The 144,179-nt window shown below is 27.9% G+C and overlaps 6 protein-coding genes across 14 annotated transcripts; 1 reads left to right on the top strand and 5 right to left on the bottom strand.

The window, feature by feature from the left end:
* Window positions 1-2,582: 2,582 nt before the first annotated feature.
* On the bottom strand, window positions 2,583-17,907 carry LOC112687188 (cytochrome P450 4C1-like). Of its 2 annotated transcripts, XM_025559762.1 has the most exons (16): window positions 17,612-17,907; window positions 16,756-17,541; window positions 15,224-15,986; window positions 12,656-12,856; window positions 12,374-12,583; window positions 12,141-12,250; window positions 11,797-11,887; window positions 11,269-11,457; window positions 11,116-11,185; window positions 10,920-11,046; window positions 10,776-10,863; window positions 10,580-10,686; window positions 10,441-10,509; window positions 3,174-3,342; window positions 2,917-3,102; window positions 2,583-2,853 (listed from the first exon to the last, which is right to left on the bottom strand). In XM_025559762.1, the coding sequence occupies exons 5-16, from the start codon at window positions 12,573-12,575 to the stop codon at window positions 2,669-2,671; spliced, it is 1,593 nt and encodes a 530-aa protein (XP_025415547.1). In that variant the 5' UTR covers window positions 12,576-12,583; window positions 12,656-12,856; window positions 15,224-15,986; window positions 16,756-17,541; window positions 17,612-17,907; the 3' UTR covers window positions 2,583-2,668. The 2 variants fall into 2 exon arrangements, with proteins under 2 accessions (XP_025415547.1, XP_025415548.1); XM_025559763.1 differs by lacking the exons at window positions 15,224-15,986; window positions 16,756-17,541; window positions 17,612-17,907 and adding an exon at window positions 14,716-14,877.
* An 8,834-nt stretch (window positions 17,908-26,741) lies between these two features.
* Window positions 26,742-36,519, bottom strand: LOC112687190 (cytochrome P450 4C1-like). 2 transcript variants are annotated; one of them, XM_025559766.1, is made up of 12 exons: window positions 36,186-36,519; window positions 35,940-36,049; window positions 34,246-34,336; window positions 33,659-33,847; window positions 31,591-31,660; window positions 31,399-31,525; window positions 31,216-31,297; window positions 27,728-27,834; window positions 27,589-27,657; window positions 27,344-27,512; window positions 27,089-27,274; window positions 26,742-27,025 (listed from the first exon to the last, which is right to left on the bottom strand). In XM_025559766.1, exons 1-12 carry the CDS (start codon window positions 36,388-36,390, stop codon window positions 26,838-26,840), a joined length of 1,593 nt encoding a protein of 530 aa, XP_025415551.1. In that variant the 5' UTR covers window positions 36,391-36,519; the 3' UTR covers window positions 26,742-26,837. The 2 variants fall into 2 exon arrangements, with proteins under 2 accessions (XP_025415551.1, XP_025415552.1); XM_025559767.1 differs by having other exon boundaries at window positions 27,728-27,819.
* A 4,949-nt stretch (window positions 36,520-41,468) lies between these two features.
* Window positions 41,469-42,434, bottom strand: LOC112687197 (zinc finger MYM-type protein 1-like). The gene has a single exon (XM_025559786.1). It carries the CDS (start codon window positions 42,432-42,434, stop codon window positions 41,469-41,471), a length of 966 nt encoding a protein of 321 aa, XP_025415571.1.
* A 1,072-nt stretch (window positions 42,435-43,506) lies between these two features.
* Window positions 43,507-60,197, top strand: LOC112687192 (cytochrome P450 4C1-like). Of its 7 annotated transcripts, none has more exons than XM_025559769.1 (15): window positions 43,508-43,966; window positions 51,033-51,135; window positions 51,213-51,343; window positions 52,248-52,451; window positions 55,601-55,710; window positions 55,985-56,075; window positions 56,381-56,569; window positions 56,644-56,713; window positions 56,784-56,910; window positions 56,992-57,079; window positions 57,168-57,274; window positions 58,764-58,832; window positions 59,379-59,547; window positions 59,625-59,810; window positions 59,874-60,197. In XM_025559769.1, exons 4-15 carry the CDS (start codon window positions 52,253-52,255, stop codon window positions 60,068-60,070), a joined length of 1,602 nt encoding a protein of 533 aa, XP_025415554.1. In that variant the 5' UTR covers window positions 43,508-43,966; window positions 51,033-51,135; window positions 51,213-51,343; window positions 52,248-52,252; the 3' UTR covers window positions 60,071-60,197. The 7 variants fall into 7 exon arrangements, with proteins under 7 accessions (XP_025415555.1, XP_025415561.1, XP_025415554.1 ...); XM_025559771.1 differs by having other exon boundaries at window positions 43,508-43,980; XM_025559773.1 differs by lacking the exon at window positions 43,508-43,966 and adding an exon at window positions 50,254-50,831.
* On the bottom strand, window positions 49,361-50,680 carry LOC112687196. Its single transcript, XM_025559785.1, has 2 exons — window positions 50,633-50,680; window positions 49,361-49,768 (listed from the first exon to the last, which is right to left on the bottom strand). The coding sequence occupies exons 1-2, from the start codon at window positions 50,678-50,680 to the stop codon at window positions 49,361-49,363; spliced, it is 456 nt and encodes a 151-aa protein (XP_025415570.1).
* Window positions 60,198-69,646: 9,449 nt separating the features above from the next.
* On the bottom strand, window positions 69,647-119,640 carry LOC112687189 (zinc finger MYM-type protein 1-like). The gene is made up of 2 exons (XM_025559764.1): window positions 117,848-119,640; window positions 69,647-69,878 (listed from the first exon to the last, which is right to left on the bottom strand). The coding sequence occupies exons 1-2, from the start codon at window positions 119,638-119,640 to the stop codon at window positions 69,647-69,649; spliced, it is 2,025 nt and encodes a 674-aa protein (XP_025415549.1).
* Window positions 119,641-144,179: the final 24,539 nt, after the last annotated feature.

The raw sequence follows: 144,179 nt of genomic DNA, 5'->3' as shown, positions 1-144,179 counted from the left end.
GGCTATGATAACTGAAATAAGAAACATAAGTTTGAGACTTTATATCCTCCAAATATCTGGAATATATGGAGTTGATAGTGATTCCATATTTTGTAGCAGTCCCACAAGAATACCATGGATCTTATGACGAAATCTTGGATTAACTAACTTCAAATGATGCAAATAGTGATGATAATGATAGAAATTTAATTTTTAATTTTTTTTTAAATATTTTTCGTAGCACTAGATGAAATTTAATGTTAGATACTTTAATAAGTAAACTAAGTTGTTAAAAACAGTACTTATAATATTCTAAATAAAATAAAAATCAATACTTAATAAAATGAGTGTCAAATATTTTTTAAAAATTTTTTTTAGCTTGATATTTCTATAAATATTTAAGTCAGAAGAAAAAACATAACATTCCAGCTCATTAAATCTTTTTTATAAAAAAAAACTAGTTGATTTTTAAGATCTCATATTTTTGAAGGTTAAAGCTTAGGTACTAAGATACGTATATTCTACGGAAAAGTTTTCGATTCAAGTAAAAATTAAGGAAATAAATAATTTTTTTATTTTCCAAAAATTCAACTTTTGGAATATTAACCTTTTTCTAATCAGCCATTCAATTATATATGTCATAATATTATTATTATTATTATTAAGTATCCACGTTTGTGATCAACCATCTCGAACAAAAAATTACAATAACGACGAGTCGCGCTTCTGGCGTGATAGTGCAATACAATATCTTACCCATGAAAAACGAATCACCTCTCCCGGGTGTGATTTCTTCTATCAATACTGAAAAATCAAAATTCAATCGGTAAATCATATTTTTTATATAAAAAACAATTGATAGTAAATTACACAGTGTTGGGAAAGTTCCTCTTAAAAAGAAACTCGTTCCCGTTCCCATTCCTTTACAAATTTTTTACGATCCGAGTGGTTGTCAATGGTGTTTTTTGTCAACACTATTAAATCAAAAATAATCGGCTAAATTTTATATTCGTTATAAATTATAATGAAACTAAATTTTTACTTTCAAAACTAACAGAAAGTGGCGGAAAATAAGAGCTTCAAAGGAGCACTGATTTTTAACAAAATTGATTTGGTTTATTTGTTTTAATTCAAAAATTGTATAGCGTAGATTTGAAATTTGTATCAATTGATGGTAACATTTTTTCCTGTAAGAATTTTATTATTTTGTCTAAAAACTCACTTCTTCACTCAGAATTGTTTTATTATTTAATTATCAATATAATATTAACACTATCTAATATCTACACTCTATATAAATATATAATTTATTATATATATATATATATATATATTGCATATAATAAATATGTATATAGTACTATTAGTACAACAGTATAAACTATAAAGTATAAGTATACGCCACAGTACCATACTATGCCACACATGCAGACATGCTATACTGCTATAGATTATAACTTATAGTCCATAGACTCTATGGCATAGAGAGTAGAAATGATACAACAATCGGTTTTTTTAAACTCAATTTATTTCCTAAACTGAAAAATGGAAATGAAGAATAAAAAAACGCGGTCGGACAATAATTTCAATATCGTTTAAATAAAAACAACTCTTATGAAGACGACAGATGACAAGACTTTTCGTCTCCCGAAGATCCGAACGGTGGCGTAAAGCGACGCGGCCAGGACGAATAGTCGGCGCGAGGTGTCGGGATACGCAAAAGATGAGCGAGTCGGCGGAACAAATGATGGCGTTAACTATGGTGTTTTCGAGCGTTCATCGGGTGTAATTGTATGGTACGGTCGTGGGTCGGTATGGTAAACGTGCTGACTGTACAGTCGTACAATTACCGTATCGTAACGATACCTAGGTAGTAGGTTATTTATTTTACTATTTACTAGTGACTGATGAAGTGATACCAAATTACCAACATTAAATATATTCTAAAAAATATTATTATTAAAAATAACATGCGTTTCATTTTTTTTTTTTTTTCATTATTTGAAGAATGGAAATTTTTGTTCACGTTCCTCAAAAATAGGAACTCTTTCCCGTTCCTCGTTCCAATATTTGAAAAGGAACGCGTTTCAAGCTTCGTTCCAATAAAAGGAACGCATTCCTTCCCAACACTGAAATATCGTATCAATTATTTAAGTAAAAAAAAAAATTGATTTGCTTCACATAGAATTTTACGGGTAGTTTTTTTCATAGCGTCTATTGGCTCTTATTTATAATGGATGGATGATTATTTCGAAAAAAAAACATTTTACAGAAAATAGTAATATACTGTATATATAAATATTATTTATTATTTACATATATTATTACATTAAATTTATTATTTGGGGTATACGTTGCACATGAATCATTTCGAGTTAATTTAGAGCCTGCTGCATACTAGGTTATTTTAAACAATTTTATTTTATTTTATTATTTGTTTGGGATAAAATGTCTTTGATCTACAAGCGTGGTGTGAAATAATATTGTGTCAAAAATACTTAAATTATTGACCGAATAATAATTTGTCTAGATGATTATTCTTAGATGTCCTATTCATTTATCTAGATAAGATAAAAATATACTTAAAATAATTTATATCTAGATAAGATAAAAAGATAACTATATTTTATCTAAATAATGGACAAAACTGAGTTCTACGCGTATTAAACTGAGCTCATTCGTTAGGTATCTAATTTCGTTTGTATGTGGGCCTTCTATCTCTTCGTCGAATAGTTACTGGATATCCATTAGCACTTCTCATTAATAAGTCTAATTTAAATTTGATGTCACTTATTTTAGTATCGGTGTACACGCTGAAGTTTTGCAAGAACGTAGATATCATAATTTTCATTGACAGCATAGCATACTTGGATCCTGTATTTGATTACTCATAGTTTAAATTATAATTTATTTTGTAATAAAATATCATTATGTTACCTAAACAATTTCTTGGACCACTACTAAAAGGTATAAAACTGTATTTATGCCGTTTTTCTACATTTTCGGGGTTGAAGTTCTCCGGTTTGAATGACCAAGGATTTGGGTACAACTCAGGAATATGGTGTGTGTATAAAGGAGCTAGAATACATGTTGTTCCTTTTGGAACTACATCTGGACAAGAAACTAAAATATAATGAATTTTATTATTTTCTAATCACAATAAATTGTAATTTTAGTATTTATAAGTAACTTACCAATTTTAACATCATCTTGGAGTACTCTCAGAAACATAGGCGCGACTGGGAATAGCCTAAGGGTTTCTTTTATCACTTGTTCTAGATAAACGAGCTTATTTGTGTCTTCGATGGTAATTGATTCATCACCATCGCCCATTATGCTGTAAATTTCGTCATAAACCTTATCCTAAAAAGTTATAAACATAGGAATCAGAACAAAATAATAATATAAACAATGTAAATAAAAATTAAAAATGAAGTTTTCTCCATTAGAGTGAAATAGTCAAGCATCTTATATCAAGGAAATGATGGGGTTTATAATAAATTATACTCTCATTACAAAATAGAATCTGAACAAGTGTTATATAATGGCTTATTGATATATTCTGTATACGTACAGTTTGTTTCATTTCTCAAATGATAACACGAAATAATTTCGTCCAGAGACCTTAGATCGGCCATACATGATGCGTCTTATCTGCAGAGGTAAACTGTGAAGTTAAAAAGTACAGGTTTACCTGTACAGGCAATGCGCATACACACGTTGGAATTAATGATCAGGTTTAAACCATCAGTTGACTTCATCTGTCACCATGGCATGCACGCAAGACAATGACGCACTCACAGTGATTGGTTTAGTTTCAGCTAGGTATTAATTGTAAAAAAAAAAAAAAACAAAAACCGTAAAATATTGGTATAACTCAATAAAATCTTCCATTTTTTGATTGCGCTTTCGATTCGACATTTGGTAAAAGAATTTTTAATTAAAATTGCAAAATTATGAAAATGATAAAAAAAAAATTAACGGAGAGTATTTAAAAACTAAACTAACAAAACTAAAATAAAACCTATACAGTTGTCAGATAAACCACACATACACGTTTCTGCAAAACTGTACAAGTAAAAAATATAAATTTTCAATTCTTTCTGGAAAACTGAACAGTTCTCAAAATCTGTACAGTTGCACAAAAATAAGCTCGTATACACCCTTTGGTGATCGGTGACTGTATGTAAACTGCGGAAAAAAAAAATTTAAGATTTTACAATCTGCAATAAGACTGATAAGATACATTATACAAACTGCGGAAATTAATTTTAAATACATAACTTCTATATATACTATTTATTATAATACCTAAATTATATATATCTACCTATGTACGTATATCGTTTAATTAATTATGAAATGTTGCGTCTTGCGTACAAAGTGGTAAGGTAAATCCAAATGTCTTTTTAAGTTTTAACGAAACATACTGGTGATATCGGTTCCTTTACTTTTGATTATACTAGTCATATATAAGTTGATACATATATATATAATTTAAAAATGTAGAAGAAGGGATAATACAAAAAAGAAATAAAGCGACAGCGCAAAAATAGAAATTTATTAACAAACAGCGTTAAATGAAAGAAGAAGGACGAATTTCAAGATATGCATTTTTGAAAAAAGTATGTTTTAAAAATAAAGGACAAAATGTTCATCCTTAGTTACACGCGATCATTAAGGTCTCTTAAAATATTTTTTAATAATAATAATAATATTTTTCATTTTTAAAAATTGGTTTTTATTTATTTTTATGCCTTATACTCATATACTCTTAATATAAAGAGTCTCTAGACTAACAGCTGTCATAACCAAGACTTCAAACCATAATGATTTTTTGTGGTTAATGGTTTTAGTTCATCTACTATTTTATTCGGTTTCAAAAACTGATTAATATTGATCTTATATTTTATAGTTTTTTAAAACCGGTTTTCAATGTAATAGAACCGTTTAATTTTGTTCTTTTAAATAAATTAACTTTTTTATAACAATTTTATATCTCAGACAATTCATTGTAATAATTATGAAATAATTAATTACAAAATTTAACTATCGTGAGATATTCTTAAAATAAGTTCATAATTTATTTATTTATAATATATTTTTTTTTAGCTTCAGAGGCCGTATATTAATATACATTTTAATCTTTTATTATTTTTTTTTTTTTTTGGGTTTATTGGGCCTTTAAGACCATCCCATCTCACAACCAAGCTTCCATCCTTCTCTATCCAATGCTAGATTTCTTCAATTGGAAACACCTCTTAACTATTCAACATCCTTTTTTATAATATCTTCCTATCGCATTTTTGGTCTTCCCAGAGGCCTTTTACCTATAGGATTTTGTTCAATCACTGCTTGTAATAGTGAATTTTGGCTCCTCCTAGCATGGCCAGCGCATCGTATTCTTCTGTTTCTGGTGACTTCTAATGTGTCCGAACTACAATATAATGTTCCCAGCTCTATGTTCTTTCTTCGTCTCCACTCCCCAGTTATTTCGTCTTTGACAGGACCATATATATTCCGCAACACCTTTCTTTCAAAGATCATGAATCTATGTTCCTCTATTTCTCTAAGTGACCATGTTTCCGAACCATACAATACAACCGGTCGTATTATAGACGTATATAATTGTTTTTTTATTCTTCGCGATACTGCTCGTGTGTTTAGTACCTCAGTTAGTCCATAGTAACATTTATTCCCAGCTTAAATTCTTGCAGCTACCTCGCTTGCTATATTATTTTTTTCAGTCAAAATAGAACCTAGGTATATGAACTGTTTTACCATTTTAAATTCATAGTGATCTATTTTTATGGACTGGCAAATAGGTAGTCTCCGTCTACTCATAAGCATATACTCCGTTTTTTCTTCGTTTACACAAAGTCCTACTCTTGATGCTGCTTTATACAGCCTACTAAATAAAGTCTTCAACCTATCCTGAGACTCTTCCATCAATACTATATCTTCAGCATAAGCAAGTAGGCCTATCGATGTGTCTTATAGCTTAATACCCTCGTTAGGCCCAATTTGCATTTCTCTAATAACCTTTTCCAACACCACGTTTAACAGAACCGGCGATAGCGAATCACTTTGTCTTAGCCCCGAATTCACTGCAGTCGGTTCCGTTATTGAATTTCCTACCTGAACTCTTATCAAGGTCTCCATAACACTAATGAAAACTAAATTGACCAGTTTTTGCAGGAAATGAACTTCTTTCATAATACTCAGTAGACTCTCTCTATGGATACTATCATACGCTTTCTTGAAGTCCACGAAAAGTGTATGAATTTCTTTATCAAACTCCCAAGATTTTTGATACAATTGCCTAATTATGAACATCTGGTCCATCGTGGATCTGTCAGCTCTAAAACCTCTTTGATAGTGCCCTATTATTTGATCCGCTTTTTCTTTTATTCTGTCTAAAACACAATTCGAGAATATTTTATACGCTACATTGAGTAAGGATATAAATATATATTAATACTATTTCAGAGATTGTATATTAATATACAATAAATAATATGGTACACATTTTTAAATTTTATTATAATATTGAATATACTAACACACATAATGAACAACATAACTGCAATATTTATTATCGAGTAAGATAAAAAAGAAGAACCATATTAATTTAAAATGTTAAACAAATTTACAAATATTTGATACAATTTAAGACAACACCATCGTCTATTAAAAGTGGTAACAATAAACAATGTGGTTTCTAGTTGTCATTAATTGTGTTCACGTATTATCTACAGTAGTGTAGAGTTACGACCAGTAGTCCTACTTACCAACTGTTCAATTTTTATTTTGCGAATTATTTTATATTTATCTAATAATTTTTACCTTTCTTTTGTCAAACAAAAAGCTGACCAACTTAACAAAATGTGTAAAAACTAAAATTAAATATTAATTATTTTTCGTAATTAAAAATTTATTTATTTTCGTTTGAGAACGAAAAATATTTTTCTGGTTAACTATTTCGTTTTCGTTCTATAAAATAAGTAAACGTGGTTCCAATTTTGTTTTCGTTTATACACATTTTCCAATAAAACCGGTTATTAAAAAAAACTGTTTTAATCGGTTTGAAGCCCTGGTCTTAACACATATTATTCCTAATTAAACGATAAACGTGTATATCGTTACTATAACTATAACTAAAACTATAACTGCGGCAATTTATTATATATATCTTCTATAATAGAAGGTATATATAATAAATTGCCGCAGATTGTATAATCAACATTTTTTTTTGCCGCAGTTTACTTATCGACTTTTAGAAAAAGGTAAATTTTGCCGCAGTTTACGATCTTCTGCTCCGATTTGCCCGCGTAGATAAGCTATACAAGTAAACCTCTGTTGTAAATCGCATCGTGTATGGCCGGCCTTAGATTGAAATGAGGTTTTACAAGATCTGCAAAGTACTAAAATACCTATTTTGTGATAATTTTCAAATTTTTTATCCTTTTATTGTGCGCATTCGCAATTAAACCTGTGGGGTTTTTTTTTTGCAACACCTTTTTTCAACAACAGAGGTTGATAAAACGATTTTTTTTAATGAACTTTGATTAACAAACTTTTTTTCATATTTCAAAAATTGACTGAATTACAGCAAATTAAAGTTTAAACGAAAAAGATTTTTGTTGCATTTAGCGTGATCACGTAAAAGTTGTATTGTTGAAAAACAGTGATTAGCGTTATAAATAATTCAAGGGCGTAAATGTTTCCTCACGTCTTTGTTTTACTATTCACGTCAGTCATGGACAACAGAACAATAGATTTATAAATTATTAATTATGAATTAGCTATGGTCTCAATCAGTTGTTTGGTATCAATAGTAATACAATATATTGTTTTTTTATAGCCATCAGCATTAATAGGGTAAGATAATTTTGGTGTAATGTTGAGCGAAGTTTTTTTTTTATACATTTAAGCTTTGAAAATACCCTTTTACAAGTTGTTTGTGTTGATAGCAATAACAAAGCAAACTTATAAATGATAAATAAATTTGAAAATAAATTGGACTGGCATTATCGTACTATCAAAAATGCACAGTGAATACATTTGTTGCATTTATTGCAATTTATTGATTTTGGTATTTCATCATTATCTTCATCACTTCCACTTACATCTTTATTGTTTAAAAATAACTTTTTTTCTGAGTCATAATCAGTAGTATATTTAGGTATTTGTGGTATAAAGTTTACATATTTACTGGAAAATTGTTTCAATTTTGTTAAGATTACTTGATCATTCAATCCAGATATCTTACATAAATTACTCAAAGCTGATATAGGCATTATTTCAATGTTGTTAAATACTGCAAATGTTCTGGGATCCAACTATCCAACTAGTTCAAGTCTTTTAATAAATTTTTATTTTTTATGAATCGTGACTCAATAATATTTTGAATAGTATCTATAATTAAAAAAGTATCATATTTAAATTTATTATATGGACATATAATTCTTGATTCATCGCAACACTTTTCTCCAGAAAGTTTTTTTTTTTTTGAAATACATTTTATCTTAAATATAAATTAAATCTTCTTCATAAAAATGATTATTTATTTTTTTAAAAAATGCTGACAATTTTTATACAAATTTAATACATAGTCGTCATTTATTATTTTCTCAATTTATTTTTTCAAGGCAGCTATTATATTTCACGCTTGTAAATAATTAATAATTTTGTTTATAGATAAATAGATACCGGAATTGTGGCTGAATAAATATCAACTAATAAATTAGATGTACAACTACTTTCAAATCTTGACCAGTTACTAATTAATGATTTCGCAATGAATTTGGATTGTGTATTGAAATTGACATGACAAACATTTAGATTATTTCAAAAAATAGTTCAACTTTATTACAAGTTCTTTGCTAGGTTGGTCTTGATCTGAATCACATTTTGACAAGCTGTTTTCTTAGTTTCTTTAACTTTTTTTTGAAAAAATGAAATAAAGACATTCGACTGTCTTTTCATTTTTAATTTAATAATTTAATATGTAATTTAGTAATACATTAAATTTACACTATCACACAATTGACACACATCCACAGTTAAAGAAAAAATAATATTATTTTATTACTCGTTTTATTATAATATAAATAATAATAGAAATTGGTATCGCACTGTTGTTCAATGTTTACAGTAATATAATATTCGAAAATAGTTAAATACCTTATACCACTGAATAGAATAATAGAATGATACATTGTTTGTCGAACTCGTCGATAAGCAATTTCCTGGGAAAATAAACCAAGTTTTGCTTTAATGCTATAAATAGTCAAAAACAAGACCAAATATATATATATATATAGTATAATATAGTTATTATAGTAATAATATGTCAACCACTGTACTCATATACATTATACGTATTTATGTATGCAATATTTGCATAATCCCCAACAGCAGTGTCCCGGGACCCCTACAGGTTCTGGCAAGTAGGGTCCTCGTGGCCTCGTTCGAGCCCACTATTTTTAAGAAAAAAGATAAAACCTAACTTAACTTGTAATAGCGTAATTAATCCAAAAAAGCTCCTCCAACTTGTTAGACAGTTGTTACTTTTCTTGACAATTGTACTCTTAAGCACTGCTCATACTATAGGTAATGGGCAAGTATCTGAGTATTGAATCAATTTTGAATTTCCTAGGCTCCGTAAGAAAAATTGCTCTTAAAAATTACAGTTGAATACTTTACGAGGTTCTTATTCTCTATATACCTACCAAAAACAAAATTTACGAGACTAAAAAAAAAAAAAAAACTGAGAAGCCTCGGCCGCTTTTACGGCTCAGCGGCCACGGCCAGGCCAACATTGCCCTGTTGTATATGAATTAAATGACAGATATTACGAAAATAATAATATTAAAGACATTGTACGGAAAAATATAAAACAAATCTCTAAACAAATTCAGTCTCATAATTTACTAGTAAAATTGTTGGTAGTATTTAAATGAAGTAAAATATTAATATTTGTGGTTTTATTTTTAATCTAATGACGGATCCACTTAGAATCGACATTTGTGTAATTCATTTTTTAACACCTGTCTGTGTTTTGAAAGTTACGCTTATGTTTTATTTGATTTTTCACTAAGTATGGACCCGACAAAAAGCCCAATTCAATATTCACAGCCACGCGTAATTTGATTTCATTATAAAATGATCCACATTAAAAAAATTTGAAATGTGTATCTCATAATCGATTCCTCAAATGCAGATTCAGGAGGGATGCCCTTTCGCCCCCCCCCTAAAATACACCCCTAAAGCATACACAGTGTAGTCAAACCCTTCCATCACGTATCATTAAAACGTTATCATATAAACGCGTTTATTGAGCAAAATGCATTACATTATTGTAGTAAACCAAGGCTTTATAATGCAATAAGAAATATTTATGTAATAAATATAAAATGTATAATGTGATTTCTAAATTTTCTAAATGGGGTTACTTACTTGGATATCTGGTTGAATGGCTAACAATAAAAGACAAAAACATATTGTAACAGCACTAGTGTCACTTCCCTGTAGAGATCAATTTATAGTTATAATCAAAGCAATTATTTAAAATTGTACTGCTTTAAGAAATACTCACAGCACTCATCATAGTCACTACTTCATCCCGAACTTCTATATCTGTTAAATTAGCACCAACTTCATTCAATTCTAATAACGTGTCCAGAAACCCTTTCGAAGGTTTTTCTATTTGAGTAATAATGAAAAAAAAAACGAATAAAATAATTTAGCTTCTATTAAATGAATAAACCAGTTAAAGTTGAGTAATAACTTACTTATGTCTCCGTACGTAGAATCATCCAAACCATTCGTTTTACTAGTTATTTTTCTCTGAATATATATTTCTTTCTTTTCTTTGATTACCTGGACGTAAACAATTGATTTATTTAAGATCAATTCGATCTCTCAAAATGACTTACCTTATTTGGTAGTTTGTTCAATGTCTTATAGATATTTTGTAAACCTGTGAGTTTTCGATAAATTGTGAATATGATATTCGGATGAAGCCATGGTTTGAATATCCTCATTACATCTAATTCTGATGCTCTAAAAATAATTCAAAATTGTATAATTATTAGTGTGTAAGACCTGAATATTTGAATAACTCGTATTTACTTCAATATTGTATCAAAGAATTCGAACTTATCGCTTAATTGAGTTTCGAGATTGTAACCCATCATATTTTCTACACACATAAAATGCTTATTATGAACGTATAATGTAATAATCGATTAAATACGAATATTACACAATGTATAATATACATACGGCAAATTGTATCAAGAGTAGTGGGTCCTATGTATTCCCAAAGATCAAATGGTTGTGTTTTATCAATTTCCTTGCTTAATTTTTCAATCAGAACCTTATTTTTCTGATGAAAAACAGGAAGAAACTGATTCAGAAGGTTGGCATTAAACACAGGAGAAATTAAACGACGATGCACTCGCCACTTATCAACTAAAATTGTTGAAGAAAAAAAAATTATAATTCTTATTCTAATTTAAACTCTATTCTTACAACTCCACGTGATTAAATCACCAATACTTCGCTTTCTCATTTGTTGATTGAAAGATAATATTATATTTTTAATGAATACAATCAATCAACAAATACTTAAAAAATAAATTGCAATTATAATTTTCTATGTTTTTCCCCTTCATTCATTTTATTTGCATGTTAACCGTATTAGTGCCTCCGTCTCATTATTTCTCATTTAATATTATTTTTATTCCAAGCAGGTAAATTTATTTTTTTGTAATCCATAACAATTATCAATATAATATTAAATGCACTAACCTGGAGCTGATAATAAGCCTTCACCGATCAGGTTCTTTAAAAATTTATAAAAACTGCCTTTTTGAAGGGCCTTGGAACTATTTAATATAATCTATAACAAATTTGCAATATCATGTAGATAGATTAGTAATAATAAAAATGTCCTTTTCATTTTTTAGTGATTTCTATTTAATATAAGCCAGTGGCTTAAAAACTCAGCATAGTAAATAATAATTTAAATTATTTATATGTTACTAAAAAGTTGTTCAATTTTATTTTTTTAAAAATTGATAGTCTGTAGTCACAAAATAAATTATTCAATTTAAAATATTAAAAGTATTTTATATATTATTATAAATTATTACTTGCAAATCTTCTGGATTAATTATGAATATGCTAAAAGATGTACCCATCCAGATTTTGAATGGTTCGGGCCCATATTTATCACCGAGTTTTATTAAATTTTCAATGACCTCTAAAAACCCATAAGTTAATGCACATTTATTATAGTCTATACATTGTATTATATTATATTATTAAAATTTTTGTTCATACGCCTTTCATAGACGTATGTACTATTATTATATTTGTAAATTACGTTGAGATGTTCCGATAAATTCGAGCCCCGAACCAATGATCGGGTATGATGGAGGCCCTTTTAGTTTAGCTGCAAATCTATTAATGTCTCTACGATTCCATTTGTAGTGAAACCACCATAGAACAGTTATAACTGAAAATATTACTGCACAAACAATAGACTTGGATCGAATCCAACTAGTTAATTCCATAACTATGTCCATTTCGGTTACTGTGGTACAATGTTTAACGTTTTTATACATAAAAATTGTTTTTCTTATAGAAATCTTGTTATAATACTTACTTATTATTTGTAGAAATATTTTATAATATTGTTATCTCCAATGATGTGTTGTGACTTTAATGCTTTCAGATACACTCTTGTATTTTATTATTATTGGCATCGCACCTTACCATTATGGTTAGATAATATTTGGATACAAGCCATTTTAAAATATAGTTTAATGATTGCCAAGCATTGGTGCTGAAGTCCTTAAAATGTAGTCTGGCGAAAAATATTTAAAGAGGATTAATTAATTATTTATTTAATTATTAATAATTAATTATTTAATTCATAATAATTAATAAATGATTAATAAATAAATGTATTTAAATATTTAAAAATAAATCTAAATTCCAGCTCAATGACGTATCGGAAGTTGGGGAGGGGAATGATTTTTACCCAAAATATTCATATTCAATTTAAAAAGAAACTATGAAAAAACGTGAAAAAAATTAGAAAAAATTTTATTTACACATTTTTGTAATACCTAACAACCAAGACTACCATAACGGTGAAACCTAAAATAGAATTAAATAGAATTTTTAAATTTGAAGAACAGAGTATTAAATTCATAAGTATTTACCTACATATCACTTATATATGACAACGTTGTACAGGACTTTGTTCTCAATAGTGTCGTGTACTTAATCTTGGGTTCGAGGGTTCGAGCCTCACATTAGGCGCCACTTTGTCGTAAACGCCCATCAGATGGTACGTTACGTACTACATACACAGATACACAACTCGAATTAAGCTAATACTTAATAAAATGCATATGTTTCCTATGGTGATTAAGTTACGGTTTAAAGAACTTTTATGCAAAGCGGTATCAACGTGTTGTTGTATTTGAAATTTTTTTGTGCAAACGATTTTTTTGTCACATAATTGACAAAACACTATAGAACCGTCCGTAGTAAAAATTGTGTGATCTGTTTTATTATACAATGCAATCCATTGTTTTATTTAAGTTTGAATATTACTACGAATTTTCGGCATTTTAAAATGTACGAGTGTATGAAAAATTATTAAAGAAATTCGTTTTTATACGGAATGCGGATTATGAAATTATATTTATAGGCGATTACCGACTGACGACTATTGCATGGCGATTAAATACCAACTAAATGTACGACAACACGATGCAGCGTGTTTATCCAATATAAGACTAAAAATCACGATAATAATAATAATAATCATGCTAAAACTATAATGGTATGAAGGAAATTTAAATATAATTAGTCTTCATTGTTGTCGATGACTGTTTCGATAAGCAAGATATAGTTTTAATACAAATTCTCCAAAAATATAACATACCGAAAAACAAAATATTTCCCCACAATACTTCATGAACTCATAAATTTAGTTTCTATAGTGAATTATAAATAAAATGACTATTATATATCAAAATATGCTTTATTATGTCTAATTCTTCAAATATGCTCTCAACTAGAGCTCTTAAAACACGTGTCACGGAATTCACGTGTACACGTGAATTCCGTATTTATCCAAGTATAAATCCATTTTTATAATGATGAAAATTAGTAATTTTATGTTATACACTTGAAGTTTTAATAAAATATTATTAATACAGTATTAAGTTAAGGATATACGTTTTTATTTTGAATTTTACACGTGACACGTGAATTCCGTGAATTCACGTGTATTAAGAGCTCTACTCTCAACCTTAAAATATGCATTTATATGCAAAATAAACTTTTTTCTATAGATTCTCCGCTATATAAATCGTTCATATTTTTTACTCCCGTCGAACTGCATACAATTATTACAAATATGTAAATACATAAAAATCCGGACCCTATTTATAACATTAAATTTCTTACTTAAACTTGGAATAATAAAAGTGGAGTATTCATATTTATTCGTATAAATGAAATATTTGATTTCAAATAAATATAATAGTTGTGTCAGGGATACGACCACGCCCATGAATGATATGCGCAAGTAACATATTACTAATATAAAAATACAGTAATGGTGACTAAAGAGTACTATAAAAAATTTGTTAAGAAAGTATTATAAGCTTATAATATACATAAATCAAAAATAATACAAAAACTCACTAGTTCTCTGACGGTGCAATTGGTAGAGTTATGAACAATATTATAATTTACGTACAAGCGCCACGGACAAAACACTAATTAATGCACGTATATTTGTTTTTTCTACCACAAAATATTAATTTACAAAATATAAAGTAACGATAATATTGATATTAAAATAACTTGTATATACTAATGTATAGGTTAGGTTAGGTGTGTGTGTGTGTGTGTGTGGTGTGTCGGGCTGTTAGTGTTAAACTAAATTAATCCATGACGAAGATACGCAGCAATCGTGGGTCGTTAAAAATTACATAATACTATACTAATTGTTGTCGTTATTAAATGAAATAAACTTTAATTTGGTCCAAGTGGTTATAATAATTTGCTATATGCGAAGGGAATAAAAAGAGAAAGTTTGGTGTTAGTTGACAATTCAAATCGATATAAATTCAAAAGTAGTCAGGCAAGCTTGCCAGGCAGGTTCTGTAAAAATAAAATATGAAAAATGTATTGAATATAGTGTAGTAACCTGATCGCTCTCACCGCTTGATTACTGCACGCTTCTTTAACAACGAATGCACGTTTCCAAGAGTTGACTAGTTGGAAGGAGTTGAGAGGTTTTAGTAAAGAAGTTTGTTTTGACACGTTGAAATTAAGTTCAACTTTTTTTTATTAAATAACAAAATAATTATACAATTACAAATTTGTCGACAGAATCTAAGTGTTCTGCCGGAGAGTAGCTATTTGCATTAAAGTTTATAATTGAATATTCAACTACCTCTAAAAACCTCTGTAATAACGACTAATATTTATACGGGACATGCAGTAATTAGGGAGAGGATAATTAACGTCATAAGAATGGCGTGATGTACCGAAACACGTCTTTAGCGAATCGGGTGGCAACATCAATGTTCCGATCCGGTGGTGTGATGTTGTTCTGACCGACTATACTTTGGAACGACGTTTCTTATGTAAAACGTCGGTTTACTACATTCCTCCCCTCTTAGAATGATACTCCGTATCATAAACGTGGATACACGGAATATCTCATATTTTGAGATGTGGACGTCACATCTCAATCTTAATCTTCACTTGAGAAATGTCGTCCTTTGGTGGATTTTGAGAATTGCTCGTTACTGAACTATCATTATTTGATTCTGATTGTTTAGGTTCTTGGGGTTGGACTAGTACTTGAAATTCCACTAGTTCAGTTGCTGGTTTTCGTTTGATTATTCGCCTTGGTCTCATATTGTGATTTCTTCTACACCATGGTTCTTGTTCTATGGAACTTGCTATAAACAGAAACAGACAAACAACCGTTATTGCACTAACTACATATAATAGTCATGTCTATTTTTGCTGATTTTAATTTTTATTGTTCGGGAATTTATTAGATCCGCTCGCGTTTCCGTAATACTCGGTTGTTTTTTCCTCTTCCATCGCGCTTAGTACTGCTTCTTCGACAATTTGTATGTTACGCAATTTTAATATTATGCCGATAGCTTGTGGAACGCCTGCTATGAATACACTCAATGCGTGAGCTCGCACTGTTTGTGCTATTATATCAGTTTCGGCTGCTTCCCTATCTATCGTTAACGCGTGCATTAGTTCGTGTGCAGTTTTTTCTATTCTAATGGAAAATTCTTTAACCGATTCTTTTGCGTTTTTTCGAATTTGACTTAATTGTATTTGTAAGTACGACACTGAATATGCTAATCCAAAAACAGTTTTAAATAAATTTTTTAATTCGTCCCAGGTATTAATTTTTTTGTATCTAACAGCTTCGAATGCATTACTTTTCAATTGGGTTAGTATAGCTTCTAAAATATTGGGTTTTAATGTATCGGGGATATTTTTAAAAATAAATTCACATTTAGCCAAAAATGAAGCTAAATCGGATTCGGTTCCTCCCGAGAAAGAAGGTCTAACTTGAGTGCCCCCTCAAAACCTAATTTATCCGTGTTAACCATTTTGATTCTAAGTGTTTCCGGATTATATGCTACTACTTGCCAATTTTGGTTTACTCCGTCAGACATACAATATAATATTTAAACGACTTACAGAGTTTGCATTTTCAGATGTGGCCCGTGAAATGACTTGACTTCCGTCCTTCTTGGATTGCCCTGGAAATGAATTAAATGTGTGTGTGATGCTCCCTGGACTTGACTTGAATTATTTTCCTCTCTGGACTTGATTTGCGTGTTACTGACTCTCTGAACCTCTTCCTCTTAGTCTGGTCGTGAACGTGGTTTCGTCGGTGACTCTCGAAGTACTTTTTTTTTTTGATTTTACTCAAAAATTTTCCTTCGATAAAGAATTACCCCGCACCTGACACCATATTTTTATGTAGTAACCTGATCACTCTCACCGCTTGATTACTGCACGCTTTTTAACGACGAATGCACGTTTCCAAGTGTTGACTAATTGGAAGGAGTTGAGAGTTTTTAGTAACGAAGTTTGTTTTGACACGTTGAAATAAAGTTAAACTTTTTTTTTATTAAATAACAAAATAATTATACAATTACAAATTTGTCGACAGAATCTAAGTGTTCTGCCAGAGAGTAGCTATTTGCATTAAGGTTTATAATTGAATATTCAACTACCTCTAAAAACCTCTTTAATAACGACTCCTATTTATATGGGACATGCAGTAATTAGGGAGAGGATGATTGACGTCATAGGAATGGCGCGATGTACCAAAACTCGTCCTTAGCGAATTGGGTGGCAGCATAAATGTTCCGATCCAGTGGCGTGATGTTGTTCTATACTTTGACTATACTTTGAAACGACGTTATTTATGTAAAATGTCGGTTTACTACAATACGATTCGGTTCTTTCGAGAGACAACTAGTAATGCGATTTAAATTAAATTATTTATTGTTTATTTAATACATATAATTAATATATATATACAGACCCTTTTCTGAGGCTCTTTTAGTTTAGCTGCAAATCAATTAATTTCCTTACGGTTCCATTTGTAGTAACACCACAATGCAATAACCAAAGAAATTGCTCCATACGTCATAAACTGAAATCTTGACACTCGAAATCCGTCTATTGATTCCATGGCTTTGTTAATTTCAAATATTATGCCTTTATATTAAATCTCGTAATGAATCAATATTTAAAACATTTTCAACATACTAAATAGAAACAGTTAAATATTTTATCTAGTCATCTTATAAGATGGATCCTGTTATATATAGAAGGAAAATGTCTATGAAAATGTTATCGTTTTCCATAATATACAATGTTATAACAATGTACATTATCATATAATGAATGACTTTATTAAGTGTGTCAAAGGTCTTTAATTTAATTTTAAATAATGTTAGTTGTGAATAAAAAATAAAAATTATTCTGAATTATTTAACTTGTGAATAAATTGATTATTCTTAATATAAAATTGAATAATTTGTGAATAATTTCCGATTTTTGTGTAATAAAATTAAAATATAATATCCATAACAAAGCAAATAATTGTAATTACAATAACAATTATATACATAATAATAACAATAATCATGACAGAAATGATAAAAGTAAGAAATAAATAATTTTAATTTTTGATTCCATGCAAAAATTGATAGTTTAAATTTGATTTTAATACAACTTTATACTCAATTAATATATATGTTACCGGAAAAGATGACAATCAGTCCGTGTTGACAATGACTAGTCAATGTCGATAATGCCTGATTTAGTAAGGAATTAATGTCAATAACTAGTCATTGATAAAAATTCCTAATAAAAGAAGACATTGATAATAACATTAAAATTTAATATATTTTAATACTTATTAGCTATTTAGGATAAATCATAATTTTAATCTTTATTGTTACGTGGTAAATTACTAAGACACTTGGAATTATATAATCTAGTACAGCGGTGCCCAAACTGTGCTCTGTGAAGCCTTTGGTGCTCCGCAATGGTTTGACTAGGGCTCCGTTCATAACACCACAAAAAATTTAAAAAAACGTTCGTCATTTAAAATTAATATATATTTCATGAAGACTTGAATGTTCCATAATCAGATTGATCACCGATAAAGCGGTGTTGATATTTGTTTGAATGCGGATTAATAATATTGCCTAACCTTTCTAGTCATTGTCAACAATGACTAGGATATATTGACAATTCCTGAATTTTCATCTTTTCCGTTAACATATTTATAAATATATATATACCACAGCAAATCATAATAATAATAATAATAAATTATTTGCAAATATTTTACTAAACTCATGTGCGGGAAAATAATATGTCGATTATCGAGTGCTAAACCAATAGATTAGTCCCTCATAGATAGCAATTGTTTAAACGAGCTATTATATTTGTATCTGGCCGTGATAACCGGTTTCTCCCGATGACGTACTGATGAGGGAATTTTCTCGATCTGTCGGCGCACTTTATCGCGGTGGAATTATTTTCCGAGGCTGTGCCAACCTTTATTTTGTGCTTGTTTGTTTTCTTCCTGTTGAAGACTATCACCGCGTAACCGTGCAAACACCGTATTGTCTCCCACATTCTCGTCACGAGTGTTCGGTTGGGCCGTGCCGTCGGTCGAATAGTTATGCCGTGGTCTACCATTTCGTGCGCGTGGCTTGTATTCTCCACATCCGCCATTCAGGGTCATCAGTAGTGTCACCGTCGTCGGGGTTGAACGCGTCCAGTAAGCTGATCAGGATTCTTCGTCATCTGCCGGCCTTGATGGCTTTCGTATACGGTTGTGTGGGTGCAACTACACAGACCCCAAGACCGTTCGTGGTATTCACTCTCGCAACTGATGACACGTAGCGTGATTTGAATTATTTTATTGTTCAGAATTTATTATTATAATTATTATCATTTTTTGTTAAGATCATTATTATAACTCTTGTTATTATTAATATTATTATTAATTTATATTTTCATATTAGTACTTTAACTTTGGCGCCCGTCATTTGCACATTATTATTACAAGTTGTTTATTTTAATATAAGTTAAGGGTACGATTATTTATGGTGTATACTATATTTTTGACTGACGTTACAGTCGGGCTTATATCGGATGTGGCGAAGCCTTCGGATTACCTCTGGCCGACCGTTGAGGTTTCGCGTACAACAATATTATTTATGATTTTTGGTTTTGACATTTTCGATGGCAGATAATATAAAAATAAATTAGAAACACGCCAATTTCAAATTTCCAATTTCAAAAGTTAGAATTTTAAACTTTCTACGGATCATGTGAGAGATAAAATATACTATGAAGATTAATAAATACTGAATAATTGAATAATGAATAATAATGACTTACTAAATAATGAATAAAATTATCTAGAATAACTCGTTGAATAATGCATAATAAATAATTGTAAATATCAGAATGATGAATAAATATTATCTAGATTAATCAATTGAATAGGTAATTTTTTAATCGACTAATGTCTAGATGTGATACTAGTATACGATATTACTTGCGTTATAATATGATATCAACCATGTAAAAATATAAGGGCGTATTTGAGTTGATGCCAGGAGAAGGGGTCGAAACTAATTTTTTTTTAATACAAACTTAAAAATAATTTACAGTTCATTACAGCTCATGTTCCTGTTATAATGATAGACTAGTAATTTATATTCTTAATTATTTATACATTTTTCAAATAAATCAATGTATTATATTCAAAAAAAAATACGAGCCATAAGGGGGCGAATGCTCTCTTCGTCCCAATTAACCCTTTGCCGACCAACGGGACTTTTGAGTCCGCTGTGTATTTTATCCATTTAAACATAGGTAAAATAAATTAAGTACTATCTGACCATAGTGACTTATAAGTCACTCCATTTTTAATCAATAATGTTCCCGAAAATTTTCTGTGAAATCAATAGATGGCGTAAAATATATCACATAATAAAATAAATATAGTTTAGCCCATAAAATAAATATCGATATTTATATAAATAGCCACAGCGCGAACCAGTATAGATAAGCAATGGGTTTTATTATTATTCTTTTCGTTATAATCCCGAGAAACAGAACGTACCATTGAATATCATTATTATTGTGTATAAATATGTGTTTATTGACAATAATCACAACGGACTTTGAAGTCCCTATGGTCTGTTGCGACATTTTTATAGTTTTGACGAATATTCTTAGTCAAGCACTCGCGCGCCAAGTATATTGTTTATACGCATGCTATTTTTTTCGCTCTTGAGTGTTGTTTGTTCATTTATTAATTATTATTTACTTGTTAATTTTTTTAATTTATTTAATTGGTGAAATGAATAAATTTACAAAATTAAACGATCGTGAGATCGAAGATATAAATCAAAAAAATGGTGGCATAGATTGTTTTGGAGTGTTATTGATATTATATTTGTCAATTCATTTGTTATTAATAACAAGCTTAGTGAATCAAAATTAACTGTTCTTCAGTTTCGAAGAGCAGTTGCCCAAGAACTAATAACACAAGGTAAATGTGGCCTAAAAAGAACAACGGATATATCTCCAGGGACTTCAATAGGTAGACCATGTCTACAACCAAGAAGGGGCAAACAGTTGTTTTCAACAACTTCAGATGTGAGGTTATGGAACTTAGGGGCCCACTGGTTACAATTTAGTAAAACGAGAGGTAGATGTGAAGTGTGCAGCAAAAATAATATAGAATCTAAACCATATACTAAATGTTCTACTTGTAATATTTTTTTATGTTTAAATGAAAAGAAACCATGTTTTAATGAATATCATTCAAAATAATGTGTTCATTTTTAATATTATAATTATGATATTATTTTTTTTATTTTTTTTGTACATTACTATTATGTTTATACGTTTTTAATAAAAGTCTTATTATATGATAAATTATGAATTGAACATTTATAATATTAAACATAGTAACCACTCAATGTTCTTAATATTAGTCTGCTATATAAAAAAATTGACCATTTAGTTTTTGATACTATAACTATTTTCTTTAAGTTTATATTGTTGTTAATTTGAAACATGAATTATATACATATTTAAATGGTCATTATATTTTTAATTAATTAATTAATTAAATTTTAACTAATTATTACTTATTTATCATAGGGAATAAGAAAATAGTAGTGTCGTAACGGACCATAGGGACTTTTAAGTATAGTCCTTAAATGACCAATGGGACTTATTTGTCCCACTCCTTAAAAAAATATTAAAAAACCTCCAATTTCAAATTTCTTAATTTCTAAATTCATCAAAAAAATAATAATTTATAAAGGTGCAAAAAAATAATCAAATTTCTATCACCATTTAATGTTGGTCTACAAAGGGTTAAATGCGCCCTTGGATGAATAGTAAGGAGTGGATTTTTACCCTTAACTTGACGCTCTATTTTTTATTATTTTAGGTCTTTACTTTTTCTATTTTTCATTAATTCAAGCCATGCGAATAAATAATTAATAAAATTAATTCTTGATTTTTAATAGGTAGCTATGTATATAGCTATAATTTGCTAAATACATTAAAATAGTATGAATGTATGATTATCTTTTAGTTTTATTTGAAAAGTTGATTTCTTTTGTAGATTATTTACCAAGTAGGTAATCAAAATATATTCATTAACTGTTTTGTACTATTATAATTTTTTTAAATGTTTTCTATTAAAAAGCAATAACAGCAATATTTTTTGACTTTTTATTACATAGTTTTACTTAGTGTCTTTTTAGTAATAAAATAGAGTAGATATAATCAAGTGATTTACTTACACTAATGGATACTTGATTCAAAATAAGGAATTCATAGTGATGTATCCATTAAAATACAAAAATAAAATATAATTTACGAGGTAGTGGATTTTAAAAAACATAAAATTGAAAACAACTTTTTTGAGGTAATGCATTTCTAAAGATACACAATTCCATTCAAAATATCTCAAAAAATAATGTAAATTTTTTTTAAAAATAAGGTTAAAAATCATCAGTGCACATCTGCAATTGGTTATATAGACCTCAATAACTTATACCTGACAAGAGTTTTAGTTTATATTTTGTAAATCATATCTGTGGGCAAAGAATCACCTAATAAACAATTCATTCATAAAGTTATTACATTAAGGCAAATCGAAAAACAAAGATTTTTAAAAACAACAACTATTAATCCTGTCGCTGGGTGCCACTACAACGTCGTTATAACACCCAGATGGGGGAATCGGTTTTGCGTAAAAGGGAGAGGAATATAAATTGATTTAAGGAGGGTACAAATAAATACAAATTGGATCCAAAAAAAATGAGATAGGTAGTGTGTGTACTCGTATATGGTTATGATAATATACGAATGCTGCGACGATGCACCTCAAATGTTTGTATCGTACGTGGAAAAATAGTGATGTCACTTTGAATCACTAAAAGTTTTTAGTATATAAATATATTTTTAGGATATAAATACCTACTAGATTTTCTAATTTGGAGTAACGTTCAAGAAAGTGTTAAATATTATTTTAGGAATAATACAACAGCGAAATTCGATGAAGATGAACTTTTTGACGAATATAATCATTTGAATCTATTATGTATCAGTACACTGAAAAAAAAAACCTTGGTTTTATTGATTCAATCAACAATTTTTTTTCACTATTCAGCTTACAAACGAATTTGTCAAACTAACAAAATTAAATTGTCAATTCATAATAATTTTGAAAAATGACAAACATTTTATCATATTGATTCAATTTATACTATTAATTTGATAATATTATATTATCACAGATAACATTATTTTACAATATATCTTATTAATACAATAAAATATTTCATTAATATAATCAAATATTTGAAAAAAAAATCATAAGAAATTGTTGTCAAGACTAATAATTTTATTATTTTGGTAAAATATATAAGTTACTGTTAAAATAATTTGTTTCAATCCAACAAAATAGGTACATCAATTCAATAAAATCTTCCGATCATATCAATTGAAATTATTATAGTTACATTAAAAATAAAGTATGCAAATTGCAAACTACAAACGTATTTAGATATAAGTAGGTATTAAAAAAAATAACTACATTTTCTTATTTAGTATATATTTTCAATTATTATTAAACATAAATAAATATAAATTATATAGATAAAACAATGTAAGTAGGTTCATAAATATATAATAACACAATTAATTTTACATAGAGTAAACAATATAAATTAGAATAGATCATGATTTTATATTATATTGGCTTAGTGTTATGAAGATTCATATACATTTAATAATAAATAAATAAAATAAATTATAGGTTTAACATTGAGTTTTAGAAATACAATTAAGTTAAATTATATAGTCACTCTACTAAATTACACAAATTAGTATTTTTACAATTATATTAGGTACATTTTATTTTTACATTTCATTAATATTTTATATGTAATCAACTTAAAAATGATTATTATCACTTTCAGACTATTTATACCAATTCATTTTAACAACTTTAATAATTTTTAATAATTTAGGAAAGATACAGTTTATAATTAAAAACATGTAGTAATTAACATGTAGACAAGTATTTATTATAGACTACAATATACTATACAGATATAATCTTAACATTTATAATATATTTAACTATACAATATTATTTTCTGAATCAAAAAATTAATTGATTTAGATTGGGTAGAGGTTTATCAAATTTATTTTTGATAATATACAAATATTTTTGTATAAATTGCCATATAGAACAAGATTCTATTGTTTTATCTTTATTTATTTTATATATATATATATAAATAACACAATTAAGTGAATAATTAAACTTTATTAATCATATTTTAACTTAAGACATGTTCACTAAAGAGCACACACTTTCCATGTGTCTCCATGTGATTTTATTCGTTAAGTCTGCACGGCAATCTTCATCCGAATAAACCTCAGAATTTAAATTAACTTTAAGATTTTTCAAGTTACAGCGATCGAAAAATCCTGAGGGGTTATTCAAGTTATTTTTTCGATCTGTTTGAAATTTTATAATTGCAAACCTAGGTTTTTCAAGTAAGTTACAAGATTTGACAGTCCATATATGAGATGTATTCTGCGGGAGAACTGGATACTTGCATAAATCCCAACTTCTGAATGCACATGACAGCGTCTTCCGAGAGTCCAGTACTCTCTGTACGTTGAATTTGATGGCCATATCAGTGTTTAATCTGAAGACGAACTGCGATTGGTTCTCCTCGTAAATTTATTAAATTATTATCTTGATCCTTTAGCGTTATGCTCACTTTACTGATGGATGAGTCTACAAGTGGATAGAATACGGAATGTACTGGCATTTCACAGATTTTGTACCTAGATGCAACAGAAGGGATGACTGAACAACTGAACTCATGTATGGTTCGATCCGGGACTCCGTTGTTGAATGAACCGGATATTAAGTTGTATTCTATTTTTATACTATTAAGTTTCATTATATGAACGATATTAAGTGATTCGTGCGTAGTATCAGCATTATATTCAATTTGTTCGAAGCCTAATAATTTAGATATATTATTTGGAATTGTGAAATTTATTTTGTCATAACACTTTATTAAACATTTCAACGTGTTGTAATCTGCTTTTAAATCGAACCTAACCGAATCGGCCATTTTTTCTTGTATGTACATTGCTAACTTAGACAGCTCATAAGTCCCCGTAGGTATAACTATATTATAACGCTCGTCTTTCTCATTTTTAAATCCTATCGTATTACAACCGGGTTCGATATTAGGTATAGAATTATTCGTATATAAGCTCAAAAGGCACAGCTGTGAGGTTTTGCTAACTTCTAACGGAGGAAATATATCACATAATAATTCACTCGAATCACCAGTGAGCGTTATAGTGAACATTATAAAAATTCCAAGCACAAACGCTCGCAGTTTTCCGTGTTATATTTCTGATGTCTATCATAATTGTATCTGATCTTGCACTCACAAAGATATGTCTGTAATTCTTTCGGTGGTACCAAGTTCTCGTAATATTCCACTTATTTTCCGATTTTTCTATACACTACTCAATGCGTGCCCGTACTTTCTTAGGTATCCAGATTTACTATAGCTGATTTTCTAGGTTTTGGTACAATATCCTTAGTTAATTTTTACCGGGAGGTAAGATTATCCTAGGATATTCTTACTGGGGAGTTAAACTTTTCTAGGATAATCGCAGACTTGGGTAAAATACTTTTTAAAAGTATTTTGAATAAATACTCGAATACTTACAAAAAAATAGTATTCCGAATACATTATTTGGAATACTTTTAAAATACTTCTAGTTTTCAAACTATAAAAATAATAGATGTCCACTCAACAAAGATATTTGAAATTGTAGACTAAATATATGTTATTTTATTGTATTTTTATATTAATTAACTGTTATAATTTATGGTTTACAATAATAATAAATACCTGATATTAGCTTGTATAAGACACGACGGAGAAGTAATAAAATCATTTAAAAAATAAATGATTTGACGGTATTCGAAATACAGTATTCAGAATACTCATTATAAGTATCCAAAATACTTTATTGAATACTAAAAAAGTATTTAAAAAGTATTCGAAATACTTAAAAAGTATTCTGAATACAGTATTCCGAATATTGAATTCGGAATAGTACCCAAGTCTGGATAATCGTACACACTGAAGGGGGTATAATTAACCTAGGATAATCTTACTGGGGGTAAAGATAATCTAGAAAAATTGTACTGGGGGTAAACCTAGGAAAGTCTTAACCCCTCCCCTCAGGGTAATATTTTCCGGGGGTATGATTTGACTGGAACAGAAGCAGTGATTGTTCCGGTCTAGTGCAATAATCACAGGGTGATCCAAGGGATCCACAAGGATCCCTTTCAATATGACATACAGTATTTATGGACGGTCTTAAGCACTCGTGCGTTTCCATTAGGATTTAATTTATTCTTTGGTATTACTACAAGCACATTATCTAATTCATATACCTATATACATAGAGAAAAAGAAACAAATGAATAATGGCCAGTACGTATAATAATAAAAAAAATCATCATTCAGCATATTAAAATAAAAATATAAATATATTCACTCAATTATTTAAACTATAATAAACCTCATTTTATTTTTTATTTTAATTCAAAAAAGTAGTATATGAATAACTAATACTATATTGTGTACAGTAGTGATCTATGATTTCTGATTTCGATTATATCTTCTATCTCTCGATCGGATAGTTACTGGATATCCATGAACGCTCCTCAGTAGTATGTCCATTTTTAATTTTATGTCACTTAATTTAGTGTCAGTGTGCACGCTATAGTTTCGCAAGAACGTAGAAACAAGGACTTTCATAGACAGCATAGCATATGTGGAACCTGTAGTAAAATGGTTAGGGTTTAAATTATAAAATTATTTGTAGTAAAATAATTTTGTGTTACCTAAACAATTTCTTGGACCACTACTAAAAGGTATAAAACTGTATTTATGCCGTTTCATCACATTTTCGGAGTTAAAATTATCCGGGTTGAATAACCAAGGATTCGGATACAACTCAGGATTATGGTGCGTTATCATTGGAGATATAATACACGTTGTCCCTTTTGGAAGTACATAATTACTTGAAGCTAAAATATAATTTATGTAATTTTTTTTATCTAGAATAAACTGAAGTTACAGACTTTATATTAACTCACAAATCTTAATATCGCCTTGAAGTTCTCTAAGGAACACTGGACCGGTTGGGTATAGTCGAAGGGTTTCTTTTAGCACTTTTTCGAGGTACTTAAGCTTGTATGTATCTTCAAAGGTAATTAATTCATCATTTTCGCCCAAAACTTCGTAAATTTCTTCATAAACTTTATCCTATGAGATTGAATAAAAAATAATCCGTAAGAAATATTATTATATAGATTATAAACTATAGAAATACTGTTTTTACTTGAATATCTTGGTGGATAGCTAATAATAAAAGGCAAAAGCATATTGTAACGGCGCTGGTTTCAGTCCCCTGCAAAAATCAATTAATAGTTTTATTTTGATTTGATATTTTTTTTTTACTGTTTTTTATAAAATATTACAGCACTCATCATAGTAACAACTTCATCCCTAAGTTCTTCATTGGAAAAATTTGCACCAGCTTCGTTCAATGCTAATAACTTGTCTAAAAACACTTTTGAATGTTTTTCTGTGTAGTTAATAATAATTACATAATCAAACAAACATATAAATTTAGTTAATATTAAATATACTATAATATAGTATAGTTCGTTATCGGCAGCCGGAGTGGCAGGTTCGATAAAGTTTCCGTTCCGTAAAAAACGTTTAGCGAAATTGCATCTGCATAAAGTATTTACAAATGCTTCTCAGACAAGGAGGGGCCGGCAAAACGGAGGTAAAATCCTCGCTTAAGAGGAATAGAAAAGAAAATCTCTTCCCGACGTTACCAAAAAGTCCTGAATTAAAAAATAAAAACCGATGTGCACCGCTTTTCAACTTAGTGGACAATGAAGAAGCAAATGACACCACCCTGGCCGATATTAACAACACACATTACGAGGAAAATAATAAGGAAAATACCACCTATATTTGTCCACAATATTACAAGTTATAAGCAGTTTCACTTATCATTAACAACTGTAGCCCAAAATGATTTTACAATGGACCAAAAAAAAGATTCACTAAAACTAAAATTAACTACTGTAGACGACTACAGAGCTGTCACAAGAGTTCGATCCAATACCACACTTATCAACTTCCCGAGAACAAAAATATTTGTCCTAATTTATAATCTACCAGTTTCAATATCAGAAGAAACTATTTTCACTGCTTTGCGGGAGTTACAGTACGAAGTGATTTCGGTCACTCGCCTACAAAACTATCTTTAAGTTCCTATACCAATAGTGGCTGTCCTCCCCCAGTCATCAAAACATATATACTCCTTAGATAGGTTGCTGCACTGTGTTGTCTCAGATGAGCCACATTAAACTTTTTCAGATTTATCAGTGTACAATTTTCCAGTGTTATTCACACATAAAAAATTTTTGTCATTTACCACCGAGGTGTGTTAAATGTATAGAAAATCATCATTATAGTATATATACGAAAATAAAGGAAACTGCAGCTAAATACGTAAACTGCGAGGATAATCACCTATATAGTTATAGTGGGTGCAGTTACTATAAAGACCTTAGGAAAAATATATCAAAAAATCAAAAAAAAAAAGCCCATTCAAAAAAAATTACACAAAACTAAAATATTATCATAACAAAAACATTACGAAACACTACGAAACGAGAGACACGAAACGCGAAACGCGAATCATGCATAGTGTGGTGCAAACGTTAATGATTAGACACTTCTCAGTCAATTTTCATATCAGCAATTATTATTCTATATATTTTTCGTACCATAATTTTATTTGAAATAAAATAACATTGTAAATAGTGAAAACTAGAAAGTATCCGAGCAGATTAAAAAAAAAAAGGCAATCCATTATTATAATGTAAGAAAAACTAAATTCGAATTTACACGTTTCATGTACGAGAAAATCAAACGTGCTGATGATTTCTGGCAAAATTACATGGAATCTAAACTATATTTTTTTTGGAACATCTCTTACCGGACTTGGTTGAAAAAGAAATAATTTTGTTAGATAAAATAAATTGATTACCTATAATAAATAAATAATTAGAAAAAAAAATACTGCCGTATTTCGCTAATATTATAATTTTTAATGTTTAATTAGTCTATAGGTATTTAAAATTAATCTGTTGAGTATTGAAGAGCTATTCGCAATTAGTATAAATTAATTATATCTTAATAAAATATATTTACGTTATAAGTCTTGGATATGTATGTGTTTAGATCTTGGGATTGTTTAAAATATTTAATTGAAAAAGCATTCGTAACAGCATTTAATGGCGAATTTCCATAAACAAAAATAAAAGGATGTTTTTTCATTTGCAATAATGTACCTATATGGCGAAAAATTCAAGAAAATGGCTTACAGATTTTATATTCCGAAAATGTTGAGTATTATTACATGTACGATATTTGACTGCTTTAACATTTGTACCAACAAATAAGTTTATCAATTATTTTGAAAAATTAGTTGATTCAACTTATTTTGTTGAACATGAAAATAATTTATCTACTTTAGTAGATTATTTTGAGAATACTTAAATCGGCCGTTCAACTCGTAATCGTAGACGTTTATCTGCATTTGAAATTAGTTTGTGAAATTGTTATGAAAGAGTTAGTAAAAAAAAATAAATAAATAAATAAATAGAATAAAAAAAGTAAAAAAATCCTCGCACAAATAACTCAATTGAGGGCTGGTACCATGCATTTAATTCGTCATTAGGAGCAAATCACGTAACTATTTGGAAGCTTATCTCATTTTTGAAACAAAAACTAGTATTACAAGAGGTATTTATACAAATTATACAGTTATAATATAATATTACTATATATTAATTAATATTATAATACATGATTATAAATTAAAAAATATTCACAGGTTAAATTAGAAAAATTAATTTCTGGAGAGCCAAGTCCAAAAAAAAAGGAAAAAGTATAAGGACCATGACGAAAGGCTTTTATGTGTTGTAGAAAAATTCAATGACATTACAGCTCTTCAATATTGAAGAGAAATCGCTTATAATCTCAAATTTTAAAACAATAAAAATTTAAATTTATAATAAAAAATTTTAAATTTAAAAAAAAGAAAATCAGAAAATTTTAAATTTATCATAAATAATAATACATGTTAATTAATTAATGAATAATTGTGATATAATGTAATTTTACATTTATAATAAATAATAATTAAATCTGAAATATTTTTTACAGGAGATATTTTTAACGGAGATATTTTGACGGGTCATCGGTTTAACTCTAACAAGCGTACCTACGCTTAGGTGTTCTCTTTCCAATAATAAATAGAAAATCAACTATTAGTAAAAAATGCTCACTTATTATATATAATCAACTACTAAGACCCTTAATCTTATACGCATGTCCTATATGGGGTAGTTGTGCTAAAAATCACTTAAACAAAATACAAATTTTCCAAAACAAAATACTTCGCATAATAACATTTGCTCCCTGATTTGTATGCGACCAAGCACTGCATAATGACTTGAAAATCCCCACTATTGATGAACACATAAACTATATAGCAAACAGATTATTCCACTCGCTTATGAACTCATACGGTGCAACGCATTATAACTTAAATGTAGGCACTCCAAATATTTGTCGTCTCAGGAGAGAAAGATCCCACGACCGCAGAGAGCGACATCCACCATCAGTCACTGCCTAATTGGATACGTCATGCCAGATAAACATCTAAATTAATCTTAATAATTATTAATTTAATATCTTATTATTATATCCTAATTATTTTTAAAGAAAGAAAGAAAACATTTAAAAAAAAGAAACAGTTGTAAAAAAAATTGTACATTATCAATAGGCTTAGATAGCTACGTAGCTAGGAATGCCTTAATCAAATAAAAAATAAAAATAAAAAAACTATAATATAGTTATAATAATAACTCATTTTTACCTCCGTTGAAAGAATCATCTAAAGCATCTGTTCTATTTGTTATTTTCTTTTGAGCATATGTTTCTTTCTTTTCTTTGATTACCTAAACGTTTAAAACCTAAACGTTTAAATGTATTTTGTTATAGATTACATAACTTATCAAGAATATTACGTTTTGAGAATAATACCTTATAAAAAACTTACCTGATCTGGCAATTTGTGTAAATCTTTGTAAATATTTTGCATGCCTATGCATTTTCGATAAATTCTGAATATGATATCTGGATAAAGCCATGGTTTATATATTCTCATAACATTCAATTCTGAAACTCTAAAAAAAAAAAAATTTAAAATGTCGGATATCCTTGATATGATATATTAATGACTTATTCTTACATTTTCATGGAGTGGACGAATTCGGTCCCAATATTTAACTGTGTATTGAGATTGTAACCCATCATAGTTTCTACATACATATAATATGCACAATATAAATAATTAATAAATTATTAATAAATATAAATAATGTCCTGTATTCGAGAATGTCACATTTTAGATATTTATAAATTACTGTTTTTTTCGGCATAGAAAATTAAATTCAAAAATTATGGTAAAATAAGGCAAAATAAGGAGATAACTTTTGGACATAGGATAATCTCGCAATACTCTCCTACACTACACTTGCATGCAACTCTCTGATTAGCTCTTAGTTTTAAAACATGTATGCATGTTCGTCGGGTGTCAACTTCTCTGTTTTTATACACTGAATACATTATCGACGGTTTGTGAACTCACACTTAATCTATGTCATAAATTATCAGCGATTATAAAAAAAAAATGTTCCGCATCAGTACAACGAATCCTGTACCTGTTTCACTTATTTTCAAGCCAACGACATTTTTATATTTGTCATAAGTGTCGGGCTCATCGGTATCTGAAGACTGACCACCAACCAAGTATATGTTTTTTTATTCCTTAAACATGAGAAATGTATATCTACCCAGAATAACTATATCCTTGTTTTAACAACACATCATCTATTTATTTTTTATTTTTTGTGGATATGGGTTATTACTATAGATATTATTTTAGATGGCCGAGTTTTCAATTAGTATTCAACTAATCAATGACGCCTAGTGGCCATATGCAGGTAGGACAATATTTACAAATTTTTCTTATTGATATAATTTATGATGGTAAAGTAACCCATATTCACTATAAAACTATCTCCAATTTTTTTTACTATAATTATGAGAAATTACCTTATAAATTTTTAAAATATAACATGCTATAATGTTTTACACAAGGATGTTTTTGCTCTCCTGAACAATTTGGATATTGAAGCTTATAACTTACAGATATTGTGTACCAAATCGGTTTGTACTACGTTCGTTGCTACTACGTGACGTTTTTGAATTCGCACTTAAGGAAACGAACAAAGGAAAATAGATGGTTTTAATAGAAATTATTATTAATATCACATTAAAAGTTTTAGTAAAAAAGAATATTTAATAATTTGAGAGTCGCGGATTGCAGTGTCTTAGTCTGCTCCTTAGATTGGTTATTGTATGACTGAAATTACGTATCAAGCATATCATACAATAGTAGAATACGAGTATTGCTTACAAACAAATATTAATGCTGAGTATTACATACTATATTTCCATTAAATTACTTGAGCCATGGGCACATCACACCCTTTTTCCCTCTATCTTTCTGCGCTGCTTTACGTCTCATACGAGTAATAATAGCTAATAGCGACTAGCCAATATTCAGTAATAATTGTATCAAAAATATAGATAAGTATGATTGGTAAAGTTTGTTGATCACTTATTACTTGAATTGATAACATCAATTTGTAAATATTGCCCTAATTGCATATGGTGACCGACTTCATATTTGGGTGTACAATTATATGTGAAATCGGTTATCTAGTATAATATAAATATCTATGGTTATTACTAGAGTTTTGAAATTATTGCATTTGCGTTTTCTTTAATAATTAATGTAGAATAATTATAGAAAGATATAAATTGGTATGACATAAAGCACTGAAATATGAAAAATTGAATTGCATATTCTGCCGTTTTTTAGGAAAATTTCAATTATTGCTTATTAGAATTATTTTTGCTATTTAATATTTTTTTTTCTAGCAAATTTGCTGATTTTTTTTGTTTTGTGTGAAGTAAATATTTAGGGTTATTAATTTAAAAAAACCAAATCTTATTTTCAATGCAGGAGAAGAATACGAAGAAAATAAATTTGATAATACATGGTAATATTATTGTTTTAGATCTATAAAGTTAATAGTATCAAAAAATAACTTGGTAATCAAAAAATTTTTTTAATATATTCAGTTGCAAATTTTCACGCATATTTTGGTTATTTTCAATATTTATGTGCATGCACATTGTTTATAATTTGTGTACAATAAGTTCCGAACCCTAGTTATTACCATACTTACGACAAATTGTCTCTAGATTAATGGGTGCAATGTAGTCCCAGAGATCGAAGGGTTGTGTTTTACCCACTTCAATACTTAATTTTTTCATGAGATTTTCGTTTTTTTCATGAAATATAGGAAAAAACTGTTTCATCAGGCTGCTGTTGAACAAAGGAGAGATTATACGACGGTGCAATCGCCATTTATCAACTGTAATTATCAAAACAAATAGTTCTATAATAATTATTTTAATTAAAAAACTAGTTATAGTATTACGCATGGGGGTGTCAAAGATATATGAACCCCTTTAAATAGTTATAAATATCTTTTCAAACTTATGAAACCACGGATAAAAATAAACAGGATAATTTCCTGATAAATCATTATCATTAACAATCAAATCAGATTTTAACCGATATACTATATGTAATTCCAATTGTTATTTTGTCCTTGCTTTCTTTTTCCTCTCATCTACATTAATTTGCATGCTAACCATATGTGTCTTAATTTCTTGTCACTTTATAATATTGAACCATCTCAGTCAATTTTATGTTAAATTTTATGAAATTTATTTACCAAGGTACCAATAATATACTAGATATACTTACCAGGTGCACACAATAAACCTTCACCCAATGCATTCTTGAACAATTTGTAAAAATTGCTTTTTTCCAGGCATTTGGAATTATTTAACACGATCTAAAATAAAATAATAATTTAATTAGATAAAAATAAATCTTTTTATTATGATTTTTAATTTTCTTCAGTCAAAGTTGAAAATCACTACAGAATAATTAGTTGTTCCAAGAACTGGTTGATTACTAAAACGAAATTGACTTTTATGCATTTGTGGATCCTGAGTTCTGGTGGTGGAAGTGCGACTTCAAATATAATACATCTAGCCATAGGTTTAACATAATAATAAAATAATACACTATACATATATTATTAATTATTTAATATTATTACTTTTAAGTTTAATATTTTATTTGACAAAGTATCTTAAGCATAGTACCTATAAAATTTTATTGTAATTTATATTATTGTATTATTTTAAAATAACTTATAGAGTTGTATATGAGTACAATTTTTATCTAAAAGTGCCAAAAAATTGTTTTTGAGTTATTCAACTTTTTTGTTTTAATAAAAAATTATTAAAAAAAAAAACCTAAACCAAATTTTTATTTATAATCTAGATTATTTTTGATATAACTATTATAAAACTATAATGAATTTCTTTTCCCTTATATTTTAAAAATAATATTTTATTCAAAAAAAGGTGGTAATGCCATACATTTAACTAACACAAGCGAGGTAAGTACCAATTAACAAATTATCTAGCCTTTTTGATAAATTCATTTTTATTTTCAATATTAATACAAACTAATTTATTATTATAATGTAATTACAATTATAATTATTTAATTAACTCTTCGAAGAACGCTCGACTTTGTTCTTGTAAATACGGGAGCATCTTGTTGGTCTCTCTACTTTTCGGCAGATAAACTGTTATGACATGGTAGTGTTGGTAAAATTGAATCCTTTATTTTTTGAATTGTAATTCCTTTTTGAGAACCTTATAGGTGTTCTAATTGATTGTTTTTTTGATCTTATCGACTCTATTTTTTTCAATTTTAATCGAACTGCATTTGGAAATGTTTAAGTTTGTCGTGTTTATGAATGAATCGACAGCTTGTTTAAAATCAGTCAAGTCGTCAGGTTGGAGCATAATAACTATAAAAGAATTGTTCGGTGTAGCATCCACCATAAGTTTAATTAAGTCCTTAGGAACTTGGCACTTATCAACCCTTTGACGTTTCTTGATTTCGGCAAAATCGCTGTCACTTAGCAAATATGAATGGCCAGAGACCAAAAATCAAAATCAAGGGGGCCAGTTCGGGGCCACTGAAATTTCTTAGGGGGGCAGGCCCCCTAAAGCCCCCTCCTTAACGACGAGCCTACTCAAAATACTTTTTTATGTACGCGCCTGCGTACAATTTTGGTATCTGAGAAGACAAATTTAATGTTCGCACATGACAAAATGTATACAATTTTAATGATATTTAATATATATTATAATATATTATAATTATTTGAAAAATGCAGTTTGATAAATTTTTTTTGTTAAAAAAAATGTTTCTTTTCATTTATACTAGTAGGGGATCGTCCCATCGTCCAATCCACGAGCCAACACTCCTTTTAGGTTTTAAACAATTAATATATTATAAGTACAGAATATAAATATTTCAGTATTCAATTTTAAACTTTTTATTAAGTACATAGTCAAAAAAAAAAATATTACTTGCAAATCTGCTGGTTTAAAGATGGTTACGCCAAAAGATGTACCTATCCAGAATTTAAACGGTTCGGGACCGTATTCTTCAGTAATTTTTTTAAAACTTTCCATCACCTCTAAAAATTAAATCAGTGCAGCGTGATTATTACTAAATAGATATTTTAATATTGTAATTAACGATTATTATTATTGTTATTGTTTCATTATCTTTCGGGTACTAGTATATAACTTCAATAATTATTTGAAACTTACGTTGAGGTGTTCCGAGGAACTCAAGCCCTGATCCTATGATCGGATATGATGGAGGCCCTTTTAGTTTAGCTGCAAATCTATTAATGTCCTTACGGTTCCATTTGTAGTAACACCACAATGCAATAACCAAAGAAATTGTTCCATATACCATAAACTGAAATCTTGACACTCGAAATCCGTCCATTGATTCCATGGCTTTGTTCATTTCAAATATTATGCCTTTATATTAAATCTCGTAATGAATCAATATTTAAAACATTTTCAACATACTAAATAGAAACAGTTAAATATTTTATCTAGTCATCTTATAAGATGGATCCTGTTATATATAGAAGGAAAATGTCTATGAAAATGTTATCGTTTTCCATAATATACAATGTTATAACAATGTACATTATCATATAATGAAAGACTTTATTAAGTGTGTCAAAGGTCTTTAAATTAATTTTAAATAATGTTAGTTGTGAATAAAAAATAAAAATTATTCTGAATTATTTAACTTGTGAATAAATTGATTATTTTTAATATAAAATTGTATAAATTGTGAATAATTTCCGATTTTCGTGTAATAAAATGAAAATATAATATCCATAACAAAGCAAATAGTTGCAATAACAATAACAGTAATATACATAATAATAACAATAATCATGACAGAAATGATAATAGTAAGTAATAAATAATTTTAATTTTTGATTCCATGCAAAAATTGATAGTTTAAATTTGATTTTAATACAACTTTATACTCAATTAATATATATATATATCACAGCAAATCATAATAATAATAATAATAATAAATTATTTGCAAATATTTTACTAAACTCAATGTGCGGGAAAATAATATGTCGATTATCGAGTGCTAAACCAATAGATTAGTCCTTCATAGATAGCAATTGTTCAAAGGTGCTATTATATTTGTATCTGGCCGCGATAACCGGTTTCTCCCGATGACGTACCGATGGGGGAATTTTCTCGATCTGTCGGCGCACTTTATCGCGGTGGAATTATTTTCCGAGGCTGTGCCGACCTTTATTTTGTGCGTGTTTGTTTTCTTCCTGTTGAAGACTATCACCGCGTAACCGTGCAAACACCGTATTGTCTCCCACATTCTCGTCACGAGTGTTCGGTTGGGCCGTGCCGTCGATCGAATAGTTATGCCGTGGTCTACCATTCTCCACATCCGCCATTCAGGGTCATCAGTAGTGTCACCGTTGTCGGGGTTGAACGCGTCCAGTAAGCTGATCAGGATTCTTCGTAATCTGCCGGTCTTGATGGCTGTCGCACGTGCTTCGTACACGGTTGTATGGGTGCAACTACACAGACCCCAAGACCGTTCGTGGTATTCACTCTCGCAACTGATGACACGTAGCGTGATTTGAATTATTTTATTGTTCAGAATTTATTATTATAATTATTATCATTTTTTTGTTAAGATCATTATTATAACTCTTGTTATTATTAATATTATTATTAATTTATATTTTCATATTAGTACTTTAACTTTGGCGCCCGTCATTTGCACATTATTATTACAAGTTGTTTATTTTAATATAAGTTAAGGGTACGATTATTTATGGTGTATACTATATTTTTGACTGACGTTACAGTCGGGCTTATATCGGATGTGGCGAAGCCTTCGGATTACCTCTGGCCGACCGTTGAGGTTTCGCGTACAACAATATTATTTATGATTTTTGGTTTTGACATTTTCGATGGCAGATAATATAAAAATAAATTAGAAACACGCCAATTTCAAATTTCCAATTTCAAAAGTTAGAATTTTAAACTTTCTACGGATCATGTGAGAGATAAAATATACTATGAAGATTAATAAATACTGAATAATTGAATAATGAATAATAATGACTTACTAAATAATGAATAAAATTATCTAGAATAACTCGTTGAATAATGAATAATAAATAATTGTAAATATCAAAATGATGAATAAATATAATCTTGATTAATCAATTGAATAGGTTATTTTAGAAAAATGTTAATTAGTGTCGGTACAAAATTGGTACACAAAAAAGTTCTGTTCTTTTATTTAGATATATATATATATAACTTATAGATTCTTAATAACATTTCCAATGTATCGCTCGTGTTACAGTTTAAAAAATATTTTATATTACTTAATTATGTCTATATTTAAGTTACAATTTTTTAAGTTTTGTAATCATTTAAAAAATAATATCGATAATGAAAATTCAAATTTTATTCCGACCGATGCATCAACCAAATATTGAAAAATCTAAATCCATTTTCAAAACTTATATAGGATGACGCATTCTAGAGTATAGTTAAATTTAGAATATGTTATTCTCAGTCATAAACTGGCTGATGTAGAGGCCCATTAATGAATTGTGTACTAAAATAGGCGAAATCATACTACAAAGATATATTATATAAGTATTAATACTAATGTAATATATCTATGTAGTAAAAATATATTTAAAATATTTAAAAACTTATCTTGTTGGCCATCATTTAAAGGAATTAGTAAAATGTGTTTCAGAAATGAGCACGATATCGATTCTATTGTTTTGGAGTGTAGCTAAAATTTCACTTTTGTGATTCATAAGCCCATTCGAGTTCCAAGTGAGGATAAGAAGAAACTTGGAAGTAGGGCTACTTTGCATTATTGATATTTGTAAGATTTGAAAGGACCGTGGTGAGAAGTGCTATAAGAGGGTTTAGAATGGCTTTAAACTCGTTTAGAAATTTAAGAAGCTCACCTTCATTGTTGTTGAGAGACGTGGTATTAGGTTTGGGAGGATGGTGACCCTCAGTTACATTAGCATATGAACGTGTCTGTGGCTTGGACGAGAATTCAGTAGCCGGGTGTTGTTGTGATTGTTCGACATTGACGGTGGAGTTGAATTGCTGTGGTTGTTGAGGTTTCTTGGTTGAGAAGTTGTTGTGCTTGCGAGTCAGTTGCTTGTATACTGTACATCCTTTATAGTTAGCTGGGTGTGCGCCTTCGCAGAGAGCGCATTTAGCTGGAAGATCTGGTGATTTTGAACAAGTGGTAGAGAGGTGTTTTTCACCGCATTTGACGCATAGGAGGTTATGAGCGCAGTAGGTACTAGTGTGGCCATAGGATTGGCAATTTTGGCACTGTGGTATTTGTCGCTTTTTATAGGGTTCTTCAATTTTTATTTTTGTGTGTAAAAGAGTTGTTATGGAGAAAATATCGCTATCACTATCATTTGGGTCTAGGTCGACAAAAAAAAGAGGTAACGGTGTTTTAGTTTGTTGGTGTCTGACATTAGTGACGTTTCTTACAGTGTGACCAATTTCTGCTATTGCAGATGCAATGTCTTCCTCTGGAGTTGAGGGATGGAGGTTTCGGATAACTACTCTTAGTGGCTTATCAGATTGTGGCTGATAGGTGTGGAATTGTGTGTTAGTTTCTTTTAGGTAACGGATTATGTTTCTATAACTGTTGGGAGTGTCTGCTTGGATTTTAAGGTGATTAGTGGTCAACTTGCACGAGAAACTGTCAGGGGCCGTGACTTCTGTTGGATGGTTGCATAGTCCAAGGTAGTCATGTACGCCTTTAATAAATATAGGTGGAGGCAAAATTATTTTAAATGTAGTATTGGTGGTATTCTGTTGCCCCTGATTTGAGGTCTCTGGTTGTGTGTCGATCTCGGCTTCATTGTCGGCGGCGGTATCGTTGTCGTTAGCGGAGAGTGGGCGCAAACCAGTTTGGTGTGAAAAAAAGGTTTGTTTTCTTAGATCATACGACGTGCGGCGATTGTGATGGTGAGGAGGATGATGATGAAAGGGAACGTTTATTTTCATTATTACTAGTGACAATTTTATTTTTCACAATCTTAGTTGGGGATACGGTTGGCTTAGGCATATCGCGGTTTGTCGCTATCCGAGGTCCAAAGGTCGCTGCGCGATACGGTGACCGTGGCTTTGCGTAATAGTTATGTAATCGTGTGGTGGTTTAACGAAAATTATTTGTTTTAATGCTTATAACTAAGTAGGACTAGTAATTATTACTAGAACATTATTATTTTAGCGTAATATTATACGATTTTACGGTTTGCTGATGTTAAAATTTCTACAAGACCTGGAGATCTTAGATCAGATATATATATATATATCATCTTAGAACTTAGATCTTAAATCAGTTCTATGAAACTGATTTATGAAAAAATATATACTAAATGAAGGTTATAAATTAACTTATTTTTAATAACTATGAAAATTAGAATACATAAATTTAATTACAGGACAAAGTCTAATTTTTGAGGTAGATTTGCAAAGTTATTTATCACTTTTTCAGTGTTTATTGAAATACTTCGATGAATTGACATGAGAGCTAATCCTGTTAGTCGATTTTCGCTTGTACTATTTCTCAAGTACGACTTCAATCTTTTCAATGTCGAAAACGATCTTTCTGATGACGCTGTTGAGGCTGGTAAAGTTACTAATATTGACATTAAGCACCATATATTTGAAAAAAAATCAACGGATAGTTTATTCAAAGTATCAATATAGCAGAATTTGGACATTCATTTTGAGGAATTTTTTCCCATTTTTCTGTCCAAACTTTTAATTCTGCTTCAAATGTATCGTAACTGGGTAAAACATTTTCATAAAAGAGTATACATTTTTCAAAATCATTATAACTGGGTTTAAATTTGTTAAGGAGAATTGGAATCAACTTTTGTAATACAGAAATAATTTCATTATGTTTTGAAAATCGTTCTATTAATTGATTTTTAAAATAATCAATAAATGGTATAAATATCGTTCGGTTATAATACTGCTCCGGTGATTCAGCTGGCATATTACTACGAGACGATTGGCACCCGGTAATTCGAGGTATTTGAATTGTTTCATCCAATACACTAAATTTTTTTTCGACTTCTAAAAACAAACTTTGAAATTCTTTATCGGCATTTATACGAATAGTAGATAAAACTTCTATACAATTTGTAACATTTTCACAACATTCAGATAAATCACAATTTACTTTTTGTAATGCATTACATAATGGTAATGTAAATGAAAATAATTTTTCTATGGCATATAATGCTATGATAAATTGAGACGAACGATGAGTTTTAGATAATTGAAAAGCTAGTTGTGATGTTTCTAAATTTTGATTACTTTCGAGTTCATTTAATGCATACGCTATAACTTTGTATAATTCTTTAAATCTTAACATACTTTCGTGACGATTCACCTAACGTGTTTCACACATTTTTATAAGAGTACTTTGTTGGGTACTTGGAATATGTTTTTTTATACATTTTTTTAAAACTTCGATCTCATTGGAGATTTTCGAAAGAAATTTATAATTGTAGAAGCTGACCCAATACAGTTTCGTATTTCAGGAATGGTACACGATTTTCCGGTTGCTAAATTAAGCGAGTGAGCCGCGCAGTGAACGTAAAGTGCATGTGGTATTTCATCTCTAATATACTTTTGGACACCATTATACAAGCCACTCATTGCACTCGCTCCATCGTAACCTTGCCCGATTAAATTTTCTATTTTAAGTCCTAATTTTCCTATTTCTCGAATAATTGTATATGCCATACCTTTTCCACTAGCATCATAAATAGGGACAAATTTTAAAAAGTCTTCTCTGATACAACCGTTATCAATATATCTAACACACAAAGACATTTGTTCGATACGAGATATATCACATGCTTCGTCTGCTAAAATAGCAAAGAATTTTGCTTGGTTCACTTTAAATACAATTTCTTTTTGAATAAGAGAGCCACATATTTGTATAATTTCATTTTGAATTATGGGACTAATGTAAACCGATTTTCCCGATGAATTCATCAAATGATTTTTTAGAGTCAGATCACCACTTAATGCTCGAAATCTTAACAAAGATCGAAAGTTACCGTTATTATTATCTTTCTCACAATTAAAAATTGGCCCACTATCGTCGTGACCTCTCATAGCTAATTCTTGACGACCGCAAAAAATTATTGTTTTTATTATTGATATTAATTTTAAGCGATTTTCGATAACTTGAGCTTTCCTAGAAGAATTTACTTGGGTTGCTACATCAACTGTTTTATTTTCTATTATTTTAACAAACTCTTCCGCTCTTAAAGTTGATAATTTATGATAATCAGCATTTGAATGCGTTATAAAATATTCTAGAGCATTTTTCCATTTAATAAATGGCTTATTAACAAATGCTCCTACTTTTACAGAGCTACCTTTCCCCAATGTTTCATTTGAAAATAATACACACATTTTACAAAACGCACCTTCTAATTTACTAGAATATACTAACCAGGAGAAACGTGTAATCCATGATAATTGAAATTTTAATTTTCTTGTTGAAACTACTGGAAAGTTGTATGAAGTAGGTGGCTGCCATGGTTTTTTCAATAAATCATATTTAAACTTATCGTCAGATATTCTTTTATTAATATATAAACCAATATCACGAATATCTGTGAGATCAGTGGTATCAGTATTAATTTCAATTTTAATGTTTGTAACCAAATTTGATGAACAAGGAATTTCAATAATTTTATCACTTTTTTCAGGTTTGGTCACAGGTACTTTTTTATTAAAAAAATGTAATAATGAACGTTGAGATGTCATACTTAATATTGATATCTCGTCACAGGAATCACGAAAAAAAAAAAACACGCACCAAATACCGAAACAACCGATGTCCGAAAGGCGAAAACCAACTAAATAGTAGATAGTAAATTCTGTTCATCATAAATCGTAGGTAAATTTGCCCAAAAAATGTTGGAGGGGCTTCTAGGAATTCTAGGGGGGCTTCAGCCCCTCCAAGCCCTCCTAGTTACGCCTATGACTATTTGCATGTATGATGAAGAATTAAATATACTACTATAATTGTGTAATATTGAAAGTTATATACTATTCAATAATATTATTTTTTTTATTATATTCCTGATATCAAAAAACATTTATTTTTTATTAAAACGATTTTCATTCCATAAGTATTTTTTTTTTTTAAATTGTCATAACAAAAATGATTTTATAACATTTATAAAATGACGATTAACCGCGAGTTTTAAATTTATATATCATATCAATAATAATAAAAAAACAATACATTTGTTACGTCTTTGGTAATTCTTATTTAGTTCTGTCTCTCTCGCACATATCTTTGCTTCATCCGAATACACTGCTAGAATATGATATGCGCAGTCAATTATTTTATATGTCTATAATTAGGAACCGAATATTCGAAGGGATTTATTATTCCTTTCAGGTACATACCTATCGTGTGCATACCTATCGCCTACATTATTTTAGTATAATATATGGTAATGCACTACCAATATTCTCTCGGCAGAACCGAATCGTGTGCGCGGTTAATTGTTCGTGTATGTTTTCACCAGGTTATGCCTGACCTGCCTGATTTTTTTAAATTTATTTTGAATTTCGGCAGTCGATTAACATCAATCTTTTTATTTTTATTGCCTTCGGACACAGTAAATTATTATAATAACGTAATATTATAATTATGTAATTTCTAACGTCTCACAATTGCACCGTATCTTTGTCATGAATTATTTTAGTCTAACATTGACAGCCGGACACACCACACACAAATACCTATACGTTAGCATAGAAAAGTAATATTTATATCAGTATTATCGTTTCTATACATTGTAAATTATTATTTTATAATCATAAAACATATACGCGTGCATTAATTATTATTTTATCCGTATGTGTGATATTTGTACGTAATCTATAATATTTTTCTTAACCTTATCAACCACACCGTCCGAGAACTAGTAAGTTTTTGATTGTATGTATATTATAAACTTATAACAATTTCTTATTAATATTAATAATCCTAATAATAACACCTTATTATTAAATCTTTTACTACTTTTTAATTAAGGTCTAATAGCCACTAGTACTTTATTTTTATATTAGTAATATATTACTACCGCAAATCGCTCATGGGCGTGGTCGTATCCTTAACATAACTATTATATTTTTTGAAATGAAATATTTCGAATATATAAATAAAAATGAATACTTTACTTTTATAATTCCAAGTCTAAGTTTAATATTTAATATTGTATCATATCATATCACATCATAGTAAAAAGAGAATATCAGGGGTAATACAATCATCATAATAACTATATATTATTTATTTTGTTTAGATATTTGTTTAGTAACATAAGTTTCCGAAAAATACAACATAACCGGTGTTGTTATAGTACGATTGAGAACGTTTTACTTTCTTTGGGATACGATTGAAAAAGCTCGTAATGAATCCATAAAAAACCGCTGATTCAAAAAAATAGCACTATTGAAAACGAATTCCTGTGTAATGTAGTCATATATTAGTGGTACCTACATATGCAATTCATATTTTGTTATTCAAGTTTAAAAATTCTATTTAATTATATTTTATCTACTTTTTTAATATTCTATTATTAGTCGTGTTTATAAAGAAATTGTTGACCTCCATATTTCAAAATATCATAAATTTTCTTATTTTTAAGTCCAATTATATTCTTAATAAGAGTCATGGGTAAAACAGGTTAATAAATAAATACGTACAGCCAATTCCAGAATGTTCAAGGAAATTCTAAATAACATTTGATAAACCTTTACCCGGGTTCATTTGCTACAGGTACAAAGCTTAAAAAATCTTCACATATTTTTAATTTATCGTTATCAACATTTAAATACCTTATACATATCGAAACTTGTTCTATGCCGGCAATATCGGCAATTTCATCTGCTGTTACTGAAAAATCTTGTGATTTATTGACTCGTTCAATAATCTGTTTTTGAATTAAATTATGAAAGATGACAATAAATTCGTTTTATATACGGTTACTGATGTTGTACATGGCATTTTTTGAGGAATTTTGCAAAAAGTATTAAGCTGATCGTCAGTTTATCTTAAAAGAGCCCGAAAATTACCATCGTTAATTAATGGTTCTTCGGACATTATTTTCCCTGAATCATTTGAACCACGAAGGGCCAAACCCTGCCGACCACATAATATTAAAGTTTCGATTATAGGAATCAAACATTTTTCACTTTCATTAATAAAATCTAATTGTTGTTCTGAAATTTTTAAATCAACCGGTAAAATGTTTTGGTTACCTATTAATTTCTGCTCTCATATTTGATTTTAATAATGAAGTTTTATGATACTCTAGTGAGTAATGATAACTAAATGATTCTAAAGCTTTTTTCAGTTTTTAAATGGTTTTTTAACTAGCAGTCTCAACGTTTGATGTCCAATTCCTCCACCTCCGACAGAAAACAACACACAATACTTACAAAATACGATATTCATAATTGCTGAATAAGCCAACCATTTATATTTGAGCAACAAACTTCTTTGAAATTTTAAATTTTTTTTTTCGGAAACAGGAAATTTATAGTCTTCTGGAGGTGTTCAAATCAAATTTTGAAATCCCGGTATCAAGTCAATACTTGCAGGTTGCAGGTTCATTCACATATAATTCTATGTCATGTTGGTGAACAAACTGTGGAAGTGACACTGATACATTTGTTTTTGGAGATGCATTTTCCGCATGTTCAGTTGGTTGTGACTGGTTATTAAAACTAATTTCCTGTAAATCAAACGTTAAAACTAATTAGATTAATTGAATAATTGTTTTCATAAATTTAAATTTTGCATTTAATAAAATGTATTATATAAAAATAAAATATTTCAATGAAGTAGATTTCAAATCACGAATGGGACGACTATATTATGTTCTACAGCACTCGTACGCGCATACACAAGTAATAGAAAGCACGCTCGAAAATATTTTTGTACAAACGTGACAGTGAATAATGCTAAAAAGCCTGCAAAAAATTAACATACCTCTATACTATAATAGTAGTACAATTTAATTTTGAAAAATGATTTGAATTATTAGTATTGAATTAATTGTAATTATAATTAATTTTAATGTACTTACTATCTCGTCATTTTCTAGCCATGGTTTTTTTAAAAACTTTCAAATGTCCATTTTGATGTTATTTCTAACGGCGTATTTATTTAACGAACGTCTAACTGTGAGCTTACAATTGTTGTGTATGATAATGAACAAATTTTAAAATACCCGAAATCCGTTGTCGTATAATCTTGTGTTCTACTAATTGCGGTGGAATAAAATATTATTGTGCGACGTGTGAGTGATAGACACGTGTCCGAAAAATAATACGGAACGGACCTAAGAAATGATAAGATCCGAAATTTGAAAAAGTAATTTCTTCACAAAATAAAAAGTGTATCTCAAAAAAAAATATATAAAATATAAAAAATATATACGCCAATCACGGCGTCACGACACACAAACACACATACTCGGTAACAGTCGAGTACTATCAATAAATCTAAAGATCTACAAACCATCTATTCTTATGTTGACGTTGCATTTAGAATGTTTTTGTGTACACCAGTAACGAATTGTTCTTCAGAAAGATCTTTTTCAACTTGCAAAAATTTGTATTTGGTATAATGAAACGGTTTTTATTGTTGCTCCTTGGTGTCAAATTCTTAAATACGGCCCTGGCAATGTATCATGTATGTTTATAAATATCTAGCTTAATATTTAATTGTATGTAAACCTTTCGTAAAATATACATGTTTTTCATAATTTTTTTAAATTTCTATGTATACTAGATGTAAATAGAATAAAATATTACATGTTTTAGTTTTAAGTATGTACTGAAAAATAAGTATTCAACAATTTATAATTATTTCATATAATTGATACCTATGTTTATTTTATTTGTAACTAATTAATTATTAAACTAATTAATTAAACTAATTATGTTAATATTATCAAAAAATATAATAATTATCATTCAAGTGAAACAGTATAACTTCTTAAAAAAAAAATAATTTTATAATATAATTTTTTGAAATTTTATGTTGACAACAAATTTTATGCCTCCGTCTTTCGATTCCAATCCTTATCATTTTACGGACAACTGCCCCCAATTTGCGACGTGTATGTTCTAAGGAACGTCTAAATACAGGAATGCACCTTAAGCATTCTGCGCATGCACGTAATTTATTGACCACTATCATAATGTTAGGCTGTTACATAGAGTTACTCTATGGGCTGTTATCAATATATCATATCAAGTCACTATTATACGATGGTAATATTATTATAATAATATGAGTTATGAATCTAACAATTCAAAATTTAACTATATACTTCCTATATAAATAATACATTGTAATTTTATTTTAGTTGTTAAATAATAATATTCAGTTCGTTATAATTTTTTTTTATAGTAGTATATTATTGAGATGTTTAGTTTCAATTCTAGTGTAATGTATAGGTACATTATATTTTTTCATACGTATTTTAAAGTTACTACGTATTTACAATTATAACCATAAACAAATTAATAGAAGTAATATGAACCGGATCTAGTACGAAACGCCGACAATCAAAAAATCGACAAGTTAAAATGTCAACGGTCGAAATATCGACAAGTACAAAATTTTGAAAAATTACAATATCGAAATGTACATTCAAAGTATCGACAAATTAATCAAAAAAAAATATTATTATTTTAATTTATTTAAATAAATAAATATATGAATTATATAAATAAAAAAAATATTATTGGATATAAATTATAAATAAAAATAAAATGTATAAACTATGCAATAAAATAAAATTATATTGTTATATTGTAAGTAATTCTTTTTAAAAACTTTATAACTGTAACGTTTCCGCGATTTTGTAAAACATTTTGGATTCTTTCCTCTCGTTGTTCATTTTTCTTTTTTGACTGTGGACGAGGTACTCCACAAAGTATTAATTCAATCACTATCTCTGTATTTTTTTTATTCTTTTTGCAACTCTTTCATTAAATGGTATACTCCTACGTGTGATTCACCAACAAGACACTCCCAACGTCGATGCCAAGCTTCAATATTATTTTGTGTTCTTGGAATATTTTGATTAAAAACAGACCACAAATTTGGTGAAAATAATGGTAATCCTCGAATAACATTGCCATTTCGTAGTGTTTTTCGAACTCCACCAAAAACATAACTATCCACAAATCACATTATAAGATGTTCTGTGCCAGATTCTATTTCTAGTAGTTTTTTAATTTCGGCAAATGCTGATGGAATTTCTTCTGGTGGTAAAAAATCAAGAGCAAGCAAATGACGGACTAGCAAACTAAATTCTTCGTTTTCATCATACTTAATAGAAAGACCAACGGACTGAACTTTTCGCCACATACTTTGTTCCAAATGAAAGAGACATAATCAATTTTGACTGTTTGTGAACTCTTGTTTAACTGCACAAATAGCTGCTTGTTCAAAATCAGTTAAAATTTAGTCAGGCTGTAAAACAATATTATTTTCTGATGCATATCTTGCATATGTCTTGTAAATCTTGAAACATACGAATATAACATTCTTTAGACTTACTACTCAAAAGAGCAAAAACTAAAGGTAAAATTCTCAAATTTGTACCATGTCCAACCGGAGCATGAATTGAATATAACTGGTGGAATATTGTTGGTATTGTTTTAAACGTTTTATCCATTATCCAGTATTTTGCCAATTCGAGTTTACGGAGGTTCGATAATGTAGTAAATAAAAGTATCTTATCATTTTCAATTTCAGATTCATTAATAAGAAAAAGTTCACCATTTAATGTATGCTTTAATTCTTCTGGTATATTCAATGAATCCAATGACGTAGGTTCTGACATTACATTTTGCCTACGCACTGCATCTTTCGAAGGCATTGATTGAGCATTATTTATGTCCATCGAAGCATAAATACTTTGAATTATTTGGGCTGGTTTGTCTTTTGAGGTCCCGGCTCTTTGCTTTAAGTTTGATACTATTTTTGCAATTTTTGGTTTACTGGCTTTGGGAGCATGATTGTGGTTATTATTTTGACCATATGAATAATGTTGTCCATCTACAAAAAACGTCTGTCCTTTACAACCAATGGAAATACGTTGATTGCATCTCCAATAAAATTTGTTTTTACGGCTTTGATTTTGAAGGAAAAGATATCCATAAACATTCAGTTTATCTTTTCCTTTTTGTGACGGTATTAGATCACAAATTTCCATTTTTCTATAAAAAAAAAAATACAAATATAATTATTTAAGTTCTTTATAAAATAATATTTTTTTTTTTTTTTTATAGCATTATAGGCCATTTAGGCCCTTTGCTGCCATTATCAAATTCTTCCACTCTTCTCTATTATATGCATGTATTAGGTCTCCATGCCAATCTGGTCTTAACTCCTGGATATCTCTTTTGACTACATCTATCCAACGCTGCTTCGGTCTGCCGCGAGGTCTTTTCCTGTTCAAGTTGTTAACAAGTACCTTCTTGACAATACTATTATCCGCTCTCCAAACGTGACCAGCCCACTCCAGTCTAGTGCCTTTTACAAATTGTACTATATTTCCTTTTCCATATAATTGTTTTATTTGTTCGTTTGACCTTCTCTCCCACACTTGGGTATCAGGATTATATACGGGACCATAGATTTTTCTTAACACCTTCCTTTCAAATATATTAAGTTTATCCTCATCTCCTGCTGTTGTAGCCTAAGTATAGCATGCATAAGTCACAACTGGTCTGAGGTACGTAGTATATAGCTTCTCTTTATTTTTCCTAGATAATAATTTTGACCTAAACAGATGTGACATAGCAAAGTAACATCCATTCCCAGCTTTTAATCGGAGTTTTATTTCATTATGCATACAGTTTCTATTATTTATGTTGACTCCGAGATATTTGAAGTCATGTACTTGTTGAAATGTTATCCCACCGACTTCCAGGTCTGAATAAAATAATATACTTATAATTATTTAAAGTAATATTAAAAAACTACATGGGCGTACGCAGAATTTACTTATGGGGGGGGGGAGTTACCATGATAATTATAAAAAAAATGTTAATACAATTATTTTTCATATATTAAAGTTTATTTTATACTCAAAGTTAATTTTAAAAGTCATAATGTACCTAATTTATTAAATTTAAAAAAACATAATTGTATGAATTTTAATTACACTTTACAACTTAATATTAATTCTTCTTGATACTTAGTACTCGTATATAGTTACAAAGTCATAGAACGACAGAACGACAAAATAAAATGATCAACAACCGATTACTAAACAATCATATTTGTTGATTATAATAGCGTGGGGATATGGCGCGTAACCCCACTATCGCACGTTACCAACTGTCACCCCGTTTTGTGAATTATATTCTTATCTAATTATTTTATACATGTTCTTTATCAATGTTGAAATTGTTAAACTTGTTGTGCGAGCTTCGACGGTTACGGCGATCGCTCGGTCGAGCTTTGCTCGCTCTCGCCACCGATCCGTCGACCGAGTCCGACGTCCTTATTTTTTTTTTTGTGTGTCTATTGCGCCATTTTGTTCCTTTTGTTTTTATACATCTGTTTCATATTTCTGTTCCGTCGAACAACGTATTTTGTTAACCATTACTCCGTCGAGTTCTTTGTTTATTATACTACATATTTTTATATATAACACTACTTTCGTGTACTTATTTACGACTACTCTTCTGTGAGTCATTTGTAGTAAGTGGTTCACACAAACCACACACGGCGACACCCACAAATTAAAACATGAGGTAATAAGGTATATAGTATAAAATATACTTAAACAAACAGAAAAATTATTGCAAATGAATACCTTGTACAGAGATCAAAAAGATTAACAAGTGTCATTTTTGGAGGATAATATTGTCACTCTTGTAAATTATTTTCAGTAAAATAGATACATAATCAGTTTTAGGTGCAGACAGTGATGATGATATACTTTTTCGTTTTAGGTGTGAGACCAATAATTATAAAATACAAGAGTATTCTAATAACATTGTTGGCACAACACATCATTGGAGATTACAATGTTATAAAAATGTTCACAAATATTAAGTAAGCACTATAAAAGATTTCTACTAGAATTCTACTAGAAAAACAATTTTAATGATTTAAAATTTTTCGACTTAAAGTTATATGGAAAATATTTACATGTCTTTTAAATCATTATTTATTATATTATAAATAAAAAATATTACTTCTCCGACGATTGTGTCGACCTGCCTGTTGAAAATCGTGGTTGACGTTTGAAGTATAAGATAAGGTAACCAATTTGTACTTTAAAATAATAATAACTTTTTCTTTTACTCACTTTTATTAATTTTATTTAAACTTATTTTACACACATTAATACACGTATTTTGAATTATTACAAAACGTTACAATTAATTGTGTCTTTTTGCATAGACAATCTGCGTAGTTTTTTTACACTCGCCTTTGACCATCTCTACAAAATGTCAACAAGAACGCATCTCTCTTGTGACTAAACTATACTCCTTATATATAATGTTGTGTGTGTATGTGTGTGTGTGTGTGTGTGTGTGTGTGTGTGTGCGTGCGTGTGTGTGTGTGCGTGCGTGTGTGTGTGTGTGTGCGTGTGTATGTGTGTACCGGTATTCGTCAATTGCTCCAAATTTGGGACACTACCTGTATAATATACACTATTACGCCGGTATAAAAAGGGTATATTAAAAAGGTATACATCTATTGCGCCGGTATAATAACTATACAGTAAAAGTAAAAATAATAATGGCTAAAAACAAAAATTAAAATTAAAATCAAACTTATCATTCTACATACTTGGTATTTATACATACATATATATATATATATATTTACATTAATCCTACAAATTTTGAAAAGTTCAATGAGGTACTCGTATAATATATTAACTCGAATATCGATCGGCGCAATAGATGTATACCTTTTTTCCATTCTATAATTTTTCTTTCTTTACCTGCGATTTTCGGCGCAATCGATATAAAGCCGGTGTACGTGTGTGTGTAATATCTTATCTTTAATACTTACGACTTATGCTTATACTTAATGGCTATTGATTATTATAATTAATTAATTATAAATTCAATTTTAAAAATATATGAATGCTTAGGCGCATATCATTACATAATACTTAAAGTGCCAAAAAATTAAACATTTTGTCATAATAGCCGAAATGGACGAAGTTGTGGAATCTACTAGTTGGTTTCGATTCGAGTCTGTTGCTTATGCAATAGTATTTTCATTTGTTATTATTCTATGGTGTCACTACAAATGGAATCGTAAGGATATTAACAGATTTGCTGCTAAACTACAAGGGCCTCCATCATACCCGATCATTGGTTCGGGGCTTGAATTTCTCGGAACACCCCAACGTAAGTAACAAATAATGGTAATACATACATTAGGGCGGTCCTTAATTATACGGAAAATATAAATTTTAATATTTTTAATATCTTATTCCTTTCCCCTATTTTGTTCATAACTATAATTAAGTCATTTTTATGAAATTTGGTCACGATTACTTCACCCCTTCACATGTCACATAAAGGTTGAAAAATTCCAAAATAGGGTTATTATATCAATTTTTGAATACAATTTAAAGTATATTGCACTTATAGAAAAAGTATAAGAATAAAATGATAGATATATCAATTATAAATAATAATACATTTAAAAAATTCCTTATAAATCTATTATTTCAGAAGAAAAATTATAAAATAATAAATATTTAATTTATTTTACGAGATTGTTTTTTATACAGTTATGTTATTTATGTTATCTAAAATAATGATTGATGATATGACAAATTATTTTAAATAAAAATATAATTTCTTAAAAGAAAATTTTAAAGGATAAATTTGAAATTGTAACGGCATTAGATCATACACAATTAAGTGATTAAATAAAAGTTCATATTTTCATGACAGCAATATAAAGTCTTTTTCGTAATGCAAACAACATCGCCATAAAACGCTCAACTATTCATAGAAATAGTTATTTATGCAAACATTTATCGATAACATAAAAGCATATTTTAATCCTAATTATCCTTTGACTTTGTACTAGGATGGCAAAATATTACCCGATATTACTAAGATAAATAATGTTGATCGTCATCCTATTGTATTATCTGGAGTATGCTTTAATAAGTATTCTTCTCAATGTTCCTAAGCTCGAATTTGGTACTGGGGAAGCAGTGTCAAACGCTGTGATAAAATAATAACTTTATTGGGTATAATAAATCCTGTGAAATCTTTATATATTGATACAAGAGCCATCAATACAGAATACAAAAATGGAGAGTGTAAATTAATCAAAGAACAAATTGGTAGATAATTATTATACCTCGCATTTCGTCATCATATATAAGAAATTATTTCAGGAGCTGTATTTCTTACGCGTTAACACAGTTTATGAATCTGGCCAAACATTATAATATCTCTAATAATTAAACAACAGTGGAAAAGTATTAATGAAAAAAGGTTTCAAGTCTTAGAAGATAGAATAATTGATCAAGGCGAAGTCTTCATATTTTTCAATGAACTGTTAATTTTATTTCGTTCGAGTGTTGATTACATGAAATTATTAAAACTCATAATTATCTATTTCGGTGGCGTTTCATCAAGCGTTATAACGTTTTTTCAGCCTGGAGGAGTACACCGGATGCGATGGATGGCATGTGCTATTTAAGCTACTAAAATTTGTATGTTTAAAAAATAACTAATAACATTTAAATACAATAAATTACATGAAGACATTTATATTATTTATGGTTCAAATTTACATATCATTATAGTTTACAGCTCCCTGTATTATATCTGTATCTTTAAATTTACTTAAAGAAATATAATTTCATCGTCATTTTAAGTTTTTTTCTTTCATATTTTGTTCAACATTTTTCACGTCAAATTAAAAAAAAAACAACAGTCATAACTTTTTATACCACAAAGACTCAGAAGATAATAAAAATCGTATTACAATTGTTATTATAAATGCAAATTTTTTCCAGAAAACTATTGCTGATTTTTTTAACCCTGAATCAATTCATTTTTTAATACATTGAAGATTTAAACTAAATTCCTTAAGTCTGACCCTGAACAATGAAAGAATACACCGGAATATCAATTAGGAATGGCTTTGGATTGAATTATAAAAGTTATCAATGTCCTTGCTGAAAGAGAAGTAGCTCTAATTTAAAATTATAATTTAATTTTTACGAACAATTTAAATCGAAAAAAATTTTTTTTACAAGTCATTTTAAGTTATAGAAAAATATGGGTGCTCGTAAATTAATCATCATAAAATACGTTATTTAATGGAATTAATTTTAATACTCAAATAATTCGATATTTTTACGTTATTTTAATATTTTTAAAATCAAATTGAATGTGTAATAAATATTCAATACCAATGAATTTATTTCGTTACTTATAAACTACGCCAAATACGAGAATAATTTTTATAAGAAAAATAAATGTTGAATTATTTTTATGCTTTAACTGTTACTAGTTTTTTCGTATTTTTCTGCTTAATTTATTGTAAACTATACTATTAAATTATAAGATTCCATCTAATGTAATTTTTAATTATTTACAATGTTTTAATTAATTTTACTCATTTTTTTTCATTAATCTGCTATTATTTCAATTTATAAATATTTTTATAAAAGCCAATTATTTAAAATAAATTAAATATTTAGTATTTTATAATTTTTCATTGAAAATACTAAGAGATTTATAAAAAATTGTATCAACGTATTTTTATTAAAAATGAATGTATTTGTAATTTATATATCCTACAAATTTTGATAAACTCAATATTTTTTAAATTCAATTAAAAAATTGACATGTAAACCCTATTTTAGAATTTTTCAACCCTTTTGTGTCACGTAAATGGGTTGAGTTTTCATTACCAAATTTAACTAAAATTACTTTCTTATAGTAAATAAAAAAATGAAAAATGAAAAATGAAAGTTTAAAAATAAGGACCACGATAACTTAACTCTTAACGAAAGGCGTACAAAGAAAAATTATAATTATACAATACATACATGATTATAATATTATATAATAGGTTGACAACATACGGGTGATATTTTACAGCACGACATTTTTACTGCACCGTGATTTTAAAGACGCGTTTTGTTAAAGTACATCAATATGTTTAAAGCATAACACACAAGTGTCGTATCGTAAAATTAACGCATTACATTTCGAAAATTGTCACATGTACATGGAGAGAAAAATTTCGTAAAATGAGACCAAAATTTGAGGAGCTTAATAATATTCTACTAAATAATGTTCTCGCCTGACATCGTTGACATGTACCATCATACACTAAAGAATTTTGGAATCACTAATATGAAAAATATCGCACAGTAAAATAACACTCATGTGTTTTTCGATGTCTATAACGTGCGGTAAAATGCCGGGCGAATATCTACCGTGTGTTGCCTTTCTTATATAATATAATACATATATGAATTATAATAAATTCGGATTATGTTATTGTGTATTTTCAGAGGTGCTTGAAAATTTAATAAAACTTGGTGATGATTTTGGACCCGAACCATTCAAACTCTGGATGGGTACATCTTTTGGCGTAGTAATAATTAAACCCGAAGACTCTCAAGTAATAATTATTAACTAATGTATATCATAAATTTAATATTTGAAATTAAATAACATTTATTTTGTATTTACTGGCTGTTAATTTTTTTAAAATGAATTTAAAATTGAATTTTATTTCGTTAATTTTTTTAGTAACACCAATAATTTAAACAATTATTCAATATGGTGAAATTTTTAAATCATTGACACATGTTCAATACAAATCACTATAAAATACTAATTTATTTTTATTATTAATAATTTATCTACCCGATATAATACCAAATTTGTTATAGATTGTATTAAATAGTGCCAAAGCCCTACAAAAAAGCAGTTTTTATAAGTTTTTCAAGAACCTAATCGGCGAAGGTTTATTATCGGCTCCTGGTTAGTACATATAATATTATATATGGTAACTGTTATGGATTACATAAAACGAAAAATTTTTGAATGAATTGAAAAGAATATTAAACAAGGTAAAATGAGATAGAGACATTAATACGGTCGACATGTAAATTAAGCATATTAGAGGAAAAGAACAATAATTATTGAAATTTGATTTTGTAGTATATTGTTTTCACAATATACATTGATTTTTTAATCAATAAGTGATAAAGCGAATTGAGTGATTTAGTCACGTAGAGTGGTAGTACTAGATTTCGATTTAATATTTTTTTTTTCAACAATTTCAGTTGATAAATGGCGAGTGCATCGTCGTTTAATTTCTCCAGTATTCAATGCCAACCTCCTAAATCAGTTTCTTCCTGTTTTTCATCAGAAAAATGAAGTTCTGATTAAAAATTTAAGTAAAGAAGTGGATAAAATACGACCATTTAATCTTATATCTTATATAGCACCCACTACTCTCGATACAATTTGCGGTAAGTATATTATTCGTATTTAATTAAAATTAAAAATGTTTATAATATGTTCATAATACACTTTTTTTGTGTAGAAAATATGATGGGTTACAATTTAGATACTCAGTTAAATGATAAATCCGAATTTTTTGCCACAATATTGAAGTAATAATGAATTATTAAAATATCCTATATTATACATGCTAATAATTATACAATTCTGGATTATTTTTAGAGCATCAGAATTAGATGCAATGAGAATATACAAACCATGGCTCTATCCAGATATAATATTCACTTTTTATCGAAAACTCAAAGGTTTGCAAAATATCTATAAGACTTTGGACAAACTTCCAAATAAGGTAAATACTATTAAGAGATTAAAATAAATTCACAAGATATTGGATGTATTGAGTGATTCTTAATAAATTATATCTGTCCAGGTGATTAAAGAAAAGAAAGAAGCATACGCTCAGAGGAAAATAACAAATAAAACAAATAGTTTTGATAATTCTACTGACAAAGGCGAAAGTAAGTTGTTACTAAAACTAAACTGATTTATTCATTTAATATTAACTAAATTATTTTATTCATTTTTTTTCATCATTTTTACTCATAGAAAAACCTTCAAAAGGGTTTCTGGACACTCTATTAGAATTAAATGAAATCGGTGTTAATTTAACAGATATAGAACTTCGGGATGAAGTTGTGACCATGATGAGTGCTGTGAGTATTTTTTAAATCAGTTTTTTTTTTTAATTTTATTTTTTATCAATCCGAAGATTGGTTAAATGATTATTGATGTTCCTCTCCACTTATTTCCTAGTATATTCCTATTTCAGTATCTTCCATCATTTGCTTCAGAAATGGGGTTCTGGGCCTTCCTCTTTCAGGCTTTCTTTCGATTTTTCCCTCTATTATTGTGGTTATCCAAGGACTATTCCTTATTCGTATCCGATACATAATTTCTTCCTCAGTTTTGACGTATTGCATATTGATTTTCGGGTATTCATTCTCCTGAAAACTTCATCATCTTTTCCCGTCAATGATATTTTTAGCGCTCTTTTCTAACACCATACTTCAAAAGCTTCTATTTTGGCTTATTCAACCTTCATTACTGTCCAAGTCTCTGCTCCATATAGAGCTACGCTCCACATAAAGCTTTTTATAAGTGTTTTCCACTTTATAAGTGGTGTCCAGACTTATTCTGTTTTTAGTAAAAATATTTCTCTTTTTATAATAGGACTGTTTAGCTTGCGCTATTCTACATACTATATTTGTATGGCTTTTTCCATCGCTTGTAATTTTGCTTTCCAGGTATGTGAAACTTTGAACTGTTTCTAGGAATATTCCATCTAGAGTTATATCTGCATAAATATGCTATTTGCTACATATTAAAGATCTTGGTTTTCCGTTAGTTTATTTTTATGGTGTGTTCTTTAAGCGTGTTGTTCATTTTTTTGAGCATGATAGTTATGTCTTCTTTACTTTCTCCGTTTTCAGCAATATCGTCTGCGAAATACAACATTTGCACAAGCATATTATTGCCTCTCTAGTGCTTCTATTTTTCCTGGAACCAAATAGGTCTTCCGCTAAATTTTCATATACTCTCGACTCTATTTTTTTGTGCATTATTTTTGTGAGAATCATAGAAGCATGTGTTATGAGGCTAATTGTTCTGTATTCTTCACATCTATCTCATTTATTTTTCTTGGGAATGGGAATTTAATGCATTTCTCGAAATCTTTCGGAATTATGCCGCTCTCTTATGCTTTTCCTATTATTCTAAACAGAATATATTTTCCATACCCATCTAATGCCTTTAATAGTTCTCCGTTTAACTCGTTTATCCCAGGTGCTTTATTACATTTAAGTTTTTTTAAGGTTATTTCAAATCCTTCTCTTGATATAGGTGGTCCTGTGTTTCATTGCATATCTTCCCATCTCGTTATGGATAATTGTATATTGTCTGCTTGCTCTTTCTATATAGTTTTTCTATGTAATCTTTCCATGTCTTTAGTTTTTCCTCTTCATTACTTATGACTTTTCCATCACTGTTTTTTTTAAAAATGCTGATCTATTTCTATGTTCGTTGAAAAATTGTTTTATTATCTTTTATGCCTTATCGCCCATACCTTTGGAAAGGCAGTCGTTGTTTAAAGCAGTAAAATGTTAAATAATTGTTTTGATTATAATTATAAATTAATCTCTGCAGGGAAGTGACTCCAGTGCTATTACAATGTGCTTTTGTCTTTTATTGTTGGCAATTCATCCAGATATTCAAGTAAGTATCCCCATTTAGAAAGTTTATTTAATACATAATATATTTTGTATTTATTACATTGTAAATATTTTAAACAAGATATTTATTTTAACATTATAAAATCTCAGTTTACTACAATCATGTAACCGTGGGTGTTCTTTACGCAATAAACTCGTTTACGTGATCACGTTTGTGATACGTAATAAAAGTCTTTTACTACACGGCGCATGCTTTGCGCGATATGACTGCAGTGATCTGAAAATTTTCATAAGTTATGTCCGTCAGTAATAAAAAATAGATGTTATTAGAATGTTTAATTTGAAACCAATAATGAACTTTTAATACGGGTTCATTTATTTAGAGTGGTTCATTATTTATTTAGATATTTGTTTTATATTTTTCCATAGATTTTCTTTAATATTATTATCTTTGTAATTTCTGTCACTCAATTCACATAGAAGAAATTAATCTTGTATCATTTCAATAAAACTTGCATTTATTCAATTTTTAAAAGATTACTTTTTTACAATATTATTTTGTTCTGTTTTTATATTTAAAACTTTTTAGGATAAAGTTTATGACGAAATTTACGACATAATGGGCGATGGTGATGAAAAAATTACCATCGAAGACACAAATAAACTTGTATACCTAGAACAAGTGCTTAAAGAAACCCTTCGGCTATTCCCTATCGCGCCCATGTTTCTGAGAAAACTGCAAGATGAAGTTAAAATTGGTGAGTTACTTAAAAATAGTATAACTACTTGTTATTCTACTTGTGATTAGAAAATAATAAAATACATTTTATTTTAGTTTCTTGTACCGAAGTACTTCCAAAAGGAACAACATGTATTCTAGCTCCTTTATACACACACCATATTTCTGAGTTGTATCCAAATCCTTGGTCTTTCAACCCAGAGAATTTCAATCCCGAAAATGTAAAGAAACGGCATAAATACAGTTTTATACCTTTTAGTAGTGGTCCAAGAAATTGTTTAGGTAACTTAATGATATTTTATTACAAAATAAATTATAATTTAAACTATGAGTAATCAAATACAGGGTCCAAATATGCTATGCTGTCAATGAAAATTCTGATATCTACGTTCTTGCAAAACTTCAGCGTGCATACCGATACTAAATTAAGTGACATTAAATTGAAAGTAGATTTATTACTGAGAAGTGTTAATGGTTATCCAGTAACTATTCGACGAAGGGATAGAAGGCCCACGTACAAACGAAATCAGAAAGTTTCATAACGACCGAGCTCAGTTTAGTATGTGTTGTACTTATCTCGTTTTTTTAGAAAACGTGGTAAGTCATTGATTGTGATTATCATAAGTTTTAAACAGTATGACATAATATATAACATACCTAAGTTATAAACAAATTTTAATTCACCCAATGATTCAATAAAAAATGTAATAAATTATGTTACTCCAATTAAATTAAATAATCATCAATATACTACATGGACATACAATAGACTTGACATTTGACAGAGATGAATGGATATTTAGATTTGGAACGACAAATCAAGGTCATTAATAGAGAAGAAGAAGACTACATGGTAGAAAATCTCCTGGTCATAATCGTTTTACAAATCTTTTACCTAAAAATTTGCCAAAAAGTAATTATTTTTATAACTTCTCTCTCCAATGCTTTACTTTGTCTTTGTTTTTTTTTTATAACTGAGAGAAAAGCCATTATAGTTCTTACAGCAACAAAAACCCGGGAAAGACAAAACTAATCCGTATAGTTACAAATTTATAAGTCTATTAAACTCTCAAATCACTCTCAAACATTATTGAGAATGATATTCAATAATGATCTAGACTAGAAACAATTTCAAAACTATAATTTGAATTTAGACATATCATTCTACAGTCTAACAACTTCTACATATAAATGAATACGTAAGGAACTCATTCAAAAAAACACTGTTACACTGGGGCCCTTTTTTTGATATATTCAAAGCTTTTAACATAGTAAGGCATCAAGGTTTGTAATATAAACTCATAACTATTATACTATTGCACTATATACACTTAATAACCTATTTGATATATTAAGGTCCTTTTTTATAATAAAACATTTTTTATTAAAAATAAAAGATAACTTTTCTTTTTTTAAACCCATAAAAGCTGGTATAGCTCAAGCTTCAGTACTCACTCATCACGATATCTTTTGGATGTGGGGTGCGTTTTAGATATTATTTACTATACTGTTTTATTATAAAATGAATCGAGTAGATGGCAGCACAATTCCCGATTAAAAAGACCTTTTTAAAGTCAAAACATTTTTCATTTGTTAATGTATTAATTGATACTAGATATTTCATTGAGACATGTAGACCAAAATACATTTCATCCTCTTTAATTTGAAAAATTAATAAAAGGATGTAGAAAATATTTGTGCACTATATTGGTTATATAAAAATAAAATTCTATTAATACGAACTTTAATATATTAAATGTTATTTTAAATAGTCTATATCTAAAATATTTATATATAAGTAGAAAAATCCAAACGTACTGTTTTTTTTTTTAAATTAATAGATGCTTTAATCTGTTCCTATTTACTAGAGTGTATTCCTTTTCACTTTCCTTTTCAGTTTATACATTGTAAATTGTTACTATTAAAATTATACCAATGTTTATCTTTATTTATACACTTTACTTGAGCCTTACTAAATTTATATTCATAAATTAATAGCTGCATTTTTCTCAGTTTTACCGTCCTTTGAGCAGAAATTATTTCATTTCTTTTTCCTACGTGTATAGTATAGTCTAATGCTTTGATGAAATAGACTATATGAGCTCTAGACTGATGAAAATCAGTTTTTTTATTCTTTACATGGAATAAAAAAATATTAAAAAATATATATCGCTAAGATTAGAACGTGAAAACTAACCTAATTAATTATTGACGATTACATTTCTTATTAGCATTACTAAAACATTGTGAAACTTAATTTACATTTTTACATTAACATTGTTGATTAGAAAATATTTAAACAAATTATATGTTATTGAAGTAAGTTACCTGAGGCATCATATTTAATGTTATATTTGAATTCAAAAGTTTTGGTTAGTATTTTTTGTGTGTAATAATTTTTTATGGTGTTTGGGCCAAAACGACGATCGAAGGACCAGTCACATTGACATTTAAATATAAAAATATAATTTGTATGTGGTGGGTGCCTAGAATAAGTCGTATAGGCAATTTTATCTACTCCACGCGTACTGCGTGTACTGCTTTTGTAGATAGGCAACTCAAGATACACGATGGACTGATAGCGTTCGGCGGCGACCTCTGACACGACGGCGGCGCCGGAAAGGAACGGAAACAATTTAGTTATTCAAGGGAAAACAGGAAGTTGAGTTTAGTTCTCGGGGGGGAAGTCTCTGTGGTCGAATCGTTCTGGTGCAATGACCACACACAAATCGGACGAAAACCTTATAAATTAAACATTCAATCACAACTTAAATTACTTGACGACATTATGGTGAATATGAACAAAAATGGTAACTAACAGTAACTGTGATAATGGCAATCGACGTTCTGGACGGTCTCTCACCTGCCACACCGGACGCTGGTGGATTTATGTATGACGGTGGACGATATGACGACCTAAACGATAATTAGGTAGATTGTGGACACGCAGACAAAAATAAATCACAATAACGAAAATGAGATCTTTTGGTTTTTATTGGTAATACGTTACTGTGGTGAAAATAATATATTATTATAAAACACAATTTAACATTACTTGAAGTCACATCGACCAGAATAATAATAATAAAAATGTTGCCATAATGACAGAAGAAAAAAAAACGTATAATAATAATAAATTGCCGCAATGGTGAACAAAAACAAAAAAAAATAAGAATAATAATCATAAATGGTGCTTCAATAGCGAACGAACGACGACCGAACAACGAAAAAATCACAACAGTTGCCTCAATGGCTAACGACGAACGAAAAAAAGTATTTTTACAATAAAAATGTGGTGCAACAATCGCAACCAACGAACGAATGTGCCGGCAATGCAATATCACGACCGACACAAAACAAAAAAAATACAAAAATAACGTGATTACAATAATTATCTACTGAAGAAAACGAAAACAAAGATACGGATGCACGGTAAATGGTGCATCGCGTAACATATACATCATTTTCATATAATAATAATAATAATAATAATTAAATGTGCGCGGCCTTATCGCGTACAGCGCAAACATATGGATTATTAATGTTCTACTAATTTGGATATCAATCCATGTTCTTAAATATTTAACCTATTTTTTGGTTTTAAATATTTTAGTTCTTTAATTGTAAGTAAAAGTGTATTATTGTTCATCTATATGCGTCGGCAGATCTCATGGTAAAATGATTTACTCTACATGTTCTAAGCGGTTTCGGGACCATATATAATATATAATCTATGGATCAAATCAGAGCTGAAAATATATGCCCTTTTCTTCGTCTTCAACTCCACGCTTGACGATATATCTACGTTATGTATAGAAGTATTGAAGAGTAAAGAAATGTATACATATTTGTATTTTTGTGGGGGGAATGTTGGTTGATGTAGTATTCTGATACGTAAGATTACGATTTAAGTCATCACATTATTATTATTAAATATATATTATTATTATTTATTATTATTTTGTCTTATTATTAGTACTCACTAGTGTAGTTCAATCGGATACGTTTCATTATATTATAAACAATTAAAAATTATATTTACAAATATTTATTCATTATACGTATATACGTATTCCAATAAGAATTGTTAAAAAAAGAAAATCGAATGTGTTAACTCTAGTTAAAATTAATAATCAATATTCTGTGTAAATAGTATAATTTTATTATAATTTATAGTTTATAGTTGATTTTGTATTAGAGTTTCATTTGAATAAAATATTTTATATTTTACAAATAGCAAATGTTTTGACATTACTATTTCAAAACTAAACACATAAATATTGCCTCCCCCACCAAAGTTTTTCCCAAATACGCCACTGCTCTTTCGTGGACTTGTTGATGATTAACAACTCTAAGGTATATAATAACGATTAAAAATTTTAATGTATTAAGTGTTAATATACGATTGATCTTTGGGAGTGAAATGTTATGAATTTAAAAATTTTATAATAATCAGAACAAAAAACGATCACTTTTCGAAATACTCAAAAATATATTCGCACTAAATTTTATTTAACTTAAAGCAAGTCAGTTTCTACGATAAATATTTATTCACGTTTATGAGGACAGTATAAAGCCTGAGCTAGTAGAATTTCTAGATTATTTAAACGGTGTAAAAACTATAATAGTCAAAGGAGGTATATGTATATGTTATAGAACAGATGTCTTTCGATTGCAGTTAGTGTATTGCAAGTGTGTGTGTGTGTGTGTGTGTGTGTGTGTGTGTGTGTGTGTGTGTGCGCGTATGTGTGCACGCGCACATCATGAATGAAATATTCATAACCCTTTTGAAATACTCTGCCGAATTGCGTGTAAAATTATTAATGCGCAATCTCACGCCGGTAATGCATGGCAAAACCTTAAATTATTCCTCATCTAATTTTCCGCAATGATATACCAATGTATATAAATATAAGTGTATCTGCATTTTTGTGTACACTCACAACGTGCCAGTGTGTATGCTTTTAAAGGACGTACGGACTAAGTCTCCTTCAGGAGACATTGCCGCCATGCAATACGATTCTAACACATTCGTTGTGCCTACTACGTTTGTGCAAACAAAGTATAAAAATAATATTGTAAAATTGTAATGTATTGATAGAGTAAAAAATATCAAAGCCATAAATCGTCGTAAAAGAACGAAGTTTAAACATAATAATCAAGGCTTTGCACCCAAATAATTTTTTCGGGTTTCGGGTGCTGAATATATTCGGGTGTTCAAACCGTTCTAACCGTAATACAACATTTAAACAAACGTTTGGGTGTTTATAACCGTTATTATTCGGGTATTAATAATGTAATATTTATTAATTAATTATTAATTAATATTTATATATATTTAATAATAATTGGTTAATACGGGTGTTAAGTAGTCAAGGAAAAATATTATTTTTCATTGGTGGAGGGTGGTGAGGAGGCTTAGCCCTCCTCCACTAATGAAATATTTATATTTTTTGTTTTTTGGAACTGCTGTCTTAAAGTATAAAACGTATAAAAATAAACAATAAAATAAGTATAAAATTATTACAAAATAATCAATGTAACTATTTTAAATTAATGTTTTTAACCGAATAACTCATTGGTTCATCACATAAAGTGTTATCTTTCTTACTAAAAAAAAAAAAACTAAAAGGAAAAGGTTATGAAAAAAAAAATTGATTTTATGATTCATTACAATTTTAAATGAAACGCAAATCTGATACCGATGTTTACCATTAGAGAATATATAATATATTATTATGTTAAAACACTAAAAATAGAAACATTGAGCAAAATGTTGGTGGTGTCATATGTGTATAATAACATTAAACTCTAAATAGTTAAACAGAATAACTTCAAAACATTTCCTCATAAAAGCAAACGAATCGTTCGGATGATATAATTTTTCATGACTTTTTTCAAAAACTGATTTTAATGCATACGTATTTATAACTACATAATTGTGGTTTTAAATTTATGTTTATGTCTTACGCAAACGTCCGGGATTTAAGCGATATTTTTTCTTTTTATAGAATTTGAGGTGATCAGTGATCACACTGTTGTTTAGCCATTATGAGTTTATAGAAATTAACTATATTTTTTATTTGACATTATATAATACAAATAGTCATATTACCAAATTTAGAGAACATAATAAGTTGTTATTGTCATTCAAGAATTTTAATATTATATTTCCGTATCATATTTAAATATGAAAAATCTTACGTTTAACCAAATTGAACTGAAAGACGGTAATTTCATTTGGGTTCTGCAGGTATACAATATTTTAACTATTTTTTTTTTTTTTTTTACTGCGAAAGAATTAAATTGTTTGTTTACTTTTTTTCTATGAAATATGAATATATGTATATTAAAAAATACCTTCGAATGTGAATGTTTGCATAACTAATTTAATATTTATATTTAAACAAGGGTAGGTATTCAAATATACGTATAGTTTATTTTATTCATTACTTTAGAAATATTTGAATTTAAATAATTTGAATCTACTATATTATTACAAATATATGTGTAAAGTATATAAAGTAAATTATAATTACTAGATCAAAATTAAATCTCACAAATACGTATGTCTCATATTTAATAAAAACATTAATACTGTATGATTATTAAGTATATATGTATAATGAAAAAATATTGTAACACATAAAAATAGATATATTCATACCAATTGCTTTACGAAATTACTGTATATGTGCAATTCAGATATCTAATTTACTCATGTACTGATTTACGTATAGCCATAATTATAATTGCCTATATGATTATGAGAGGAGTCTCTCGAATATGCTTATTTATATCTATAGGCACACTAAAAAATGAATTGCCTATCTGAAATCAAATTTTAAGTTATAGATTTACATTTATACATTTTTTTCATTTTTCGGCTACCTAGAAAATACTTTATTAAAGTAATAATATGTAGGTTGGGTGATTTGAGGTACTTATATAATTATATAATAATTAATTATTCTTGATACCTTTAGAATATACGACGATTGTGGGCTTTTTCAAGATTTTTGTTTACGCATTTAAATAATGATAATTGCTCTATTCTAAAGTAGTAAAATATCTGCTTGACTTAGCCAATATAAAATATTATGATAATAAGAATACAAAATTATATTTACCTATTATATATATATAATATTATTTTAATTCCATAACTTAACGGTTTTTTTATTTTTTATTTTACCTTCTAAAATTTTAGATATCAAAATACATTTATCAAATAATATAGTTTAAGTATTGCAAACAGGATCGTTAATCAACAACATGAAAAATTACAGATAACTAAGCTTGTATCCACCGAATTCTTTTTACATTTTCTATAAAATAATATCTTTGTCAATTATAATTATTTAAGTATCAATTATTATTTTTTAACTGACAGTAATATGTATTATTATCAGGGCTTTGCACCTGAATTAACCTGAACCCGTAACACCCCTAAAAACCCTTAAAAATCAAAAACCCAAAACCCATATAACCCGAATGATTTTTTTTTTTAAACACCCGAATTAACCAAAACCCTAATAAAATATTGGTTTTAACCCGAAACACGAATAATTTTTTATTTTACAATCTTTATGTGACATATAATTTTGTATGTATTTTTTGAGGTTATTTTAATTTTGTCATTAGTTGTTTAAGAGTAAAATTATTATTCACAGGAATAATTTCACAAATAATATACAAAATTGTTAATTAATCTAAATGTATCTAAATAAAGACAATATCAATATATCATATTGACAGGTGAACATGAATGGTATGGTATGTTGAATGTTCAAGTATAAACAACTGGGATACTATTTTTAAAATTCTCCCAAGCGGATACGTCGTATTATTATAATTTAATAAGTAATAGGTCTTCACCGAGTCGTTATTTATTGCAATACTGTAAGTCTGAAATAGAATTGATATCTCGCGTACGATTACCTAAATTATTGTACTCGTTATTCGTATTTGTTCAGTGTATAGCATGTAGTACACATGTCTATGGCGTGAATTGTCAATTTTTGTTGTTATAATTTCACCGTAACATTCATAAGTACTAATTATTATTATTTTTATATTACGTTATGTCATAGCTAGTGCGTTTTTAGTGTGTGCACGCACCACAAACCATAAGGGGAAATTTGGTGAAATTTGTGGGGGCTGAGGATTATTTGCTTATTACACCTATGGATACCACTGGGCGCAATTATTTATTTCAATAAGGCAATTTACGAAGTTTGACAATTTGACATTTTTAATCAACAATTTAAACAAAAAAACAATTAGGTTCCTTATCTTAAACATTTTTGGAGTAGATATTCTATACAGAAATTATTGATTAATTAAATTAAACAACCTATACAGGTATTATTACATATTATTAGTATTACATTAATTGCGATCGTTCCAAGTCATGACAAGAAGTTTGTAAAATCTTACGAATTTGATTTAATTTTTATCACAGAATATTTTTTTTTAATTCAGTTATTAAAAATGCATTTTACAATTATATTAATTATTGTATTTTAGTCTCATAACAATTTTTAGGGCTAGAGGGGCTAAAACCTGTACTTTATATTTCTAGGGGGCTTAGTCCCCCCAAGCTCCCCCCCGATTTCAACCTATGCCACCAACACAAATGCAGAATACAAAATAGTTTGTTTTTTGTCAAATGCGATATGCCCGCACTAACTAGGAGTAGAACATAGTGTTTGTATTTTTAATTTTAATAGATATTATAATTTATAAGCTTCATACACATGTAAAATAACCCCCTCTTCCCCGAAAATAAATCGTAGTTAAAGTTCCCAAACTTTTTTTTCTGCGGTGCCTTTTTTTGGACTCAATTTAGCCACGGTGCCCTGCTGTAAATAACATGAAAGACAGGACAAAAAAAAAAAATTTAAAGTTTAAGATATTATTTTAAAAATATTTTACAAATATCAGAGTTAAGTTTTTATTTTTAATTTGAATCAAACAATGAATAATTTAATTCATAATTTTATACTTAATTACGTAAATTAAGTAGCGCACTCAACGTATTAAACACGTGATAGAACACCACATCAACATAAATGTGTACTTGTCACCAACGTAGAGCCACACGTTTCACGAAATAAGGTCGCAAGACGGCAGCAAGAGGGGAAATTAGCTAAAACCTCTTAACATCAAAATTATTCAAAATTTTTTCTTATTGCAAGCATATAATATAATGCAAACATACCTTGAGATAATTTCAAGTCGCTATCTATCATAATTTAGTCTATGTTATGATTATGAATCAGTCAGTCAAGACTTCTTTTTTATATATACAAATGTGTGTGTTATATATATATATATATATTTATACACTTATAATTATGCATGACATTTTATAAATTCATAGAACATTTTTAGATTTGAACTAATTTTTGTTCGACTACTAGAACACACACACATATATTCACTCCCGTGCACGCATGTACTCAATATTTAATACGATATAAATATTTACACCAATTATAATAATATATGCTATTTGGTCGCATCTTGTGGAATTTAAGAAGATTGTATATATTTATATAAAGTACTTATACAGCCATATTATAATACTATAGAACTAAATGGCATGTGTCCACCAAACAACGTGTACGAAACTTATTTAGACAGCAGCTCCTATTGCATTTAGTACACACTATATGCACACGCTTAAATGAAATTACACAAACTAATTATGCAACTTACGTCGTAAATATCAAGTCACGTACACGCATTGAATATACAATAGACCCGCTTTGAGTGGAATCATGTGTAAAAATGCATCGATAAATGCATGCGCGTTTAAAATGTTGCACGAAGTAATGATGTCGGACGAAAAGGATAATTTAAATGCAAACACTCTACAACCGGAACTGGAAATTTCCCATGAGATTTAGATCAAGGTTGATTTAAAAGCTTTCTGGAATTTGGTTGTTTAGAAAGTTGTGAGGGACAATGTGTGATAAATAAAATAGTTCCAATTTTGTTTGTTCTCAATTAGATAGTTTCTCATTACGATGCGTCCTCATAAAACATAACCATTTTGAATGCATAATAAATGCATAATTGAAATACACGTTTTTTTTATTTTTATTTAGCTTTTATAGCCCATTAAGGGCCTTTGCTGCTTCCACTATTTCTTGCCACTTCTCTTTATTTTCACTTTCTGCTAGTTCTGTTTCTGGTGCAATCTCTGCTAGATCTGATTTTACAGTGTCCATCCATCTATGTCTAGGGTGGCCTCTGGGTCTTCTACCATTGATTCTGCCCATCAGAACTTGCTTGCATATGCCATTCTTCCTCCATAAGTGCCCAGCCCATTCGAGTCTCTTGCTTTTGATGAAATACATGTTTATAATATATAATAAATACAATTTAAATAATAAAAAAAATAATCATCATGTAATTGAATGGGTAACGCATAATATTGACATTTAATTTGGTTTCGCTATGGTAAACATTAATCATTTGGTTAAACATGTTTCTAAACTTCACTAAAATAATAATGAATACTTAATAATTCAAAAGTTAAATTAAAATATTAACCTATCTATATATTTATATCGAACGCTGATGGGGATCGCTATTACGTTGAATTAGAACAATACAATTCTTTAATAATTTTTTCTTTATATCTTGTTATATAGTTCAATTACTATACCCTTTTTAATATTTTAGTTAATCTTTACTCTTTGTTGTGTTGAATTATTCAATTTTACCACTCCAATCGGAATACCGATATAAAGCCGAGTCGACCTAAGATATAATTTAAACGCAATTCTACTGTAGACATTTTAAACGAGTTTTATTTATTTACTATCCGAAACTACTGTTTCCGAGTATTTTAATAATTTCTAAAATATATTAAAAGTTAATGTCGGATTCGATTATATGTGATTTGATTTGAAAATAATTAATAAATGTAGGAACTGAATAAAGTTTAATAAAACAAGAAAAATTATAATACATTTATAATTGCATTCAATATAATAAATCAGTGATATTTTAAAGTAAAATGGTTTTATGGTTTAAATTCTAAAGTCCTATATACATTTTAATCATTAAAATGACCAAGATACAGTTATCATTTATTTATTTAACTTAAAAACAATTTAATTGTTGAATTATTATTCATTACGCTGTAAAAATATCCTTACAAATTCAGGATCTATAGGATTCAATAAAAATTAAGTTTTTTGATAAATAGTTTATCAGAATAGTTATTTGTTGGAAAAATACCAAATATAGACGTCACGAAGAATAATTATTGTGATCGATCAAACGATGAACAATACGTTTTCCTATGTAAAGATTTGTATTTTTATACGAAAACGATAAGAGTCGGTATTCAATTGGAATGGATTGCATTATCACATCGAACGCGGCCGTTAGAGGGGTCCCATACTGGATAGTGCGTTCCCAATTCGGTAGACAATCAATAACGGAGAAGAGGTGTCGTAGTGATAAGTGTAATTTTCTTCGGATTCTGGTGCGCACGTGAACAACATAAAATATCGCATGAATAAGAAATGGGAGAAAAATTCAAAAAATATAACTGGGGAGATGTCGTTATGTCCGCAGTGGTATTGATAATAATAAAAATGCATAAAGGGTCCGAGGAGGAGTATCTACCCCGCAGCAGGAAACAACTCGATGTTTTTTATGTGATAAAGTCACGGGTACATAAAATAAACTTCCTATGGGCAAACACACAAACGTCTCATCTGTGAGGAAAGAAAAGTTGAAAGTTCAATTCTGTTAGCCCGGAAATGCGTATAGAGTCTTAAAAATAGAAAAGGGTAATAGAACGAGAGAATGCGGGACGTAAAAATAAAAATAAATACCGCCTTGTTAAAAGAATCGAACACAATAGACCTCAGAAACCGCCTTTTCCCAATGTTGTTGGTATAATAAAATCAAATTTGATCAAATCTTTACTGCATGCACTGTAAATATATATACATACATTTATAAAACGATGGATAGCAAGAAAAAAGATTGATTCTCCGTCGTCCTTATGTCAGTGTACGCCGATGAGCTTTTTTCATTTCGGTTTCGTTTAAAAAAAAGCAGTAGCGTATTTTGGGGGGAGGGTTCAGTAAATACTTTTCTCTTCAAAAATATTTAGTTTATTCATAAAGTCATACAGAAAGTTTCGCTCCCCTACAATAAGTGCCTAAATATTATTATACAATATTTGTTGAACATTGTTATAATTTATAATTATAATAATCAACCTATTATATTATAGTAAAGAAAATATCAATATAATTTTTCATTGGTTTGTGGTGACGATTATATTTCTATAGTTTTATCTGGACTCAATGATATAAAAAAAATCTTTAAAGTGGTAATTTTTTTTTATTTGTAAAAAAACTAAGGATTACTATTTCAATATTTGACTCTATTACTGGAATAAAATATAAAAAGTTGGACTGAATAAGACATTAACTAATTTCAGATCACTAGGTAATTTTATAAATCAATTTATTAAATTTTGCATACATGTATTAATTAATTTTACAGTGTTAAAGTAAGACGTTTTTTTTTTTAATGCCAATTGGTTTAACACTTGATTACTTTCAATACGATAATTTCGATTAATTTATGACCCATTAGGTTTTTTATAGAGAAATTAATTATAAATTAAATACATTTTTTATTTATTATCTTATCTTATTAAAATAAAAAAATAGACCTATTGAACCTATAGTATTGTGTAGATAAGTATTTATTCTTTTTAATGATGAAAATAATCTTTCGTTCTGTGCAATTGATGCAGAATCAGATTAGAGATTTACAGATATAAATTATAATTATATAATTATATAAATTATAATATTAAAATAATTTATCATTGTGTCAACATTATATCATGTACATTTAATAAAGAAAAATGTTCTAAAAAAAATATTTGATGTTGTTTTAACCTCCAAAACACCACCGTAAATACGCCACTGAATGCCGCCATTATTTTAAGTATTATATAGCTTTCACTAAAAACCTCATAAGATCAAATGTAAGTACGTTTTTTCAACTTAAATCACTAACAAAAAAAATATATATATTATTTGAAATCGATCTTAAATACTATTTGAACTATTTTATTTGTATTTATTTACTATAGTGTCAATTATCGAGACGTAAAATTGTCAATTAACGTCAGCACTTTTAGTTAACGATTTTATATCAATTTTACAGTTGATGTTTAACCGAAACCATTATTTTTTTTCTAACTTAATATCTCTACTAAAATCGTACTCTCTCCGTACAACTCTACTATACCTAAAACTAAGTAAGTTTCCCATTAAACTCTTACGTTTCTCTATTTGTATAAAGTGTTAAAAGTCAGAAAACAAATATAGATTACATAATAATAGAAGTCTTTCATCTATAATTAATCAGTGTTCAATACCTAGGGTTGTGCTTAGAATTATGAGGGCTTAGAGACTGGCAGTTAAAGTGAACTCTTACATGTTGTTTTCTATAGTTTATACAGTTTTTAATCAAAATCAATTGATTTAAGTTCAAAGTGTCTAAAATGTGCAAAAAGCAAAACTATTTTTAAATAGTTAATAATACAGTTGAAAAAATAAAAATAAGCAGTAATTAGGACATTTTCAGAGCAAACTGAAATAAAAACTCGATATGGAAAAAAATAAAGTCTTCTATGACAAATCCCATAGGATACGTTATGTCATATAAATTCTGGATGGCATTAAATATTACGAGTATTTGTAGAATTCGTATTTGTATTTTTCACCGCAGTGGTTATAGTAGTAATAAAAGTGCTTTAAAACTAAAATAGGCTTAAAATTATTGTAAATTTATACTTATATAGTAAATTTCGGGTTGTATAAACTAAATTTTAATACTGCAGATTGGTCTAAATATTTAGAAGTATGAGCTTTACAACTATCCATATTTTCAAGAAATATTTTTTTTTTTTTTTATCTCTTTTATTTTCTTATTTTGATTTTGTTAACTAATAGTCATTTTTGTTGTTATCGCATTTCTGATCTTTAAATTGTTGATATACTCCTATAATAATTTAATTTCAACATTTCTTTAATAAAAAAAAAAAAAACTAAATTATTTATGTTTTGTACAATTTATATATATTTATTATACAAAACAAAATGCATATTTCAACAATACGCTATTTTCAATAGTGATAAACAAACACTGAGGTTTATCAAGTGCTCTTCTTCCATTTATGCAATTCGCTAGGCAAATTACTGCGTCGTATTTACAATTAATGAAAATAAACCATTTCGTAAAAAAAAAAAAATACACATTTTGATTATATATTTTTTATGACCATAACTTAATTATTTTTACAGTCATTAATCAAATTAATTACTTATAAGTAGAATGACATGCACATTTGCATTAAATATCGTAAGTATCATGTAATTATTACTTTCCGATTTTTTAATATTATTTTATTAATAAACATGTCAAAAGAAAAAAAAAATGTATTATTATTAAAATATAACCATACTAATATAGCGGTAAGTTTCAACAAAACCTACCAGTGGCGCCGACTTGTATTTTATTTGGTTGGGCAAAGTATAAAAATTTGTTAATACCACCACCCACAAAGTTAAAGCAAAATAATGACAGATTACATGATAGAATGATTATATTGTAAATTTAACCATCATAAAGTGGCTCGCTTCGTTCGCAATTTATCATTCCAATTTCATCTATTAGGTAGGTACTATTAAGCAGTGGCGTATTTGTGGGAGGGGAGTAAGAGGGTTATAACCGACAGCCCGCACTATTAAGTCTATTTTAGAATACGCTTGTATTTATTGTTAAATGTGCCGCTTAAAACAACACATAATAATAATAATAATAATAATAATATAAATTATGATCGAGTAAAATGCCTCATATTTTATCATAAATCAATAATCATACAGACTTAAAATGATAATTATAAATTAGGTATCAATTATTACCTATTTACCTTACTTATTGCTTACTTTTATTTTAGAAAAAAACACTTAATATCAATTTGAAGGGTATATAAATATTAAATACGTTGTAAAAATTAAAGAAATATAAAACAAAAAAAAACAGTTTATTTCATTTTTAAAACAACTGTAATTTAAAAAAATATTTTTCAGAAATGTTTCATGGGGCTATTGGTAATTTAAGTAACTATCTTAAAATGTTTAAAACATGTATTTGCATGCTGTATATTCACATTTAAACACTGAGAACTGAGAGGGGTTTAGCTTCATCATGTATGCAAAATAGATATAAATGTCAATATACGTCTTTACACTTTATATGGTATAAAGACATGCATTGATAGGCGAATTGTTCTATCGCATCATAATATCCAACCATCTACAGATCGACTGCCACTTAATTTGTATATTCCTAAAATTTATTAACTAGAGTGTAATAATTTATCCATCCAACTCACTCCACACCCACCCATACACCAGACACCCACCATCATAGTTAAATAAAGGGGCAAACTGTAAAAGTACGTGTTCGGCGCCACTGAAACCTACTATTTTTTTTTTTTTTCATAAACTTGGATCAATAATATTAGATTAAAAATACTTTTTAGTGAAATACAAACGCGGAACGGGATAATATCGGTTGTCACTGAATCCAGGTGTTGGTCGTATTATTTGTTGAAATTTAAAAGCGGTGATGAAATATCAAATCCAAAAATTAAATGTCAACGGAACTTGAATATATATATATATGCATATTATTCTCAAGTACGCTGTAAATAATTTTCCGTATAGCTATTATAATATGGTTTTTACCGTGTATAGCTACTTTATAATTTAATCATTTTTATTTTTCAAACATAATTAAAAAAAAAAAATTTATTAAATCAAAGTAACATTTTTATTTAGTTTAAAATCGTGTTTTTTTAGGACAAATAAATTAATCATATGTGTTAAAATACTTATAAGTTTTTTTAAAACCAATTTAAAAGTGCATTTCATAGAATTTCAACTAAAATGAACAAATCTAAACTCTTAAAAATAAATAAATAAATGCATAAATAAATTGTGTACTACTCCGTTGTGTAAATATATTGAGAGTATTGTACAAATACTTGTATTTTGTACATAATATATAAACAAAGATAAAAAACGATCGAATCAATAAGTAGTAAAATGTAGAAATAAAAAAATAATAAACGCTCGGTTTGGAATTGAAGTACAAAAAATGATGATTGACTCGCATTTAAGAGTTTCGTATTTATGCCAATAGTTGTATACTCCCGGTTTGTGTAGTTTTAACTCGTGAAAAGTTTAATAATGGACGTCATATAACTGCAAGCAATGTTTGATCATTTTTGACATTCATTCTAATAGGGAATACTGAAAGCCTAGCGATCGTTTTAAATAAAGGACTTGGATATTTCGATTATTAAGTGGTCAATGAATATTTTGCACAGGGGACAGCGTATGTAGACAATATTCCGGCCATATGCTTTTCTAAATATATATTGCTTTTCATATATTGCTTTTCTAAATAATTGCAGTGTATATCGATAGAAATTCCAAAACTGTCGGTTCATCTCCGCGTGAGAGAGGGGGATGTATGGAAGTGCGCGTATACGTCTAAATTTAGTGTATACAAAGGCGCAATGAACCAACGGTGAGAAGCAGTGTGTGGGTGGGGTGCATTTATAGACGGCCGTGAGAAGCGGTGGCGGTGCCAAAGGATTTATGGGGTGAGGTTGGTGTGGGAAGGCGGGGTATTCGCCCTTAAGCTTCTTATTAAACTCGTGACCCCTCTCTTTTCTTCTTCTCAGACGCCTCCCGCAGCGGAGGGGTGGGGGTGGGGGTGGATATGGGTGATGATGGTTGCTGGACACACTCCGGAACACAGTAACTAACCGGGTAGGGCCCGCGAGTGCGCGAAACATGTGGTCCGATTGGCTCGGAGACGTTATTAAATTGTATTATATCTCCGGAATTTTCATTAAACACACCCGTCGGGCTCCGGTTTTTATTTGCGTGCCGTACAATAACGACGGTCGCGGCAAAGCCGTAACAAAGTTTTTGCAGAAAAACGGAAATCCTCTTCCGACTCGGGCGCGCGAACGTACTGCCGCGCCGTTAACGTTACCGCGCGACCAACTTTTCACATTTACCCGTGTCCGAGCCTGGTCGAAAATCGCCATCGCTATTGTTACACGTTTACACCGATGGCCAATGCTACCAGAGCTACGTGACTTTTAATTTAAAATTGTTTTTAGTGTCGCGAAAGTGTATAATATTATTCGTAGCACTCGTGGTATTCGTAAATGTAAGTAGGATTCAAATCGATGACAACGACAACAAAGATAATCAACAGACTAAAGAAAATAATGGGCAAAGATAAATAAAATACACATTTTTATTCCAATCGAACGAACTGTTTTTAGTTGAACTCGACGTCATAACATGCAAATAAATTATGCGTTTTATTAATGTACAGAAATATTTTAATAACATATTATATATAAGTCTTGATTGATTTTTCGTGTTGCATAAGACCGTACGGTAAGTATAATGCGATTGTTTGGGACTAGACTAGACAGATTCGTATAATGTAAAACGGTGTGTATAAGGATGTTTATTGAACACAATTATTATTAAATTTATTGATTTAGTGATTTACCGCTTAAACTAGGCTATAATCTACTAATATATCCATATTATATACAATGTCGGGTCGAGTACACGCAAACGAGAATAATATTGAGTATAATATATTAATACAATTTTTCCGACCACGTTAGAATGATACGCCGCGCGCGATATAGTTTCTATTATGCCGTATAACAGAACCATAAATTATTATCGAAACGGAAACATTTATTATTAAAAAAACTGCAAACATGATTATACTCATTTATTTATTTATTTATTTTTTTTTTTGTTCCGAAAAGGTTCCTACATCACAGAAGCTATAAATTCTGTTACAATTCTCTGTATATCAGTGTGTAATGTGCATCAGTAACGATAATAACTAATAAATCAGTGCACCGTTATTTAATGTAAATCTCGATTGAAATAATATGTGCATAAATAATGGCTAGCGTTGCGTAATAAAAATATTTGTGCAGTAAAATAGTAATTTCAAAAAGGAAAAATTGTATACGTAGTTGCTTGTTTTTACAGTATAACTTACGGGGGTTTTATAAATCTGTAGCAAAAGTCAAAAGTTACTGTGGTATAACTATATAATATTATAGCGTTGTCGTAAATGTTTTGTTTTTGATATTATTGTGTGTATTAACAGTAACAACGTAATGTTTACAGTTTGTGTATAGATTTTTCGAAACGATTTTGAATTAAAAATATGTGGTTGGGGGGAAAAATGGAAATATCAGAACGAAATAAATTAAACAATTATAATATACAAAATGGAAGATGAAATCATAGTGGTGGATGCTCATCCGACTAGAATATTGCCAATTTATTAGACGGTAGCAATCTTTGTCGATGAACACAAATTACGCAACGTGCGTTTAAACATTTAATAAAGACTACTCGTCTGCATTGTTTTATTTTATTCGATGTAAATTAGAGATCTATTGAGATGTAAAACCACATAATTTCTAATGTTTACACAGAATTAATAACGTATATTATTATCAAATAACAATTAATATTATATTATTAATTCACTTAGAGGACAATTTGTTTTATGAAATAACAAGTTTGAGTTGATTTATGGAAATTACAAAAAAATTTAACAAATATTATTCCTAAGGAAAAATAATAAATATTTCAATTCATAAATTAAGATTCAACTCGTTGTTCTTAAGAAACTTAAAAATAATAAATATAAATAAATAAAATTTTTTTTTTCAATTCCAATTTTTGTTTTATATAAATGGTTTGCTTTTAAAATATCTATATTATAAAATCAAATAACATTATTTATCTTAGAATTAAGTTACAATTTAGAAATAAAAATATTAAATGATACATTTAATAAAATATTCAATATTAAATTATTATTACGAACGATAGTACACAAAATCATATTAAAAAAAGTGAAGTTGGAATTTTCACACATAATTTTAAATAACTCTTTCAAAAATGATCATGTATATGTCGTAGGCATATAGTCAAATCAAACTGACTATAGGGTATACAATATACTCGTACTATCATCTACGTCTATCACATCTAACTAGTTATTACCTGTATATATTTATGATTTCAGTTTTAAAACAATAGTAATAATGAACATGAAATTAAAAATATTGTTTCATATACCAACATGTTTTACATATTAATAAATAATACATTGCTTTTTTATGAATAAAATAGCAATAAATAACCGATAGAAAATCTATTTAAATTTTTAAAATAATACAAAATGTTTTTTTATTATTTGCCTGACATGAAATAGGCATTTAATCATATTCCTAGTAATTTAATTAAATGACTAGGCATTTATATTCATTTGATTTGACTATATGCCTAAGAAATATATAAATGTATACATTTTATGTTCTTTTACGAGTATATCATGGTTAATAAATATTTAAAAAAATATTTTAAATATATTATGATTTGAATTGTTTAATTAATTGTTGAAATAATTGTTTTTGAATATTGTATATTTTATATGGTTTTCTATAACGATAATAATACTGAATAATTCATATAAAGTTTTTAGTTGTGTAAATAATGAATAAACCATTGATACAGAAAAATAGTTTTTTCAAATTCAGTTTCAGAACATTAATCCATTTGAATTTATATTTTACTTGTATTTTATTATTATTTATGAACTGTTATAGTTTCCACTGAGAATACTTAAATATTGTATAGTTTTAAAATATTTAAAGGATTTTTATAAAATATTTTATATAAAATAAATTACGTCGTTATTACGTTCATATTTTTACATTAAATGTACTTGGTTTAATTGAAATAAATTACTGTCACTTTAAATATTGAATTTCTAATACTATGATTACACATAATACATTATTATTTATATTATCTTTTACGAGTAAAAAATCAATGGAACATAACAAAAAAAGTGGTTGTTTTCTAAGCCAAGGAAGGAGTTGCCATTTTTTAGCCCTAAATCAATTGCATGATGTTTACAATGGAGCTGTGTAAGGTTTAAAAGAAGCACTGTAAACGAAAAAAAAATCCATTTATTCATTCGTATAACTGTTTGTCGTACTATTGTTGGTGTGTCAATACGCACCCCTTCACAATATTAGAGGATTTTTGTAAAAAAAAAAAAATAAAACCAGCACCACTGTATTTGGAATTTTTCAAGTTTCACTGTGTAAAACATCGTATCAAAAAAGAAAATCCAAGCCGATTGGTCTTTATATTATATATCGGTTTTGATGGTTACTAAACGAATACAACGATTTTTCTTGAATATTAGGTAATTATTTTAACTATAACGAGTATATTACCACCTTTACGAGCTGAAAATTAACAATGTCAATATAGGTCGTAAATAAGTAATTTTCCATTAAATTGTATTCCATAGGTTAAATTAATAAATTATTTTTAAATGAAATTAATATTTAAGAAATTTATGGAGTACCTAACGGGGTTCCGCGTTAAATATATCAATAGAGAACTCGCGTTGAAAATCAAAAGAAACGATAGTAAATTACATTTAATACAATTCTGAGAACAGTTAGGTTTTCTATCTTGTTTAATAATTTATAGTACTATTCATGTCATATATTTCATGTTCATTAATACCTTAAATTATACTTAACTTTGTATTTTTATGTCAATGGTAAAGTTATAAATATAAATTGTGCAAATGAAATGTAATATATAAAATAACACACGAAATTAAATCAATCGCAGTGAGTTTGTGAGAGTATATTTAATACGAGTACATAAAAATAATTTAGCTATTAATTACAAAAAAAGTTATATTCATAAGATCAACCCCAATCGAGATATAATAATATCAAATATATCCTCAAGCATACAAAATAAAAATTATCTGTTCCGTCGTTAGAAATAAGTGCAGTCAATTGTTACGTCATTGAGATTATCCATTTACCTCACAAGTAATATTATCGAATTAAGTTTTTCAAAACTATACGATGTACATAACCACAATAGTACTGCAAAATGATTACCTACTTCTGGCTGTACAAAAATATATTATTTATGTTTTTTTAGAATGTATTAGCTTTATAACAAGTACTTAGTTCTTGAAAGAAACGCATTCTAAAGATTTCCCTCGCCTTTCAAATGCGGTCAAAATCACATTCGAAATGTCTGTTTATTCTGTGTTTATTCTATGCGTGTCTGTGTATGTGCGAGTGTACGCGCGTATAATTCACGTGGGATTAAACGTAAAATAACCATCAAGACTGTTTTAAATTATTTTTTTCGGCTACATGTATTACATTTAACCAAAATAGAATAACTGATTTGACCTTATCACATCAATGCTTTAAATAGACTATATTGTATACGATCGATCGTTACGTAAACTATATATTTTCAAAAATTTTTAAGCTAAGCATTAAAAATAGTTCATTCATCGAAATAGAACTATCATATTATTTTAATCTATATAATTTTTTCATATGAAATATTTGTGTTTATTTGTGTTATTGTGATAAAAGCTATTTGGAAAGCCAATAAACTAGTAGAAAATGTTTAATTCTTTATGTCACAATGAACAATACAATCGGAATATATGTAATAATTATAAACTATATTGTATATAATTATATATAAGTAATATCTCGTTATATAGCTGCTGAGGGTTTTTTTCCATGTCCAATTTATTATTATTATCATATGACCTTTATTGAATGCAAAAGATTATTATTGCTACTACTAGTTAACAGGACAAATAAATAAACAAATAAACCAAATTTATTATAAAATATGAAGAAAGAAAACATAATAGGTTTGATGAAATAAATTTAAAATTATTTTAAACTATGTTTTATAAATTAGCAGAAAATAAATTATTTTTTTTAGTACCATTGTTAGTTTAAATATATGTGTTTATTTAAATTAAGCAGCTTCATTATGGTGATTTTTTACAGTGAATTGCTTATAGATTTTACTATTAATCAAAATTAAACCTAATATTTCAACGGTTTATGAATAAATTAATGTTACATAATGAATAAATTCTATAATATGCTAATTAGGCATATTATATTATATGATCATAATAATAATACAATTTTTATTGGACACTAAGGATAACCTTGTGATGATTAACGACAAATATGATAATTATATTATGACATTATAGAATACGAGTAATTCAAATCAATTCATAGAAGATTTGTGTTCGTGTACGTGTGTGTACGTGTGTGTACGTGTGTGTACGTGCGTGCGTGTGTGATTGTTGATACGGATACTCTCAACCTTTGTTCGGCGAAAATACGAGAAATAAAAAGGGCTAAGGTCATAAAATATGTTTTTTTTCTCTTGTAAGAAATATACAAAGAGGTGTGAGATTTATCCAAAAACATTAAACGGGATCCAAGACGATATAATGGCACGGTCATTTACGTGTAATCTACTCGATAATCGTCCACGATTTACTTCCAAAATGTTTTTCTGCGAAGTGAAAGGGCAAGGAAAAGCTATACACAGTCTCCACCCTAACGATAAAAACGTACAGTTCATTTATCCTCTTAACACCGTCAAAGGGATAATTGGTTGTTTATTTGGAATTGAAAATTGGTAGGAGGATTATGGTAAACGTCGAAACCGAATGCAACGATGAAATACACTGTAAAGTATGTGTATATACTTTACTATAGTATAGGTCATGCACTTCAATGTGATATTGTACAGACTATGACAGTCAACGAATCTAATTTATAAATGCAATTCTTCGTCTGGAGGGTGATTGAATTTAAAATGATAAACATGAGAAAGATAATTGTTTACGCATCGGCTATATATCCGATGAATGGTAATGGTATTCGACGTGCCTGCAGAATTGTAATCTGTGTGATATTGTTGACATTATAATTATGAATTGATTTTTACAGCGTTTCTCTATAAAACAGGGGTGGCCAAATTGCGGGTCACGAGCCACATATGGCCCTTTTCATAGTCGTATGTGACTCGAGGTCTTATTTACAAAAACCAAAATATTTTAATTTTTTTGTATACATTTATAAAAAAAAAATTATTGCATAGATATAAGGCTATAGTGGACAGATTAATAAACAAAAAAAAATTAATTAATATGAATAATAAATTAAAAAATTAAACATAAAGTTAAATTTGTTTGCGTGGTATTTTTTCGTGTCTTCTTTTTAGTAAGCTTCTTAAGATCTGGTTGAATTGATATAAGAGTTGTTCTTAGTAATTCTGTGAAATGATCATTAGTCAAATTTAAACGATATTTTGATTTAATTATTTATATATATATATATATATATATATATATTTATCGACTATTAGCTATCTTAATTACTTTTGTGGTATAAAAATATAGATTAGATAATTTGACTCTTAATATAATCTTATTAATACATGTGGCTTACATAGTCATGTTGGCCATCACTGCTATAAATATAATTATTAATGATTTATTTAATTATTTATAAATATAACTATGAAATTTTCTTTAACAGTTCTGCTATCAATGTTAAACATGACACTAGTACCCGAAACGACACGCGAATAATTAAATTAACTATTAAGTTAGGCATAACTTTGAATTTAATTGTTTCTTTTGAGAAAAGGTGGACATTAACTAGTTAAAAAGTTAATTTTTTTAAACTTTTTAATTTTTAATTTTTTTTAATTTAACTAGTTAGTTTATATTTTAATAAACTTATCAGCTAAACTAGTTTAATTGACAGTTGAAATAACTTAGATTTTCACAGTTGATTTAAAAATGATCTATCAAATTAAAAAAATTTGAAATTTTTCGTTTGTACGAAAATATTAATATAAAAATTAAATAATCATGTAAAGTAAAATAGTCACATAAACTGTACATCAGATATCATATTAAATTTTATAGATTTAGGGCCAACCTTTGGGTATTGGGTTCTAGCCGTGGATACAGAATATTATGTATAAAGAATTTTAACAATAAAGATGAATAAAAGCGGTAGTATGTACAATGTCATAGTAATTTTCAAACACTTCGGCAATACTGCTGTATATTACAAAAAAAAATTCAATAAAATTGTATATTATAATTTATGAAATTAGATCTTTCAAAAGGAGACAGTCACTTTTTATGTAATCTATATACTAATTAAAAAAATGAGATTAACTTTTTTTAAACCGAGTTAAAATAATAATGTTTCCTTATTAATTTTTAACTTATCGATCATGTGTTCTCTTAATTTAACTTAACTCGAGTTAATTATTTTTATTAACCTGCCCATTTTTGTTTTTGAGTAAAATTTACCATTAATAATAAATTTGATTCACACGCAAATTATATAAATGAAACTTCTAAAAATATACAAAAAACATTATATTTTTCTTTTACTTTTTTTTAATTTTCCTCAAATTTAATCAAAATATACTTATTTTTGGATATATTTACAGCTGGAATAATTGTATTTGTTTGTACTTATTTATTATTTTTATATTTATGATATCATTCAAATATTTTTAACTCACAAAATATTTATACCATTTTTTTGATATTCGTCAAAAACACTTCAAATTAAAAAATACAAAAAACAATTTGACGTCATACTTTTGTTATTACCATATATTTATAATTATACAAAATATTTTACTAAACATTGTGTTTAAAATAATTTATTAAATGTTTCCAAAGACGTAAAATTGATTTATAGTTTTAAATTATTGATTTATTATAGAGAAATAAAAAAGAAAAAAGTAAAATATTATCGAATTATACACATGAAATTACATTTTTTGTAATCATAAAAAATATAAATTTAATTCAATGACATGAATAAGTTGTCAATTCAAGACATTATTCTTAGGAAATATTTTCAATTTCCTAGAAGATATTAACCCATAAATTACATAATAACACATATTATTTTTTATTTCATGGTTCTTTTTTGTAATTTAAAACTCCTTATTTAAATATAAATTACTAATTTATTTAATAATATATGTATCAGTTTAACAATAACTATAATAATTAATTTTAATTTTAACTAAAGAATTTTTTCATTAATTAATTAACATTAATGATTAATGTGTATAAATATAAACGCAATAAATATATATATCATAATCATACGAATACGGGAATAAATGTAGGTAAGTATTCTGAAATAAAAACTACACATTTTTTTTTATATATACTCGTATATTCGTAGTTGTATCATTGAAAACTAAGAATTTATACAGTTAACAATTTTGAATTTGAAATTAATTTGAACAAATGCTGTAAAATATAAAACCAAATTTTAAGAAGTAGTATTATTCAAAGAAAAATGATTTAACCGTTCTTTATATTAACAGTGGTGCATTAATAATTCGGTGTTCATTAATAATATAAATGTAACGTAAATTATCCCGATAGATCAATGGCTCCAAATATTTTTTTTCTGCCCTATTCCTAAGCTTAATATTTTGCTAGATTGTACAGGGGTATTATAAATTATAAATTTTAAACTTTTATCATAAAATCACTCTAAACATGTATAAGTGAAAAAAAATATTAATATAACTTAATATAATAGTAAATAGATATAATTTATACTTTGTAATAAGATACATAAAAAAATACAATTAATTATTTTACTTATTTAATGAAAAAAATAATGTAATATAAAAATTTAGTGAGATTCCAGACATTTATTTTAAAATACTAGTTGCCTTCCCAGGTAAAAAAAGTCATTAATTTTTTTAGAAATTGCTTCTCAATTCTATACAAAATACAAAATTCTTGGGAGACTAATCGTATATAATTATGAACTACCTGGTCATCGGAAGCAATTATTGTATATTAACCTTTTTGTTTACAATTAGGATGGGAAGCAGTTCGTATATTTTGGGAAGCAACTAGTATGTACCGATTTCAAAATATTTAGTTTTGTAATCAGATTCAAATGATGCATGATATAATCTTAAATCTGAAGCTGCGTTCAGTTTACTCTTGTACTTATTATATTTATAATCCTATAATCTACATTCTGTACTCTATTTCTATAAGTTGATGATTAAATTTTAATTTTTAATGACATATTGCATATTTCTAAAACATAGTGTTTTAAATTAAGGGGGCTGTAGACGATGCAAAAAATCACTTAAAACAGGTCGTAAGCTGGACAAAACTGTGGGACTTGGGTTGGACAGATTTTAATTTTGAAAACAAATTAAAAATCTTGAACATCTTTACTAAAACTTGTTAGTAGGAATTTTTATTATTATAAAAATTAATGGCGTACTTAAATACTTAAAATACATAAATTTCTGTTTTTTTAAATTGTCAATATCTTATTATTTGATTACAATATAGAAAATTCCTTTGGTCAATCCCTAGCTAACATAGTGACTTAATTAAATCTGTTTTCAAAATTTAAATTCATAAATTTTGGTGGTGTAAATTTTCTTCGTGTTCTCTGACTTGTGCATGCGCGTATGGGCGTTAGAACATTTCTAAGAATTTTAGTACCAAGCCATAACATAAATATTAAATAATACCTGCATTTCGAACGATTATCAGTCAATTAGAACTAATGACTACGGAAATGAAATAATAATGTATTGTAACAATTACAATCATTGCAAAGTATAAAATAGATCATAATAAATTTATTTTAGCACAAATCAAAAGGAACTAGTTTTTTTCTACTATTCAACAAGTCAAGTTTAATTTTTCTCGTCAGTAATTTTTTTTTGAATTTTAAAACAAATAAAGACTGGTGTTTGAGTAAAAAAGGACGCCTCATGCTATATGCATTACCGAAAAAACCTAATTTGGCCAATTTGAAACGCAAAAAACGCGAAGATCATAAAAACAATGATGAGGTAATTATAATGTATATTGATTGATATATAGTAAATAATTTTTTTGTATTAATTTAGAAATTAAAATAATTTTGTAAGTTTATTTAGATTGATAAATTTATTGATTTTACAATGGTGTATGTTTTTTACTTTTTACTTATAACAACTTTATAACGTTTTTGAGTAGAAATAATGCTTTGATTTTTTACTTCAGCCCCTGTTTGAAAGGGAAAATTCATCTAGTTGGTACTTTGGGGACTCAAAAGTAAAAGATCAAGAAGTTTTCAAAAGCGTTAGGAAAAATCATAAAAAAGTAACGGAAAAACGTCAATTTTTACGTATAATCAGTTTTTGACAAAATCAATTTTTTTATTTTGCTGTACCTTAAAAACGAATCATTGTAAATACTTGAAATTTTCATCAAATGTTTATATTAGCCGTATCTATTTACGATTACATTTTCAAACTATTTTGACTTTTTTAAGATATTTATAGACAATTGAAATTTTTGAATTTTTTTGTGCCTATAAAAAAAATTTAGCAATCCAAAAAATCTTTAAAATTTAATAAAATGTTTATTATAAGTTTTACTTATTGTAGTAAAAAAAATCAAAAATTGTTAGTTACAATTTTTGTTTATAAGCATTTAAAGTTCAAAAGTATTTTCTTCGTGTATATTGAATTTTGCATGCGCGTATGGACGCTAGAACATTTCTAAGAATTGTAGTATTTCTAGCTATAACATAAATATTGTATCGTTTATTTATCATAGAACCAAATACATTTTTTTTTTAATTCTCTTTTTCTGTATACTTATAAAAAACGAATAAATTAAAACAATTATTTCCTACAAAACATAGACAAGAGAATAAAGAATTCAAATGTGTTTTCAAAATTAAAATCAGGATTTAGTTACCGGATGAATTTTTCTTCCGCTTTTTGGTTCGAATTTGCGAAAAAACGACCAGCTCTCAGCAGGCTTAAATGGTTAGGTAGGTAATAAAATAATAATATATATGTATATATAAAATCCAGATTTGTACATCCGATTGTACAGTCCAAATAAATAAAGTCCATATTTATACAATCCAGATTTTATATTCCATATATATACGGTCCAGATTTATATACGCTCCCACAGTATTATTTATGTCTTATAGTACTATACTGTCCAAACTACTGCCTATATTATAATAATATTGGATCATCAAAACGTGAAGTTGTGCAAATTAATATAATATAAAGATAAAATGTTCATTTTGATTATTATTGTAGTTCCGGGAATTCGATGTACGGTGGCATGATAAACGCGATAACGGATTACACACACTAATGTTCATTTACTACTCACACATTGACACAGCCAAAATGTTCATGTGATATAAAATGCCTAAATATTACTCCTTAAAACATTCTACGCTCCAGCCCCCTTAAATAAATTCAACATTTTCCCCCATTACCCCCATTACCCAATTTTTTTCTTACGTATCCCTTGATACTATCTCACGAATCCAGGTTGGAAACCGATGCGATAGATGACAATTGATCGCATGATTTGAATCATACGTATAATATACAATACTAATCCATAAAATAATTGCCCGAATGAAGTGGAGTGCTAAGGTACGCGTATTGGAACTACGAAATTAACATAATAAATCATAGTTATTTCTAAATAAATCACTAAACTTTTGAAAACGGTCGTTTAATTATTCACCGAACTGTACAGAATTCATACCACATATGTAATTAAATTACGACTGTTCCTATCATTATGAAAGCGAAAGTCTGGTTCTGCGATTATTGGGGCATAAGAAAATATTACGGTTTAACCAATAATAATGAAAATTAAAAGTATTTAAGTTTTGAGTAAGACCTGTGTCTACTTCTTACAATAACTTCAATATTTTTGCTAACTTCCAATACGTCTAAGTGAATTATCGATGATGGTCTTTGAATAACTAGGGTTCCTATAAATTAGAAAACAAGTCATTCACACGACAACGGGAAGTTTGGTCAAGTAAATCCACAACTTTTATCTCCGTGCCGATAAATATAATTAATTTTTATACGACTGTTTTCCACAGCACTAACTTTTCAACCAAGTTTTGTTAGACTTATACTCCCTTTCCATTTTACTTGCGAAGATTAAAAATTATAAAGAAATTTGTATACCAAATTATCACGATACACGATTTGGGCTTCTTTATATTCTCGTACTATTGAATTTATGAAATACTGAAATCATTTTTACAATAAATTTCGATCAATGTAAACATGATGTTATTAAATATAAATTTGGAAACGAATGATTGATTTGTACGAAACTACTTTTAATTATTATATGGTAAAATTAACAACGTAGACGTTTCTATAATTGTTTAACAGGATATTATGAGTAAAAGTTGGGTAACAGTTTGAAGTAATACATACACCTAGTTATTTTTATAATTTTATATAATTAAAATCCATGAAGATTCTATACAACTGACATACATAATTCATTTCTTAAAAGTGAAAAATCTGCTATTATAGTTTACTTATTCGATTACATATTGCATTTTTTTATTTTGAATAATAATTTCCGAAATATGAGTACATAACTGTTATTATCATTAATCAATTGGGAACTTGATGCTTAATACTTAATGCTTGATGGAAACTGTCACTGGCTAAAGCTTAAAGATATACAATACAATTAGTTTAATTGATTATCACAAAATTAGTTACCTTAATATTCATTGTGACTGTGAGAAATTATTACTAAAGCATGTTAATTCAGTTCATCAACACCAATCAGGTATCCAATACAATCATATTTTAATCAGAAGTATTAATTTTTTAATGAATCATATTTTCTTTTCATTATAATGAAATGCCATAATTAAGAGTTAATGAAACCAACACTATAAGCGAAGTTAATAATTTGTGACAAAACTAATTACTATATTCAACGCAAATCATAAAAATAGTACAGTTAATAATGTTAATATTTTTTTACTGGTTAAAGCTTTCATGGATGATTAGATGTTTTCATTTTTGAAAATGTGTACGCAGTATTTATAGACACTTTCACAGATAAGTACCAATGATACTCATATGAAAAAGACATAGATCTATACGAAAAATGAATATACTTTAATATTTTAATACAATTGATGTATTATTAAAATATATCATACATTTGGTAAAGAAACAGATTTTCTACTTCATTAAAACATATTTATTAAAAGTTCTATAGACGTACTTTAGTTTTTAATTTGAATTTAAAAATGATAAAATTCAAGAAGTAAAAAAGTGAAAAAAGAAATAAGAAACTGTCTACATTTAGAAATGGTATAATATATTTAAATGCAATTTTGAAAAGCAATATTAAGATTATGAATTTTTTTTTTAAGTTTTACGTATTGTAAATCCGTGAACAGCAAAAAAAAAAAAAAAAAACATGTATGTTGAAGTAACTTTCACTCTAACAATGAACACATTCAAGTTGAAATGATTAGGAAAGAAATGCGTCTTTAAAGTGGTTAACCATGTTTTAATATACCTACTAGAAAATGTGATGATGTTTTACTCGGTATACCTACCTATCTCAAAAATACATTTCGTGTGATATATTTTTTTCTACAAGTAAAAAAAGGCTGCAAATATTTAAACAAATTTTATGTTGAGTACTCATTCATTATGAAATGAGCAAAAACATGATATAAAAAAAATTCTAAATTTTTAAATAAATGTTTATTATTATTTCTATTGTGGGGTTTTTTTTTTTTTATTGATTAATTAGCCATTTTACTTCAAAACTAAAAGTAAATTTAAATATTTACAACCTTATGGCACATTTTAATAACTTCTTATAAAGTTTTACTTAAGGTAGAATAATGTTTTAAAATAAGAATATAATTTTATTCTAATAAAAATAACAATTTTTATAGTCCAAATAATTTATTGTAAAATACATAATGAAGAGCATTGAAAATTGTTTTTATCAGATCAGATTTAAATTTGTATATCATTGCTCTTAAAAAAAAACGATTTTGACTCAATCATGTTCGATGGATAAGATTTCTTAAGATGTAGTAATAGAATCAAATTTCTTAATAAAATAGGTTGATTTTCCCTTTTAAATTTGTTAAAAAAAAGGCATTAAGGTTGCATTGACAGTATATGTAAAATATTATTTTCTCTAGTCTTAACTAAAACATAAACAATTGAAGTTTAGGAAAAACTAAAAATTTAAAATACTTATAACCAATGCAAATTTCATTAAAATATTTTAAGTCACTCAGATTAATATTTATAGGTAAAAAATTAAATAAATAACTAATTTTATGAAAACTCATTAAAATATCAAATTTCGTTAAAATTTCAATTTTATATGCGTATCGTTTTGTAGAACTTATTATTTGAACGCTAGTGGAATTTTATTTTTATATTTTTTTTTATCAGTTATAGATATGTAAGAGAAACTTTGTTTTATATTTTTAAGACTTTTTGTGATAAAAATTTTTATGACTATAGTAAAGGTTGTATCGATTTATAATTATTAATTATTAAACATATTGAGTGCTTTTATCAAACAAAGATCAAAGTCATTTTTAACTCATATTTATTAGATCTGATAACTGTATTCATTTCACAAAGTACATTAACTTAATTAAGGATATTTACAGGTTTAAGGACAAATTTAAGTATATTAAATATGTTTGTATATTTTTACTACATGTTATATAGTATATGTTTAACAAGTATCATCACCTAGTTCTTATTTATTATTTTATCAGACTAAAAATAAGACAAAATTTAATATTCACAAATACATTTTTAAAAATATTCTTCTTTTTTCTTTTAAAGATTGATTATGGTCAGCTGTCTTTATTCGTATTGTTCATAATTCACAATATAGGTATAAAAAAAATCTTTGCAAGCAATAATATATGTTTAAGAAAAAGGAAATGTGTGATATTTTGATGTATTTTATTATTTTAACGTTTTTTACTTACCCAAACAGCTTAGAATAACCAAGAAAAAGCAATGGGTATAAAACAGTAAAACATTTTGATAACTTTCTTTCATTTTTTTGGAGTATCAAATGATATTCATATTCGTTCTTTCAATTGAAATCATCAATTTTTTATTCATATTTATGTGCTGCTCATACATTTGCGCAAACTAGGTTCACTACTTTATTTATTCGTAACGCATGTTTTTTATCACGGAAGTACAACTTGTTTCATGTACTGTACTCCAATATACATTGGTGGAAAATGCAACACCAAAAAGCTTTTTAAAACTAAAAAATTCAAATTTATACAAAATGAAAGCTTAAACTACTCGTAATATGATGGAACATTAACAATATGTTACATTTCAACAGTTAATTTAACTCGTATAAGTAGTACACGAAAAGGGTTCATTTAATCTATATTTTTTGATAGTAATAATAAGTAACAATACATTTAATATACATTGTCAATATTACTGTTTAGATCGGATGTTCATTTATTTAACTTTGGCCGTTTATTATTTATTATACAGTATATATTATCGTATTGATGAATAATATTTCAGTAGAATATTACTGCCTATTCATTGAATGATACCTAACCTGTAATGAAATTTCCTAAAATAATTTAATTCATTTTAAATTCATATTATAATAGTAGTGATTTTGTATAGTAATGATTTATTTGCTTTTGTAATACTTAAGTAGAAAGGTTTTCAATTGGAGAAACATATAAGCATTTATTATAAACTTCGAAGCATATTACTTACGATAATTTAATGATCGGAAAAAAACAATTCAACAAATGTATTTTAAATTTACTTGTAAGTAATTCAAATCAGTATAATATTTTATGCTCGGTAAATAACTGTATAACAATATAGTTGGAATGATAGATCATTGAATATCAATAATGTGTAATGATAACAAATTAAAAACAAAGGAACAAACCCTGTCGAGATAAGTGCAGAATGATAAATACGAATTTTAAAACGAAGATATAACTTTACGGATTATTTATAAAATCAGCAAGTAGTAACGTGCAGTGCGATTGTGTGTTGCCGACAATTGTTTGTGTTTTCGGCTCTTATTTCACCGACGATTATTTTAAAGTACTGCTCTGAATGTATATAAAGACGTAAAGTACATTGTTGAATCGTATTAAAAACCGAATCAAATATTTCATTACGCGCCATGTACACGGCTGCAATGTTGTGAAAATGGACTCGAAACAATAGAATTCGAATGGATTATTAATAAATTTTGTTATTGTTTTTCATTCGTTCTCGTCGATATTCGATCGCCATATGAGTGCTGGAAAAAACGGAAAAATTAAAAAAAAAAATGTTTTTCAAGAAATTCGATACGGACCGCAGTGGTTACATACACTGGGTATCGCTTTACAGAGGAACACTGGTCGTTTAATGTCGGTGAAACATAACGATACACTCAAACGCCACCGAGGCCAATAACTCGTTCTTCCTTAATGGAACCAGCCCCGTAATTAATATAAACGATTGTTGGTCGGTAAAAACCATCGAGAATGTACGCGGCCATGGGTGTTCGTGCGCTAACGATAATGGTGTAAACACTCCGGGGGACCGGACGATATGACATTGCCCACCCCGTCGCTAAACACCTCTGACGTCACGCGCGCGTTGTACGCGTACGCAAGAAAAACTGATTATTTAATTGACTTTCGGTGTACTTACACTGATTAAAATCTATTAGGCCCGGTATTCAGGGGGCAAGGGTGCCTTATCTCCGGTTCGAAAAGTTTCACGCGCGCGCCAAACTAATTGCACTTCGCCGTGTGCCTACGCGCCGAGGGGTGAGCGTAAAAAGTCCGCGGTCGTACCCTCCGCTGCAGTGTCGTCGACCAGTGCAAGTGGGAAGACCGATCGGGTGTTTTAATATCGAAATCGTAATCATGGCTTGGCGAAATCACGAAGGATTTACTGCTGAGCCCGTGACGATTTTTTGTAACGCACGCGTTGCTGAAATCACGTGTTATAATGGTAATGATATGTTTACAACAGAATACGCGTTTCACATTGTAATATTAACGTATTATAATCATGTATATATATAAAAAAAAAAAAAAAACCGAACAATCGAGGAAACAGTGACCGAACTCTTTATAAAGTATTGTTTGTGAAATTTCGACGGTTCATACTTTTTTTATTTTTATTATAACAGAGCTTTCAGTAACTTCTGTAGCTCAACAATTACAGAATTGACGGATCGTGGTTGTTATATAATAATTGTAAATCAAAACGGTGATCAACAACGTCAACTACAGAAAAACTCAATAAAACCGAAAAAACAAAAATAAATCTTTCAAATATTAGAAAGTCTCAGGATTAAATCTTGTGTACAGTTTTAAAATCATAAACCACATTATTGTCAATTTCATCAAAATAAATAAAAACTGTCCAAAAGCAATATTTAACGTAAATCACAAGTTTTTCGCGTTTATTGAAAAAAACTACTGGAAAATCGAAAAAACTTTCTTAATTACTACTTACATGATCAATTTCTGAAGTGATAAGGAACTATATGAGATCTCGGTGTTGATTTGTCATTAAAAATAGAACACAGAAAAAAAATGTTGATAATTCACCACATTTTTCATTTCGCTCAGAATCTAAAATGATTTCTCTATTGTGTCTGGTTATTATTTTTTTTAACTGAAACGTAATCTATAAATATAGAATGAACCGTTTCTTCATTAACTCACGTTGAAATATTAATAAATCTAATAAATAGTTCATACACAATCATTATTATTGACTAAAACTCTTCCAATCCATTGGTCTTCACAAAATTTCGAATTTAATTAATGAACTATTTCTAATTAATACATTTTAATCAAATAACATTTGTACGGTTCATTAATTAGAGTTGAATAAGAATATTTAAAATATTCATAGTTATAGTACGTATAGTGAATACATGTATTACAACATTTACAGCTACATAAATAAAACCGCGTGTATAAAATAAATAAATTTAATATTCGATTGTTGTTTACAATTTACAGAAAACAATTTAGAAAATAACATTTCGATGATATTACAACAAATGAGCGTTTCTAAAAACCTGACAAATTATTTTATCTGAAATTACGCACATCCGGTCGGTACACAGTATTAGTACTTAATCCCCGGGATGAATAAATATATATGTATATATATTTTTTCATCATTCTTCTGCAAAAACTCGAGCGTCAGAAAATAAATTAAAACAAAATGCAACCGAGGACGAAAGGAAAAAAGTCCATTGAATTTTATAAAGCGACGGCGATGCCGGATACTATTATATTGTCGTAAAATGCCAACGGAAGGATTTAAGTGGCTTTCAAAACGGCAACCGTATCTGATTTATGGCGCAATAGTTGTCCAAAAGGCAGCGAACGAATGTCGGTACGTGGAAAGCGGCGAGGGAGGAAAAAAACAAAACGAAAATCACCGCTCGTCTATACTTTGGACCGATATCAAAATTTGTTATGTGTTTGGACTTGGTCCAGGACCCGGTGCACGCGGACACATATACAAATAATACACGTACATAGTATTAGTAAATGATATACAGTTATGTGCAGGGGTGGTTTGAGCACGTGTACCCTTAGAATCGTACACCGAAGATATTTTCCGAATGAATCGGTCGGTTTATTATTGGCATGGGGGGGGGGAGACCCGGAATGTATGACGGAACGCATCAGTGCTGGGGGTCGTGTTGTGTTGAAAGACCTGCAATGCGCAACGGGAAAAGATCATTGATAAACAAAATATTGTATTTGAGTCAAGTTAGTCCTTACACGACGTGTACTAAGACTGATATCATATCATGGTGGAGTTGTTCAGTTGCAGTTTACGAATCCTAGACGCGTTAAAGAATCACGGTTACGCGATAAATACTATGGATTAAAATGTATTTGATAATTTTAGTTAGTCTAATGTTTGTTACGTTTTAAATATGTTTCAAACTATGGCCAAAACTGTTAAATATAATCGAAGGTTAAGGTTTCTTTATTTTCATTTTTATGAACCGAGGAACTGATCATTAAGATACCCTCTATGGATTCGCCCCTATACAGTGGTGCAACAGGACAATGGACAAGACTCGTGTTTCAACTGAGGAACTACCGATTCATCAAGAACGAAACATATATCGACACGTAACTTAGTTGTTTTCTGTCAACAAGTGCACGATCTATTATTATCCTCAGAAATCCATGAAAATTGAGAAAATAATATTTATTTTTTTACTACTTTTACCATAATCTACAAGTCAAATAATTTAGAATATGTTTTTTTTTTCGACAAAAATAGAAAAGTCATACTTAGTATTAGTTAGATGCTTAGTGTTCTCCGTTCTTTATTTTAACATCAAATCTGTGATTTGGTCTGTTTCGATTTTATCAAATGTACTATTTAGTAACTGTTATAGGCTATTTTTATCATCGTAGAAGTTGTTTATATATTTTGTTAGTATTTCGTGTACACCCTTTTTTTTAGATTTTGTAAAGTTTCATTTTATCACAGAATTTATCAAATCAGAATGATCACTGATAAGATTTTACACAGGTAACATAGGAAATTCAAAAACCATTTAGTCATTGTTATGTAGTCCTTGTAGTAGTGGCTGTTAGACCGTTATACACGATGTTCAAGGGGAGGGGGAGAAAATAAAGGTGCCCTTTAGAATTTTTTTATATAAATTATATATATATATATATATATAATGTAAAATATACAAAGAGATTATACGAGTAGGTACAAATGTTTAATAATATATATATTATTAGTGCATATACCTATATTTCATATATTATATGATTTAATATAAAATATGCATCAAGTACTGAAGTACGTTCAATGTTTTCATACAATTACCACAGAATAAATGTTAACACCAAAGTTCGTAAGTTCATGCCCTAAAAAATGCCTACATAAGCATGCATTTATGCACTTAAAATTGGCAAAATATGCATTTATATGCACCAAATATCTAAAATAATGCATTTAAAAAATGCTTACTTAAAAAAATCATATATCATTTTTTAAATAACATGAATCATCTATTTATTTTTTTTATAGCTATATTTTATTTTTTTTATGTCGTAATTAAAAAAAAAAAATAGATTTTAAATACTATTTAAAACTATTCTTGAGCCTTCATAAATTGCGTATAATGTACGTCTTTGTCAGTAATTCATTTTAAATCTGAAACTTTTGAAACAAATTTATTCATTAAATGTACGAGTAACAAGAAGATAAAAAAAGAAAAGATAATACAATTTCTATTTTTAATTTTATATATATTTTCCATTTAGATTTTTGATAGATTCTAATAGAATGTTGTATAATATGCCCGATAAAATAGAAATATGTCAAATATGCAAAAAGAAATAAGAAAAAAAAAATAAGATTGTACATATTTAACCGTGATACCTTGAAATGGATATCTATGTCATCTAGCATTAAATACAACTTTGCAAGATTAATATACAAATGCATGAACTTACGAGCCCTGGTAATCACTTTTAAAGTGATAAGAAACTAGAACTCCATAAATATGGCGGCTGAATATCTTGCTTATATCTATCAGTGATCATTCTGATTTCATGTATTCTATGATATAATTTTTAAACTGGAAGTACGTAATAATACTGCGTACTCTAAATTACGTTGTAATTAATTATTTTTATTCAAATATCCTCGTCAAATAATGTTAATTATTAAAAGTATAAGATATATGTAATAACAAATTATACTGCTTTGGATAAATGTAATAAATATTTAAGATTTCATCTTATGAACCATAGTAATATATGGATAGAACCAATGAAACAGTAATATAAATGGGTATGAAACACTCAGGTATTCAATAATAATGCAATGAAAAGTCGTGAAATACAGAAATATACAGTATACACAAAAAGTAACAAAATATCCAAAGATATGCAAAATAAAACTTTGTACTTTAGATCAATCGGCTATAATTCAAACTTGTAGCGTTTTTAGCTACTTGTTGGACCGTTAAAAAATATATAAATCCAGGCCCTAATTATAACCAATAGATGAATAAGGCAGATCATATAACATGTTTTTAGAAAAAAGAAGATTGAAACTTAAAAATATATCATCTTTTGTAGTTTAACAAAATATATATATATATAATATATATAATTCAACGTCTCACTTTTATTTTTATTTTATTTGGTTTCTAATCAGTATTTGAGTATATGATGTTATGTCCATATTATGGTATTTAAAATGTTTAGTACACACGATTGTGCACTTTCAAGATTATTTAAACAATTATGTATTGATTAAAACCAATGAATGTAAAAAATGTACGATTGCTTTTCGAAATATATTTAATAATTTTTTTTGTACTACCAAGCTGTTGAAAATGTAAATTATGTATGCATAAAAAAAATATATAGCAAAATATTTATTTATATATATATATATATATATGGCAAACGACTTACGTATTACATACTATATATTTTTTATTGGCTTTATGTGTACGCCATGTGTCTATTGTATACATGCCAGTATTTTCAGCGTCAGAGAACAATTCACTTTTTAATACAGTTGTTTAAATAATTTCAATATAATTTTACATAATATACAACAGAGTTGAAATTTAATTAGATTTCCAATTTCTCTTATAAATTTTAAATTTGTACGATTATTCATTCTATTATCATTTGAGTGTACAAAATAATAAATAATATACATGTATTCAAAAATCATATTAGAATAAAAACTAATAATCTTTATGCAAGTCAAATAAAACATTCAAATTTAATTCTTTGTACCATTTGCACTAGAAAAGTCATATGAGTGACTATGATTGATTCTTATAAATATTTTTTGTATTTATGGTCATTTAATCATTTCAAAATTTAGTTTGTAGATAATTGTACAGTCTAAAATTCCTAATATTGTATCATATTATAAGAAACCGTTACATGTGTTGTCCATGATATAAGATGTATAATAAGTTAAACAGTATCTAATATTATTATTATTATAAATTGGCTCATTGATATTGTACACATATTATTTAAATTTCTTCCATCCTGCTCACTCTTTATAACTAAGGACTAATTATGTCTATACATTAAGTCATAATTGTAATGTTGAAAAATTCAAAAAACTTCCGAATGACTATATCAGAACTGTAAAAGGAAACATAATTTTATCATATAAATCTTTAGAAGATTTTTAGTATTGTGATAAATTAGGATTCTATAATAATTCTTAAATTTTTTTTATTATTTTTTTTTTTGCTATACTTTTCGGATAATAAACTAACAAGTTACCACAGTAATTTTTTGATGGATAATAAGATTAAAATATGATATTATAAAAAGTTTACTTTTAAATTTTCTCAGAATTTTTCCTGTTTGTAAGGAAAAACAAGAACCTTTAATTCGGAAATAGTTTGTTAAATGTTGTCGCAAAACTATTTTTTTAATTATTTATTTTGATAAAACTATTAAATTTATAATCTAAAATGTGCATATTATGTATAAATATAACCTCATGTTATTATGTAGTTTTAAAAAATTAAAAGATAAGATGTATAAAGATTCATTATTTTTAAAATAAATCTTTAATTTCATATTTTACCTATTAAGGTAGCTTAGTAGGTATTTGTAAATATTATCGATTTTTATTAAAAATCATTATAAGATGAACATATATCTTTGATTTGAAATGTATTGAAGCTTAATGCTAATATTACGAATTTAATTTTTACATTAATTTATATTTTTTATTTAAGATATCAAATATTGTATAAATGATATATAGATAAATATAAATAATTGAATTGATTTAAATCATGTATTATGTCTTGTAATATTTAATGGATTTTTTTATGTTTTAGTCCACAGTATAATTTTTATTTATAAAGTAACAAAAGTAAACACATTTCTGTAATACAAATACCAATAAAGACATAATAAAACATAAGTTTATTTTTATTACGTTAAAAAAATTACGAATTTTTCTTATAATAGTTATTTCTAATAGTTTGAAATTGATTTGTGTGATCATACGATAAAGAATATACACAATTCATAGTATTTTAGTGCTAGGTTTTTTTGATATTTAGTGAACATTTTTATAGCTTAACTGATTCATAATTTATTTCTTGCAATGTAGTTATTAAAATTTAGTATGCAATTTTAAATGTAAAATGTATAATCATTTGTTTGTTATATATAAATACATAAAATGGTCAAGGAGATATATCTTGAAGAATATGAGTTGGAAATGTGTGGTAATAACGACATTTTCCACATTAGTTGGGCTACAAAAATTTCATTTTACTTTACTCATTTGTTTCCGTTTGATCCTTTCCAAGCCAAACACATTCGTGTCACTATATGGGTCACCACGGCGTTAGTAATGGGCGTATAATTTGTTTTTCCAGGCGTTAAATTCAATTTCTAACTTGAGTAGTTACCAAAGTTATCTGTGTGATGACATCGTTGTACAAAACACGTCATTCATACCTATATTTGATTATACGTGAATTATATATATATGAGTAAGCCTTTCAAAATTGTCAATCACTTTCCCATCACATTATTACTGTAATGGCTAGGATTGATCTATACAATTAATTATTTAGTGATTACTTTATTTTAAAACATACGAGTATTATGCAACATCAAAAAAGTAAGTTGTCATTTTGACATTTTTTTTATAATACATCGATTTTAGTAGGTACACATAATAAATATAAATTTGAACCAATGTATTATCTCACTTGTAATAGTGATAATATAAAATTTAAATTATTATTCAGAATCTAATTAATATTTTTGAAATAAAACAATATTATCAATGAATCAATAAAAACAACCTGTTAAAATATCTACTAAAGTATTTTATACATGTATACAATTACGCGTGATCTGAATATAGTTTAAATACAGTTACAATCAAACAAATTTCTAGCGATTAATTATGATTTTGATAAATTGTTTATATATATAAACAATTTACGGAGGTCAAACAAGAATTTTAAAAGGTAAATTATGTAAATATATTATATGGTAAACAAAACGTAATATTTTTGTAAAAAAAAAACATTGAAATTAAAAAACAAAAATGTGGAAACATATTTCTTAAATATTTTTTTATGTATTTGAAATGTTAGAATAGCATTATATGTTATATATAGGTAGTCGACTAATTAGGACTGATATAGCTCAAAATAACAAGATTCTACTTAAACAGTATTATGATGAACATAATAATACTAACTAACCTACAACATTTATTTTGTCTTATATTACTCTAGTTATATTTGTATGGTTTTTATAATTATGGGTACAATGTTCTATAAAAAGAAACATACTAATTTTTCTATATTATTTGGCCTTATAAAACTGTATAATGCAAGATTGGTCTCAACAAATTTTAAATTTGACAGAGACAATTTAAACTTTTGATTTATCTTTAATTTCTATAATAATATAATAACTAATATACATATAAATAATATAACAATAATAATATAATATAATAATATATGTATATGAATATGAATAGTAAAAATATTTAACAGAAATTGGTAAATTCAAAGACAATTTATTGGAAATAATTGATTAGTTTTAAAAATAGTGAAGATTGTTTATCCATGTTATTTTACAATTATAATATTTATTTATTTTTAAATTAAATAAACACCAATTTTTTATTTATACTATATTATGAATGCTTAATTTAGAAACATATATTTCATCACGGGATGCATTTGAATAACAGTTGATACAACGTATCATATGACCCAAACTTCCTTTCGGAAATGCTTTTATGAATACACCAATTTATCATTTGATTCAAATTGTTTTCAAATAATTCAGTAAACATTCGATCCTAGTATTTTTCTAGTGGTTCAAATCTTTTATTCTTACATCTAGTTAATATTTATACCATTACACCATCAATATATCATACTCGTATGATATATGAATTTATATATGCATATACGTTATATTAATAAAAATTATTATACATCAATATTTGTAAAATATGTTCCTACAATTCAATTCTGATATATTTATTTTTTATTTTTTTTTATGAATAAATTTTACGTATTTTTACCGGATAAGGACCTTTCTAAGCAGGGGACTCTGACGGCGAATGGCCCATTTATTAGCGAGAACTATGTAGGTAATGATATTACCTACATAATGAATTTACGTGTGCTCGTATTATGTTAGTGTGTAAGAAATAAATTAACATTTGCGTCCGAGTGTGTGTGTTTGTGTGGGTGTTATTTCGAATTTTGCATGAATATCCGTATAAGAGTGCGTATATCCTGTACTAGATAAATTTGTTATTGCGTTGACGCAATGTGCAAATAAGTATAAATTAAAATTAAAATTAACTGCGGGACTTGACACATTAAGATTTTGATAAAATATTTTATATTAATATAAATGTATAGTTAAAGACCATAATAATTAAGACGATGTTGAAATGTATCGCTATTATTTCTAAATAGATTTAAGACTTTGAATTTAAGCTTAATCTGTCGTATTATACGTAAGTATTATAATATTATATTTATAACAATATTTTGCCGTTTGAAAATATCAGCAAAATTCCATGTGTTAGTATGTTCTTCGTTGATTTTTTACGATTCATACATAACATTAATTGGTAAAATCCATTATTTATCAAAAATCGATAGGAAAATATTAATTCGTCTTTAGTCTTAACATGAAAAATGTAAAACAATATAATACTTCAATATGAATTAGTATGTCAAAGCATGTAAAAAACTTAAAAATAAAAGAGCATTTACTATGTATTTTATGAATAAGTCATACTACATTAAAGGCATTTGATTAGAGTAATCTGAAAAGAAAAATACTATTTATTTTATGTGTAACACATGATAATATCAGATAAAATTAATTTTAAATAAACTATATGATTTAAATGAATGGACTAATAAACTTAGGACAAGTATAAGATTTAATTTAAAAATTCTTTCTTTTGCAAGTCATTTAATGAACTACTATAACTATGTTGAATAGTTTTGAAATTGATTGATTCTGACGGAGCAAATAGCCTAAAGTTTAAGTATTTTACGTACGTCATTGAATAAATAACTTTCTTCTGATATTGATGAAATTCAGTATATGTGATTTAGTCTGTGATTTAGTCTACAAACAACGTATTTTTTGATTTAATAGAACTTCATTGGTAAATATTTATTTACAACTGTCTGCAATATACATTTATTTAGTGGTGATATTGGTTTGTACCATATATTACTACTAGGATAAAAATAATATTTTAATGTTTGCGTTTAATTAATATTTTGATATCTATGCAATGTAAAAAATACTATTATATAAGTAACATGTATATATAGTAATATATATTATAAAATCTTACTAATTATAATTTATTAAATAAAACAATTAAATAATAAGCATTTGTCATTGAATTAAATATATTTTAATTGAAAATTATTTGATTTTAATCACTTTAATAAACAATAATAATTAAAAATAATTTTTAAAAAAGTTTTTGATTACTGATTTTTCAATAAACAATTAAAAATTGAGGTTGAATTAGGATTGGAGAATTTGGGGTTCCACGAAACACAAACTATTTTCTAATAGTGCCGTGGTTGTAAAAATTTGGAAACTGCTGGACTAGATGCATTTTAAATAAAACAACTATTTTAAAGTTATGAAGAAACCGATAGACAAAAAAAAAAAAAAAAAACTCTAAGAGATTAAAAATCAATGTCGAAGAATTTACGTGGATACTGTGAACACGCCAAATAAAGTGTACGTATTACTAATTATGAAAGTCGAATTTCATCAGCGAGTAAATAAACAATTTCTATTAACCTCTTCGACAAATCTTGAATTCTCGCCGAGGCAATAAAAGCTCGAACAAAAAAAATAAAAAAATAAATACACTGTACCGACGAATTATCTTTGTCAACATTTTTTCGTGGACTTATGGGTAGTGAAAAATAAGACAATAAAAGATAAAACACTTCGGATTGATGTAACAAAAATATCAAAAGACAACATTGTAGAATGATTGAGTAAAATATTTTAGTATAAAACACTGTTTAAAGGATATAATACGACGTTTTAGTCACTCGCAAATAGATTGTATGCACCCGAAACACACACACACACACACAAGAACATATAAACATACATACACTTACTCAAGCACGGGCGCGTGCGCACATAAAAGCTTATACGGAAGCTCTCAGGCCTTTGGAATTTTCAATAAGCATTCCCGTCAGTTTAAGTGGTCCTCGTGTACCACCAACAGATTGCGTTGGGGTAGGAGGGAGAGCATGCAAACTTTGAATAAACTCTCGTCGTGAACATAAATAAGGCGGAATTATTGAAGCGATGACAAATCACAATAATATCTCTCTCTCTCTCTCTCTCTCTTTCTATCTATCTTACTTTGTCTCACTCTTACCGTATCTCTGTTTCACTTCCTCTCTTTCAACAACGCACACGAAAACTCTGTCTCTGTAAAACCACCGCCACCACCACCACTACCACCCCTAGAGTACCACATTAACATTATTAAGTCTTTGCTAGCGAATTGGCCTCAAATAACACTGTTTGTAGAAGCTTCAGATAATATATAACTATATATTATACACATTCTCGCACGCGCACGCGCGTGCACACACACATACAAACACACACGTTTAAGTACACACATACCCATACACATTTTACACTGTGTGCGAGATGGAGTGGATTTTAGCGGCGTGTTTGGTGTATAGTAGCGGTCGGAGAGGTTTAAACCCTCGCCGGTTCTCGAGGCTTTTAATAACCGAACGACCGATAAAACGGTGGAGTCGAACAATGGACACGGTGAAAATATTTTCGAGTGCTTTTTACTGAAAAGTTTTCCCACGCAGGAGAAACTCTCCTCCGCGTACCTACCACGCACATTTGCCCTTGTACCCCAAACCCTGGACGATTATAATAACTTAATCGCCAGAATGGTAGCGCGGTAGTAATGGTGGTGTAGAGGGCCGTTGTGGGGGGGGGTCTCGAGACCGTTAGTGAAGAATTACTGTCTTTTGTTCACTTAACTCTGCGGTTGACGGACGCATAGAGAAACGGTTCAGGCTGCAGCAGCCACTCTTTCGGTACCCTCCCACTTCACTCACAACCAACATATTAATGCCCTTAAGTACTCGTAAATGAAATTCAAAGACGCGTAAAATTAAAAGCGGAGATTTTCTTTATTATTTTTGTAAATTCTTTTGGAGATTATGCGAATTATACAGCGAGACGAGTTAAACGGAACTATTTCAAATCTCAGAAAAAAAAAACAGTTTCTCCCTCACCCTCTTCCTCTCACGTTCTCTTTCTGTTACTACAAAAGGTAATTATATAATAATTCTTTTGTTGTTATACATCGAGGAGGATTGAAAAAAAATTTACTTTTTATCTGATTCAATTTTTTACGTTAATTTTTAGAAACGTAAAATCGTGGGCAAATAACAATTCCTTGTAATTTGGTTGATACTTTTTACAAAATGTAAGTTTCTTATTTTCATTTTAAGAGACATTTGATTTTCTTTCGATTGTTATTTATGTAACGCGTGCTGTCCGTAAATGATTATTTTTTATTCAATTGTCTATAGATTTTTTAAATATTATTTGTGTCGACGCGACAACGATGAGTCGAGAGGCCACGTAACTTGGAGACACGTTAGTAAAAATGGTAAGATTAATAATAAGAACTTTGTAGGAGGTAAGCTATTACTCCAAATGCTGTTTTCTATCCTAGATAGGCAACCTAACTAACCACCAATCACGCTGAGCGATGGCTACGACACGGAAGAAAGGAATTCAAGTTTAGTTACAAAGGGAACGAGGAGAAAGAGATTAGTTATCGAGGGGGGGTAGTAGTCGATCTGGTCTGGTGCAATGACGCACAGGGTTTACATGTAGTCAGCTAAAATACATAAAGTTAAACACTAGATTCACAAATGAAAAATAAGGCAAGCGAACGATGATAACTGATTAAAAATGTTAACTACGTAGATGGAGTTCTGGGCGACCTAGACGTCCTCACATAGACCCTCTGAGTGCTGGTTGACTTAACGTGGATGACACTGGATGACACTGGATGACTCATGGATTGGCTGCAATAAAAACAACGCAACCGGAAAAAACTCACTTGAACACGGAGCCCGAAGATGACAACCAAAACACTTAAAATATACAGGATATAATTTAAAATACACGCATTGGTAGAGGAATAAATAAATCGGTAACTAAAGATTTGTTTGTAACTGGATTAACTTTATTCAATTGGTTAGTAACAAAGATAAGTGCCACAATGGCGAGAATAATAATTAATAAAAAAATAATAACAAGTTTAAAGAAAAAAATGTGTATTGCTGCAATGCAAACGATAGAAATATATAGTGCAATAATCGCGACCGATGAACAACATAAAATAACGGATGTATTCGCAACGACGACACGAACACAACAACGATATGATAATTTATGTAACAAAATGAAACAATAATACCGAGAATAGAAAAGACATTAATCATAAGAGTTATATAATTGACGATAAATCTGATATGGTCACAATTAACATAAATGGAAGAGGATGAGCGGGAGTAGATAGAAATTCAGTCGAATTTCGGCAATTATCGCTATCAATTTTATTTGTTGCGCTTATTTGCATGAACAATTTGTGATATGCACAACCATCTGACTGAATAAAGAACGGAAATTCAAACTCACTAAATAATTAAAGCTCACATTACGTTTCATTATAATAAAAATTGAATGCCGAATAATACTACTGGTTAGTTTATACTCGTATAATTCATATATATGTACTTTTCGACCCTCCTGAAAAATTGTTACTTGGTCTTTTATTAGTCTTCTCTGCGTATAGACGTCCATAATTTCAATTAAAAAAAAAAAAAGAAAAGAAAAACAATTGACTGTTGATAAATTATATTAATTAACATTCACTCATTTCTATTTCAATTGTTCTGAACTTTTATTATTTCATTCCAATATCCCAATGGAAATCCTATTAATTCGGATTGTGAAACGTCATTTGTCAATTTTGTTCATAAACAGACAGTTAACTGCATTGAGTAATTTTCTGACTGAAATTCAAACACTACAATTGCGTATATGTTTAATAATCCTATTTGGATGAAAATGATGGTCGCCGTTATATACTAAGTATAGTTACATATTCATGATATTAATGACATTTACTAACTGCTACTCGTTTATAATTTATAACAATACATCAATACGGAAAATGTGGATACTTACCTAAATCTTTATAAACAAACTATTTAATTTAAGTTATGACGGAATACGTCCAACAATATTTATTATAACTTCTCTGCCAAGACATTAATAATATAATGATATTTAAACTTTTAAATTATTTGTTAATATATATTAGACATACACTGAAAATCGATATTTTTCTCGTTAGTAATAATAACCAAACACACTACAACCTGTGCGGTGGTCCAAATCGTTTATTAGCTTACCTAAATTAATATCAACTTCTATTCATTAGTTATTACCATAAAATACAAAATAATATTTATTTTTGAGGGTTAAAAATACAAATTCGACATTATTTTTCAATTTTGATCCCATATTGTCAAAACTTTTGAGATTTTTGAATAAAATTAAAACTATTCGAATTTTTTTATAATCATGTATTTAAATTTTGTTTGAACAAACAATGATAATTATTTTATAATATTTGTACAAAGTATCAATTTTTAACCAACAGTAATTAGATAAACTATTTATACTTATAATTAAATATATTTTATATAAATATGTATTAAATAATAAAAATCAAAATATTTATGCAGCGTTAGAATCGAAATCTGCAGTATTTATAATTTTCTTCTGAACTTAAATCAAAATTTTGTAAAGCTTTGATATCATTTGACAAGTATTTTTTTTTTGCAGATGGATTTTTTTTTATAGTGAATCCGATGAAACTAATAAATAATGAAATAAATCTGTATTTTAATTTAACCTTGAATTTTTTCTTGTACGGTGCTCTCTGTAAGTCTTTGTTTCTATATTATTTTGCTTTTTCTGATAATTTTCATAAGAATAGTAAAAATTTTTAATTGAATACCAGTTTTAGTTTTTTTATAAATATATAAATGTATTTGTTATATTAATTACCTATAGATAGAAGCACATTATTTATTTCATCCAGACTGTGAAGATAAACTTTATTGACAATTGAAGGCACGCCAAGCCATAGATTTAACGAATTATAAAATCTAGACTTTTCAAGACCATATTTCTTAAACTTATCTGATATTTTTCGTTTAATTTACTATATAAATAAACTCCATACTATGTCCAAACTTAATATTTTGCGGATTAAGTGGTTCTATTTTTCTTAATAAATTGAAAATATCAAAATTTGAAAAGAGAATACTTATTACACTCTTTATATCACTACTTATCCCTAAATAGAAAAAATCAGTGATTAAAGGCAAATCAATCTTATATATTTTAAAAATTATAAAATAAGATTATATTTTCTATATATTATTGAAGTGTAAAATTTGTAAATTTTTTTAACAATTATTAAAATTAATTATTTTAATCGCAATTAAAATGATGTAAAACCAAAAAAATTTAAAATGCATATTACATTAATAAATAACATATATACTACCGTGTAAAATAATTTAATTATTTACTTACTACTTGATTTTCCATGTTAGAAAAAAAATTAGCTAATACTTGCAACATACACAAAAATAAAACTATGAAATACCTATGTACGACGATATACTTAACTCTATACGGATGAGGGTTTTTAAATATTAAATTGATAATTTACTATACTCACACTTATTTTGACGATATTCATTCTTAGAGCCTAGCATCAATATATAAAAAGCATCAATATATGCCATATAATATGCAGTAAAAACCGTTAAAATATGCAACAAATTTATAATAACAAAAAATTTATATTTCAAAATAAAAATTGTAAATATGAATATTATAATATGAATTAAATGAAATTATTATAATATGAATATTATAATATGAAAAAATATATATGTATACATAAGAACACATATAAATAAATACATAAATATTTCTGTTTAAAATTACAATAAAATATACAACTTAAAACGTGCTTGCATATCGAAAATGACCGTTCAACATTTGCTAAAGTTATAAGGGCAAATTTAAAAGAGCTTAAAATCATTGGGTCTTGATAATTTTCATTTAGTTGAAACGCTTTCACTTCCCCTAATAATACTTTGTTAACTTTACGTAATATTTTTAGGCCTTTGTTTTTGGAGAAAATATAATTTAATTTTGTTTTTAATGTTGACCCTTTAGGTCCAGGAATAATGTTTATTTTTTCTCCTAATTCCCTTACTAAACAAAAACTCTCAGATAAAAGCATATTTTGAGTTACTAGTTTTTTAATTATTTCAACTTGAAATGTTAATTCATTCACAACTGATCTATCTTTAATAAATCCAGTACTTTTTTGACGCATAGTGCATCGTCTTCTGCGAGCTTATCAATTACCTTTTGGAATTTATAAAATATTCCGCGTAATATAAAGCAGCGACAATTCAAGCCCCCCACCTTGTTATTGTCAGGACGGGAGGTAAAGGTATATTTTCCATTTTATCTCTGAAAATTGAAATTCTCCTCTGAGATTTTAAAAATAATTTTTTTACCATTATTGATTTAAATATTAAAATATGAAAACAATTCGCAAAATTTTTCAATAATAAGATTACATGCATGTGCAATACAAGTCACATGTACCATATTAGAATAAAACAACTTCAAAGGTTTTCTGATTTTACCATGTATGGAGCAGCTTCAGTTAATAAAAGTAATACGCGTCTTTCCATGCCTACATCGGTCCATAATAATTTTAATGAGTCATTTATGAATTTACTAATAGTTTCATTAATCGTTTTATTTAATTGTTTGAATGCCAAAATATAAGGCCACCTTGAATAATCCTTGTTTAAGACACCAATAAGTAAATTAGCGATTTTTATCCTAACTCTTCGCATCAGTGGTTTTACCGACTACTACACAAATAAAATTGTTTCCAATTTTTCTTTTATTTCATTCATTCTATTTTGATAACAAATTGATAAATAATTTTTCCGTAATGTGCTTTCGTCGGATATAAATTGGTTGGTATATTTTGATAAAAAATATCGAAATGGTTTGCTTTATAATTTATAATGTATAAGGTATATCGGATGAAACCATAGTGAAATACAAATCTTCGAAAAAACTGTAAGCTAGTCGAAATTAATTGTTATTTTTGAAATGTTCTTTTTTATTGCAGACATGCCCAACTATAATATACATTTTTGGATTTTCGGCAAACTAAGTAACAAATCGGATCGCTGTGAGCCATTATGAAAAAAAAACTAATTTTAAAAATATATTTAACAAATCATAATAAATCAAATAACTATTAAAAGGTTAACATTATATACTCGTATAACATAACATATAAATATACTCTATTGTGATGTATTTATTTAACATATTACAGATAGACATGAGCAAAGAATTTATCACTGATTAGAACGAGATTACTAAAAACGAATAACGAAGAGACATGTCGATTACTACATACTAATCATGTCGTATAATTCATATTTTGTTGATCTACATTTTACGTCAATTTCATGCGGGGCAATGTCATACCAATGATAAATTATTTATCCTTCTTGCTTGTTAACTATTTTTACATTTGTGTTATATAATAACTCAATTTATCAACTGTATAACTTGTATACACCGATTGTAAGTAAACAATTTGATTTTAATCGGGGGAGGGGGGGGGGGGGGGGAAATGCATCGATTTCAAGTGCGATTAAATTATGATGTGCGTTCACTCTGATTGTGATCCGGTTCAAATGTGTGAGATATATGTTATGGGTGCAATTTAAATACAGTTACACTTATAACACAACAGTATACTATGAATGCGTTATGACGATACGTGGCATTCCTAGATTCAATATGGTTTGGTTTCAAACAGCGGACAAGGAATAGGTTAAACTTTACCGGTGTACAGGGAAATGATTGCATGCAGCGATGTGATTTTGTAGTCAATACGAGTACAGGATAAACGGAACGTATATCATGATAACAGACTTGGATATTATAATATCGTCTAGAATGTACAAATAGGAAGCTAGGTATATTATTGTAGTTCTGCTCTGCTTTAACCGTTACACAGTTTACATTAATTAGACTTCAATCGTAGTCGGTGTCTACTGTTTACACGCGTTTTCGATTGTTAAACATTGAACTTGAAATTTTTCATTTTAATAATTACACTAATATGATAAACACTGCTTCAAGAACTTTACTGTGAAATCTACACTATCAAATGCTGATTTCAGAACTATACATGATCAGAAAGTCAAATGATACATTAAACTTGACTTTCGAGTTTTTACCGTGATTCCACATTCAATATGTATAGAGAAAAGTTGTAAAATTTATTCACATGAGAATAAAACACATTATAATTTTAGTATAAAATAAAATATAACCTTAAACAATAATTTCAAAATAAGATGATATTAAAGCGTCCGATGTTATGATCTTTATCAATGGTCTCCAACTAGTCGATCTTTCTAAAAATATTGGTCGATCGTAATAAAAAGTTAGGAAACTAATTCAATTTTACATTAATAAATTTATATTTTTCAAAAATTTTTCTTGTATATTATAAGAATATTAAATAATAAATTATTATTAGACTTTTACTCTTTTTTTTTTTTGCTTATTAATTAAATCTCCTAAAATCTTCTAAATGTCGATCATCAAAGACATAGTAAGTACTGTTGAATTCAAAAAATATTTCAATGAATAAAATGAATTATGGCTTTGCTCATTATATATTTACTCTCAATAATTATAATTAATCGACTGCAAGAATGAATAGAATTATTTTACATGCATAGCTTGCAGATAAAAAGATATGTAAAACAGATATATGGATATTGACAAATACTTACAGTCGGTATATTTTAATCATGTTTAAACTTCAGTTATTGGTTTTTTATTCTGGTATCTACATATCTGTCGCTTTTTTGCAATTATAGTATTAATACTTAGAAAAGATGAATTAATATAATATGTTTAAAAATAAAAAACTAGTTAGTTATTGTTATTGTTAATCGAGTTGTTGGATATCGATGAAAAATCTACAACTTTTTAGTATAAAACAGAAGAAAAAAAAAGACTTAAAATTATCAACTTATTTATATATTTTAATGTTAAGAATAAAAAAAAATATTCATACAACAATAGCTCGAGAAATAAATAAATTATGAACGAATACAAATACTGTATCAGTATTATTTTTAATATTTCAATGTACCTATGGTTGAAAGAAGGTAATTTTATTTTAAGACAAGAAACCTATAAGCTCAAATATAGAATTTTTTTTGTTTAATAATTCTTCAAGATTTATACTTTTTAAAAAAAAATCAGTGAAGTGCAAGTTATCTATTTATTGATATTTTATAATTATTAATGCTTCTTCAGTTTTTGATCTTGCTTACTCAATACAATACTTATATAGTTAAGCTGTTTGTAAATACTAATGACTTACTGGAATAAGGATGAGACATGACCATACATACTCACGAGCGTCCATTCAAATTTTCACGACATTTAAATATTTATTAATCTAGATTTGCAAAGTATTTTCGGATACTACGTATTTCCTTTTCAACACCGTAAAATTATTTTCATAAAAGTTCAGTAGCTAAGAAATTATTCTCTGTGGAAATCTACTGCTCTATAAAATACATATAAGATACATATTAAGGCTACGCAAACATATTAAATACATTCATTTTAAAATTATTATTAAAAAAATATATTATTATTGTTAATTTCTTTTAATTGTTTAGTATCGATGGCTTTTTATTGTAGCCAAAGAACTTAACAGTAACAAAAAGAAATCTTTAATCTTATTATTCACGTTTTCAATAATATTAAATTTCTAGTATCCTCAAGGTATTATTAATAGTACCAAAGCAACATGTGATATATTATATAATAGTATAAAATATAATATATAACATTAATACTTTGTACATCTGAGATGGAGTATTATAAAAAGAGACCTAACATTTCTTACTTTTCGTTTTTGTCATTCATGGCATTTCGTATTATTTTTTTATTGAAATACTTGACTATTTCGATACTTTACCTGAAAAAATTATGAAAATGATTGCATCACATAAAACTATTACTCTGTGATAAAATGTTGTGGATATTTACTATTTAATGACAATTTGAAATATTATCGGTACCCACGAATTATCAATACTATCACAAACATACTGTATTTGGTGTTGATTTTTACAAATATGAATACACTTATAATAAATTTACAGATACTACAATATGAAAAACCACGGAAGTATTATTTGTTCAAAAGTATTATAATATTATTTATATTTAGTATAATATCGGAAAACGATACTTGTAAAAACGTTTATTTCTTTTTAAAAGCTTGCTTATTTAAGAGACAAGGGTATGACTTCTGAATAGTTCTGGCACGTGTGCCCAAGAGTTTGGTCAGTTTAAATAATAATAATCACAATATGATGTCGGTCTACCGAATCCCCCTATACCGAGACGCTATATAAATTGGTACCGCAGCCTGCCGTTGCGTTTGAGGTCTATTAAAAACGGGTGAACGGAGAATAATAAAAAGAAAGATTGAGAGGGAGAGAGAGAAAAAGAGTGAAAAAAAGGCAAAATGGCATAAACTTTAACAACCCGAGGCCAATATCCTCGCATTATATTATAGGTGCGCCTGTTTATGGACCGTGCGAATGCTGTTTTATTTCTACCTCGAACCTCCCTTGGCACCACCGCCACCGCTGCACCATTTATACGCATTCGCTTCGCTCGTGACCGAGCGAAAGATCTCGCGTCTAGAGCCGGATAAATTATTCAACGGCAGCACGTCTTATTAAAGGAAATTTATACAAGGCTTTTGGCGTTTATATGTTCGCCCGAGGATTTCAGGTGTTTTTTTTTACGATCGTCAAGCGTCTTCCCCGAAGATATTTACGCGCGGTTCTGCACATACCGATGTTCTCTCTAGTCAATAATTTTTCAAATCCTATTATTATTAAACTATCATTTTCTTCATGTGTATAAATATTATATATGTACGCATTTTATTCTTCGAGAAGTATAAAGTATATTTTTCGCTATAAAATCTACTCTTGTAGCTTAATCACTTGAAATTGATATTATCATGCATGCTCTTCGCACGAAAACTGTTTACGTATAATTGTTGTTAATACCTTTCAAACGCGTGTTGTTTAGTTAGATAACAAAAGATAAAATCAATGGTTTATGGATTGTCAAAACATGAATTTTTTACACTTCGATACTTATATGCAATAATGTTTTAAACTACGTGTCTATTTACCCGGTTATTGATCAACTATAATATTTGTATATAAAAGTGGTTGATTATTGATTAGATAAGGTATCATTTATAATATCATTATTCAGTCACGCGACGGAGGCCGACTAATAACTATGTGTTTTTATATAATTTTTCGGTATTTTCGATGCTCTTATTTTATTCGCAGCGAACAATAATTCAGCGATGTTTGGGTAGAACTTGCGAAGTCAAAATTTAGAATTTTTTTAGTTAAAAATTGAAATTAAACTGCACATAAGAAATAAGACAGTTTAAATTTTTATCCATAACATAGATCAACATTTTATATATACTATCAAAAATAATAAATTCATTTACATTAAAATAAGTAGTTATAAATTATAAAAAATTATATAGTTTTTTTGACTTGTAATGTTTTTTCCGAGAACCACTGAATTCATTTTTTCTTATTTGTTATGATTTCTGTAAAAATATTTACTGATTTCTATTTAATACTTCGTATAGCGTACCACAAGTTGTATTGTTCGACTGCTGTAATTATAATAATATTATGTCAATCACTCGATTGGAGTGGCCAGCTGGCTATTCCGACTTTACACGGCAGTATATTATAATGTTGCACTTGAAATACAGACAAAATATCACAAACTGTATTCAAGGAGCCATAAAAAATATAAACTGTTTCTATTAGTCACGTTTAAAATGTTGTTTTTACAGGTTTTAATAATTATAATAGCAACACGTTGGAGCGTATTTAATATTAACACAAAAAAATGTATTCGTGTTTAATGATTTATTGGAGACTAAAATTCTATAAAGCTATAAAGTGTACAGTAGGTTGCGCCCTGATGTCAAACGGAATTTATCCTCATTTTACTTTTAAGACCACAAAATGCGACTATGAATCAGACGAGTCAATTCATTGGGGATTTTGAAGATAGATTTTTTTTAAAACTTTATTCACCATACATAACATACATCACTTACTTTCTGTGACCGATGAACTTCTTATGCTTATCCGTAAATCCGTATTAAAAGTTCTTACATTATCGCACCAGTATTTACAGTGCTGATAATCTAAGATGGAAACTTTAAGTACCTATCTATAGTTCGTTCATGCGAAACATTATAGACTGCTCTGGATTCATCCAGATGGTATTTGTCCAAAATATATTTATGAACGGTATAATTTTGGTGCGTAAAAAGAGCTTGAACAACATTATTATTACATACTGCTGCAGATACAAACCATATCGATTTACAGGGATAAATAACACGTGAGATTATATAAAAATAAATAATGAACTGAAATATATATATTTATGAATTATTTGCATAAATATATTACAACTATATTTATTTATTATGGGGCGTATTTCAATTATGATTTACGCTTTCATCTTATTTTTACAAATAATTTATTTCATACTAATATTATTTAAAATAAAAATAGTAATATTATTTTATGAATAAATACTCGTATTGAATTTATTACATTATAGTTTCAGATATAAGTTAAAATGTTGAAATGTTTAATTTTTTTATTAATTTCATTGAGTATTATTTTTACTGCCCAGTTTAAGAAATATAATATATCGCCATATTTATTATACAGAAAAAAAATTAATTAATTTAATATAAAACTTTTACATTTACTTAAAATAGTTTACTGACTATTATTAAGTAGATTTGGTAAACTTTGAAACTATAAACCTTCAGAGTTGTTATTAATATTTTGATACCTTTAATTTCCAGGAAATTGGGTGAAACTTCTAGGTCTGGTGAGACTCCATGGTCGAGTGAGGTACTGTAATAAGTGAATTGATGTATTGGTCTTTTAAACTTGAAACCAATCTATTATTGCTTTCGAAAAAACAATTCTAAGTGAAAGAGTCCCAGTAAAGTGATTTATATTTCTAAAGATGGTTGATATAGTAAAAGAACAAAATTTCTTAATAAAGTAAATTAAACTTTTAATGTTCTTATTTTTCCAAAAAAAATGACATCTAAAATTTAAAAATATCGAAAATTACACTAGAAATGTTATTAAAATATCTTTTAAAAACTAATAAATAATAAAAATTCGTTGAAATATCCGATTATATCAAAATTTAATTTTGTAATATTTATAAACTTTTTGATACTTTCCGGTAGATTTTTTTTGTCTATTTTTTTTTTTTTTTTTTTAAGAAAATCTCATAATGAATTTTGTCTCTAATTTTTAAGCCTTAAATATAAAAATTGAAAACTTTATAAATTTTTTTTTATGTATTATATTGTTTTATCAAAATTTAATATTTAAACGTTCGCAAGGCTTATTGTTTGATAGTTTCAACTCATAGTGTCTGATAAGAAGAATGAAGTGGCGTTGAATGTTGCATTTAAAAGACCAAAATATCAAAAAAGGATTTTGCATTCACTCTATTGTTTGTAACAGTCCTCTCTACTCGGTGGCCAAGCAATAGTTGTATTCTAAAATTGACCATATATTTGATCAATAAAGTGTTAAGAATCCACTCAGCTTTGATTTATAAAACCTAGCATAAAAGAAGCTTTATTTCGAATACTTACATAACTCTTATTAAATGATGCATCAAAGATTATATCTAGGTCTTTATTTTTATAGACACGAGTGAGTTCAGATTCATTTAAGTAGAAGTTATAAAGATATGGTGTTCGTATTTTCGAGAAGGTCTTTAGAAACATTTAAAGGTAATCTGTTCAGGTTAAACCAATCATAGAGGAAATTTATATCGTTGAGTGTTAGCAAGTATATAATGAATGTTTTCACATTCAGTCTGTTTTAATGGGATCCCAAGTAAACCTATTTGAAATGATAGGTGAAGGCAGGTGTATATGTATTTATTTTAATTATATTTTTTATTTTTTATTCTGCGATTAAAATGTTTACATTTTATACACATTACATATAACAATAAACTATATTTATACTAATTTAAGTACAAGTCATAATTCATAAATGATACTTCGAAGAAGTGATATGATTAATTTTATTTTTTTAATGTTTTTCCAGCATTTGAATTACAGTATTATTTTAATCGAGCTTATCAAGGACAATACTATGATATCGTACCTACACCTAAATTCGATTAAAACAGTAACACAGCTTACTATGTGACAACCCAGTATCCAGATTCCTGTTGAATACAAATCAATAACATACAAGTCACATATTAGGTATGAGGTATGTGTACATCCAACTTAACATTTAATGGAATTCTAATAAATTACTAGAATGCCTCAATATTCATCCGTTCATAATTTTTCATTTTGGCCCCAGGGATGTTTTTTTTTTGTTCGCTTTTCAATCAGATATGTTCTCGTCACATCATTAGCGTTCGCTGGTTCTTTTTTCTAATACGCATCGTAGGCAATATATACCAAATACATGTGCATTATACGTATATATTTGAATGGTAAAAACGTGAACACGTAGTTATGGAAACGTGAACATGAGGATATCGTTACAAGCATAGGCGCCGACTTTTATATTTTAGCACGGGGGCAAATAAAATATTTATACTATTGTTCATGAATATTATTCCAATTCTCTTTATTGGGTTCAGATAAATGAAAATAAAAATAAAAATTACATGAAATTATGAAAATACAATTTATTTTCTAACTTAATTACAATACATTACATTTTATGATGACAATTTTACAATCTAAAATTATATTTTTTTCAATTTAAAAGTATTTCTTCTTGTCATGCACTTATTTATGAACATATTTCCTATTTTGCTTAGGTCTAAAGATTCTGCTACTGTGTTATGGCAATTTAGAAGTGCCAGATCATTTAACCTGGTCTGCGTCATGGTACTTCTGGTATAAGTTTTTAACCTCCTCAACATAGAAAAAGATCGTTCGGTAGTACATGTAGTAACTGGTACTGTTAATATCAATTGTATGCATTTCCTGAGCTCTGTTAAATGAATGACTAAATACGATTTATTTTTAAAAATATTTAATATATCTGCGAATGATGAAACAATTAATCCTTGGCCTTTAATTATATCATGAAACATATCTCTATGAAGTTTTAGCTTATCAATATTTATATCATCCTTGTAAAATGTACATATTATTTCGGGAGATATTTTTGGATCAATTAAAAACATTTCCACATTACATAAAAATGATCGAATTTCAGAGTTAAATCTTAGTTGTAAGCCAGAAAGTATATGATCAATGATTTCTTTATATATTTGATTATATTTACTTTCAGGTGAAAATTCAAAGGACTTCGTTACTCCGTCTTCATATTTTTGAGGTTTTTTTCGTTTTCTAGATTCCTTTGGTGCATCTAATTTTAAATCTGACCATTCTTTCTTTGCAGATTTCCATAAAATGTGAAATGTATCTCTCAAATTTGAAATAGTATCTTCTAAAGTATTCAAAATTTGAACAGAAAGTTTAAAATCTAATGATTTACTTTGCAATACTGTATTTGTAGTCTCCATGTGTTTAAAAATACTTATCACTATTTTAAGCATTATATAAGTATCTGCAGTTTTTAATTGTTTGAAAAATCCATTTGCCTTTGAATCTGCATCATTGTGTTCAGTTTTTGAAAAATCTGACAAAAATGTCAATAGCTCATTGTAGTTATCCATAACAGAGCACAGAGAAGTATATCGTAACGTCCATCTAGTAGGACAAAATGGTCTTAGAGATGTCATATTTTCGTCTTTTTGATTCGTTTTAAACCAAGATAGTCTCTTAGGTGATTGTTTAATAAATGTAATTAATTCTCTTATAAAATTTAGTACATCTCTAGCATTTTTTACATTTCGCATACTATCTTGGGTAACAAGATTTAAAGAATGAGCTTGACAGTGAACAAACAATGCTCTTGGTTCAATTTCTTTTATTCTAGCTTGTAATCCTTTATGAATTCCAGAAACATTGCTAGCACCATCAAAACATTGTCCTCTAATATTATAAAAATCTAATTCCAATCTACACAAAATATCTTTCAGAATTTTGAAAAGAGTATCAGAATCTGTTTTAGGCGTTTCGTAAAAACCCATAAAATATTCTTCGATTTCCAACGATTCTTTGTCCACTGTTCTTAAACAAAACGAAATTTGTTCTTTGACAGTAATATCACTAGTTTCGTCTAATAAAATGGCATAAAATGTGTTTTCTTTAATTTGTTTGATAATATTTCTAATGACTTCTAATGACAGCATGCTAAGAATTTCATTAATTATATCGTGAGAAATCCACTTATATTTTGTTCTACCTAACCAGTTATTCAATTCAGTCGAATCTTCCGATCGAAGTTTTAATAACTGATTTAAATTTGCAGATTCGTCTGTATGCCCTCTTAATGCTAAGCCTTGTTTTGCCAAAAAAAATACTGAAGATATTATTTTATCAAGAGCTAATCTAGATTCTTCCATAGACTTTTTATGACTATCCGATATTTGTGCATATATATTTGCATTTCTTTTAATAAAAGAGTTTTTAACTACATTAGTTTTGTGCAATTCTGAATTTTCGTGCATATTAAACCTTTCAACAGCTTTTTTCCAGTTATTAAAACCCTCGGAAATAAATACAGAAACATTATTATTACTATTATTACTCATGGATCTACACAATTTGCAAAAAGCTTTATCATCGATTTTATTATGTTCTAACCAGTCGTATTTATTTAACCAAGATGCTAAAAATTTTCTTTGTTTTGAAACATCTTTGGAGGACGAATTATTTCCACAGTCAATTTGATTATCACAATTTAAATTTATGTTAGAAGTGGAAGTAGATGAAGATAAACTATTATCAGAATTAATAAGGCTATTAGAATCAGAATTGTTTTTCGGAATAGTTTTTTTTTGTACATACTTCCACATAGACATAATGAATTATTTTGTGTCTGAATTACTTATTTGGTATGCCCTTCAAAAGTTAAATAATTTTTAACTCATATATTAAATAATATGGTCTATAAAGAAAATATAAATTACCTTAGTGACTTCAATCTGCGAATAAAGCACGTATGCTTCGTATGGATAACGACAGTAAAATGATCAACTACTGAACTACATAATGTAATACTCAGTATTCAGTTATCAGTACTGTATAAATGTAGAATAGTCAATATAATTTAGAAGAAATGAAAATACCATAGTATAGGTTATAAATAATTCCAACTAAAGATATTGTTATTAAGTTTCAGTTTGTGCATGTGTATAAAGTACATATATAGTTATCACACAAGTCTTTCGTCATTACCGTGACTATTAGGCATTTCTAATTGGAGCTATATACATTATACATATATATATATATAAATGTACTTATACGTTATCTATAATTTGTGGTATCTTATGAGTTATGTTCAGCTATTTTTAGTTAATTTGTCCTTTTGATAAACAATTTCATATCGATATCGAAATTCAATAGCTTATAATAATAAGTAATAACCAAATAATTTTTTTCACAAAAGCGAAGTGCTGTTTCTACGTTTAACCACCCATTAAAATCGAAGAACGGGGGCAACGCCCACGTTAAAATTAAAGTACAGGGGCAATTGCCCCCGTTGCCCCCGTGTAGTCGGCGCCTATGGTTACAAGTCAGAGTACCGTTATCCATCCGATAAATTGTAACGCGGTCGAAGCCATTAAAACCCTTTTGTTTTGTTAAGATGACAGCTACATCGGCACCGCGGTGCTCTTGCCGCCGGGCCATTTGCCACCGCCAACGCGCCAACTCCACCACCACCGGTCCTGCGTTGTTGTTGCTTATCTACCGGACCAATGCAGTCGTTAGACGACCTCGTTTCGAATAACAATAGATTTTTTGGAATCCTAACGGCATCATTAACCGTGCATTTTGTCCGCGTAATAACTTTTAATGATCCCGTTTATAGTGTAACCTACTCCTGCGCCGGCGATATGGCCGTCCTGCGGGGTACCCGCAAAGTATTGTATATTATTGCATCGAGACGTGCACAGCAACGGCGGAATGCGAAATATACCCGAAGCGATACCGTTGACAATTGTTCGTGAACGCTGTGGCGGTTGCTGCAGCAAGTTTTTCGTCGCATACATTTATTTTGTACGAATGATTGGGAAAAAATAACTACAATATTGGATTTGTCATTTCATTATATTATTTTTTATCAATTCGTTTTCTCGTGTTTATAGAGCTACGTCTATCGTTATATAGGTTTTTAGTTTTTTGCGATAAGTCTTTTAATTTTATTTATACTAGTAACACAACACGTCTCTCTTGGCTTTCGCTTAATTGGATGAAGGGAAAAAATAAAAAATAAAAATCTCGTATGTGTAATAAATAAATATGATATTTACTATAAATACTTATGATTCATACATATATTAACTGTACGTATACTACACTATGTTGGCAATTGAATTACAAGTCTTCTGATAAGTATTAAAAATCAAAGCAATTGAATTTCTCAAACTAATACTTACACAGTTAGTTGAATATTTCCATTTGATAGAGTTAAAAATAATAATTGGACTTTAATTAATTTTAATTTTGTTTTTATGTCACTTTTGTATAAAGGCTAAGAATATATATTTAAAACCAACAATTTAATGGATAATTTGGTATCAACACGATTTTTTAAATTTTCATAATTACGCCTAATATTCATAAAAATTGAATAATAATAATTAAGTTGGAACCATAAAAATAATGAATTTGATAAAATGGTGTGATTATTTTTATTATTATTATTATTATTATTATTTATTTATTTATTATTATTTATTTGTTAAAAGCATCTAGTAGTACCTAATAAACACAAAAATACTTATACATTTTTAAAATAAAATTTAATAAAATATGGTACTATCCTTTACACCCATAAATATTATAATAATCGCGTCAAACGTAGGTATAAGATAAAACGTCGGAATCGCATTAAAAAAATTGGTTTGAATCCCTTTATTATTTATTACTGTCTACATTGTTCAAGAAATGTCTTTATTTTATATCCTACTATTATTTTTCTACACGTGGTCAGTTTCATCCCAGGACTTATCTCTCAGACGATTTATTTCTGTATGTCATGTGCATAATGAAAATAGCAAGATGAATTTTTATAACAATTTGTTACATCCGATCGGTGTAAATATGTTACGATCCTTCCGCAAAATTTGTTACTTTATCAACCTTAGTTTATTGCAAAATAAATTAACTGATAAAATATGTCTATAAGAGTGATGTATGTATAAATATAGAAGTATAAATGTATGATATATTATACGTATATATATATATATATTTTCGTGAACTTTATGTTTACATTTATTAATTTTATTAATTAGTAATAAATTCTAATTGCAACAGAAAGTATTGGATTACGTGACTAGTATCAATTATACTAATGCACAACGCCGGATGTAAAAATTCTTTTATTAGTGGTTATAGACTGCATTTATAATGAAATAAGTAAAAGGTTTTGTTTAGGGAAAATGTATCGATATGCATACTGACCTCCTTGCATATCATTAATTATAAATAATTTGGATTTTCGAGACTCTTATAACCATACCCATTAATAAAAATTTAGTTGAGTTCGTTAAGATATTTCTGTCTGCAGCAAAATTGTAATTTCAACTTTTCCCGAGACTCATGGCTACGTGGCCGCGTACTTTTTTCGAGTCTAATAAGTATAAAATTTTAATTAAATTATAAATATTCGAGAGGAAATAAATACTGCTACATAGTTGTTTCATATTAATGATTTTCCTTTGATGAATAAATCAATTATAAAACAATAATGTAAAAAAAAAGTATTGTAGTTTTCTATTGTGTAGCTTTTTAGTGTTAATTAAACGAGGTTTATTTTCAACTTGCTTCGTTAATAATAAACTATTAATCAGGTACTTAAAACTGTCTCTCATTTTAATTCAAATTGAGATTTTAAAATCAATAAACACAGATCATTTATACAAGATATAATGTTAAATGTTTAATGATTATAATGCCAATAAAAGTAAAATGATGTATTTCTATTTTGTTATGAGGAAAACATAATCAGTAAAATATCTTGCTAAATTAATTTGTTATCATATAATCATTGTGAGGTATATTCCTTCTTCAGCTCAAAATCTAAAAATATACAAAAAAATATTTAAATTTTAAATTGTAATTTAGTATGTTAGACGACATTAAGCATATATTTTAATATTATAGATACAACTGTATGCAAATGCAAGTATTAAGCTTAGGCGATATCTTGTTAAGTAAAAATAATTTGTGCACGATAAATGCTACTGAGGAGCTTAAGTACTTTTCTTCCTTTCTCAGTTAGTTCCCCTTTTTAGAGTATTCAACAACCGCTAGAAATTGCCATTTACACTGAGTGATTTGCTGTTGAAAACAATTTCCCGCTTTTGGCACATAAGGGTCAAATTCTTTATGAGAGGCTTTAAACGGTAAACGGTCCTGTAAACGTGACACTCTATGTGATATGTCCAAATGGCAATCGGTATAAAATTTAATTATGAGTATAAAATAAAATAGAAAATATGATTACATTTAACATTTAATTTTTGTTATTTATACAACTAATATTAAGATCAGTGATATTCAGATCCGGAATCTTTACCCAAAAATGTAATCGAACTATGGATTAATTATAATAATAAAAAATCGACAAACTACTTGTTCTAAGGGTTATAAATCTATGTAATAGTAACAGTTTATATTTTTAAATTTATATTATTTTTTTAACATTAAGTTTAAAAATTAAAATGTTTTATTGCCGTGTGCAAAGATACGAAATTTTAGTTATTATATAAATTACACATAAATATACTCGTACATAAAAGTTTTCAACTTTGTACTTAATGGTGTAGTAAATACAATTATGCAGGTAATTAAACGGATCGAAATAATTCTGTTAACACTGTTAACAACCAATTTAATATATGTTCTACAACTCGTAAGAAATAATTGAAATATTTTTTACTCTTGTCATCGGAAAAATGTGTATAAATTATTAAATAATTATGAATTATTCCAAATTAAATTCCTAATAAGGTCTATTCGTGTTATGCTCATTGTGATTATATATATTTTAAACTAACAGTTATACTTAATATTAATGGAAAAATCTTTAAAAAACTTAATAGATATTCAAATAGGTACTTACTATAATAATCAGATTATTATGATAATGTGAATCATAACAATTGAAATTCAATTTATGCATCATACTTTCAATTTAAAGTTAAATTAATTCATATAGATGACATACTATTATAGCCGAATCCATTTATTTGAAAGTTAAATTTAACTTAAAACTTAATCACAGGAATGATATAGTCCCCACCTATCTAAGTACGAAGTTTTGTTTAAAACAATAACTATTAATATTCTAAATGTAAAGACATGTTCTTGTAGCTCTTTGCTTTAGTAAATATAATTATGTTATGTTATCTTCAATCTATGTTTCAAATTTCATGAAATGTTATGAAACATTTACAATTCTCTTTTTACCATGAACCGCACAAGAGAGATCATGAATATACACAAAACTTTTGTTAGACGCATTGAATCATTATATAATTTTAATATTATTATCTTGGCATGTCTTTTGTATACATATTTATTTAAATATAACTCAGCGTTATTCTATAAGACTCAAATATAATAAAATAATTATAATTATGATTAATAGTTGACTGTATTGAAAAGTATTTTGAATACATTTTCATTCATATAATTTAACCTATTTGCAAATAAAACCCGGGATCATGTACGTGATTTTTAATTATGTTTGGATATCCTTTATGAATTGATACAAAATATGATTTATTTAATATAAGTGCAAATAACTAAATTAACATTTAACTTTACATATAAATTAAACTATTTTAATTCGAATTTTTTTTATTTTATATATTATACCAATAAAAATAAAAATAAAGTAAAAACAATTATAAAAATTCTAACTGAAAATTATATTTTGGACGAAAATTAGCAAGATAAAATTAAAATTAATAAAAATAATAGCAAAAGCATAAATAATAATTTAATTAATATTCGGCTTATATAAATATTTTTTTATAATTTAAAACAATTTGACTTGTCCACTTATCGACGAAAACGGTTTTTTAAATTTGGCGAAGTCAATTAAAAGTCACTCTGAGGAGACGGTTTTTGGTATTCTACTGCACATTTTTTTTTAAGAATATATAGGTATTTGATATTCAATCTAATGTAATACTGCATACAATTTGAACTCATTTGTGCAACAAAACTTACTGATTATAATTTAAAAAAAAAAATCTGTCTCCGTTTATACTGAGTTGTAATTGAACTGTACAAATTATCAACAATTAAAATTATTCTTCTACTTCTTCATCAGCTTGTCAGCCCATTAAGGGCTATCGCTGCCATCATAAAACCTCTCCACTTATCTCTGATATATACGCTTTTAAAGATCGAGTTATTTTTTTTTATATATTTGGTGTCTTGAACCACGACATCCACTCATCTGGTCTTTTCCTATCGGACGTTTTTTATTTATTTTATTAACTAGCACTTCTTTCATTACTTGTCCGTTCGCTCTCCAGACATGACCAAACCATTCTAGGCTTTTGCATTTTATATAAAATCGAATAACTTGCTTGTGGTATAGTTCCTATACTTCTTAATTTTTTTCCATATCGTATAACTCTGCGTTATACCTTGGGCCATATATATTCCTTAGCACTTTCCTTTCAAAGGTGAGTAGACGTTTGCTATTTCCTTCAGTCGGTGACCAAGTTTCGCTTACTTATATGACTATTGACTGTAAATAGCTGTGGTACAATAGGGTCTTAGAGTTACGTAATAGTAGTTTAGATTTAAGAAGTTTCATTATAATATAGTAGCATTGATTACTGCATGTTATTCAATCGTTAATTTCATCATGCAAAAATCACAAAGTGTTGTCACTGTTTATGTTAACATCTAGGTATTTAAATATCTCAACTTTCTTAAATCTATAATCATCTACTATTATAAGGTCTATGGCTGAGCTTTTTTTTTTGCTATTATTTCATATTTTGTAATTTCTTCATTTACACACAGGCCTATAGTTTTACTTTTTCTCAATAGTTTAGACGTAGTATTTATGACTTCATTTCTTGTCTCCTCCATTACTATAATGTCATCAGCGTACGCCAGAACTACCCGTTCCCCACATAATTCCATTTTTCGGCTATCCCAAATTTCTCTCATCACATTAACTAACGCCAAGGGCTGCCTAGTACTTCTAAAGCTTTACATAATTTGTTCCTATCAACACTGTCATAAGCTTGTTTATAGTCTATATATATATAAGGTGCAACTCTTTATCAAATTCATAGTACTTAGTCATTATCTGCCTCAGTGTAAAAATATGATCCAATGTCGATTTGTCATTCGCAAAGCCACTTTCTCAACAATTTAATTAACATATGGATTAATCCTATCATGAGGTTGACGCTCAATCCCCAACTTGGAGAACCAGACCACAACGACTCTTTCAAGTCGTTGTGGTGGTTATTGCAGTACATCTTGCAATGTACTGGGTGATGGAGACGCCACAATCTCTACGCCAACAATTAACATTATTATCTTATAATATTTGAAATTGACATTATTGGTATAGTTTAAATGTTCAGAGTGTACAGATATTAAATTTTCTAACGACATTCAAAAGTACCAATGAGAATGACGAAAAAAAATAAAAAAAATATAATTACGAGTATTTATAATTAAAAACCTATTATAGCTGAAATAAGGTTAAGTTTTTTAGGATTCATCCGTGAATAATTTAGGAACATGCAAATATAATAACAGTATATAAGTATTTATACAATTCAAAAGTACCCGTTATCGGTTGAATACATAATGCACTTTTCACTTATTAAAAAAAAAATCTAAATAGGTTCCAGCTGTAATTGCGATGTATTTTATATATATATATATATATATGTGTAGGAAGACCGCAATGGTATTTAATGACTGTATACTAGTGTGTACTATGTATGCGTGCGTATGAGTATATGTATGTGTATGTATAAGTGCATGTGCGTGTGTATGTATGTGTGTATATATGTGTGTGGGTGTGGTTTTAAATGATAATCTTTTTCTCCCAGGAAAAAAAGTATTCGCAGAAATTCGCTAGTTACTATTTTAGGATTTGCTACGAATTCGAATGTCCGATAAAATCCGTTTAAGCTTATAAATAAAGTTTTCTCTAATAAACTGTGGGACATGTTCAATCGTTTGGTACACAGTCGAAGAACCGTTAACTCTGGAAACTAATTTCCTGGTTCATTTCTTCCCGGCAGATTTTTATCAATTTCCCAGCACATGCATTCATAAAAATACAAGTTCCGTGCAACCAACAGTCGAATGGCCATATTTATTATTTATAGGTTTTTTCTCTTCGATTTGTAAGTTTAAGTATCCCAGCGAAAAGAAACTGCAACTATATATGCTATCAATGAAATCAGTCGATTGAAGATTTTAAAAGACGAAAGCTTAGATAGGATTATTATATCATAGTTAAATATATTTTTTCAAATGTGAAAATGATGTGATTTTGCTAGCATTGTTAAAATCCGTGATTACAAAAAAAAATTAAGATTGATATTTTATGGAAAGAAGACTGATAAATGCACTAAATAATTTATTTAAATTGTTACAATTTATACTTTTTAATTTTATTTTATAAATAGATTTCAATCTTATAATATGCCTTCTAACTTTAATTTACAATTATGATGATAATCACTTGCATCTTTTATTTTAAATAATGTAATATAATAAAATACATTATTATATATTACATCATATCATTGTATGTAATTGAGCTGTTAATTAATTTTTTTTTCTTTTCTACTAACTACTTTATTATAATATGTATATATATATATATATAGATAATATAACAGCATTAGCTATGTCTATGATTAATATGATTTAACCAACTGAAATAACATTGAATATCATTACAATACATATCGCAAGAGCCAGTGTTAATCTTTATCGATGGCTATTATTGGCTGTCATCTGTTTTGTGTTATAGATTAGGACATAACATCTGTGTACGTAATAATAGTTACCGCACATAGTACACTGAATATTAATTTCTGGCTCTAAAATGTGTATACATATACATTGTCCCATTATGAAGTAAAATTTATGATTGAAAAGGTATAGTGATGCTTACTAATACATGAACCGTGATGATTTTTATTTTAATATTTTAAATACCTACTGATAACTTGTGCTAGATTTATTTTATACAAATGCACATTTCTACGTATTTAACCAACAGTATATTTGATTTGAATATTCATAATTTCATAATTTGTTGATTCAAGTTTTTATTTATTGATTTTTTTTTTTTTTTTAAGAAATTTCTTATTAATTAGAAACTAAATGTTCTTCAATAGTTACTTATATTTAAAATAATAGAGTTATAAAAATTAAAAATGTATACTATAAAGTGACTACTGTTTTGATAAAAATATTTATTATTATTCATTCATGGTCTCATAGAAAGCACATATTATAGTATATGATTAACATACCAAGTAAAATCGCTCACGGTTGGTAGTATAATAATTACGATTTTTTATTACCAATGACTTAGTTCGTAAAAATAAATATCGAAACTCCCAAAAAAATATTCAATATTTTTCTTTGGTTTTTTTTTACATAATTTTACCTTTAATCTTATTTTTTTAAATATCAAATATTCTATTTAAAAAAAAAATCGTTATGAAACTTTCGGTATAGATTTACTACCTATATTTATTATTATTATTATTATTATTATTATATAGTAGATTATATTTGAATTGATTTAATTTGGCAATTTTTTGGTCTACGTCAATATTATTAACTGAAATGTATTTTTAATTTTATATTTTAATTACAAAAAAAAAAACAAGATTTATTGATTATTCGTTTTTCAAAAATTGAAATTCACTTAGAAAAATATCATATAAGAAATAATTTGTAAATGTCATTATAGCTTTATAAAAAATGTATTTAGAATATTGATAATGTAATATTTTATCACAATGTTAAATTTGTATTTAATTTCACTAAATAAAATAGTTTTTCAAAGAAATACCATAGTGTATACTTATCTGATATCTATAACAATAGATGGTAAATTCGAACTGTAACATACAAATTAAATTTATTATGATTCTTATTTTTCAAATCTCGAAGTTCTTTGTTTTAATAACTGTTTAAAAGACGCATATTTTTGTAATCATTTTTTTTTCGGTTTGCTATCTGTTTTATTAAATGTATATAAACAGTTTAATTATAAATAAATAATTCGTAAATGATCAATTGTTTGTTTTTAATAAATATAAGCATAAAATTAATATTAATTTAAATATTTTTCATTATACTTGTACTTAAATATATACCTATGTTATGTATTATGTATATTATATATAGAGTTCCTCTATAGCTTAATATTTATTGGTTCGGTTCGTTATGCAAATGATTTTTACTTTCTCAATTTGAATAAATAATGATAATCCGAAAACGGTTATAGGTACTTTTTCGCTTAAATATAATGCACTACGTATCAGTAAATTTCTTCGTACATATTTATTAATTACTATGTATTTATAGTGATTTCTGTCTAACATTCTATATCAAAATAATTTACGCAAAATAATTTAAACTACGAATTATATAAAAGTAAAAATCAATGTAAGACTGACCACGAACACATTGTAAAATAATCTAATAATAATAAGGAAGAAGCTGCGAATCGCAAAACTACAACATTCGAATGTGCCAATTGAGGAAAAAAGGTAACTAGTTGATGAAAACAATCAAATGAACAAAGGAGAAGCCGACGATGACACGATCAAGCAGCACGGGTTCAGTTCAGCGGCTGCATACTACTTGCGTCCCCCAAAAAGGTATATTTTTCAGGTAATAAATTTAACACCTAACTTGCGTCCCGTCTTGGGGACGCAACTCAACCGTATTATTCTTCTTACCTGCTATAATAGTCATGACCGAGATGCGTCCATAAATATTGTCTTACAATAATCATGAATGTGTAAATTGTCTATATGGTATAATATCTGCGACTATCGATAAATTAATATTATCAGCTATTATAGTGTTTCAATGTGATCAAAATTAATTATGTACCAAGACAATGTCCGGTTGTTGCCAAACAATTTCCAAATCGTATTTATAAAACTGAATGCTTTGAAAAACCAAGAGACCAGAGATCTCATTTGATAGATAGGTATATCGTATACTATAATCGATCAGAATAACACAAAGTATTTTGCACAGTGCTATACATTTTTCAGTACATGTTCACGCTTTCCGTTCTACAGTGTTCGTGGTGTCGAATTAAAATTATTATTATATTTTAATTTTAACGATTTAAAATGGAGAAAATGTTTAGCTCCTAATTGTGTGCGAAAAAATAATTCTATATAATTGACGAATATAAGTTCAGTTACCATAAAATGCTTGAAAATGAAGTACAAAAAAAATAAAAAATAAAAATATTGGATTGGCAAATTAATATAAAAATAAATCAGAAATAGGTTTATTTCTTAGAATTTGTTTTGGCCTCCAGAAATATTAAGTGACGTATTTGCCTATGAAATCATTCCAAACGTTCCGGCAAAATGTTTAGAATTTACTGACTACATATTAGATAATTATATACCTGAAAATGTTCAATTTCCTCCAAGTATGTAGGTACAATACTCGTCTAGTGTATAACGAATAACAAACGCACGTGAAGCATTTCATTCCAAATTAAATTAATCTTTTTACTGAAGCCATCCAAATATACATACATTTATACATATTTTAAAATCATTTCAAATTAATACTTATATGTTAATGAATAGCGAAAATACACCCAAAAAAGATTATAGAAAAAATATACCAAAAAATTGACTATTTAAATAAAAAAATAAAAAAATTTAGAGAAAAAACAATTTCTGTTTTATATATTTAAAAAACGTTTCACTCAAATTTCAGCCAATATTATTTTAAATAATAAAATAATAGTTTTATAATTTATCTAATTTTCTATTTTTTTTGAGTTTAAAATTTGATTTGTTTTTATTAATAATAATAAATATGTTTTTACATAATCTGTAAATAGTTCGTATAATTGTATTTATTTAAATATGATTAAAATTACTTGTAATAATTATTTTATGCTATGTTTATGACTTTTTTGTGCTGGGACGTAACATGGCTGTTTCAAAAGGTACTCTTGGACGCAAATAGGCTACGACTTTTTTGGTGGGACGCAAATTACTTACTGATAATAATCTCGGACGCAAGAAGTATGCACCTAATTCAGCATCAACTTCGGACGTACCCAGAACCATTCAGTACAGACACTCAGCTTATAATTGTCATTGCCATTTTAATCTTGTTTATGTTGATTTAATTAAAACTGTTAATAAATATCAGTAATACCGTAACTAGTATTCTTGATACGGTATTACTGATATTTAAATCAATAGACTAACTAGTATTCTTGATAGTCTATTTATTTAAGGCTACATAATAATAAAATTGCATTCAAAACAATATGATTTCAATTTTTTTTTCATAGCAGGAATTGTAATGTGTCTACAACATTCAGATTAATATTTTTTGATATATATTTTTTACAATATTCGAATTTAATAATATTCACTAGACTATAAATTATACACAACGTTATAACAATACTATTAGATCAATTTTTTTTTTTCAAAAATCTTAAATTAGTAACACCCGCATGTGAATAATGTCTAATTAACTACAAAGACTTTGGCAAACTTGTTCACCTCTATGGTATTTTATTAATGCAGGGTTCTGCAAAATTGTAAGTTTAACCACATTTTCAAATTATTTTGTTGAACTTTTTTTTAGCTATCTTCTAAATAACTAATGACTCTTATCAATACATCAATATGATAGATTAGTGTTCTAGGTATACTTTAAAAAAGCCATCATACAAAATTATATTAAAGTTTAGTTGTGAGCAATAGTTTATGGATCTTACGTGTGAACGGGAAATACTACAGAAAAACTTAAAGCTATATTTAAATATTCTGGACCGTAGTAAGGTGTGGAGGGGTTGAGAAATGCCTACACCCCAATAAAAATTTCTGTGAGGGGGCCAAAATGATTAATTTGGATTTTATGTTAAAAATTATAACGGTCAATGTTGTATATTTTAAATATAAAATCTTCAACTTTCCTTATATAAATTAAAGTCATTTTTGAAAATAATATATAATTATTATAAAATTTTTAAATTAAAAATACATAGAGTGCATTTTGAAGTTTTTCCTCGGGTGTAATATTTGGTTGCTGCGTTACTGTAAATATTTACGGTATATTACAAAAACCATGCATACTTTATACACAACTTACTTAGATGAGAGAGAAATCATGTAAGTGCAACAAAGAAGTTTTCTTTTAACCGTATAGTTTGATCAAAATGTAAATACATCAACTCTTAATAGTTCTAATCGCATTATTTTTATTAAACAGCATTGATGTTGAATGAGTTAAAATTATTTTTAAAAACAATTTTAACTAGATATTTAATTTGCCTTACACAAAAAATGATTGCATAACTTAAACTTAATATTTGAAGTGATAACTTTGAAAATAAAGGTAACTTCAAAGATTCGAAACCGTAGAGATAATTTTATTGAGATATTATGTGATTAAATTTATTCAATAAATATTCAATTGATGTCGAGACTATTCTATGGAGAATGTATTTTAAATCTGATTTTATGGATTAACTAGATATTAATAGTCATTGGTTTCATAAACATAAAATTAGATTTTACTTAAATAAGTATAGAATTTATAAGTATACTTGAAATAATATTATATATCTACATATTTTATTTCAATAATAATAATTATATTTATAATCATATGATAATTTAATTAAAACAACCTTTTTTTTTTTATGAAATAACGTTGTCAACATATTACACTCGTATTATTTCCGAACTTTTTTACTCGTTTAGATTTAAAAAAATATTTTGTATTCAACTAATTTAATTTTAAGAAATCCGAAGTACTTTGATATTTTAATCCTTAACATGACTCATGTAAAAGAAATGTTAAAATAATATGATAATATATTAATATGTTTTTGTTGAAACATTTTTAACTTAACAACGAATACTTATTCAGAGTTAAAAATCAATAAATTGCAAAATTATTGGGTAAGTGTCATGGTAATTATTGAAAAATTTAGTGAAATATGTTTTATTCGTTTATCATTATAATTATCGTACATCATTATATCATATATATCAATGTATCATTATAAAAACAAAGAAGTCCGAGACATAGAATCCGGACATTTTTCGTGTATCGAGTATTCCCAGAGGACAGTGGTAGAATACAGAAATAAACGGGAAATTGGGATAGAGAATAGCCATGTACAAATGTACAATGAAAGGTCCGTAGAGAGGATCCCCCGCTCATAAAATCAGAGGATGTAATTTAATGACAAAAGCGATTTGTTACAGAGACAAAAATAATTACATATACCAAAAGAAGTGAATTATTAGATAAGATAATATTCTTCTTTTTTTTTTTTTTACTAAATACTTTCCTAATGTTCTAAACATTGATCTTTATAAATTAAATACTTTTTATGATTGGTATTTTAAAAGCACTACTCTAAAAAAAATTACCTAACTCTTAGTTAACGATCAGTTCAAAGTATTTTATTAAATATAATCTTAAATATTTATATTTAAATTTTTTCCAATTCTTCTCCGAATTGTATGTAATAATTTTCAATGAAATTGTATTAGTATTTTTATTTGATTGACATATTTTTGAAAAAAAAAAAAAACTTGAATGTATATAAAAATTGTTAGCACTTGAAATAATAATATTTTAAATATATTCATATATATAGGTACTTCTTTAGTAGATATATGTCATAAAAAATTACATTATGAAAAAAAATGAAATGAAAAGTCTTCGAAATTGACAAAAGAATTTAATGGTTTACAAAATCTCTAGATCAGCAAAAAATAATTGTGGTCGTATTTAAGAATACAAGTGCATTTTGAATTCTAGTCACTACGAAGGAGAACCAACTGTAACATATAATTTAAACGCTTATACGACTTGGATAGAAATACGAGTAGCCGTACGTATAATTATGGTATAGATTTATTCATGTTTTTATTAACATAAAATGTATAGGATTTCAAAAAAGAAGGATTTTCACATTATTCACGTAAGGCTACCTAAAGTTTTTAAATTACAAATTCATTCTGGAACATTACCCAAGAAGCATTGTTAATATCGAGCATTTCTCAACTAATGCGGAAATTATCAATGATTTGGACATTAACGCACACATCAGACATTTTTTTTTGTGTACGATGAATTAAAAATAGTTTAAGAAAGTACATCCATTATTGAACATAACGCATTTACTTACCTATATAATGTATGTATTAAAATGTATATTAAATATATAATTATGTATCTACATGTTTTAAATATTATGTAGGTATATTGTATAATTTCAATAATTTGGTCAAGCAGTTATTACGATTGCTTGCGAGACATTAAGTTATTATCATTTTTTTAAACTTAAACATTGCATTACCTTTTCGGGAGTTCAATGATCATTTTCTTTATTGTTGTTTTTTATATACAATGTTTTATTATGAAGATATCGATTTTCTCTTCTATATTGTTGCTCATTGAAGTTAAGTTCACAATTCACTATGAGCAAATTATGGACACTATCAATATCTATCACTAAAAACCAATGGTTGTTGATTACAATATTTTAAAGAATTTAATTTTAATACATTTTAGAACTTTACATTAATTAAAGTACGTCGACGATTGGCGTAATGGACATGCCGTGATTAACATTAAAGAATTAAACACAAGGATGATAAAATAGGTTATTTTAGTCCGAAAAAAGCATGTTGATTTATTTACACGAACATAAATTTATTAACATTAAATAATGAATTATATTTTATATTTCATACATACTACCTACAAATATATATATATATATATATTTTATTTGTTCGAAAAAAACATTTACACCATTCAAGTAATTTATATACATTTATTAATACATCTAAAATAAATACTCATCTATGTAGTATGTTCATTTTTTTTATTTTTTTATTTGGAATAGAACGATTTTGAAATTGTCTGATTTAAAATATCTTTATAACTTAGAACGATGTAATCCTATCGGATTGCTATAAATCTTATAAGTCCCTTTAAGTTATCCTCTTTCGATTTTCGTATCAAACGACCAAATCCTACGAAAATTTAAAAACACCATCACTGCTACACCTACAATATTTTTTTCCACTATATGAGTAAAACCTCATTTTTAAGATTTACTGATATAAACGATAAAATGTACACTGCAGAGGAAAATATATATTCAAGTGCATTATAAAATATATTATTGAGATGGAAAATAATTTAAAAGCAAATCAACAAGGTATCAAACGAAAGATTTTAAAACAATTTAAGAAAGTTCTTTAAAAAATAATACGATTAACTCTAACGTATGACGAAAACCGTAACGGATAGGATATGATTTTTCGAACTTGTAGTACCCATGGTTATAAAAAATAAATATTCACCCAATGTTTTGAATACACATTAATTTTACGTAATCCATTATCACGGGTGATTTAATTAATGCTTATTTTAGCATATTTATGTAATTTTTATATTAACGAACATTACCGAATGAACGATTATTGAAATTAAAAAAAAAAAATCAATTATGTTTATAAACGTCGGTTCTTGCGGTGTCAATTATGACAGGCACATCCTCTGTAAAAATGTATTCTATAGGCACTGTAATAGCGTATAAAGCCGGTGCTGTAGATGGCGTACTGGCAAGTTCCAAAATACACATAAAATATATGAAGCACGTAAAATGTAAAGTTTTAAAATTCAATCTCGATGGTCTCTCAATTTTTTTTTTTTGTCTTAATACCTGCGATATTTATATACTGCGAATAAATCGATCGAATGGTTTTTAAACTGTTTCAATTTTTGATTTCCATCCCCAGATAATGTATACAGTGATGCATAATGTATCGGTATCCTCCGAAAACAGCGTACTTTCGTGGTCAGGTATCTCGCGGTTCCGTCGTAACTGCGTAATGATCATTTGTCGATTCTATTGTTTTAAATCGTACTTTATTTTATGTTAGAAATGTTAAGCAAATAACTCCGAGACACTGCTCGGTTTTATATAAATATATAATACCTTTCTACGTTGTTGAAACTTAAACGGTTAAAGATAAGGAATATTCATATTTCACGTTGTACCATTATTCGTACGTGATTTTTTTTTGTCGGAAGTGTTTAGTAATTAAAACACACCCTTTATTAAATAGGTAAATTTCGGTTTTCGAACTCGATTACTAGAGTATAAAAAAAATCTATATAATTTACGCTATCCGCATACATATACCGATTTACAATACATTTTTATACTTGTATGCTTAAATTAAATAAAAAATTATATCCCTCAAGGCATCTTAACTGCAGCCGATTTTTCGAAAAGAACGGAAAACCGATTCCGATTAACACCTTGAGCGGGCGTTGAAAAGTATATGGATTATAGTAGAAGGAAATCGTGGCAGATTTAATTTCAAAAGGAGCGTCGTGTCGGAAAAGCGCCATAAATAATAAGAAATACAGCTGAGGACCATTACGGGGATGCGGGTGTAAAAACACAACTTTAGCAACTTGTCGAAACTAATGGTAATTTGTTGTTCAACGAAGAAATGAAAAATAAATTTAAACAGCGCACAAAAACTGTTGTTCGTTTTCGAACACAGTATATTTATGATGCCCTTAACCATTGGACGTTTGAAGTCATTTTGTCTGGGAATGGGCATAATATTAAATCTTAAACGGTTTTGCGAACTACCACTATGTTTTAGCTACTTTGAGTTCTATTTGATTGAAGAAGTTAAAAGTCATAAAGTATTGGAACTCCAAAGTTTATAGATACGTTTTGTTTTTAAAAATTTTTTACTTATAGACATGGTGTTAAAATAATAATTTTTAAAAATATTTACATCAACACGTATTTGATACTAAAATAGTTGCTTTTTTTTGTGAAAAACTTTTTCACACTAATACAAAAACTGTAAAATTTTCGCGTTGGAACTTTTTTGTTTCGATGATGGAATTTTATTTTAATTTTATTTCAAATAATAGTATATATTTTGCACACCATTGTAAAGCGTATTCAAAGTTCAACAACAATTTCTTACAACACATAAAATATTCAGGAACGTATACGACTTTTTTCATATAAAAAAAAAACTCGATTCCGTTTAGTTAGTTATTGTTGTCTTTTTATTTATTTATAAAATAGCGTATGGTCCACCGGAAATGTCTGGGGTGTACTCCAGTTAGGATTTCAAGTTTACCTTATTGAAATTCTTATTGTGTATATTTTTTATAATTCTCTAAAGTGAAAAATCCATTTCGTGTTTATTTTTTCAAAAATGGTCGGTCGACCAAAATATATTCTACAATTTAAATATTTAATTAATCTTTTCAATCATTTAATAGATCACATTGTACATTTAGATCTCAGAAATAAAGTGTTTAATTTCTAACAATAAAATTATATTTGTTAATATTTTTTCTTTTAAAAAATATTTATTACTGTCATTGCGTGTTTAAGTAACATAGGAGTCAATTTTTTTTTATTTAGATGTAATTAATTAAACAAAATATGTAATCAAAGGAAATATAGCAATAGAGCAGTTGGTAGATTCTAATTTTGGAAATCGAATTTCACAGCACTTAATAATAGAGCAATCGCATTACACTTGAATAGCTCAAAACTATGGCTTTACTATCGTTGCATAGAGAGTCGTCGAGGCACTTACGAAACAAGATGTTAGCAAATGCGTTTTGAGTCATTCTCTAATGTCAAAACGGTGTTGCATAATAATAATTAATGTGTTCTCGTAGAACTCAGCCATATCATTCAAATGTCTGCTCTGTGCGAAATATAAGTATAATAATTTAAATACAATGTATACTATGTCATAGTGTGATGCAACAATTTAAATTGCTTATAAAAACAAAATTACATTATTCCTGTAATAGATCTCTGGTAATAAATGTTCGTATCGAATTAAAATAGCACATAAATACACTGCATGGCAATAATGTTAATCATAATGATAATAATTATAAGAAACTTTTATAAAATAAACAACTTATGAAACGAATATATATAATTTGTTATTATAATTAAGAAGGAAAATTTGTAAAAACGTCATTTTATTAATTACATAGAAATCTATGAAGTAAATAATAAGGTGGTGCATTCATCGTGAAAAGTTATGCATAATTAATGCGCTTTAAGTAAACAATTTTAAATAGAATTTGATGTATTTTTGTAGAAAAAACTATCACAAATGAGATGCAAAGAACGTGGTTAATTCAAAGAACGTCATTTGTGTAACGTGATGATAATTATAAAAATCTTTTTTTATAATATTTGATGCTTGATTTATATGTATGGGCATAATAAATAAATGCCTGAACGTAAAAAATTAGGAATTAGGTCAATGCAACAAATATGTTGATTAAGACAACATAATTTTAGTGTTGTATATTAGATAGTCATCGTCGAGGGCAAAATTTTAGTTGTGATCTTATATCATAATCATAATCTTATATCATATTAGAACGGGACTAATAATAACGATATAGTAAATTTTATTATATTTTATTGTGTGTGTATTGTTTATAGAGAAATATATTTTTGAAAAACATATTTTAACATTGACAAAGAAGAATTATTTCCAAGTTATCATATTTTTACTTACATCATCAATCTTATAATACATACACATATAACAAAAATTATAAGTATAAAACTTGTCTTTTATGACACTTTAAAAGCATTTAAATATTACTAAATATTTATATTGAATAATTATATATCAATACTAAATTGTAAAACTATAATATCATATGATAAATTTAAGTATATTTTTTTTTTTGTAAAAAATTAACTTATTAATAAAATTTAAATTAAAAAAAAAAAAACAAAAGGAGAGAATCCTAAGATGGTTGAGATTCGAAATTTGATGGTGATATATGGATAGGTGAATGGTATTGCTGAATTTTTTTGAAATTGAAACCAATACACCATAGCTCTTGAAGAAAACGGGTTGATCAGTTTATACGAGTATATATAAAGCTGGTTGATGTAGAAAAGTAAAATCTCTTAGCAATATAGTATGTACTTTTAATGTTATAACTTAAGTAAGAAAAAAAAACCATCCAAAATTTGAAGAAACCTAAAATTTCCATTATAAATCATTTTGAAGCACGTACCATTAAATATTATTATTTTTCTATGTGTCTTTGCCCGCTCAAGCTATATTTTTGAATTATTTCTACGGTTTTTTCATAATTTAGTAACTTCATTGATAAATTATCAACGGATGTATAAACGATAACCATTAACCATTCGTTTATCTGGATAAAATTACGTTGAAATGTGTACGTTTCAGTACATTTGGACTATTTAACTATCAATGAGTAAAGCAAAAACCAGATGCCATATGTTTTCACTTTTTTTCATTGTCGTACGTTTTATACTCTTCACTACCCCAGAAAGGAACTGCAAGTATTTGAATCAGAGAATCAAAATCACACAATATATATATATATAGAGCATAAATTTTGTCATCTAATTTTATGGACTTGAATTTAAATATACTACCATTTTATTGAATTTCAATAGTTTTTGCCGTTGAACTTTAATTTAGATTCCATATCAAAATTTTCCAGTTAGATGTTAAATAAATAGTTTTTATTTCATTTAAATATTCTCCCAATTTTCTAATAATAGAATGGTATATTAATCAAATACACTGAAGATTTTTTTTATCCTTGGTATTTATTGATAATTGTTTACTTTAGTTTAAACTATATCAAGGTTATTTAATTGATTATTTATTATTATTAAATCTACTTGACTCTCTAAGTTCAAATTATTGTATAATGAAACATTAATTCCAAATCGTTTTTGTTTTTGGAATATACGATGTGTCATTGTGATCGAAAGGCATTTGTATCTGTTGAGAGCAGTCTCTACGTACATTTTTATCTTTAGTATAAAAACGGTTCTGGCTTGGAATTATATTCATGCTTGCATTTGATAAATTCATCGTACCATTAATTGATTAATAATGTAACTTAATAAAAGCATAAATTCGCACTGGCGTGTTGTTGACATATTTTATACTTTTTTAAACCATTAATTTGGCTTTCGATCGAAGTACTTGACGAAAGAATATCTCTATATCTAAATGATGAACATCAGGCCATAAGGGAATACTAGAACATAAATTGATCACCAATGGGTCAACTATAGGTAAAAAAAAAAATTATTATGATGTCATTATCATACAATTTTAGTTTTCAAAGTTAAACAATGTTCTATAGGCATTTAATTTCATAAAGCATTTAATTTCTAAAAAGATATTTTCGATTACCTACAATGCATAAATGGTAGGCCAAAATGAATATAATATTTTTATATTTAGTCTAGGAATTGGCTTATAGATATACCAGCGTTTGATTCGATGTTAAAAATTAAAAAAAAAAAAAAAAAACGATAGAAGAACGTAGAAATTCTAAATTGGAATTTGGAGCTTCTACAGCTACTCAAATTTGATTTTTGAAGACAACTTCCAGAAGGATGGTACGCAAACGACTAGATTCGTTGCATATTCATGTACAAACAATGCACATACAATACACAAACGATTTGCTCAAAAAAAAAATAAATTCCAAATTCCAATTTAGAGGAGGCGGGCGCTTTAAAACGGACCCGATATATATTGTGTGTTTGGACTACGTTACAAGAAGTAGTATTTTTTACTGCATACACCGTTTGTGAGGTATTGTTGTAGGGTATCCATGGGAAACTTTTTACAACAGTTTTCAAGTTTTCGGATGGAAGAATATTATTTTCAACGCATGAAACCTCACGGTCGACGGTTGACGTTGCGCGCGCGACGGGTTGAAGCGGCACACACGTCACGGTGGCGACGATTCGTAGTGATTACAGAAAAAAGCACTCCGGCCCGGCCCCGGTGTACACGTATATTGTTGTATGTAATAAGAAGGAGGTGGAATATCCATTTAGAATAAATCGACCTGGGCGCGATGGGGAGACGCATATTGAAAAAATATAAATATTACGCGCACGCACACATGTACGGGAAGTTGAACGATCAGACTCAGATGGGTCTTACTTGTATTGTACGGTGGTGTAGTGTAGTACGTACAAGAAAGCTATTGGAAAAATAACGGAAATCAAAGTAGATACAATAACGAACGAAGAAAAAGGTAATTTGAGTATGTAGTTTATTCTTGGAAACGCGATGGAAGAAAAAAAATCAAAAAGAAACATCAACACAAGGATGGGGGAAAATCTATGCCGCCGATGTTGCCGACGATGAGAATCGTGCTAGCAGTACCAACGACTTGGATTTCAATCCGAGGAAAAACATTTATTTTTTTACCATGATTATTATTATTATTATTATTTTTTTTTTTTTTTTTGAAGCATTGAAATTATTATTATTTTTGTGATGACGAAATCTCTTGCCGGTGTGTTTGTTCACGGTACAGCGTTTTCAAATAACAAAACTTCGATTCCAGTAGAATGGATTTAAATAAATAGGAAGAACGCGATAAGACTATGTGTACGTATGTATCTGTGTCATACGTAAAGTTCAAGAGTAAATAAAATCATAAAGGAAATTTACGTATCGAAATATTACTCTGGATTGCATGTGACGACCTAGGCCAAATTTAGTATATACGTTTAATATATATATATATATATATATATATATATATATATATTTTATCTTATCAACGGATCGTTGGCTTGTGACATTTTCATTAAATTACTTCACTGATGATGAAGAAATAATTAATTACTTCAAAATGAATATTGGTCGAAAGTTTTCATAATAAATTTAGGCGGGTATTTTACATTTGTTTAATATTTCATCACACGAAAGACAATACACTCAATCGTGAACGACTTACAATAAACATAACTATTACTTATTAGACGAATTTTATAAAAAGTTTTCGATTTGAAGTTTTGATTATTTTTTGTATTATATCATATAAAAAATTATGAGTGTATATATATGTATGATACGTTTCGAGTATGTTTTCTATTTAAATATTCAAATACCATATTTTTAACTTTGATAATACATTTTCTTAAAAGTATATAATTTTCTTGTTTACATTTTGCAATAGATGGTTTTTACATATACAGATAATATCATATTAAGTTTTTAATTTAAAAATGTTTACGTACAAAAAAACGTTTTTTAGACGCAATAAACGCTCATTTAATGAATAATATAATAAATCAATAAGAATGAATTGGTTTGAACAAAAAAAAGTACAGTATTTTGTTTCAGCCATATACGCAGTATAACTATATAACCTAACCATATGTGTAGCCCTAATATGATATGGGTAATTATTCAGTGTTGTGAGTACTGGTCATGAGTACAACAGTCTTTGGGCTCTACAAAGATAATCAATATCCTTAAAGTAGTACATATAGTGGAAACATAGAAAACTTAATAGTCATTTGATTTCGAATTATAGCTTTCGTCTAAAATAAGTAAATTAAAAACGTATTTGATAGCTAGGCACGTAGAATTGGCTCACACGTAAAATGTTTCTGATTTTTATCTTCATGTGATCTATGTCCCAGCATTACGACACTAAATTGACAAAAATAAAATGCGAACTTGATACTGGACCGAATCACATTAAGCTATGTTCGACGATAGTATAAGCAAATACAGTTTATACCTATGAATTTCGATTTTAACCACGATCTCTACAAATAAAGTTGTAGGATCAGTTCGTTGACCGTGTCGCTAAATTGTTGTAGTGCGTCGATTATATGCATATTTTTTGCACGCTTTGTGTTCGGTTCTGGGACACGACGGCATAGTTGACGAAGAACTGTGCAGTGTGAAATTATGAAGTATAAAACATAACTCGAAACGAGCGTGACACCATCGGTTGATGGTACAGCTACTGCGTTTTCGATTAAAATCACCGGAAAAATGGGGCGTACTCGACCCTGCGGCGTGCCCCCTCGACGATCAATCAAACCGATTTCACCCTCGACCACGACGAGAGTCCGTTCCAATACACACACCTTTGTGCATGCAACGGCGACAAAATGCGAATTCCACGGGGATTACACGGTTTTCAGTCGTAACCGCGTGTACATATATATATATGTATAAAACACATAAAGCGACCAGTCAAAGGCAGCACGTGCTACCAGGCCTGGTCCGACATCCCACGCGCGCCGTTAAATCCGCGCTGAATTAATTTCGAACGTGTCCATCAGATATATAACGCGTTTCCGCGGCACCCGACGCACGGTGAGACGAGTACTAACATAAAGTTTGGTCGGTGGCCAAAAGCGGCAAATAAGGATACAACGGTGGCACGTCTGATAAAGGAAAACCACGGCGGAGGTGTTTCTAAATTAGTAGAAATAAGGGTTGTCCGCCCTTCTGGACGGGTTATGGAAAAGCAGGGTGCGCAGGAGCTTCGCTGTTATTAATCGCCATTTCCGTTCTTATATATATATATATATATAAACTCATTGTGTCCCGAGCAGGTCGACGTGGATATCGAGACGGGACGCAGTGGCTGCAGGGAGACCGTGAGTCCTATCACCGCCGTCGTCGTTATACACTGCTTCCTCTTGCCGTCACCGTTTTCCGGTCTTCGGCCTGCTGAAAAGATGTGTCTGTGTGTGTGTGTGCAGTGAATAAATGTCATACGCGGCCCGCTGACGACGTCCTTGCCACAGTGACAAAAGCCGCCCGCACCCTCAACCCTCCATCAATAACCTCCGAAGAATTCTCAAGTTTTTAAGCGCATTAATTAAACAGCAGCCGTAGGCGAGACGAGCGTATTCATGTTATTATTATTATTATGTTTCCGAAATGCTGACGCGGTATTGGGACAGGGGGCGACAGGTGAGGATGGT

Source organism: Sipha flava, unplaced genomic scaffold (genome assembly GCF_003268045.1).
Source record: "Sipha flava isolate LNK unplaced genomic scaffold, YSA_version1 334_pilon_pilon, whole genome shotgun sequence".
In the NCBI taxonomy this organism is placed as follows: domain Eukaryota; kingdom Metazoa; phylum Arthropoda; class Insecta; order Hemiptera; family Aphididae; genus Sipha; species Sipha flava.
This window is presented reverse-complemented; position numbering and strand designations above follow the sequence as displayed.

What these genes read in the sequence shown, in the direction of transcription:
- LOC112687188 (XM_025559762.1), bottom strand. Translation starts at nt 12,575, where the DNA reads ATGGACATAGTTATGGAATTAACTAGTTGGATTCGATCCAAGTCTATT. An exon ending in TTAATCCAGAAGATTTGCAA is followed by an intron (nt 11,888 to 12,140) that starts GTAATAATTTAT and finishes AATTTGTTATAG; the next exon opens with ATTATATTAAATAGTTCCAA. An exon ending in AGGCTTATTATCAGCTCCAG is followed by an intron (nt 11,458 to 11,796) that starts GTTAGTGCATTT and finishes CAACAATTTTAG; the next exon opens with TTGATAAGTGGCGAGTGCAT.
- LOC112687190 (XM_025559766.1), bottom strand. Translation starts at nt 36,390, where the DNA reads ATGAACAAAGCCATGGAATCAATGGACGGATTTCGAGTGTCAAGATTT. An exon ending in TAATCTAGAGACAATTTGTC is followed by an intron (nt 31,661 to 33,658) that starts GTAAGTATGGTA and finishes ATATGTATGTAG; the next exon opens with AAACTATGATGGGTTACAAT. An exon ending in CTATCCACCAAGATATTCAA is followed by an intron (nt 27,513 to 27,588) that starts GTAAAAACAGTA and finishes TCAATCTCATAG; the next exon opens with GATAAAGTTTATGAAGAAAT.
- LOC112687197 (XM_025559786.1), bottom strand. Translation starts at nt 42,434, where the DNA reads ATGTGTGTATTATTTTCAAATGAAACATTGGGGAAAGGTAGCTCTGTA.
- LOC112687196 (XM_025559785.1), bottom strand. Translation starts at nt 50,680, where the DNA reads ATGGTTAACAAAATACGTTGTTCGACGGAACAGAAATATGAAACAGAT. An exon ending in AACAGAAATATGAAACAGAT is followed by an intron (nt 49,769 to 50,632) that starts GTATAAAAACAA and finishes TGCTATACTTAG; the next exon opens with GCTACAACAGCAGGAGATGA.
- LOC112687192 (XM_025559776.1), top strand. Translation starts at nt 52,253, where the DNA reads ATGGACGAAGTTGTGGAATCTACTAGTTGGTTTCGATTCGAGTCTGTT. An exon ending in TGGACAAACTTCCAAATAAG is followed by an intron (nt 56,911 to 56,991) that starts GTAAATACTATT and finishes ATATCTGTCCAG; the next exon opens with GTGATTAAAGAAAAGAAAGA. An exon ending in GCAAGATGAAGTTAAAATTG is followed by an intron (nt 59,548 to 59,624) that starts GTGAGTTACTTA and finishes ATTTTATTTTAG; the next exon opens with TTTCTTGTACCGAAGTACTT.
- LOC112687189 (XM_025559764.1), bottom strand. Translation starts at nt 119,640, where the DNA reads ATGAGTAATAATAGTAATAATAATGTTTCTGTATTTATTTCCGAGGGT. An exon ending in AGTACCATGACGCAGACCAG is followed by an intron (nt 69,879 to 117,847) that starts GTTAAATGATCT and finishes TTTCATCAAAAG; the next exon opens with CAAGAGACTCGAATGGGCTG.